At 39.7% G+C, this 120,636-nt stretch overlaps 1 protein-coding gene across 1 annotated transcript; it reads left to right on the top strand.

Annotated features, from left to right (window-relative positions):
* Positions 1 to 9,458: 9,458 nt before the first annotated feature.
* HRAS (HRas proto-oncogene, GTPase) lies at positions 9,459 to 72,831 on the top strand. The gene is made up of 6 exons (XM_015816483.1): positions 9,459 to 9,623; positions 49,996 to 50,157; positions 60,699 to 60,877; positions 66,825 to 66,984; positions 68,064 to 68,188; positions 72,813 to 72,831. The coding sequence occupies exons 2-5, from the start codon at positions 50,047 to 50,049 to the stop codon at positions 68,181 to 68,183; spliced, it is 570 nt and encodes a 189-aa protein (XP_015671969.1). The 5' UTR covers positions 9,459 to 9,623; positions 49,996 to 50,046; the 3' UTR covers positions 68,184 to 68,188; positions 72,813 to 72,831.
* The last annotated feature ends 47,805 nt before the right edge of the window (positions 72,832 to 120,636 follow it).

Below are 120,636 nucleotides of genomic sequence, written 5' to 3' on the forward strand. Positions count from 1 at the left end.
TAATTCTATCTCTTCCTATGCCTGTTAAGTTATACATTCAAATTTTTCTTTTCCACTTCATGAAATATTGGAAGAGAAAGCATCTGAGGGAGATTTTAAGAGAAATACTGGAGGCGAAGATCATTTTGAGCTTTGATCACAATTTTCTGAAATTTAATTTTTTTAAAGGAATTGAGAGAAAATTACATGAATGTGTAGATCTTAGATAGGTCTACACCTATACTTTCTTACATCTATCTATCTATCTATCTATCTATCTATCTATCTATCTATCTATCTATCTATCTATCTATCTATCTAATTCGTCAGAATTGTTTCCACTATAGTGGATTCCTCTGGGATGTATGTTGTATAACTCTTTTCAGAATGTTTATAAACAACGTTGAATTTTTCTTTCTTCTCTTACTCATACTCTTTCTTGCAGCTATCAAAGACACAGCTGTAACTTGGCGCAGTTTCCCAAAGGAGTCATTTATGCTCAGAATTATTGTCATTGGGTAGTACAAAAGGGAGATGCCAAAGCTTGTAGATCTGCAGGCGGTGCAGTTGTATGATGAGGAACATATTCCCTTCTGAAATATAACAAAGGACACAAAAAAATTATGCTCAGCAGCTGGAGTGCTAGATCAGTTTTGCAAGATATTAAATACCTACTTGATTAGTTGAAAATAGTAAGATAATGAGATAGCCTCCCACTTTCAATGCTTCATGTTCTGTAGCTATTGAGTTTTTGGATTTATTTTCACTTTTTGCCAAACCTGGGTTGGTCATAGCAAAATCTGTTGTTGTTACCTTTTTGTGTACATGCTGCTGTTTTGGCTACCTAAGTATCTATTCATAGAATTAGCTTGCTCCTAGTATATGTAGGACATCCATTTAAACTTCAAAGATTGATGGTGGAGTCTGATTCCTTGCAGCATAAAGAAAATCAGAAACATCACATTTAGAAACACTCCCAAATCTTGATCAGGATTCTTGAGATCTAGCAGTATTTAAATAGCATTTTAAAATTTATGATAATTTACCAATCAGTACTTCCTATACCCTTTTTAGATGTCTACTAAACTATTATGTAAACAACAATAATTCAGTATTTTTCAGAGATTTTTCAGAGATTTTATCAGAAAGCAAAATGAGAACACTGCCATTTGCAAGTTTTGTCCATCTTTAGGAAGGAAAGAAACAGAATTGACAAACAGAGCATCCTGATGGAAAAGGCTTCCAGCATCATCTTTATGGAAAGGAGTAGGAACGTTTCTATACTTGGCATAAGTTCATTTGCCACCCTCTTTTAAAAATGCAATTTCATTATTTACCTTAGGTTTTACAGAAAAATACAAAATGCAAAAAAGGAAAATACATGAAAACTACAAAAAATATAACTACTAAATATAACAAGAATAAAACAAATGAAACAAATATGGGGGGAAACTACGGTAAATACGGTATGTTATATAGATTTCTAAATGTACCATAGGGGGAAATGTTTAAAGGATTTTCTAACATTACAAAATATAAAGTCAATGATATAGAAAAATATATTGAGCCATTTCTGATTAGCAGATAAAATTGTTTTTTTCAAAAACAAGTAAGTTTCTTGAATCTAAGAATAGCACTATTTTTCCAAACTAAAAATAATTATTTTAGCAATGCCCCAGGAAAATGCCAAATTGGGAAGGCTGCAGTAGATTGTGCCCCCTATCAGTACAGGCAAATAAGTTTCTGTCATTTGAATTTTCTACCAAAATGTCTTTGGTGCCTTCCAATAAATGCTGTAAATAAATATACACCCTAAACACACTTCTTTGGATAAAACTAATGTACTGTTATGTTCAGACCTTATTTAATTCTAGACTGAGGATTGATCCTTTGATAGATGTTGACTTAATGTGATCAATGTAACAAAATATTTATGTCCAAAAGCAATTTTTCTATTATGTTAAGGTAAAATTATAGTATATGTGATGTATCAGTTCAAGAAAAATAAATGCTAAAATTATTATACTTTTGTGGCTGTCTACTTACTTATGCCTATACCTTTAATTACTATGATCCATGTGAGTGTGTGTGCCTCTGTGTTGTATATCTCTCTGTGTATAATCAAGGATGCAGTATTTCATGGCATGTTTTAATTAAAGCAACAAAAAAAATTAATCACAGAACTCATAATGTTAATGTTAGTGTTAATTTCTTATGTCTCGGTAGAACTTGCAGTAGAGGAGTACATGAGCAATGGTTTCAATCTCCAAATCATAAGGGCAAATTTGTTTCAGATAAGGGAACTTTGAAATGTCCATCTAGTAGGACCACTGTAATAATACATTCTGCTATGCCTGAAAGAAAATCCTTCAGACTGGGAAAGATGAGAGATGGTAAATATCTGACCAGCACCTAAGGTTCCTTTCAAACCTACATTATGGCACCCTGTTAATTTCTTTTTAATAGTAATTTTATTAAAATTAGAATTAAAAAGATAAAAATTAATACAAACTAAAAAAGAAAGGAATAAAAAGAAAAAATAGAAAATGCAGAAAATAGAAAAAGAAAAACACACACACATACAGAAATTACTTCCCCCTTCATCACAACAAATATAATTAATGTTGTAATTTCTTCCCATATCTCATCTCTTATCTATAAAAAAATTCTTAAACCACATTCAGTCCTGAACAGGAAAAATCCATTAAAGGTTACCAGAGATAATAGCAGATCTATTTTAGCCTTGATCAAATAAACCAACTTTATATTTTTCCTTTTATATCTAACAATCTTAATCTTTAGTTCAAATAATATCAAAAAATATTTTGCTACATTCTGTATTAGAAAGTCAAGTTTAAGTGTTCTTAATTGCAATCTTTAGTTCCTTCTGGTTCCTTGTAATATTGAATCTTTGAAGTCTTCCCCCCTCTAATATCCAACCTTAAAAGTCCCATCCTATTTAAAGAGAATTCAAAACAAAAGCATGTACTCACAGGAAGTATTATTATAATTAATTTTAAAACCTTATTTCAAATCCATCTGGACCCTTAGTCTGTTTGTAAATTTCCAAAATCAAGTTCTAGTCACCCTTTTGCTGTTTATTCCAAAATAAATGTTTTAAGTCCTTAAATGTGTAATATTTTTCTAAAAAAAATTACCCCATCTTTATTATTTTTATATATAACTCAATGCAGAAAGCGTATCTAATATTCTTTCCTCCTATTTTTCCCACAGCAATAAATCTATGAGGTAAGTTAGGCTGAGAGAGGGGAACTGGGTCAAGGCCACACAACTGGCTTTTATGCCTAAGGCAGGGGTAGAACTTAATTCATCTGGTGCTGTAAAACCTATTGATGCAAAGATTCCTAATAGCTGAAAACAAATTAGCAAGCAATATCCAGAAGTGACTAGAAAAGCAAGTATGCAAACCCAGTGTCTTTTCTGAAGCTGCCAACTGCAGTTTCAGCAAAAGGTTTATTCCCTTGTCTCCCAGAACTCTTAAGCCCACAGGTCTTGTGGCCTCCTCACATGGAGCAATTGTCTGGAGCACTTTTTAGAGATCTCAAGTTCTTTCCTTGTCTAGAGAGGAATTATGAAGAGCTGGTCTACTTGCAAGCTCTCCCTCCACTTTCTTCAGTTTGCCATTTCTTTCCTGGAAATCTCTGCATTTTGTTAATTTCCATATTCCATCAACTATCCTTTGATTATCTGAACTTTTCAGACATGGTAGGCCAGACAGGAAACATGATCAGATGAGCTAATTCCACTTGTAAAAAGCTACATTAACATAATCTAAAGATACAATCCCCCCCCAATATCCTTATAAGCTAATAAACAGGCTAGAACTCTTCTGAGACTCTTCCCCTGCCCACTATTCAGCAATGGATTTTGCTATCTCTTAAGTGACTGTTTCCTTGGCAGCATCCCAGTCTCCCAAGGTCTTTCCCACATATCATCACAGGAACAGGTACAATATTTATTTCATGTACTATGTGAAACTCATAATTCCATTCCAGTACACACATATACCAAGTCAGAAACTTACATTTGAATCAAACAGTCCTTGTTTCTTTATACAGTAGTGGGATAATTCAGTTAATTCTCCTTGCAATGCTATAAGCTGCCCCACAATCCTCTCTGCCAGTAGGATGATTCAACAATTTATTGCTGGAAACTATACAATGCTTCGTTTTCTTTAAAAAGATACTAAGAATTGCTGGTAAATCACAGCATCATCATCAGATGAGTATCTTAACACATGTTTTATTAAAGACAGTGATCTGATCATCAGCTAAATTGAAAAAGTCATTTTCATGTACAAGAACTTGGATAATCAAAATCTGAAAATATGGTTCAGATTTTTCACAGCAAATATGTAATATCAAATGCTTAATTCTTTGCAAATGGTTACATGCAAAACCTGTTCTAGATATTAAGGCTTTAAGTCATGTGAGCATTTTACAGCAGGATAAATTAGGCAACAAAAAGCTTCAAAAGAAGCTAAACCTAAATATCAGAAATGGTACATACAGAACCAAATGCATCCCAGCAGATATACAATGTGATTCCTCTTTCTTTCTTGGTCACTAAAAGACAAAATAGATTTATCAAACCTAATGCATATTTTGTAGGTGCAATGTTTTATCAGTTAAGGGAAGAATATATAATTCCCAGTTCAGTTTCAGTTCTTTATAGGAGACAGATTATGAATCACTTGTCTGTATCTGATCACTTTTGTATAATAAATAACTTTATGTATTTTATTTTTATTAGTTGTTGGACTTTTAGTTGACTCTTATCTCAGGTATATCCTAGTAAAGGCTCTTATTGACAAGAACCTGTTTTCTAAATGATGCAAAGCCACCAATCTCAGCTTTACTCACCATAGCAACCAGTATCTTATGATCAACATTATTCTATTTCATGGGCAGGGTTGCTATAGCAAAGTGCTTGTGTCATATTCTTAGGTGATAAAAGGAAGCACTTTACTTTTCACTAAAACACACATCCCAAAATGATCAAGTTTGATCCCAGAAATAGCTCATTATTAAACTACTTAAAACAACTTGTAAAGTATTACCAGAAAAGTTTTACTGACGAACCATCTCCAAGAAGAGCTAGAGCAGTGGTTCTCAACCTTTTTAATGCCGCGACCCCAACCGGTCGTAAGTCGAGAACTAAACCGGTCATAAGTCGAGGACTAAACCGGTCGTAAGTCGAGGACTAAACCGGTCGTAAGTCGAGGACTACCCAACCGGTCGTAAGTCGAGGACTTTCCCTGCCCGGGAGCGCCGCGCATGCGTGGTTCCGCCCCCTGCGCCGGCCGAGGCATAGCTGGCAAGAGGCAGAGACGGAGCAGGCCGACCACCAGCTGGCCCAGCCCAAGGGAGGTAAGGCACCCGCCGGAAAAGGGGAAAAAATGGCAGACAAAAAAAATGGCGGACAGCCTTGTTTGGCGACCCCCGTGAAATGGTTGATCGACCCCAAATGGGGTCCCGACCCACAGGTTGAGAACCACTGAGCTAGAGGGAAGTATGGATTTTCCTCCAAATCTTTGTTCCTCGTTAATACCACATATTCAGGCCAATTAATAGGGAGGATGGTGAAATCATTCTCAGTGTTGCAGATTTGACCACAGAAGAGACTGCAGAAATTTATTAAAGAAGCAGAATTGGCGGCTGAAGGAGCACTTGATTATAGGCTAACAGCAAAGATCTTCGCATGACGAAATAGAGGAGCAGATCCTCCAATATGTGATAGCAAGCTCCTTCGGCTACTAGCTTGCTATCATATACATTGGATTGGAGGTATCATATACATTGATTGGAGGATCTGCTCCTTCTCAATTTCTTCATGCGAAGATCTTTGCTGTTAGCCTATAACCAAGTGCTCCTTCAACTACAAATTCCTTTAATGGGTCCTATGGTCCAAACATAGTATTAATTCATCATGATTTGTTTGCTCGTGGTTTGGCATGTTAGAGAAATACATACACTGACTTAGCAGGCATGGTTTACAGCAGGATGATAAAAGCAGTAGCTATTGTTCTACAGATCTGACTTTTTAAAGAAAAAAAAACTGAACTAGATTTCTACATGTGCACTTATGGCCCATTAAGAGTGATTGGCCTGAGATTGCTGCTCTGAAATATGCATGCTGCTTAGGCCCTAGCAATATGAGATCAGCTGGAACATTTTCTTTAATCTATTCCTCCTTCTCAGAGCTGCTGTAATGCCTGCAAATCAGGCCAAAGGCCAGCTTTGGGGCAGCTTGTATTTTGTTTCTGTCCTGATCATTTTCCTTTCTATAACTAGCTCAGTTAATACAATGCTATAGCTGTTAGAATGTGCTTACTTCATTCTCAGGCTGCACTGGAGAGTTCCCATATGACAGTCTGATTGCTCAACAAATGCAGTTAGGACACGGTTAGATTAGAGAGCAACAGGATGGTGTACGTGAAAGAACATCCTCTGAATGTTGCTCACCAAATATAATGTAGCATCTCTTGCCACTGAACTCCGAATGGCTTTGCTTACATGCTATTTTAAACCATAACTTATTGAGTAAGCTGTAAATGGCTAGGTGTGCAGAACAGACTAAGCTGTAGTGCCCAAATCAAACAAACTATATTATGGTTTAAGACCCCACCCAGTAAACTTTTGGTTGAAATTTGGCCTTGGTTCCTAAGGATTGGGAGTCAGGGCACTGTTTGCAGTGGTTTTGCTTCTTCCTGAATGGGCGGATTCAGTCCCTAAGTATGGAGGAGGAGAGATTAACTCATTGATTGCTTCAAAGTGGGATGACACAAGGTTCGTCTCTGTTGCTTAATGAATACTGATGGGAGAAGTCATCTATTAGTGATGGTATAATCAGAACCCCAGAGCTGCATCTCCATCCCAGTCCAGACCTGCACTGAAAATTCTAACCCAGTGCCTGGAGACTGTAAATATCTTTATGGAGAGAAAGAAACTAAGATTGAATCTCAGCAAGACTGAGCTGTTGTTCATTCACTATTCCTAGCCAATTGGGCCTGAGTTTACTCGTACGGTGACTTTGGATGGAGTAGCACTCTCCACAAAGGAGCCAGTCTGTGACTTGGGGGTCCTTCTAGACTCATGGCTAGATAAGTCAGTTGGAGCTGTTGTTAGGGGAGCCTGGCCCAGAATTGCTTGGTGTGGACTTTCCAGGAGTCCTGGAAATCTTGACTGAGATTTGTCATCTCCCAATTAGATTACTTCAATACACTCTACATCAGGGGTGTCAAACTGCTCATCAGGAAACCGCGCCCACCCCATTGCCGGCAATGGGGAAAAAGCTCCGATACGTGACATCACGAATTTGACATGTCTGCTCTACATTAACTGCTTTTGAAGGGTACTCAAAAGATGCATTGGCTCCAGATGCAGCAGCTTGCTTGTAGATGGAATGCCATTACTTAAACATGAATTACTTTATACATGGTATCAATCTTGGGAGTTCCGCATTGCAAACCAATGGGATCCCAGATACCGTTCAAAGTGGTGGTTTTGACCTAAAGCTATATATTGCTTGGCTCCTAAGAATCCACAGGATCATCTGCTTCCAATGGATCCTACCCACCCACTTTGGACAAGGGTTCCTTCCACGAGACATTTAGGCAAGAGCAAGTAATATAGGGTTTTCTATAATAGTTATCTTTCTTATGGAATAGGCTCCTACCAGAAAACTGGATGGCAACATTGCTTCTGAATTGCAGGAAAGCCATCAAAATAAAGCTGTTCAGAGTGGTTAAGATCAATAATTGGGATCCCTGCTACATCACATAACAATGCTGAAGGAATTAATGGTGTTAATGTATTGCTATATTTGCTTTAATTTTGATATTTTTATGACTACTTTTTTGTACACAAGTCTATGTAGAGTACAGTGATATAAAATATAGTAAATGTACATTTATTTGCAGAACTTTGGGCATATCACAATGCTAAGCACTATTTTATATGAATAAAAAACTAAAGAGAAAAATGTTCAATTTAAAGGAGCATTTTTAAAGCTATTTTATTTTGATCTTGTTTTATTCTTTGCAATGTTTGTACAGTATTTGGTTTCACAGCAGGGAGTTTGTGTTTCATCACTTATTCTGTACAGTCTGGATAAAGTCTGCAAAAAAGATAATTTACATTTTTTTCAGGATATGCACAGTACTGTTTTTAAATAATAGCTTAAATCAGAATAACAAAAAAAAAAATCTTCCAAAACATTTTTTACACTAATAATCCGAATTCTACAGGTATATATTTGACCACACACTGGCCACTCAATTCCAAGTCAATCTTCAAAGCCAAAATCTTATAAACGTCCCTCACTTTGGAGAACGTTTAACTTTTAAGACCCATTGTTTGCAATGTTTCCTTACTAGTCTAATTAGCAGACCCGTGAGTAAGAAGGATGCAAATTTACAATCTTCTACCCTGGCTACCGGAACTCTAGTGCCTGCCCAGGATAATGCGGCTCACACAACCGTTGGGGGGGGGGGGGATAATGGGATTTGTACTTCAGTTCTGGAGAGCGCCAGGTTGGGGAAAGCTGCCATTCCTTTGTGCGCTTTCCTATTCTTCCGCCCTTCTGCCTTTTCCAAACAGGCGAGCGCGGATTCCCACATCCTACTGACTTCACAGCCAGCAATTCTCTGCGCAGGCAGGGAAAGAATAACAGAGAAGAGGCCCCAACGGTAGGAGCAGCAGCAGCAGCAGAAGAGCGGACACAGCGGCACAGCCGAGCTACGCACAAAAAGGGGTCCTAAAAAAAGAGGAAGGAAATGGGGGGAGTGCTGCCGAGTGAGGCCTCGCTCAGAAGAGAACTAAACCTGGATGGAATATTTACCTCGGAAGGAAGGGAGGGCGCGCATCTCCTCATCCCGGCAGAGGAGGAGGAGGAGGACGCTTTATTTGCCTGGAGGAAGCAGCAGACTCTAAAAATAAGCCTCGCGAGGGGCGATTCCCTTCTTCCAGCTCGCTACACCCATTTCCTCCCTCCCTCCTCCTCCTCCTCCAGCCCCTCGCCGCCCTCCGAAAGCCCAGGCCGGAGCAGCAGCAGCAGCAACAACACAGCAGCGGGCGGGGCCGAGGGAGAAGGTTGCTCTGGGAGTGATTGACGTGTCTCGCAGCCGACCACGAGGTCGGAGGAGTGGGGGAGCCGCAGCCCGGCGCCCGAAGGTTAAGCAGGAGCGCCTATCAGCTGCTCCGGGAGGTTGAGAGTGACGAGTGGGCGGCGAGCGGCGTTTGGGCGTGTGCCGCCCGCTGCCTGGGGCTGGCTTTGCGCGCACACATTGTCCAAGCCGCCGTCACGGCAGCACCCGGGCGGAGCGGGTGCCTCAATGCTGGGTGCCAATGCGGGGAGGGCGCTGCAAACACGGGGCTCCTCCGCCGGCTAGGTGGAAAGTTCGCCGCTGCATCGGACCAACGGAGCATTGACTAAGAGCAAGCAGCCAGTCTTCGGTGGAGGGGGGACGCGGAGTCTCTTCTCTTTTCCAGTGACCGCGCAAACTTTGCATTTCCTCGCACGCTTCCTTCTCTTTTTTAAAAAAAAAAATAATAATAAAAATCTCTAGGAAAAGGCGGCTTTGCTTTTCTGGTTTGCAAAGAAAACCTCGCAGGCTATAACTAGTAAGTAGAGCTTCCTCCTCCAATTCTTAATGCTGGTTTTGGGCTAGAAGCACGTTCTCTGAAGCTTGATTCGGCTCACCTGTGTAAGTAATTCCTTAGCAGCGCTCGGAAAGGCGGCAACGAAGCGCCTGCGGATCTGTGGGCGTTCTCCGGTTCAGCTGGTAGCCGTTGGGGAATATTCAAGGTGCGGGCTGTAATAGCCAGAGGTCCTGCAGTGGTTCACACGGCGCGCCCCAGGGTAGCCGTGTACGGAGCTGCTAGTTGCATTTGGGCTTTTATGAGTCAAAATGGGGGAGGGAAGGCGGGTTGTAGAACGTCTCTTTCCCTGGATCTTGGCTGAAGCCGCAGCAGTTGTAGCCCGAATCTCTGAAGTGGGGTGTAAAGGCCAGCCTCACCCTCCGTAGGTTATCGGCATCATCCCCACCACCCTCGTTGCTACCCGTAAGTAGGAGAGAATCGGAAGGGGTATCAGTTTTGGGAGGTGGCGCTTCCCTCGGCCAAAAGCAACGTGGGAGGCGGTCGTCGGCGTTACAAGAAGGGAAGACACCGTGATTGCGTCTGTCAGGGGGAACAGTCTCGTGTGCGAGAAGGCGGCTGTTACGGGGTGTGTCCGATTGTCAAGTCGAGGGACGTTAGAAGAGATCGCAAGGAGGTTGAAGGGTGACTCGGATTCTGCCAGGCGTGTGGGTTTCATTCTGGAGGTTTGGGCTCCTCCTTGCTAATCGTCCACTTGTGAAATCCAAATGCCAAAGTGCAATTCTACGCAGGGATGGCTCTACGGCAGGGGTAGTCAACCTTGGCTCTTTTATGACTCGTGGACTTCAACTCCCAGAATTCCTGAGCCAGCACAGCTGGCTCAGGAATTCTGGGAGTTGAAGTCCACGAGTCATAAAAGAGCCAAGGTTGACTACCCCTGCTCTACGGCTTAAGAAAGCCCTGCGTGGAACGCTGTGCAAAGGGGCGAGGCGTGTCCAAGGATGGTGTGTGACAACAAGCTCTCCGATTCCCCCCTCCCCGCGCTTTCCCGGTCTAGCAGCCGCCGCCGCCGCCGCCGCCTCACAGGCGCTAATATTAGGCTGTGGACCGGCACATCTTGGCGGGAGGAAGTTCAGCGGCTCAGCGTTTTTCTAGAGCGGGGAATTTTTGCTGCCCTGGAGAATCGGATGGGTTTTGGGGCTCGGGAATGGGAGGGTTGACTACCACCTGCTTGCCTGTCTCTGTTCCCAGCTATATTGTGACTGTGCTTTCTGTAAACACTTCCTGTCGGCGCCAGGGATGGGGGGGTGGGGGGGGGGTGACGCCTGAATAATAGGAGTGCCAGGGGTTGCATCTTCTAGAAGCAACCAATATTAATTGTGATACTTTCTTTATCCCACCGGTTTTCCTCTTCCAGTGGTAGTATTCTCTTTGAGCCTTTTGCCAAAACTGTAGGTAGTTGTGGGTTTTGATTGCACTTTTCTTTTTCCTGTCATGCAGTTTAGGGAGTGGTCTGAGAGAATAGTGAAGTAAGTTTTGTTCACAGCTGCTGATGCAGCGGGCAGATTAAGATCCTTGTTTGGACATGTACACACACTAATAATCTGCATTATATAGTTTTGGAAGACTTTGAAAGGAAAAGGCCATGAGCTGCAGTGTTTGGTCCTTTCTGCCCCTTTGGGATTCTTAATCCTTTCCTCTGATCTTCTGTTACTTCCCAGCCTTATAGTAGCCTTTTGTTATGATTGGGTACTGATTGAGGAGGGGTTAACATGGCTTCCTTCCTTGCTAGTTGATGCCACTCCCAGGTTTTCAAACTGTCACTTGAAAATAGGTCCTGGGAATGCTTCCTCTTGGTAAATGGGAGAGAAATCTCCAGCTGCTTAATTTGCCAGGGGCTTCAATAATTTTGTGCTTCATGGCTGTGAATGTTGTCTTCCTTCTATCGTGTAAGCTGGCTTGTTGTATGGGTGTGTGTGTTTGCTGTATTTTAAAACAGGTTGGTAATACTTGAGTGTTTTAAGCATGTTTTCATCTTTCCTTGAGCTAAACTGGAGGGGAATGTGTTCATTTCCTTGGGAAGCAGGTGGGAGAGGCTCACATGCTGTTGCTTAAAGACAAGTCATTCTAGGCAGCAGGATCAATCCTCTGACCAAGGCATGCACTGGCTCTTATTGGCTCTGTCTCCTAAATCAGAGTCTACCTGTGAGCCCCACCCCTGGAAACAGGTTTCAGCTCCACTTATGTCATGATGTTCACCCTGCACACTTAGCTGTGTAGTAGACCATCAGTCACATGAAATTCTGGGAAGGGCTTCCCTCTGCGAATGTTAAATGAGCCATCCTTTAGCAGCAGTATTGGATAAAGGCTCAGGAAAAATGAAGCTACATCCCAAGTATGCATTTTTTTTTCTTCCTAGTTCCCCCCCCCCCACAAATGCAGAGTCCCCTTTTTTCAGATCAACCTACTATTGATTCCTTGGTTGCTACAGGGATTGAATGATCGGTTTATCATCTGCATCTGACATCATGGGCTAAGAGAGAGTGACTGGTCCAGAGTCACCCAGGCAGATTTCATGCCTAAAGTGGGACTAGAACTCAGTCTCTTGGGTTTTAGCTTAGTGCCTTAACCACTAGACCAGACTGGGTCTCATATCCCTAAATGTGCACATGTATGTTAATATTCCCACAGTTCTCCTACATTGAGTCCCTATGTGCAGTGGCGTAGCGTGGGTTGTCAGCACCCGGGGCAAGTAATTTGCGCCCCCCTCCACAGTGGGCGGCGGCGGCGACCCGGCGGCTCGGATCGGATTCGCACAGCCAGCACTGCAGAGAGAGTGAGTGAGCCAGGCAGGGGCAGAGAGCTGCGAGTGCGAGCGTGCCCCCCCAGATGTTGCGCCCGGTGCGGCCGGCCCCCCCTGCACCCCCCACGCTACGCCTCTGCCTATGTGCATCCATTAAGTGCAAGAAATGAGTTTGTGAATGGCAAATCCACTTAACTAATTTGTGAACACCATCTTTCTGTTGATATCACTTAGAAATAATTATCAGAGAATGAAAAAAACATGTTGAAAACCAGTTGAAAATAAGGTGTTCTTTGATAATTGAGTAGCATTGGTCATTATTTTGCTAAATTTCATGTGGTCAAACTCCTTGGCATCATGATGTAGGAACTTGGTTGGAAGAGTCTTGCTTCTGTATAAAAAGCACAGCTTTACACTTTTAAATCCTATCCTTTATCCCCAATTGGTAATTGAAATTTCTTGATGATGAAAGAAGGTATATCCATGACTGTAGTTGAACTGAATCCTGACTTGACTTTCCTCAATAGTGAACATTTTTCTTTACTGTAGTAAAATATAGGTAAGGCTATTGTTACTAATTTTATTTTTGTGCTGCTCTTCCTCCTCCGAATATATTAATATTCGAACTTAAGATAGAAAGCCTGTTCATTTTAACAGAAAAGCTATGAAAGGATTTTTTTAAAAAAAGTGAGGTGGTGTTAACATTTACTTTTCATAACTTTATATGATGGACATTATAGGGCAGTGGTGGCGAACCTATGGCACAGGTGCCAGAGGCAGCACTCGGAGCCCTCTCTGTGGGCACACATGCCGTTGCCCCAGCCTTGCCTCCTCCCGTGACCCTCTCCTTACCAGTAGCCCTCCTGGAGAAGAGTCGCCCCTGAGTGTGGCCCACGTGGAGCAGCGCAGCCAAGGACATGGAAGCCAGGCAGCGTAGACGAGACTCTGCCCTTATGCCCCATCGCGCACAGTTGATGCTGTGGGGTGCGGGCAGAGGGCGTGGCTGCCATGGCGCTGCTGGGCGATCTGCGGCGGGTCCTGGAGGTGATGAGTGGCCCTGTGGGCAGGCGGGGTGGGGTGGGGGCAGGGCCAGTTTTTGGGCACTCGGTCTCTAAAAGGTTCACCATCACTGCCCTATGTTATCCATGGAATGATCTCTCTGATGTCCATGCGCTTTCCTTTTCCTTTCATGGTTTCTCACTTCCATAAAAGCTCCAGCTAATTAAGAACATTTGTCTGGTATGGTTAAAAGATTGGATAACTTTAAAAAATTCAAGGCTATTAGACCTCGAAGGTTTTGATTTGAGATTTGATTGGCATGCCTATCTGCGGTACGACAAAGTAAAAGTTAACCCTGGTTTTAAGATTCATCCTCCTAGGCCAGTGATGGCGAACATTTTAGAGACTGAGTCCCAAACTGCAACCCAAACCCCACTTATTTATTGCAAAGTGCCAGGGCTGCATCAGCATTGTGGTGCGCTTGGGGGGGCAGGGAGGCGCCTCTGAGTGCTGCCTCTGGCATGCAAAAACTGGGGGTGCAAAAATGGACCACCAAGCTACAAGGTGCAAAAACGGCCGCGGCGGCACTGCAGGGTACAGATACAAGCCGCTGCACCACGCAAGAACGGGGCAGGGCTAGTGAGTAGGCACTAGCCCCACCCCATTTGTAGTGCGTGCATGCTCGTGGCCCCATGTGTGCATGCATGCATGTAAAATGCTTCCCCCTCTCTTTTCTTCCAGTCCACCAATCGACAATGGTTGGTGACCTCTGCTTTACCACCTCTACTCGAGCTTGCTAGTCGGCTGCTTCGCCCCCTTTGTGCTGGGTGGAGCTCCTGCTCCGGGCAGCAGTGGCGGCCTGATGGACCTGCTGGTGGTGGCGGTGGCATGCGTGCCAACAGAGAGGGCTCTGAGTGCCACTTCTGGCAGGTGTGCCATAGGTTCGCCACCACTGACATAAGGGATGAAAAATCATGTAGAACTTTTCAATCAACTTTTCTTTGGTATAATTGGTTAAAATATTGATGACAATATTTTACACACAATTATTACTCTGCAGAAAAAAATTAAATTAAGCTATCATGGATCAGATGAAAGGTTTACCTAGTTTAGTGTTCTATTCCTACAGTTGCCAGATAATTTTTTATGAAGAGTTCTAGAGCAGGCATGGTTGTAAGAGGACCTGTGTGGCCAGTGGTGGGATTAAATATGTGAACAACCGGTTCTCTGTGTGGATGCCGCTTCCGGAAGTCCATTCTGGATCTGGGCCACAGAAAATTAGCTACCGGTTCTACCGAAGTGGTGTGAACCAGCTGAATCACACCATAGATGGGCTGAATCTCCTATCATAGGTATGGAAGCCATGCAGTTTCCAATATTGGTGGTACTATACAGTTTGGAAGGAATTTCAAAATTGTTCTTCTGTCTATTGTGAATTTCTCGCCTTTCAGCTTCACTGGAAAAGATGAAGTGAAGTGTATTTTTATTCTGAGTGGAGAAAAGAAGCATGACATCAAACTTCCTTGCCATGTTCTTTTATTTGTCTTTATTTAGGCTTTTGCTTTAATCTGTTGATTTTGGTTGCCATTTTCTAGCACCCATATACTTTAAAAAGTGCATTGATCAGACCTCTCTGTAGTATTCATTGCACAGTTGTGCTATATATATCACAAAAAGACATCATTATATTGCTTTCCTAGTTATCAAAATGTAATACAGTCCTCGACTTACAGCCGTTCATTAAGTGACCATTCGAAGTTACAACGGCACTGAAAAAAGTGACTTATAACCATTTTTTATTGTTACGACCATTGCAGCATCCCCATATGCTTGGCAACTCTTATTTATGATGGTTGCAGAGTCCTGGGGTCATATGATCACCTTCTGACAAGGAGTCAATGGGGAAGACAGATTCACTTAAAAACAGTGGCAAGAAAGGTTGTAAAACGGGGCAAAACTCACAAATGTCTTACTTAGCAACAGAAATTTTGGCTCAATTCTGGTCATAAGTTGAGGACTACATGTATGCCATTTTCAGAATAGCGGCACATGGATTTGATGGTTTCATCAGTTTCATCCACAATTATCCTCGGAACCTGATCAATCAGCAATCAAACTCATAAATAAATTTTATTTTTGTACCACATTGGGCAAGCTTATTAGTACTGAATTGGTTGTGCCATTTTAAGACAATTGCAAGTAGTCGTCGACTTACTTAGTGGCCACTCAAAGTTATGACTGTGCTGAAAAAAGTGACAACCAATCCTCACACTTGTGACCGTTGTAGTGTCCCTGTGGTCACCTGATTCAAAATTCAGGTACTTGGCATCCAGCCAAGTATTTACAATGATTGCAGGGTCCTAGGATCCTATGGTTGCCATTTGCGATCTCCCTAGTGGACTTCCAAGAATCAAAATCAATAGGGAAAGCTGGATTTGTTTAATGATCGTGTGATTCACGACCATAGCCAAAAAAAACCTGGGTGTGACTCACTGATCACCTTGCATAGCAATTGAGGTTCTGGTCCCAATGTGGTTGTAAGTTGAGAACTAACTGATCAAAGAGAGAAGCAACCTGGAATTAAGGAGAAATTTCCTAACAGTGAGGACAATGAACCAGAAATCATGGGCACTCCATCACTGGATATTTTTAAGAAGAGGCTAGACAGTCACTTGTCTGAGATGGTATAGGTTCTCCTACTAGAGCAGGGGGCTGGACTAGAAGACCTCCAAGGTCCCTTCCAGTTTCTCTTCTCTTCTCTTCTATTCTCTTCTCTTCTCTTCTATTCTATTCTATTCTAGAAATATAAAGCTCTTTCGGTTACTTTTGCTTTTTTCTCTCACAATTTAGCATCAGCAAACATATCCATTTCCTTACTCAACCTTTAATTCCAGATTATTTAAGAATAACAGTAGATGTGTGCTATTTACAGCCCCTCTTATGAATTATTTGTTTATTTTTTCTCCTCACTTGTTCTTTAACTGGTTGGGCCTATAATAGACATGAACAATGATACTGTCAACATTGTATCTGCTTATAAGCCTTGGGTAACTAGACTTTATCAAGAACCTTGTAATAATCAAATAGTTTTTTATAATTATGTTTACATTCTTGTCCACATCCTTAAAGAGCTGTATCAAAATTGTGATGGTCTGCTTGTCAGGAATTGCAAAATGAAACGTACGCTGCCTCATGTTGATTATTCATTATCAGAACTTGCTTTTCTGTATATTTCAGTTGGAAAAAACTTTTAGATTATGTTATATTAAACATTGTACATCCTTGCAGCATAAAGGCAAATCTTAAGCATATATCACATTTTTTGTTAGATGACCAATTTCATTTCATGGGTATATTCTCTACTTAGCAATTTGTTTTCTGTAAGAGCTAGAATTTTATCACTTGATATTACTAACATATTACTAACTCAGACTCCCTCAAAATATCTATTCAAGCATAGATGACTCTACAGTCACAAAAACGTTATCCAGCTTCTCTGTAACATCCAGCATCTCTGTAGCTGGTTTCCTATTTTTGATATATTGAAATATGGCTCTTAGCATTATTTCAGATTTTGTTCTCAAAATTTATTTATCTTGTTAATTTTTGGATTTTCCTTGTATAACTTTGTTTTTTTCTTTAAACAAAAGGACAAAGAAAATGATAATTTAGATAATTTTCTTCATTTTCTAAAAGAACATATTCTTTTCTCTAATAAATCTCTCCACACTGTTTCTTAGCCGGAGTTTTTGTGTTTTTGTAATACTTTTATGATCTGTAATTCAAATTCTACCTGAGTTTTTGTCATTGTAATTTTGAGTATTCTCGAGATACTTGGTTCTGCAATAGTGACGAATATCTGTAGCTCGAATGTAGGATGAGGGTTCGTTCTCCGAGCTTGTGGGTTGGTTTCCGAACGTTTCATTACCAGGCTAGGTAACATCTTTATCACCGTTCAGAAACCAACCCGCAAGCTCGGAGAACAAACCTTCACCTCATACTTGGTTCTTTTGATTTTTCCTTTCCATTTCCTTTTTTTCTAGCAGACTCCTTATTTTATAGTAACATCCTCTTTTGAAGCCAGATATGACTGCTACATAACATGTAATATTAAATTTAATAGCATTGTGGCTACAGTTTCTCATAGGTTCAATAACTCCTGGATTGTACATGTCAGTGTATTATTCTAGTATAATATAATGTTGATAATGGGTCAAATATTAATCCAATGAATACATGGCATAAGTCACTAGTGTGGAACTCTTCTGCAGTCAAGATAAAAATACAAAATTATCAAATCAAGTTCAATTGTTGATGACTTTGTAAACATATCCAACTATTTTTTTTGGAGGGGGCAGAATGCAGAGGTGGTTCAGGGCCTTCTCCTTGGATATCTTTTGACTTTACAATCTGCTTAAATAAACTTGTATAACAAGTTAAGCTAAAAGTACATCTATTATGTCTTATATGTAAATCAGCCCAGTAACTGAATCTCACACCCTAACTAAGTGTCCAGAAAAAAGATCATTACTAGAGGCTGGATAACACAATTTGTATGAACAGTTCTGAAGCAGAGTGAGCTCTAGTTTTTAGTTCTATAAAAAAAAAATTAAAAGTCTATCAGTAACTGACATGTACAGTTTTATGGGAATGTTGGAGCCCACCTCTCTCACCTGCCAGCAGGACTATGCAAAAAAATTGTGCTTGGGTCAGTCCTTTATCCTTCAGCTGCCCTTATCTTCACACTGACTGTTTTGTAAATGAATGATAAAGGAACAACTGAGGAGGGAAATTCCCCAAAGACAGGAGGGGAATCATAGGAGGTAGAGTAAGGAAAAAGTTGGAGCTGGTAGGAAATTACCCATTCCGCACTATTTGAATAAAGCATCCAAGCTGTACTCTATAGGAAATACAGAAACCCAATAGCATCATGAAGACAATGTAGTGCTGATTGCAGCCTAGCACTTCTCTTGTGCAAGTGGTAGGAGCTACTTGAAATTGCAGTGGTTCTTGGCATAGTTCTGGAGTGATTTGGGCAGTGGATTTTTTCATTTCTTTTACTGCAACTTGGAATCACGCATGCTAGAACCAATAATCTCTAATCAAAATTATCCTCACTGAAATGTTTTTCCAGTCTTAAAAATAAAGCAGAATCAAATAAAGCAAAACCAAATATTGGAGATTGAAAAAACACATGGCAAAAGTAAAGATCCCAGCAGGCTGTATGCAGCTGTCTTGTTTACAAAAAGGATGGGGCAGGATGTAGTATTTATACAAACCCAGCTCTCCATTTGCTTGATAATACTTAAGTTATGCAAAGTCTAGGGGTTAGACTTTAGTCAAACCTCTTCTGTTGAAGACCAATAAACAAAGACAAAAAAAAGAGAGAGAAGAGCTTAAAACTTACGCATAAAACTTATTGTCTGAGCAATATTTATAACCAATAATACATAGCAACCTTCCACAATCCTACTCCTTCTAGTTAGGTTTGACTACAACTTCCACCTTACTAACGGGGGGGGGGGGTTTATGGGAGTTATAATATCAACAGATCTGAAAGAAAACGGTTTGGGAGCAGATATTTTGATATTCATATTAAAAAAGACAACAGGCAAGGAATTCTCTATAGGGTAGTCTTACATAAACCTTCATTTTGAAAGGATTAAGTATCTCCCAATATATTAAATCTTTGCCGAGGAATATAGGATTTTTATAATGATACTGCAAAACACTGAGAATCATATGCAAATATTTACAAGCAAATATAATACATAGGAAATGGGTGACTACTCAAGAAAATCAATAATCCACATTAACTGAAGGTATAATTCCAGAAAAAGGTTTTTTTTTTTAAAAAAACAACAACAACACCCCTAAATATTCAGTAATCTGAACAGAATAATAAGAACTGGGCAATACAGAAGCTTATAGAATTGTTTTCATAAATGCTAGAATGGACATTTCATTTGCTTTCTCAGCATGAACAGATATTACACACAATAGAAACAAAACATGCTAAAATATGATTTTTAGAATATTTGAGAACAGTGTTTTAGACATGTTCGGGAATTCAGGATACCTGCACATGAAATTTTTCCAACAGTTCAGGAATATCCCAGGCCTTTGTGTCCCCGTAACACTGACTCTGAATGAGAATTGAGTTATTTCTGTATTTCTGGTTCTGCAGCGGGACTGGATCAAAGAAGCTAATATTCTTTATTGCAGTTTTGCAGAGCTTGTGTTATTCCACTTATGTCAATTCTCTCACGTGCCTTCTGATCCACAACTTCAACTTCACAGTTTTTAAAAGAGGAAAGGTGACTTGGTGACTTTGTAGTGTGGTTCTCATGGGAATTGCTCAGATTTTTTTTTCTTTTTTTATGCATATGATCAGAGAAATTCCAGCCAGGCAGTAAACTAACAAAGTGAGTGATGGAGTCTTAGCCATTTATTTTGTTCCCTCTTAGTGGACTGGATGAAGTGTATCATTCATTTCAAGGCCAGCAACATTTAACGCAGGACCATGACTGACTGACTTTTTCTTTTTGCACTCTGCTTCAGTTATTTGAAGTTAACAGGACTGAAGATAACCACAGGTATGCTTCAAAGAGCTTTTAGGGTTAGGGAATAAAAATGCTGGAGGTGCAGGTACATCTTCAGATATAAACTACTGAATAGCTACTAAACTATATCCAGTTCAAAATGTAGCACAAGATTTTTATAATGTGTTTTTTAATGTTCTTCATAAGTTGAAGGAAAATTTTAAGAACTGTAAACCTAATTCATCTCAAAGGATTTGTGAGTCCCGAATTTCTGGAGAATACCAGTTTGCCACTCTTGTGTTAGAGTTACAGAGCAATATCTTCATAATATAGTATCATGCTAACTGAGCACATACGATAAACTATTCGTATTGATATCAAGAATTTCCCAGTAGAATCTGCCAGTTTGTGTATGTTGAGGCTAAATACAGAATTCCTCACCATTAGCCATACTGAGTAGAAGGGCTGTTATACTCCCAAATCATCAGGGAACAGCATGATGGCCAAGACTAATGTATTTTGCAGCTGGGAGGCAGAATGGAAACGATGACTTTGCATCTTTGATAGTGAAGTAGCAATGCTGAACAATATCCTTGTATTCTGTGCCACATCTGTAATGTAACCATAAAATAAGCAATATTTATAACTAAATGGAATCAAGAAATATTGTGTACAAGTAGTCCTCAACTTACAATTAGTTGTGTAGCGACCATATGAAGTTATAGTGGACCCTTCTCCAGCACAGGAGATGGAGAATCCACCAATGGGTTTTCTCTGTCTTCCTGCCCAATCAGATCAAGTCAGCCAACGTTGTCACGCCCGTCCTGGACTAGGACCTCCCAGTCTCAACTTGATCTTCACCCAGGACAGACATGTAAGTTTGGCTCATAGGCAGGTAGATCAGAGTTCCATTGGTGGATTTTCCATACTCCCACAGTCTCCTGAGCAGCGCTGGGATGAGCACTGCTTCAGCTTGACTGCTAGACACCTTTACTCCCCTCTACATATTCAGGCAGAACGGAGGCTTCCATTCTCCCTTCCATCCCACAGACAGCGCTGTAGCGGGTCCCTCCCTCCTCTCCCTATCAGGCCTCCCTTTCGTCGGAGCTTGCAGCCACGGCTTCGGTGGCCGTGCGACGGCTGGATCGGGCGTTTCCCCCTCACATGCGGCTCCGATTCTTCTCTCCCTCGGATCAGACCTTGAGGGGCCTCTTTTTGCTTTTTGGGCTTTGCGGCTGCCATTTTGGTGGCCGCTTGCTTGCTTATTTACTTCGCCGGACGGCTCTTTAGCTAGGCGTGCGGGCCAGATTCACGCCTCTTCTCTGCCAGTTGCTTGGGGGAATCGGCCTGATTGACACTATTTTGTGGACCGCGTGGCCGCCGCCGTTTCTTCAACAAGGGATATGACGGGGGGGGTTTCTCTTCTCTGCTGCTCCTCAGCCGCTCAGTCTCCCCCGGGGGCTTTGCACAGTGGCATGGGCCGGCTTCGTTCTCCCCCGCATTCTGCTTAATAGGGCTTTGCTTAATTTGGCACAGGGGAGCTAGACCAGACCGCAGCCGCCATTTTGAACGGCCTTCTTGATCGTATCACTGGCCTGTAGGCCCGTATAGTCTGTAGCTCTTTGGGGATCGCAAAAGGGTTCCCTCTGAAAGCGCTTAGGGTTCCCCTGACGGAGAAGTGCCACTTCAGACCATACACATTTTTTTCTGGAGCGCAAAAACCATTGGGCCCAAATTTAGACCCCAATCTGGTGTCTCCCTGGCCACCATTTGGCCTGCTGTGCATCGGACTGTGGTCATCACACGAGTGATTTTGCCGCCTCCACAGATCCACCCACCGCGCAAACCGTGTTGCCACTTATCATCTTGCTGGGCCTGGTGACTTTACCGCAGCCGTAGATGCGACCGGACCCCAGGATTATTACCGGTCTGGTGGCCAGGGGGGCAGGGCAATCATTAACATCCCCTGCCCTTAATTCTTACCTGCCAATCGATCCACTGCCAGGGTTACCTCTGAGCACTCCTGAGATAACTCTCACCAGAATGGAGGACAGCACGGCCTCCCAGCCCAAGGACGCCTCACCTCCATCCTCTAGCTGGAAACGGCTCAGGTCCTCCAACCAGGAGGCGACAGGTAGAATCAAGGCCAAGGCCATTTCCGGGAGGAAGCCCTCCAAATTGGCGGAGAAATAGGCCAGCAGGAGACACCAGGCTTTGGAGAAGGAGTTCTCCAAAGCACAGAAGCAGGCCAGGACAGAGGCAGAACAGGCTGAGGCCTCGTTCTTTGATTTACCACTGGGGACCTCAACCTCTGCCCAGGGAGTCTAGTCACCTTACTGAATTCCCGCTCCCCCTACTTCTCCTGGACCAGATCAGGGCTCCACCATCCTCCAACCGCTATCGGTACCACGGGTCCCACATTTGGCTTCTGAGGTCACCTTCACCCCCACGGCTGTGGGACTCAAGGTAGCCGAGTCCGACACCTTCCCCTCTGAGGATCGCCTTCAAGCTCTAATTGCTCAGGCAGTGGACTGGGCACTCGCGGCCAGGTCATCATACTTACCCAGGGCAGAATCAGTGATATCCCTTCCGCCATCCCACCCTCCCCAGTCGGCACCAGGGTACCACGGGCCTCCCTCCCCATCCCAATCCTCATTCAGCAGGGCCTCATCTCCTCCAGATTATGACCAACCGTTCGACACCCCATGGTCGGAGAAGGAGGATCCCCCCCAAACCCTCTGCCATTTGGTGGGCTTTTCAACCCATCTCTCTTTTTGCCCTTACTTCGTAAGGCCAGTACTATGGCCCACATTGGCTCTGATCGGGTTACTCCATCAGAACCTGCACCCGACTCAGACGTGGACCCAGTGTTCTCAGAGCTGGTAGTAACCCAACACCATGTCCCTTGTCCCCCTCTATTCCTCAATGCGGTCCGGAAACAGTGGGACTCCCCTGGCACCTTCCCCCTCCCGAGTGGGACCGACAAAAAATTATTCAGTGTTGCTTCAGACTTGGCTGACACACTGGAGATGCCTACAGTGGACGAGCCCTTGGCCCCTCTCTTGTCCTCATCCACGATCTCAAGAGATATGTCAGAGGCGCTGAAGGCTGAGGACAGGAGATGGGAACTGGCGTTCCGCAGGACTCACCAGGTGGCGGTGTGGGCTATCAGGGCAGCTAGTTCTGCATCATTTTTCACCAGGTCCTCTCTCCTTTGGCTCCGTCAGCTTCAAGCCAGGCTCCCCCGGAGGATGTTCGTACTCATCAGGACCCGAGCAAGCTAGTGGCAGCATCGGAATATGTTTCCAATGCAACACTACACGTGGCCAGGTTCTCCTCCAGGGCCATGGCATCCAACGTCACAGCACGTCGTATGCTCTGGTTAAAACACTGGCACGCTGACGCCAAATCCTAGTGGCGCCTGGCAGTGGCCCCTTATCAGGGTGGCCAGCTATTTGGGGAGGCCTTGACACCGTACCTGACCGAGAACAAAGATAAGCGGAAGGTACTGACGCACCTCACCAAGTGGGATGACAGACGGGCCAACCCTTACGCCCACAGGCAGTCCTTTTGGTCAGGAGCAAGCCCTAACAATACACAACCCCCCTGTCCCTTCACGGCCAGGCAGGATCGCCCGGCTGATAGGTCTGATTCCAGGCCCAGACAACAATACCAGGGCAAGCGGCCCTTTTGGGGGGGGGAATGCCCTTTCAGATGATCAAAATGACTCTCGGGCGGTCCCTCCCATAGGGGGCAGGTTGTCCCTCTTTGCTCAACAGTGGGAGGTCACCACCATGGACGCCTGGGTCTTACACACCATTCACCACGGCCTGTTCCTAGAGTTCATGTCCAGTCCACCGGGGCGTTTCATTTCTTGCCCTCAATCAAAAAATCCCGCAAGGGGGCCTCATGCAAGAGGCCATTCGTCATCTTCTGGACATAAGAGCCGTAGAACCGGTGCCGGTAGATCAAAGAGGTGAGGGATTCTACTCCATCCTCTTCGTGGTTCCCCAGACCTCGGAAGGATGGAGGGCGATTCTAGACCTCAAGGGTCTGAATTCCCATATTGCATACCGAAAATTCAAGATGCAAACGCTCCAGTCTTGGGAAGCGTAAGAAGGGGAGACTTCCTAACATCCATAGACCTCACGGAAGCATATCTCCACATTCCCATCCTTCCCGACCACCGACGGTTCCTAAGGCTCAATTATATGGGCCATCATTACCAATACAGGGCACTCCCGTTCGGACTGTCTTCGGCTCCGAGGGTGTTTACCAAGATCCTGGCGGTGCTCGCCGCACACCTGAGACTGGTGCCGGTACGCGTCCAATGCTACCTGGACAACATTCTAATCCAGTCGTCGTCTCTCCTGGCCGCCCAGTCAGACCTCAGGTTGGTGATCAGGGTCCTTCAGGACCACGGGTTCTCGGTAAACTTTCAGAAGAGCCAGACAGCTCCCTTGACCAGGCTCTTACACCTAGGGGCCATCATAGACACGGTTGAATGCCGGGTCTACCTGTCCCAGGAACGTCGGGACAGTATCCAGGACTTGGTCCTCAAAATATGCAGGGAACGGGTAGTGATGTTGGCCGTTCTTTCCCAGTTACTGGGAAAGATGATATCATGCATAGCCAGATTACATTCCAGGAACCTCCAGTGGTTTCTGCTCCCCTTCCAAAGGTTGGGCATCAACTCCTCCAACCGAAGGGTAAGGGTCCCTCCCCAGACTTTGCGATCTCTCAAGTGGTGGCTCTCTTCAGCGGTAGCCAGAGGGTCCTCATTCAAGGAGCCCGCTCGGCTCACGCTCATGACAGATGCCAGTCTGTTTGGTTGGGGAGCACACCTTCAGTCACAGTTGGCTCAAGGGCAGTGGTCCCGGTCAGACCTGAGGCACAACATCAACTGGTTGGAGCTCAGAGCCATACATTTGGCTCTCCGTCACTTCCGCAACAGAGTTGCGAGGCAATACGTGCTGGTCCTTACGGACAACGTGGCGGCAAAGGCCCATGTGAACCGCCAAGGGGGTACCCGATCCCGGACCCTCATGACCGAGGCCCAATTGTTGGGCTCCTGGGCAGAGACCAACCTTGCCTCCATCAGAGCTGACCACATCTCGGGGGAGGCGAACCGACAGGCGGACTTCCTGAGCAGGTCGACAGTGGACCATTCAGAATGGCGTCTGCACCCGGATCTCTTCAGAGAGATCTCTGACAGGTTCGGTCTACAGATCGTAGACCTGTTCGCCTCCCCAGCGAACACCCAACTGCTGAGGTTCTTCTCCCGTTTTCCGTCCCTAGGGGTGGAGAGAGCGGATGCTCTTCGGGGTCCGTGGCCAGAGGGACTGCTTTACGCATTTCCCCCTCTCCCTCTTATTCCGGCGGTCATCCGCAAGCTTCTACAAGGAAGGGCGGAGGTTCTTCTCATGGCCCCGTACTGGCCACGGAGGCTGTGGTTCGCCGACCTCGTGAGCCTCTCCAGGTCTCACCCATGGAGGATCCCTCCAAGTCACGTCTCGCTCAGCCAGGGGGTCCTACATCCGGAGCCCCAATGGCTTCAGTTAGCTGCCTGGCACTTGAGCGCCGAATCCTAGCCCAGGAGTCCTCACCAGGCGTCATTTCCATGATCCAGGCCTCCTGTCGGCCTGCGACCAACTGCATTTACGATGCCACATGGAAGAATTTCTGTCAGTGGTGCGCTAGACACCATCTGACTATATTGGATTTGACAATTCCAAGGATCTAGGACTACCTATTAGAGGATCTAGATAGGGGCTTAGCACCTAATATGATACGCAGGCAGGTTGCAGCTCTCTCTACCGTGCTTACCTGTGACACCTCAGTAACTCTAGGTCAACACCCATTGATACGTTCATTCATCAATGGTGCCACAAATACTAAGCCCCCTGTGGTGCATAGGTATCCCTCTTGGGAACTGCCGCGGGTCCTTCAGGCCCTTACCAGATCACCATTTGAACCCCTCAGGACGTGTGATCTGCGGTTCTTGTCTGTCAAGGTCGCCTTTCTGGTGGCAATTACATCTGCCAGGCGGATATCTGCATTGGCGGCTCTTTCCATCAGGGATGACTTATGCATCTTTCACCGGGACCGGGTAGTCCTTCGTTTAGACCCTACCTTTATCCCTAAAGTTAACACTCTATTCCACAGGGCTCAGGAAATCATTCTTCCAGATTTCTGCCCTGACCCGTCTCATGACCTGGAATGGCAATGGCATTCTCTGGACATCTGCAGGGCGCTCCGTTGCTATATCAAACGAACGGCTGCTTTCCGCAAGTCTTTTCTTTCCACCTATCTTCCAGGGGTCGGAAGGTGTCTGCCTCTACGATTGGCAGATGGATCGGGGCTTGCATTGCGGGGGCGTACCAGTCTGATTCCTTGCTGGTTCCATGTTGTGTCACGGCCCATTCAACGTGCAGTGCGGCTACCTCTGCGGCATGGGCCACTCAGGCATCCATCAAGGATGTTTGCAAGGCAGCTACATGGTCTTCACCTTCGCCATTCATACGGCATTACAAATTGGACAGGTTTGCCTCTCCTGAGGCCTCCTTCGGTAGGATGGTCCTCCAGCAGGTGGTATCTGGGAACATGACACTGGACCTGACTGCTTCCCTCCCACAGGGACAGTGAGGCTTTGGTATGTCCCATTGGTGGATTCTCCATCTCCTGTGCTGGAGAAGGGGCGTTGTCTTACCTGAACGCCTTTTCTCAGCACGGAGATGGAGAATCCACTCCCACCCCCTAAGGTCATTTAGGCCTAGGGTTAGGTTCTGGGAGCCAACACGTCAAACTGCCAAACAGTCAGTGGCTTCACCCTCGTTGAGACTGGGAGGTCCTAGTCCAGGATGGGCGTGGCAACTTTGGCTGACTTGATCTGATTGGGCAGGAAGACAGAGAAAACCCATTGGTGGATTCTCCATCTCTGTGCTGAGAAAAGGCGTTCAGGTAAGACAACCCCCCTTCTAGCTACTTTCAACCCAGTTCCAGATCCCAACGGCTGCCCACTTCACACGGTCACATGACTGCATTTTGAGTGCTTGGAAGCCTGCTCATCTTTGTGGCCAGTCTTGGCATTTTATGGTAAAGTGACCATAATTTACAATGTGCTTTTGTGGTTTTCTGGCCTTTTCAGTTGGTTTCCGGCAAAAAAAATGCTCATACTGTAGGAATAAATTGATTTGCTTAATGACTGTGGCATTTGCTTAATGACTGCCACAAAAAAAGTAATAAAATCAGGTCTGGTCATGTCAGTATTTTGTGTTATGACCACCATGATTTACAATGAAAATTCCAGGCTCTGTTATGGACTACCTATAATTTTCTGTTTTTAAAAAGCAGAAAAAATGATGAGATTTTAAAAGATAATTTCATGAAACACTAGGAAAGAAAGAACTTTGCGGAAATAGATTTAATGTGGGATATGATATAAATGAGTAAATGATATAATTGAATGATGGTTGTAACAAATAAGTAAATGGCTAAAACATACAGTGGTTATTTGACAAAATTTTAATGTTTGCACTGAAAATAATGGAAATTATTCATTGTGATTTACCGTTTAGAAGCAAAGCAAAAGAATATTATATATGTGTTTTTGCATCAATACTGACTACTAGCAACTGCCTGGACTAATCCCTGTAGTTTTCATGGCAAGATTTCAGAAATGGTTTGTTATTTATTGCCTGTTTTCCTAGGACTTAGAATGATTGGCCTAAAGTCATGGGCAGCTTTCATACCTAAGGTGGGACTAGAATTCAGTCTCCTATTTTATAGCCTTAACCACTACACCATTCTGGTTCCGTATAAAATAGATGCAGTGAAATAAAATATGTTTCTGACATTTTAATCATCTCTAGTTTATCATAATGCCATACTACATGAATCACTATACTAAGTTAATGTTTCCTGTTTCCATTCTGTCATATAACCATAGTTTGAAAGGTTGTTGTTTTTAGAATTGTAACAGAGATTTTTATTTCACACTATGATTGCAGTGCTGTGTAAAATTACCTGAAAATAAGCACATTCAAACATAGTAGTGTGCCATACATATGGGTAGCCACACATAAGTTTTGTTCTGTGACTATTCATATTTTCAAGAAGCTCAGTTTGGTGGTAGCATCTTCTCAACCTTGGTTGATCTGAAAAAACTAAACAGTGGTGAACCTGGTTAGTGCTCAAGTAGGATACTATTCAGAAAGTCCGGGCTAGACTAAAAAGGGAAAGGAAAAAATTCTGACCTTTTTGAAAAAAAAATTAGCATCAAGTGCTTATTATAATCAAATAAGCTACATAAAAGTGTCTATGACTTCACCAAGAGCCGAGCTAACTTGGAGAGATCATCTAGGCTTGCAAGAAAGCAGTGTTTGTTCACTCAAATCAGTCATGAAAATTGTAAGGAAGGAAAAAAGGGAATGGAATAATTGATTGTGACAGGAAAGAGACATTATGGATACAGAAAAGTTCCATCTTGCTTTAGATTCCTGGGTATCAAATTCTCTTCTGTGTGAACGTGTCTATGATATCATTCGTCTGTGTACTCTGGGAGGAGAGATTCCAAAGATAGCTTTTTCTGGCAGCATCAGGTTACATCTGAAAGCAGTAGCTTTTCTCCAGGAAAGAAGAATGTTTCTAAAAACTGCTAAATGCAATAACAGCTAGAAATAAATGGCCAGGATTTCTGAGAATTAATGTTTATCCAGCCAGCCATTTCCATCTGACTGTCTTGTCTTATCCCTAAAAACATGACTTACCAAGGTAGCTTTTTCAGCTAAGACATCTTGTCATCCAGTCACACATGCCAAATCACATTTCCTAGTGCAGGACAATCTGCACACAACCATCCTTCTGTTTGTTCCCAGGATTATCTGTGTCCCACTTCTTTTCTGCCTAAGTTCATGGTGGCTTCTGATAATCATCCAACTACCAGATCCAGAACTTTATGGCCATCGTAGGTTTTTCTGCAGCTTCTTGGAGTCTAGTATTAAATTGAGAAGGGGAAAACTCAAAGGCAACATAGCTAACCATGCAAGAAAATTATGGAAGCAAGAATATCTAATGTAGAAATAACTTCAAGAGTGAGGCAATATTTATATATATTGGCTAGCAGAAAAGCAGAGCTTTGCATTTACTTTTAATGTATCTCTGGTAAAATATGGAACCAAGGATTAAGAAGATTAGAGACAGATGGGGCACAGGTACTATATAAATCTATATGTAAAGGTTGAGACAGGAGAAATCCCAAGCAGTCATAAATAAAAAAGTAAAATGGTGACCTCAGTCCATGTAGTTTTCTTGAAATAATTACATATTTTGTCCTTTGCCTTCCTCAGATGTTTGTTGACTTCTTACTCTAGCTATAAGAGTGCTTCTAATAACAATAAGAGCAGTTGTCCAAATGTCTGTGGAAAAGCATTTTTAACTTGTTGGCTCTCTTAGAATATACTAAATCATGAGAATAAGCAGTTAGTATTGTCTCTGCAGTAAATTTGTTATGTGGCAGTGACTACATATGTTATACAGAAAGCCCTGGTGTTGCCTTTGTACTAGAGAAAGCTTTCAAACTATGCAGAAGGAAAGTCCCTCTTCTTCATGTTTGCTCAGTAGGCTTAATTAAGTTGAGGGATTTGCATGCCATGCAACCCTTAAATCAATCATTGTTGGTGTTAGAGTGGGGTAATTTCAGTCAAAATAGCTCCAAGATTTTCTTATCTCCCCCATGTTATCCAAATGAACACAGAGTAAGTTTAGGTACTGGTTCTCTCTTTTTTACTTATTATCTTTTTTTTTTTACTTTTCATACATACATTCAGCTATGGTCGGAGGTTGCAATATCTGTCTTGAATTATAGTTGTATCTAATGAATTAAATTCTACTCAAATGAATAAATGAGACAATTGTGTTCCACGCACTAGGGCTGTTGAGCACTTCAGAAATCATTTGGAAAAGAAGCTTCTGAGTTCAAATGTTACACCTCTCCATAACTCTTTAAAGCAGCTACATCTTTTCCCATGGTTGAATGGCTGTCCTCCATAACTGATATATAAATCATGGCAGAGCCTTCAAAACATCATCTCAACCCTCAAACAAGCTGATGACATGAGATTGGGTGAGTCTGGAGTCAATCTCATACTAGTGCAAAGTCTTCTTGTGATGGTAACCAAAATGATGGGGTCCATATTGTAAGCTTAGCATTATTGGTTCTTATTGGTTCTTCGAAGGTTCCTGAAACTATTTCTAACAGCTGTCTGTTCTGTAGAGATTGGCAAGTGATAACAGTTTATTTTCATTCTGTAAAAAGCTTGTGCTGCTGCTTTTTGCACATCTGGTTGCTGTTATTTAAAGCTAGAAAGACTAAAGAAACTAGGCAGGATTGAAACAGGATCCCTTCAGAGCAATATAGTGCAGCATCTGGAAAAAGGCTTTAATATTTAGTATTTTAAAAATTCATATGAGTCTTTTCCTTATTTTAATTATAGAGTTGAAGATGGAAAGAAGTGATAGGGTACTGAAATAACAACAAGCTACAATTGTATTCTAATTTAGAAATAGATTAGTTTCTTGATTGATTGATTGATTGATTGATTGATAAATCTGAATAATATAAGTTAAAACAGATCTGAGTTTACTATTTACTCAACTATTCTTAACTTTCATGTTTTTTTTCTGCACGCAATATATTTGAATCAATATTGTTTGTTTTAACACACATAGGCATTAGAATAACCACAATGCAAAATACAAGGAATCAAAAACCTTTCAGTTAAATTTGTTTTCCTCCTCTTGGTTCCCCAAAATAACTTTTAAATAAGCAGATTTTTTTCTGACTGGTTCAAAATTTCTAAAAATGTTACATCTCTACCTTAGATTACCTTTCAGTTTTTTAAGGATGGTTTTCATTATGTGTCAAACTATTTTTTTTAGTTCTCTTCTTGATTGTAAGTCTGCAATCATAGAAGTCCACTTATTGCCTAGAATATAGAAGCTGACAATTAACATCTCTTATCTGCATACTGTACTTCTACATACGTTTGCCTCTGTAGTGTTTCAATTCTTTTCAGATGTTTGAAAACTTCTTAAGAAAATCTTGCTGTTTAAGATAGTGGGTCATGGAATGGGGAAAAAGCTCTTATGAGTTTGCTAACCATGTGCAAAAAAGCAACTTTTCAACCATATTTTTGCTCAATCCTGCTTAAAAATTACAAAATATGAGTGCACTGATAAACTGGATTCACATACTGTGCTTAGCAATAATATTTTTGTTTGTTATTGTTTGCGTTCATTGTTCCAACCTGACTACTGTGGTTTATCCATTTTTGCAAACCATGAGTTATAGTTTATTGTGTTGATACCTAATAAATTAGTACAGTTTGATAGTCATTAGCAGTTTCATTCAGTGTTTCATTATTACTATATTCCCTTCTCCCTTAGTAAAAGTTCATTCTGTTCTTCCCTCACTTTTCTTGACCATAATACAGGCTAATTTATTTTTACTTTTTCACTCTATAACAGTGGTGGCGAACCTATGACACGCGTGCTAGAGGCGTCACGTGGAGCCCTCTCTGTGGGCACACGCCATCGCCCCAGCACACGTGGTCTCTAAAAGTTTGCCATCACTGGCCTAAGGCCAGCCAGCCTGGAGCCGCCATTGGGGAACCCACCATCCCACCCGCCAGAGACCCCCTGGATCTCCCCCAACCCTGCCCGGATCCCACAGGTGTCCCCATAAGCAACATCAAGGTGGCCACGCCCACTCCGGCCATGCCCACCCAATCTGCCATGACTACTGCAGCTACACCCATCCAGTGGCCATACCCACCCAGTCTGCCAAGCCCACTGTAGCTGCACCCGCCAAGTGGGCCACACCCACCCGGCACCCTGCGATACATAAGTGGGTTTTGGGTTACAGTTTGGGCACTCGGTCTCTTAAAGGTTTGCCATCACTGCTCTATAAAATGGTATAAAATACATAGAGATAAGATAGGTTAGCTTGATTGCAGCTCTGCCCATACTTCTGTTATATTGACCACTAAGGGGAACATTGGTTTCATCATATTTGGGATTCATCAAACCTGGGTGATTATGTGCCATTAAGTTGGTGTTGACTTTTAGTCACTAAAAGTCAACACCAATTTCATACTGGAGGCAGATATCCCACCCTAGCAGTGGCTTGGTCAGGTTAAATCTGGTTCCAATTAGGATCAAGTTACATATTTTATGGAGCAAAGAGACTGCCTTGTGAAGGAGAACCATTTTCCCCAGCGTGACATATTGCCTTAGCAGTAACTATCTCTCTTTGTGTGAAAGCAATAACAGACACGGTAAACATGATGTAAGAAAATCCTTCCCTGCCCTGATCCAAATATATAGTATCATAATCCCTGAATATTCTTAATATTGTAACTAGAATTTGGGTAGGGTACGCTATGTGACTTCCTAATACTAGCTGAAATACATCTGAAATACAAAAATTAATATGTTTTTTTAATTTTATGGGCCATATGGAAAAATAATACAAACATATTCTCATGTTGTTAAAGAGGGCTTAGGACTTGAGCAGGAAATGATTAATTGGAGACAAGAAAATCAGTATAGCAATTGGCATAGATTAGGTTGTTCTGTTGTTTCATTTTTCAGATAATGATCTCCCATGAAATGTTATACACTAGATGACTATTAATTCCCTAAATGCTGGAGTAAGTTTTACTAGAAATGCCTATTGCAACTTATTTAGAAACCTGCCCTTTAAATTGGCATAATATTACTGTTTTCTGCCAAGCACACCACAATCTAGTCTGTTCTCATCTTAAGTGAGTTTTAATTGAAACAGTGTGGTTTCATAAAGGGATGAACTTCCATAATACAGAATATTGTTTTCTGTGTTGCATTTACCAGAGCAGCACAATACAGTACTGTAATAGCATTAGCATAACACAGTTACAGCTTCCTTCTAGGTTTTCCCTGTCAGTATGAGGAGGTGGTGGTGAGAGGGCATTCTGATGAATATGTGGTCAGTCAGCAAGTTGGATTCCGACTGCAGAGTTTCTGTGACAAAGGAAAGTTCTAGGTTGGTTTGATTGAAAACATTTTTAGTTCAGAAGCATGCAAGGTTGAAATGGGAAAATTCCAGGAGTACAATTATGGAGGAATACATTCCATCGGTGTGACCTTTAGTTTAGCATTAGCCTGTGTGAATGAAAGAAGGAAAGCAGTTCCCTGGACTTATTCAAAACCCTACTTTTTTCTTCCAAAGCCATTGGAGAGAAATTACATGAAGGGGCTCAGGACTGTGTCAGCAGGATAGCTCCAATTCCAGAACAGAATGGACCCATTGTGATGTGAGGACAGAGATGGTCAGAAGAAAAAGGAAGTTCCAAAATGGACCAAATCCAGCAAAGGGGTGTGTGTGGAGAACACCCCCCCCAAATTCAATCGTACCCAAAATGCTGTTGCTGCCAAATGCTGCTTCTTTAGTCTCTCTTCTCTCCTGGTTAGATGGCCCAGGTGGAGCTGCTATTAAGAGAGTGGAAAACATTCTAGGAACTTCGCTCTGTGCGCTTTCATTACCTTGTTTATTTGCTCAAAATATGGTTTTACAATATTAAAAAAAAATTTTTACAAGTTTAAAAATTTTGGGGGGAGACATTGGATTTTGTTTGTCAATATAAATGTAAGTCATTACTTAGATTGTAAGCAGTTGTGTTAAGCGAAATTTTAAGTATTAAGAGTTCCCAATGTGTATAAATTATGCTTTATATTATTAGAAGGGTACCATGTTGTAGTTAAGAATTTTTGCATCTTAGACTGAACATTTATTTTTGGTATTGAATGGCTTAGAACGGGGGTAGGCAACCTAGGCTCTTTTATGACTCGTGGACTTCAACCCCCAGAATTCCTGAGCCCGCATGGCTCAGCTTGAAAACCTTTCCCTTTCCCTTCAGCATGGCTGGCTCAGGAATTCTGGGAGTTGAAGTCCATGAGTCATAAAAGAGCCAAGGTTGCCTGCCTACCCCGGCTTAGAACATTCATCACTATTGATTCATACCGAACACTTGGAATTGATGCCTAGTTTATTCAGGTTGCTTGTTTGGTTATAGAATTTGTATATTGATACTTCATTAAATATTTTTTTAAACAGTAAATGTCCAGTCAGCAATGCCTACTTAAAAAAAATAAAATATTAGCTAGTACAGATGACAACCTTTACATCATTTGTAATTTTTTTTACAGTAAATATGCAAAATGTTAGTCTCAGGGATTTTTCTTTTCTGATTAAAGCTAGATTGTATTTATTATTTAAATATTCATTTATATAGAACCAAATGGTGAATAGAAATAAAAATAACATAAACCAAATCTTTCTGGCCAGAGTTTATACAAAATAGAAAGTATATTCAGATCTTACATCAAAGTGCTAATATATATCCTTTCCCCAATAAAATCTTGTGGCTGGATTCATGCTACATGTTACATTTATTTGCTTAAAATTTGTTTCATGAATAACTATATAATTTTTACAACTTGCTAAGCATATTTTATAAAGTATTATGGCTGAATTCACTCAATATGCTGAGCCAAATTTCACTGAATCCTATTCTCGCTTTAGTTTCTATAAGCAGAATTAAAGCATGCTATATTTAAATCCTAAATCTTTGTTGCCAAATATCTTTGAAATCAAAGTGGGCACTTAAAATCCTGACATTTTAGTGATTTCTCCTACAATTTCTAAAAATAAGAAATCTGATAGAGGAAAATATTTAAATACATGAGGCATGTGCAAACTATGGAATAGCTGGGGTGGGTGATAAACTCAGGAAGTATCTGTGATTGTTATATCAAAAATAGCAAAGCATTGCAAGGAAGGAGAAATTTGACAAAAATGTGGGGATTGGTAACTTAAAATAATTTTTCTAAACATTGTTAAAGGCTGGCTTCACACCTACTTGGCTGTAATTTGTTTTTTGTTTTAGCTGTTACTGTGGTTTACTATGGCGTCATATTTACGCCATTAAATATTATCTAATTATCAATTTATCTACTGCCTATGTGTACGTGCTTAATCCAGTGCAAATATAATTTTCTCAATCTTTTTACTTCAATTGCCTCTGTTATATCTGCTTTAGGACATATAGATGAAATTCCAACAATCCAGAGCTTTTCTGAAATCTGTTTTTCTAAACCAGAATGCCAAATTGGTAAAAAAAATTAATATTATCAAGTTTATAAGCTTCAAGATTTCTAATCTTGACATAGGGCAGCTCAACAAATACGCAGCTGGAATGAGTGAAAAGTTAAACATTGGCTTTTAGTCCATGAATAAATGCTCTATCCTATTCCAAATCTTGTAGTGACAATATAGTAAGCAGAGAGTATAATGATATAAGTTTCAGTTCTGTTATTTTTGAGTGGTGAAGAAGTAAGCAAACAAGGAAACTCCTATTTCTCAGTATAGTATGCATATAATCTTGCCTGGAGGCTCTCTTTGTCCTCTTCCCTGCTTGGAATGCAGGTATAGGTGAGTGCATGCCACACATGGATCCTTTCATCTAAGGTAGAGTGTAATCTTAAACTTCTTTGTGGAATGTGGGCAGCATCGGCTTTAATTTGTTCTTTAGGTAATCATGTAACCAAGGCGGGTTTTAAGGATTGTCTGAGCTCATTTTAAAGTCTACCTCCCTTAAGGTTAACAATTCCTGTAGGCGCAGATCTGCAATGCTTTCAAACCATTGCAGTGCAGTGTTGCAATATTTAAATTCCTAGTTCAGAATTAACTCATGGATCTATGTATTTCTCATGGATTAGCCAAGATTGAACAGAGGGGAGCAGTCAGCACAACTTTGAATTTTCTGTGATAGTGGACTTTCTTGTTGAATTGTGGATTCCAGCAAAAGGATGTAGTCTAATGATTTTTGGAGTCTGCTTCAGCAAATTGCTTTTGTATATGTTTATAAATAAATAATTAAACTATTAAAACTATTTGCCAACCCAATTACTTTGGGAAGGCTTCTTGCTGCTTATCTGCATGAAATATTACTGGAGGAGGCCTGCCAACCCCACATTTTGGCACTGAATATGGTTGAATTACTCATTATTCTCCACGTGAGATAGTTGTTTTGGAATTATTCTCCAAAGTCCATTATTTTTAGTTGTTGAGTCATAAATTGCCAGGAAACATTATCAAATGCCTTTTGAGCATCTAGAGATACTAATGCCAATTGTTTCCCTGAATGCATTTCATAATATTCCAATATGTCCATTATAACTCTTGAATTATTTTTTATTTGTCTTTTTGGTAGAAATCCATTTTGATCTGGATGTATACATTCAGTTAGAAATCTTTTCAGTCTCTCCGCTATTATTGAAGTAAAGATTTTATAGTCCACATTTAGTAATGATATTGGTCTGTAATTTTTTATCTGTGTTAGGTCTGAGTCCTCTTTTGGTATCAAAGTAATATTTGCTTCTGTCCATGTGTTTGGGATTTTAGCCTCCAATAAAAGTTCATTACACACATCTTTCAACGGTACACTTAATGTATCTTATAGACATTTGTACAACTCTGCCGGGAGCCCATCTGATCCCGTGTTGTTGTTTTTTTGTCTTATAGCCTCTATCAGTTCCATCATTGTTATTTTCTCATTTAATATAGTTTTAAAGTTTTCTGAAATTTTTGGTAAATTATTTTTTTCCATATATTGAATTGTTTTCTCCAAGAAATTTCTTCTATATCATACAGTTTCTCATAATATTCTTTGATTATCTTTTTTATTACTTAATTTTTAAATTGTAAACAGCCTTTTTCATCTAACAAGTTATTTGTCAAAATTTTCTCCTTCTGTTTTTTAAGTTTGTAAGCTAGCCATCTTCCTGGTTTATTTGCATTTTCAAAAAAGTTTTGTTTTCTCTTTTAATTTGCTGGGCCAGTTTTTCTGATTCTGTTAAATTTAATTTATGTTTTACTATTTCCATTTGTCTTTTCAGTATTTTCTTTTGTGGATTTATTTATAATTCTAATTCTAGTTTTTTTAAATTCTTCCCTTAACGTATATATTGTTGTCTTTTTTCTTTGTTTGTTTTCGCCATGTATGTTATAGCTATATCTTTGACCAAGTGACAAAATTAGTGGACCAGAGGAATGCTGTGGATATAATTTACTTGGACTTCAGTAAGGCATTTGACAAAGTAGATCACAACCTACTACTTGATAAGATAGAAAAATGCGGGTTAGACAGCATCACCACCAGATGGATCCGTAGCTGGCTGACCGGCCATACTCAGCGTGTGGTCCTCAATGGAACCACATCTACATGGATAGAAGTGTGTAGTGAGTTGCCCCAGGGCTCTGTTCTGGGCAAAGTGCTCTTCAACATCTTCATCAACGATTTGGACGAGGAGATAGATGAGGAACTCATCAAATTTGCAGACAACACCAAGCTGGCAGGAATAGCCGACACTCTAGAAGACAGGCTTAGGATACAGGAGGATCTGGACAGACTTGAACACTGGGCGTTATCTAACAAAATGAAATTCAATGGTGAAAAAAGTAAGGTTCTACATTTAGGCAAGAAAAACCAAATGTACAGGTATAGTATAGGAGGTACCTTGCTAAATAGTAGTAACTGTGAGAGGGATCTCGGAGTCCTAGTGGACAATCATTTAAATATGAGCCAACAGTGTGCTGCAACTGCCAAAAAAGCCAAAACAGTGCTGGGCTGCATTAACAGAGGGATAGAGTCAAGATCACGCGAAGTATTAATACCCCTCTACAATGCCTTGGTAAGGCCACACTTGGAATACTGCATCCAGTTTTGGTCACCACGATGTAAAAAAGATGTTGAGACTCTAGAAAGAGTACAGAGAAGAGCAACAAAGATGATTAGGGGACTGGAGGCTAAAACATATAAGGAATGGTTGCTGGAATTGGGTATGTCTAGTTTAATGAAGAGAAGGACGAGGGGGGACATGATAGCAGTGTTCTACTATCTCAGGGGCTGCCACAAAGAAGAGGGAGTCAAGCTATTTTCCAAAGCGCTTGAAGGCAGGACAAGAAGCAACGGATGGAAACTAATCAAGGAGAGAAGCAACCTAGAACTAAGGAGAAACTTCCTGACAGTTAGAACAATTAACCAGTGGAACAACCTGCCTCCAGAAGCGGTGAATGCTCCAACACTGAAAGTTTTTAAGAAGAAACTGGACAGCCATTTGTCCGAAATGGTATAGGGTTACCTGCCTGAGCAGGGGATTGGATTTGATGACCTCCAAGGTCCCTTCCAACTTTATTATTATTATTATTATTATTATTATTATTATTATTATTATTATTATTATTATTATTATTATTATTATTATCATCATCATCATCATCATCATCATCATCATCATCATCATCATCATCATCATCATCATTATCCCACAGGTGTCAAACTCTCCATGTCACGTGATGTGTCGCAACGTATCATGACTTTTTTTGCATTGCTGGAGCTGGGATGGGCGCGGCCTCCGTATGATGCAACCGTCCCTTAGTCCCTTAGGAATCTGCTTCAACCACAATTTCTTTGTTTTTATATTGTAATGGGTCATCCCTAACTCTTCTCAGTATCTCATCTCTTATTGTTTTCTTTAGAAATCTTACATGAACTTCTCTAGGCAATTTGTTTCCTTGCATAGCTTGAATTCATTTGAAACATTTCATCCATTTCCATCTGTATCTCTACTCTATCTGTATTTAGAGCCTCCGCCAGTAGATTGATGATCACTTCTGCTATATCTTCCTCTTTATCTTCAGGTATATTTTCTCCATTTCCAAGGCTGCAACTGTTTTAGAATTATTCTTCAGACTCCAAAGTAGTGACTCAGATGTGGGGGCTGAACTTCTTTGTAGGGGTGCCTTTTATTTTATTTTATTTTATTATTTTATATTTTATTTATTATTTTTTAGTATTCTGCTTTTGGATGTGTGAGGAATGCCATGTGTATTTAGTTTTAATTCAGAAATCAGAGTTAGTGGGCATACACTTTTTCTGAGGTTTTTATTGTTTGGAAGTTATAAAACCATTCTTTTGTGTGTTCACCATTTGACCCATAAAGTTGGAAAGAAGAGTGAAAGATATTGCAAGTAGAATCACTATACATTAAGTGGGAGTAAATTATATCAAAGGTGTAATGGATTTTTGTATGTTAAAGTTTTATTGAAATGGTTTTACTGTGCCTTAGGTTTTAAAGTGTTTATTTTGAACAAAATTTGGGATGGAGGTGGTGTTCATTTTAATAAGTGTGCTGTCTCTCTTCCTTTTCTCTCTATATCGTTTTCCATTATGACTCAAGAGCTACAATTAATTCTGAGTTATTTTATTCCATTTAAAACCTGCTTATTATGCATGTTCCTACAAGTTATATGCACCCACATTGTATTTAAAGATAGTCATTGTAAAACTATAAGCTTGATTTCAGACCTACACAAAAACTTGATTGTGAATACAAGTGATTTGGGTATAGTAGTGTTTCACCCTGCAAGAATTGCTGATTTCTCTCTGGCATTGTATTCTTATTCCATCCCATCTCCATCACTTCCATGGTATTGTTCTCGAGATTTTCAAAGGCATAGGAATAATAGAAGTTAAAGTTGTCTTTTACCCACAGGCATGTTATGTAGCAGAGTTTAATGCTACAAAACACTAGACCAACCCATAATATATAAAACGAATATTCATGCAGCATCACTCTTAATGTCTCAATAACCAATTATGTATTTGCATAGATTAAATGCAGTCTTGCACTAGACATACAAAATCTATTTGTGCCTATTGTGGGAACACATTTCATTTAGCCATTCCTTTTTATCTATTTAATAACATTTAATGGAGAATCTCTTGCTTCATTTATAAAACCACAGTGGTAAAATAGATACATCAATTCAATAAAGTTTATGTCCTGGTTGTTAAAAAAAAAATCTTCAAAACGTTATATAGTTAGTGTAAACTTATAATTACAGTAATTTTTAAATTATCCAAGCACCTTTGATGATGCTTTCCTGTAGCTATCCCATGTTACTTGAAAATGTAGGTGTATCTTTTTTGGTGGGGAGAGTTGTTGCTTATAGAAAATTCTCAAAACCACCCCCTTAATCTCCTTTTGGAATATTTAAAACTGATCTACAGTCAGTCTGGTCTTTGGGCTGTCTAGTTTCATATTACTTACTTGCCTCTGCAGAATTTCTTGATGTTCCTAAATAGGGATATTCGTAAAATGGTAAATATATATTGTTTCAATCCTACAATGAACGATCATGCTCCTGAAGTTCTACAAAACCATTTTGGATTGACTGCAGTTCAACAAAAGGCCAACTTTGAACATTTTGGTTGTTGTTCAAATCTGAAGAGCTCCCACAGTGATATATAATGATGGGTAAAGTAAGACTGGTATATATCACCCCATCACTTACCTTTATTCCCACCTCTTCTGGATCTCAACACTTTCTGTTCCATCTGCCTCCTCCTCCTCCTCCTCCTCCTTCCACTGCTGACATCCCATTGTAACATTGCCAACTCTTTAGTCTTCCCAGAATTTCTCATTCCCCTAATTCAGGGGTAGGCAACCTCGGCTCTTTTATGACTCATGGACTTCAACTCCCAGAATTCCTGAGTCAGCTATGCTGACTCAGGAATTCTGGGAGTTGAAGTCCATGAGTCATAAAAGAGCCGAGGTTGCCTACCCCTGCCCTAATTCTATTCACCATCATTATACATATTGCCCTGGCCCTCTGTTTCTTACTCCAGTGATCTCAGGAAACTCGGCCTCAGTTTCTGTGATCCAGTGATCTCAGTCCTCTGACTCCCCTTCTTGCCAGCAACTTCCATTCCCTTAGCAACCATCACTAAGAAAACTTGATTTCCCCCCCCCACACACACACTTTTGTGGTCCCTCTCCCTGGATCATTTCTGCCCAATGTAATTATCTTTTGGTATGTATCCTGAATACAAGTGCCCTGTTTCATTCTGTTTACCAAGAAAAATATCTGAAATACTCATGTTTAAATTTGAGCATGGACCTCTGAAACTCCTATATACTGCATAGACCGTGTATGGAACATTGTGCACATTACTGTTTCTAGGTGAGGTTTCATCATTTGATCACCCTGCCTGGTAGACTGAATTTTAGAATCCAGGTAGGCAATTCCCCAATCCTTTTCATATTACTTCATCCCTCACTTTTTAGAGAAAATGTGTTGGGAGGAAAGGTTTTTGGGTAAAATGCAGTTGGATTAATAAATTCTAGGAACTCTGTCTCTTCAGAAATCTTTTGCCATGCTTTGCTTCCTAGCAGTTGGAGATGCCTAGGGGTGAACCTGAGACGCTTTTCATGGCAGAATATCTACTTTATTGCTGAGGGAATGGACCAAGTTTTCTATGAAAGCAGATTTACAAAATCTATCAAAATAGATCCCAGCCATGCCACAGACAATAACAGTAAGGAGTTGCATCCATCCAGTACACCCAAATCTGCTTCTGAAGATTCTGTACAAAAAGGGAATGACCAGAAAGAAACAGAGGCCATTGGGGAATGTGGAAAATAGTAAGACCTTTCCTAAATGGTCTCTTTTTTCTGGATCCTATGTTTACTCCTATTAATGTAATTTCCTTTGTTTCTTTATTCCCCTGTGATTATTTTTCATTCAAGTTCTTTCTCCCTTTGCTCAGGGCTCACACCCAGGGCCTCTTCACCCTCAACATGCTTTCTTAGTTCTGTTCTTTCAAAAGTTCTGGATGTTGGAATTGAACACAAAAATGAATGTGGACTAAAAAAAGTTAAAGGCATCTTTGTTCTTGGTTACCAAACAGAAGTGGCTTGCCATTGTCTTTTTCCAATACATTCTTTTGATTTCCTTAGATAACGCATAGCACTGGAGTTCTGTTGTGTTAATTGGGCCCAATGTAGTCCAGTGGGTACCCCAGTGCTTCACCTGCTGAGTTTTTTTAAAAAAACACACACATGCATGTTTTCTAAGAAAAAAATGCCAACAAAGTAATTGACGAAATGGAAGACTATTAACATTTGTTTGTAAAATTTATTGGATGCCCATCTTACCATGAGGTAACGCTAGGAGGCAACATGGAAATTTATGATCTGTTGTTGAATTAGGCCTCTCTTCCAAATTCTGGTTTAGCAGCATATATTTGGGTGATATCTCTCTTCTGAGTGATGTCATAATCTTGTGCATTATGAAAATAGCATACAGGCAGAAAGGGATTACAACAGTCTGAGTAACAAATGAATTTGTGTACAAGTGCATCTTTCAAGGTTAAAATATGTATATAGTAGACAATATCTTATTAGCCAATGATGATAGAGGACAATGAGTTAAAGAGGCTGATTATAAATCCATTCTAGCAGTTCAGTGCTAGTTGAAAGCACCTCAACCAAAGATGGTTGTGGAGTGTCTGCTTAGGACTCAAATAAGACCTATTTTACTTTTGGGGTTAATATTTTTAAGTTGTTCATAGTTAGCATTCCATTCTACTTATTTGGGAAGATAGTCCCAGTCACTTACAAAGTAGATTTTAAAACTGCAACAAGCAGATAAGTGGAAAAGCAAAAGGAATAATACAAAGGGAGCAGAACATGTTCAGCCTTAAATTTTAAATTAAAATATAATAGAGTAGAACATCTAAATTTCTGGGCATACTTGTGTCTTCACCCGATAAGGGAAATGACTTGATATAAAGTTATTCTACTTTACACGAATGTTCTAGAATCTGGGACTCTAAATTAAAAAAAATAATCCTGTCTCTTAGCAAGCTCTGCTGGAGATGAAGAACAGAATATGACTAATGTTGGTCTTTCAAGAAAGAACGTAGTATTTGAGCAGAGTCACGTGGGAAGTTCATATCTGCATTCAAGATGTATAATAGCTAATGCACATGTCTCGTTTGAACACTTTCCTTACATATTGTTTGATACAGCGTTTAATCTGAGGTATACAGATATATATATAGTATGTGTAATTTCCACATAGTAGGAATATCTCTCCTGCTTGCTTAACTTGGACGCCTGAATCCTGAACAGAACTGCAATAGAACATAATTTAAATTGCCTCTTTGAATGCTTTGCTGCTTAATGTTTCTATGTTCCATAATTATTTACTTTGTTTTTTCAATAAAAGTAGTATAGCCGTATAAATACATTGCAGCAGAACCAACAAAGGATTTCATGGCATCTTAAAATTGTAACATATTTAATATTGCATAAAACTTCATGAATTTTATTCCATTGTAGCCCACAATAGCCATAGTATAATGAATTATTTCTTTTCAAGGGTAATTGAACTAAAATTACACTATGTCTTCCTGGAGCATTTGGAAATAGACAGGAATTATTTTTCTGACTCCAGTTAGAGTGTGCGTGTACGTGTGTGTGTGTATGTGTATGGTGCTGAGTCACAGAATTGAGCGGAGTGAAGTCCCCTGATTGATTTCCATTCTGAGTGTGCTGGCTGGCTTTATACAGAAGTCTTTCTGGAGCCAAATTGAGGTACAGATGTTCTGCTGGCTATGAGAAGAATGGATCCGCATGTAAACAAATATAGTCCAGGAGCTGGGAGGCTGAATAATTGTGCCTGTCTATTTATGGAATGTGAAAATCTAAGTTCACCCTCTAAGTCCAACATATCAGATTCTGCTTAATGGATTGCCTGGTTAATTAACCTGAGTCTTTGTCAATATACCGCAAGAAGGAGAGGTAGCATCTTTGAAGGGGAGTATTCTTGTTGTTTATAGACTTTTTACTCCATTGTATTTAATTCTAGAGTTTTTAGCCAAGCCAGGGGGAAGAAAAGAGTAATTGTGGCTAAGGGACATCCCAAAGTTTATGAGACTTTGGCTTTTTAAAAATCTTCCTGCCAAGACAAAGATGAACTTTTTCAACCTGGTTTCTTTCAAATGTTTTAGATTATAAATCTCAGAAGGCACGGATATTAGTCATTCTTGCTAGGGATTGTAATCCAAATGTATTTGAAAGACATTAGGTTAGGAAAATTGATTTAAACAACTCCCTTTTATAGGAAATTAGCCTTTTTTATTTATTTATTTATATGCTGCCGTTAGCATTTTTATAAATAAGGCGACAAACATATCCAACACACCTTCCTCCTCCTATTTTCCCCATGACAACAGCCCTCTGAAGTAGGTGGTGCTGAGAGAGAGTGACTGGCCCAAAGTGATCTTTCATGGCTTGGACTCAGTGTCTCCTGTTTTCTATCCTGATGCCTTAACCATTATACCAAAATGAATTAATTCCTTATGGGCTCCTTTTCCTGCACCCTAATTAAGGATTTAATTAATTGCAACATATTTTCTATTTTCAGAAAACATGTTTCTTATAATTGATAGTTATACTTCAAAATGGAATGAGAATAGATATTATTGGAATTATTCACTTAATGTGTGTTACCAAGCAGTTTATACCAATTGTTGTTTGAAAAGGAAATGTTAACAGGTTAACAGCCAACTGTTTAACCTAGCAGTGGCGTTTTCAGGAGATGGGTGATGTGGTGGTCACACTTGCTGTTAGGAGCATTGTGATGGAAGTCCATTTCTACACCAGGCTTAATATTACATGTGTCCCCTAAAGAGGAGGGCTTGTGGCATGATGTACCAATGCCACTTTTGTCATTCTGATGCTGCTGAGCCCAGCTATAGAAATTAAAGTGTGACAGTCTGTGGAGTGATAATGTCTCCTTTTTAACTGTCTTGGTCACATGCTTCCTGGGCTGCTTCTTAGAAATGCAGCTGACCTGCTGCTGTTATGCTAGCCCCCCCTTCTCCTAATGTTTGTGTTGTATCTTCAGGATAATTGGTAGGAGAGGTTGAACTGTTTGGGAGGTTATTTAGCCACTCTGGCGTGGTGACAAGCTGCCACTCTCCTTGGGAGGCCCTGCTATGAAGTGGTTGACCAACTGCTGAGAGGTCGGAGTCAAGCAGTGGCCATGCTCAAGTGATACCAATGGCTTTCATGTTGAACAAAGCCAATGGTTCCCTTTCTCTGTTGTTATTATCTCATTTTAGGGGATTAAGTTATTGTGAGTGAAATCAGATTAGCTCCAGGAATTGAATCTATCTCGGGAGGCACAGCAACACAAAGAGAATTTTCAGGGCATATGAATTCTTCTCCATTCTTGTGAATTAAATCCATCTGAAGGCTCTTCGGCCTTCTTTTCTTGCAGTCTCTTTTGAAGCTATTTGCTTTCACAAGGAAACAAATGCCACTTCATTGCCTTTTTTTAAAAATTAAAAAATTGTGTCTAATTGTGTGACCAAAACTTGATTTCCACTTAATTCTCAGATCCAGAGAAACTCTTATTTGCATTAAGATGCCTTTGGAACTGTCTCAAAACTGCTGAAATAATGCAATTATTCTATTGCTGAGTTCTCTCTGTTTGTAGTGGGCAAGTTAGCATTGCTTGATGCTCAGTGTCTAATGGTTTCATTCAGTCCTTTGTATGAGTGGAAATGTAGGACATGGTGCCTGAAAGTAAGACAGGATGAAGAAGGGCCGACACACATTTTTTACCCGATGGTCAGTTTTCAGGTACCATGCACCTGGGAGGACTCTTTTTGGAAGAGTACAGACACTCCTACCCACCAGTTCGTTTTCAAGCACCTCACACTCAGGAAGGACTCTCTAAACATAGTATGGGCACTCCCTTTTCTATTTTGACTTGGCAGGGGACTAGGCCAGCAATTGCCCAGACAGAAGCCCACTCACTCAGTCTTTTACAGCCTGTCAATTTACCTTGTTTTCCAAGGTCTCCCGACCATGGTTGAGGTGTGGCTGAGGATGATATGGGATGTAGATGCTGGGCAGCAACACACACTCACTCACTGGGCATACAAACACGAATTTGCGAGGTAGTCACCCACTGGGTCATCCAGTTCAAGCTGCTTGGCCCCAAATCAAAAACTCCCTTTACTATGTGCCATGACAGGCATTGCTCAGGGCAGCACCCGCCAGACAAATTGTCTGGTGCCAGCTGGATGAAGTTTCACATTGGCCAAGTTAGTCTCTGAGTCCCTTAGTGGTTGCCAATTGTTAGAAGAAAAGGTTCTGGGTTAGAATTCAAGCTGGGTCACTAATAAACATGCTAGGCAACTGCTTGAAAAGGAAGATTTATTCACTGGCTTAACATAGAGAATAGCAATTGAAGGTAGGCTACCAAATTAATAGATGAGAGTGGTAATACTTACAGCAACAATGGACTTTAAACGTGAAGTTATAGACTTGGATGTGAAGCATGTTAGATGCGTAAATAAAGGTATTCCTGCCTGGAGGTATGTGAAAACCGGGGAGAAAAATCTTTTCTTGCCCTGTGGGGTGTGTTGATCTTATGCAGATGTTTGCCTGGATTTTTGGATTTTTGTGAGGGGTCTACAATTAGGGTGCAGATATTTCCCTTATCTTAGAGGCATTCTGTTTTATGTTTGCTGGTACTGAAGAAGCGCATTTAATCAATTGCAGCCCTGGTGTCAATGTCGACAGAGAAAATTTAATTGGCTTGTTTGTATCTTTATTTTGAGGCTTGCCTGCAGATCAGAGGTGGCCGGGGCCGCTGTGGACCTGGCCAAAGGGGGAGGGGGCTCTACAGAGATTTTTATCTTTCAGCACTACTAAAAGCTGTTTTGGCTGTATTATGACATAAGTGTGTATCCAAGATTGCATGCTGGTATTTATAAGACCCAAAGCAAAAGGTTGTGTCATTTGACAGTCTTAATTTGCTCCATAATAAAGTACTTTTTGTTTCTCATTTGCAGTAGTCTGTCTTCTTTCGTGGATCACCTTGTGTTCCAAAGGGACCTCACTGTGGCCCACGTGGGTGGAAAATACTTTGTACATGAATAAAATTCTAATTGTACCATGGAATCTAGTTAATCTGTGATCCAAAGAACCGGTTTGTTGATATGTGTGTGAAACATGCCTAATGATAGGAAAATAGCTCTTTCTGTTTACCTCTTTAAGAGTTCACTTTACTTTGTTGACGTAAACTGCTAAGAGCCAGCTGCAATGAGGATTGCCTTAGTTACAGGAAATCTAACATCTCTTCTTCTCCCCCAACCATTAATTGTTTGGTTACCAACTCATCCGCAACGCTATCCATCTTTCTGGGATTCTTCTCTCTTCAGTCTTTTCCAGGTAGTGAAAGACAGATTTAGTTCCTCCAAGAAGAAAATCACAGGAGAAAATTATAGAATCCCACTTGGTAGCAAGGGTTTGGGGATCTCGGATCAGAGCAAATCTTTTTCATATTTCTGGTTCCAGAAAGTGGTGAAAAGCTAACTTCCCACCTGCTCATCATTCTTTCTGTATGCAAGAACATTTAGATAGGAATATAACATTTGTTGCAAGCATAAATATTTAGTAGATCTTTAGGGAATAAATAAAGACCTGTAGTGGATCTGTCATAGAAAAACAACTTTTCAGAGTAGCATATTTAAGAAATTAAATTGGTTAAAATGATTGCTCAGGTGCCTCTGCCACGTTTGGAATGTTAATTCATAATTTGGAAGAACAGATAAGAACAGATACATGACTGGTTTGGATTGGTCCTTTCCAAATTCATTTTGAGCATTGTAAATTGATTATAGGATTGAATTGTAAGAGATGTATTACTTGCTTCTCAATCTGGTCATTCTTATTCATTTCTGTTCCTTTTGTAATAAGCTATGGATGTAATGGGAGTAATTGGGAAACAGTAGTCCTCTTTTCAGAATGAACTATGTCCCCCTCCTTAATGTATTTCCTTTGTTATCTAAGAGAATCTTGGTCTTATAGAAAAGCAGACTAGTTTCCTCTAAAAGAGGTAACTATGGTGGTGTAGAAGAATGAGTCCTATATAAATAAAATACTGTGCTAGTTGTTTCTGACGTTGACCTGTACTTACTCAAAATGGAAGAGTATTGCTAAGTATTAATAAATTAAAAAGCTAATAAATAAAATACATTTATTAAACAAAAAGCAAAGTATTGATTAATAATTGAGTGTTATCAAGTATTATTATCATTAAGTTGTCTCACTTAGCCATGTCATGCGGAGGAATTATATTTGGAAGAGTTAGCAGTAAAGGAAACCAGGCCATCAAAGAACATGGTGGCTAGACACTGTCAAAGCCAGGGATCTTCAATCTCAGCCCTTTTATGACTCATGGACTTCAACTCCCAGAATTCCTCAGCCAGGCACACTGTTTGAAGACCCATGATCAAAGCTGACACCAGCCAGAGCATAGAAAAACTCAAAGATGTAGTGCAGATCAGAAGATAGAATCACCAAGAGTTGGACATGACTGAATGGATATCATCATCATCGTCGTCGTCGTCGTCGTTAATTCATAGCAGATTTTCTTCCTTACATTCATTTATGTCATCTAAAACACTTTGTATATTCACTTTTGAGGAAAATGTATTGGTGGTGTCGTTATGACTATTATTATTAAAATTTCAATTGCTAATCCTCCCAATTCAAAGACTTCTCTGGGCAGATTACATTAACTTGTTCTGGCATGATTTCTTCAATCATGAAAAACGCCAGTTGGGAAATGTAAGATTCCCATTCTAACTATGATTTGGAAACTGAGGATTATGCCAAGAAAGAAAGGTGAAGGGAACAGATAAACAGAACAATAAATATACATTATTTTTAAATAAAGCCTTACACATTATGATTTATACCCAGGCCTTTTTTAGAGTCAGTCTTCTTGAAGAAAGATCTTCAATTCTCAGAGCCAGTATTGAGGAGGACAGGTTGAAGCATAAATGGATAGCCCACCTTTACACCTGGACCTGCAATTTAGGTGAAAAATATGGCTGTGTGGGAGCAAGACTATTTTAAGAAGCACGCATACTGGTTCTGCAACTCTTTGGATCTGTAATTTGAGCAAGTTGTAAGCTCTCCATTGACGTATGCAACAGTTCTTAAATGCTTATGGTATTCTGAGATCCTACTGGGTGTAGTGTATATCAAGAAAATAAAAAGGGAAACAGAAAACACCTGGCTGATGATATTTTCAGGCTTTCCTCAGAATGTTTGACATTAGTAGCCCCGGATGTAGTTTCTGTAGCTACTCTTTATTATGCTTTAAATTGCAAACTACTATTCTCTTCTAGCTCTACCTTTATGCCAGGTTCCTTCCTATAGCATATAGCACAAAATAAATATATGTCTGGTGGGGGGGAGGAGACGGAGAGGACAATTTTGGTGGCATCAGGATGCATCACAGAATTTCTGTAATTATAGCAATGCTTTTGCAGTTCCTCTGATTGTGGAAATTGCTGCAAGCTGTATCTATGATTGCTTCTCATGTTATCCACATATATGAAAGGAGAAGAAACAGCATTTGGAGCAATTTGTTAATAGTCTACAAATTTGTTACCCTTTAAAAGCCTTTTTTTTTTTTTTTTACATTTAGAATGTCTAGGAAATTTATCCAATAGTTTGTTTCCAGATTTGGAAAATATTCTTTATGAGGAGAGAGAAATGGGAGATAAATTCCAGCATGAAAATAGGAGCAGGCATTTTATTTCACTTGCAGCAGCTTCATATTTCCAAGTATCCTTTATCTTAGTTGCATCAGCCAGGTACGTTTAAGTAAGGCATAGGTGCAGGAGGAGAACTTCATAGCTCAGCCTGGCACTGTGTTCACTGCACCAGGCCAGCAATAGATTTTAAGTACTGATTAACTGGTCCTGAATAATGAATAGCTCCTTTCCCCAGATCGTGCGCATTTTGCCTGCCTTGTATTATTTTACACAACGCTTTACAGAGGGCTCTGTTCCCCTTTACAGCTTCTGGATATTGTGGTTACCCTGTCTATATAATGAAAAGAATCTAAGGATGTACTTATCTGCAGCTACAGCTCTGACTTTGATTTCTTTGCTGTATTCCTGGTTGTTGCTGCTGTTTTTTTGCAAGGTAGCATGAATGACAATCCTTTGGGATATGGGGAGAAACACTGTGCCTGATCGTTATGATATTCATATGCTTTTTTTTAATATAGTTTCCAGGCACCTGTGTCGTGAGCAGACCCTGAGCTGGGGTAGCCCAGAAGATGACAGAGTACAAACTGGTGGTGGTTGGAGCAGGAGGCGTTGGGAAAAGTGCATTGACTATTCAGCTGATTCAGAATCATTTTGTTGATGAATATGATCCTACCATAGAGGTGAGGAACCTGCTTTTTTCTCCACAAAGTTGTCTCCTTCTCTCTTAGCCTTAATGTTTGTATGTATTCAATCCATCTTTATAATCTGAATTTAATCATTCTTTCCACCAGAAATGTAAGTGAAGAATGAGAAACAGGCTGATATTCTCTTTCCTAACATGATAATAGGTGATCCAAAGAAAAATAAAACCTAATAGACACATTAAACTAGACAACTTTCTACAACCTGATCCTCTCCGCATGCTTTGGATTACAGTTGCCATTTCAGGGTCATGCTGGTTGTGGGTAATGGGAAATTGCAGTCCAGTTCATCTGAAAGGCACTAGCTTTGGCATTCTATCATTTTGCTGTGAGCATCATTTATTATCCTTGAGATCTTTTGTTAATGGTTAAGATGGTCCTATGGACTTTGGAAATCCAAGCCAGCTTTGTTATATACTGTAATTTATGTCTTACGTTGTATTAATCTACATGGTCTGTTGAGTATGAATTGGATTATCTTGAAATTCCATTACATGACTTTGCAGAGGAATGTTCTCCTGTTGAGGAAATGTTTAAATTCCCCCACCATATGCACTCTCTCCCTCTCTTCTCCCTCTCCCTCCCTCTCTCTCTCTCTGTCTCTCTCTCTCTCACACACACACACACACAAAGTTTATAAATTAGGGATCATGTGCTATACCTGTATCATAGGACTGATCTGTGATAGATCAGGAAAGCTGAGCAGCCTAGCAATATGTAATAATGCATGCATCTAGCTTCTCTTTTGGAAATGTAAATATTTTAAAAATAGAACTATAGTTTTCCAATCAGCCACATTTATGCTCACCAAGAAGAGTGCATCTTCTGGATGATTTTTACTAGGGTCCAAACACAAAAAAGGAACTTGTTGCCAGCTAGCTTGATATTTTCAGTCTGATAGAGGCAAATCATAATGCTTTATATGGGTTTTCTAACTGCAGCCTATTTAATGGGTCTTAATTGAGAAAACAAGCTATACAATGTACCCCCCTTTCCTTGAATGAAATCCATGTATGCAGTTGGTAAATACTTAAGGAAAACTGTGGAGTTGCATGCTCACCGACAGTTTTAGTGACTTAAGCCTTTCTTGATCAGCTCTTTTATCCATCAGAATGAATAATGGGGCTGCTTTGCAAAACAGTAACATATAATTTTACCCTCCTTTTGCAGTGACAGCAGTGGTGTGCCATCAGCATGAGAGAACTTGCAGTATTCTAGAAGAAAATGGGTTGGCATAGTAATCTATTGTGTGGATATTCTGGCACAGCTATATGATTGCTTTTTCTTAAGGTGAAAGTAGGAGAAAGATACTGAAAGGGAATAAGTACATTATCTAAGACAGTGTTTCTCAACCTTGACAATTTTAAGGCATGTGGACTTCAACTCCCAGAATTCCACAGCCAGCAATGCTGGCTGTGGAATTCTGGGAGTTGAAGTCCACATGCCTTAAAATTGTCAAGGTTGAGAAACACTGTAAGAACTCCAGGATCTGGATGTTTCAAACTTCTCACTGTGCCCATGCCATCAACAAATGCTGGGGTTTCCATGCTAACTTCCCTTCTCACTTTGTGATTCTTTTAGTAAATGTTGGAATAAGACAGTACTAAAATGTTATATAATCCCCCACCCCCACCCCAAATTGGGCAAGACCAAGGAAATGGCAAGTATGAGATTTCAGTAAGGTATGGGATAAATAGAAAGTCTTGGAAACTATCACAGGAATTTCCAAGCCTTATTTATAGTGAGTTAATTAAGATGGAGTATGTTCAGTACTTTGAAATGTTTCTTCCTGAACATCTTTCCACATTGACTAAGTTTATGAGATAACCTGTCTACTGACTCCTGTGCTATTTGGTGTTTGTATATGTGGAGGAGCAAGGAGGGGTTGCAGCCAGCTATAGAAATCGTATAGATTTGTCTCACCAGGCATCCTACCCTACAAAATAGAATAGGGGCCTTGTTGGTAGACTAGGTTGGTGGACTAGAAATATATTCTGTTCTCTATTCTTAGAGAATCTCAGAACAATTATACTGGCATCTATGCTAATTTTGTCTGGTTCAGGATTCCAGGGTTACCATGGTAACCCTGGGGTTTTCTCAGAACATCATCGGTCCCAGACTCTTTGCAGGGCATAGTTTAGGCCTTTAAAAATATTGTCACAAACCAAACATAGAAGTTAAAACAGAACAACACATGCCCATCCAATAAAAACCTATTCGTGCCTGACGTAGGTATACCCAAGGAAGCAAACAGATTCAAAAGCTTCTATTTTCTATAGTACTAAATTTGGCTACATTTCTAGAGATTTCTTAATCCTTGTCATTTAATAAGTAGCGCGTAACTACCATATGAGAGTTGTCTGAACAGTTTGTAAACAGAGGAGAGATTAGCATTGTCCTCCTAAATTGATATAGGGCATTCCAAAAGTCTGTAAGCTACCATGTCAGTTTTAAAGTCTGAGCAGATATGCAAATGTTCTTGGTAAGGAATGTCATTGTATTTGCCCAACAATCCCATTCAAATGAGCTAATATCAAGGCCCTTCTGTGAGATAAATGATAAAGATATTGGGGAATTTAAAAAGAAGGGTGTGTGAGCTTAGTGTAACAGTGATGGCAAGTGTTGATTCTCTCTTGGTAAATCAAAATCTAAATTTCCATGGTTGAGCTCTTTCTGGGCTTCATTGAAGCTTAGCATGGATGCAGACTGGAATCATCTATTATTTCCTTATTTCAAGAAGATTGATACCTGTCTTTCAAAACTAATTGTGCTAAAGATTTGCATGCCCCTTGCCTTCATTTGTTTAAGCCAGTACTTCAATCAGCAAAGTCATAATTGAGTCTTGACTGAAATATAGCCAGGTTCTAGCGGAAGAAGCATGTTAGTGACAGAGTGGGGAACTCAAGGTGAGGGCAGCCGAAATTTAGATTGTACAGCTTTTAACGCAGAGGTGTCTTTGTAAGTGCAACCTGTCTCACAATAGAACTGCACTTTGCAGGTATACTTCTTGATCTGATTTGGGGTAGAGTGGAGTGGCAGGGAACCAGTGGTTCATGCATGTCACCTCTTGTCATGAATGGCTCACTTCCTGATAAGATGTGAGCTGGCTATGGCTGACCTCTGATGTAAGCTAGAAGTCCAAAGTCTTGTAGCTTCTCTTGAGCTCGTCAGGTGCCATGTGAGCAGAGTTTATAGGTTCATTGTCAATTGCTGTGATCCAAGAAAGCAGAAAAATGGGAGGGGAAGTCACTTGTGCTTTGGATTGTTTTTCCCAGTGGAGATTTTAGGGTCTAATGCAGATCTGGGCATCTGATGGCCCCCAGGCCATACCTGGCCTTTTACCTGTCCCTGTCTGGCTTGCGTGAGGTCAGCCAGAAATTAGAAGTCAAATAGATATAAGTGTGTTCCATGCACACAATACAACTGCCTTGCTGTTATTTTGAAGTGACTGTTATTCTTTTTTTCAGTTTACATGTGTGTGTGCATGCCTATGCACCATCGTGACCCTCTTCTTTCAGGCTTCCACAACAGTCCCACGTGGCCCTTGGGAAAATTAATTGCCCACCCCTGGTCTAGTGAGACAATGACAAACAAAGTGCAAAGGAGACAATCACCTTGGGGCAGGCAGAAAGTGGAGCTCCGCCTTGTCAGTACTTCACCACATGCCTCCATTCTCTTCTTTGCATTAAAAGTATGGTGTAGAGAAGCAGAGAATGACTGAGGGCACAAGAGACAAAAGAAGGGTTATTGGCCAGGTCCTCCTCTGCTGCCTTTGTTGAATCAGCTCTGGGGCTGCTGAGTTTCTCTCTTTCGTCTTCTCAGTTGCAATGTTTGAAGAGGTAGTGGTGGGGAGACCTTTGTGGGTTCAAGTCAACTGCCGAAGTGGGGAAGATACTGCATGTAAGTCTTCCCCGCTCTTGCACCAGCCCACCCTCGGTTGCTGCAGCCTGGGAGACAGCCTTGGTGCCTCAGGTCTCCCACAGTTTGGGGTCTCGTCTGAGAGGTTTGTCTCCAGGCCCCAGAGCTCTGTGGACATTATTGGTGAGGGTTGCCTCAGATGTTTTCTTGTCTTTTTAATCCACTGAATTCTTCAAGAGATAGTCAGACCCCCTTTTATAGACTGGGATGGTATGGCCCAGGCATCCAGATCTGCAGCAGAGCCTGTCTGTGTGTGAGGCAGGGTTGTGATGGTGGTAGCTTTTCAAAATGCAGCTGCATGTGACAAATAATTCTGCGCAAGATCTGCTATATTTAGAATGTGAACAAGAGGTGGATAATATGTAACTGCAGCAGGAAAAGTAATACTAGAACGATTATTCCTTTTTTTTTTTGGCAACCTTTAGCATTGTAGTTAGTCTTTATTTGAGGCACAACTGAGACTTTTGAGGGAGCTTTTCAACCAATTTTCTGTCAACAGCACAGGTTAAAACCATCATTCCTTTATCCCTGTGCACTTAATTGGAATTCTATTTTTATTTTTTGCATCTATTTCTACCCACTAATTCCTTGGGTAAGAGTATACAAAGTGTTTCTTACCCCCCTTCCAGCTTCTCTAAGGAAGCCTGACAATTTCACAACTCCCTCTTTATCGGAGGGAGAATCCTTCTTATTCTCTTGTAGTTAGTTTTACATGCTTACAGACAAACCCCCAACATGATTCTTCTGGTTTATAAAAGCAGCTCACTCTTTCACCTCAAAACGTGCCCCGAGGAAAACCAATTGTATTGTGCCCTTGTAATACTTTTTGATTGCTAAACCAGATCTATTATAGAAATACGGAAAAGGGAGATTTTTGAGGGGAAATAGCACACATACTGTGTTGGAACCTGCATCCTGACGGGATGATGTCAGGCTGTGTGAATTCATCCCAAGAGAGCATGATCATCTCATCCTTATGAACTGGCCCTTATTGTTGTGAAACCCTCTGATTAGGTTTATAAAGGACAAGACAACTGTTTTGTTATTTATGGAAGCCTTCAACTTTTCGATATCTCGATATCACTTTAAAAATAGGTGTTTAGAAGAAAACGTCATTGTGCTTGGGTATGGCTCTTACCAGTAGTTGCAAGGTTGTGTTTCATGCCTGCTTTTTTTTTTTACTTTAGAGTATCTTTCAACAGTCTCTGGTGTCTCTTTCAAATTTGCCTACAAAGAAAGAGGTAGAAAGGTTACATTTGCAACATCCCACTGCTGCATTTTTCTGTCCTTGGTGGAGGCAGATAAGCTGGTGAAAGGGATAATCTCTCTCTCTCTCTCTCTCTCTCTCTCTCTCTCTCTCTCTCTCTCTCTCTCTCTCTCTCTCTCTCTCTCTTTCTCTCTCTCCCTCCCTCCCTCCCTCCCTTTCTCCCCCTCTCTTTCCCTCCCCTCTCCTTCTCCTCACACACTTGCACATCCTGCAGCCTCTGTGGCTTAAGTCTCTGGTTTTGTCATTTTAAAGTGCAAAACAGTAGCCTGTATTGTTCTCAGGAAGGTCAGTTGGGAGTAGTGTAATAAAATCTGATCAGTAAAATTAAATGAGAAAATTGGGGAGGGGGCCTGAATGGCTTTTGTTGGGTGCTTGGCTCAGCTGAATCTGGCTCTCTTCCCCTCTTCACAATTGCCAAGCTGAAGCCACCGTTAGTAACACAGTTGGTAAGTGAATCTGGCTTCCCCATTGACTTTGCTTGTCAGAAAGTCACAAAAGGTGCTCACGTGATCCCAGGACACTGAAACTATCATAAATATGAGTCAGTTGCCAAGCATTTGAATTTTGTTTACATGACCCTGGGGATGCTGCAACAGTCGTAAGTGTGAAAAACGGTCATAAGTCACTTTTTTCAGTGCCGTTGTAACTTGGAATGGTCACTAAAAGGACTGTTGTAAGTTGAGAGGATTACCTGGATATAACTGAGAAATGAGGCTGTCTCCTATAAATTGATGATCTGCTAATGAGGCATATCTGGAAATTATTGTACTGTATCTTGCATTGAATAAGTCAGTGTTTCAGATGCATGGACAGAGACCCAAGATTTTATTCCATAAGAAAAGAAAAATAAGTGGACTGTTTTCTAATGATCTATTTTTTAATCCCTTTGTATCTTATGAAAACTTGGAAAATATCCATTTGAGTCTTTTAAAGGCTAATAGCTGCCCCTGCTAAATGATTGAAAACTACGTGCTGTATAGATGCTGCTTTAATTGAAAAATCCTGTGTGACATCTGTATTTGATCTATTGTTAAAATGTTCACAATACTATCATTAACTAACAATGAACCAACTGTGAGTATATCTGTAGAAGCTGTAAAGCGGCTTCACAGATGCATTCAGTTGTTAATGGAAATTCTTACCTTGACTTAATATATTTTGATTGAAAAATTCAGGGGACTCATCTCCCACTCCATTCCTATATAGGAGATATACTTATCCTCTTTTTGTCAGGATGGGAATGTTTCCAGGTATCAAATTCCAACTTTCCTTTCCCCCCCTCTTGTTTTTTATTGTTCTTATTTGATGTAAGCCACTCAGAGTCACTTTGGAGCCTCTAAATCTCATACATAAATAAATACTAGTTCTAATGCAACTGCTCTTTCCACCAGATTGCTTCGCAGAGTTCCCCTTGGATAAAATTTGTTCTTTTTCTCCAATATTCAATATTTCCTCTGTCTAGATTCATCTTAGAAAAAGTTTTTGGCCCTCTTACATCATTGTTCATCATGCTTATCTAACTTCTTTGATATACTTGCATAAATAATATCACTTTTTTGGATCTACTTTTGCGATACAATTTTTAATGCTTTTGTAAATATATGAGACTGAGAATTTGCTATTTAGTTTTTGGGGAAAATGGAATCAAATTTGCTTGGCCATTTCATATTCCTTCTACAGCAAACCACAGAAAAGTAAATGTAAATGAAGATGGATACAAAGCAATCATTTTTATCATTCCTCTGTCAAGCCAATCATCCTAATACATGATTGATGGAGACATAAAATGCCTTTTCCCCATAAAAGAGTCAGGTGGTAGCCATCTTGAAATCAGTATCCAACCAAGCAGCAGGTCAGTTGTTTTGTGTCCCGGATTGTCCTTTGGAATTTGTTTACCAAGCGGTACTACAAATCCCAGAACTCCATGGGAACTATGGTTATTGTAGTTCCTGTGTGCGTAGAAGATCCCAGTTTTGAATAGGCTAAGAAAAGTATATTTGGAATCTAAAGTATTTTTAGCCATTGGATTTAAGCCATATGGATTACAAAAGTTTCCTGCTTTCTTTTTCTAAAAGGAACCTGGACATCAGGTCTTAAAGTTTTCTTAGAAGTCATTTATTGTCCCTGGCCCTTGGTCTGTTTGTTTCTTAACATAAGAGCAGCAGCAACTTTTTATAATACGATGTACGATAACTCAGTTTGACAAGATCAAGACAGAGTGATTCTCGGGATTGCCTACATTGTGTTCCTCATCAAATTCCAAGAGTTTTGAAAATTTTCCTTCTGTTTTACATTAACCTTCATTTGACATGTCATCTGAAGTAAGATTAATTGCTCTTCATCAATAATATTAGGTTGTGGTTAAGTTACAGTGAGAATCCTCCTTGGGATGACTTTGAAGAGGAGCATGCAAAGAGGTCACTAGGGTTTAATTTTGTTCTTTTAAACAATTATTTGGGATAGCATCTGAACACTTCATTCAGATGGCTCTGATTTACTTGTCTTTTTATGGGAGGTCAAGATGGTCGAATGGGGCTCCCCTTTTATTTTATCCCTGCCGCCGCAGCCACTCATTTGGTTGTGTGCTTGTCCTACATAGTTGCCAGATCAGAAAGACTAAGGCAATCTACATTGAAAATACAGTGCAGTCAAAATGCAAAAAGTATGGCAATGATATACATTTGGGGAGCACGTGAAGCCCAGTTTCAGCCATCCCTCATCAGTTATCACTCCAGTTCACAAAATACCTCAGCCAAGGGCTCCTTGGAAAAACAGGTTTTCAATGCATGTCTAAAGCAGGCCAGGGGTGTATTCTTTACTAAACTACTAAAGTTACTAGTTTAAGCTGTATTAAACTATTAAGATACTTAAGATCCACTTTTCAAACAAGTAAGTAGCAAATCCCGCAGGATAGCATTGTTGCAGGTGAAACCCAATGAAAATTCACACAAAGAAACAAAATAGAAAGTTGGATTACACATTGCATCATTCCCAAGGGGGGGTGTTCAAGGTTAGGGAAGGCTGAGCTACAAATTGGCAATGGGCATGAAGTAGAACATGGTAGCAGTTAACGAGAGTGTCATTATGACATTGTCTTCATCTTATAAACAAGATAGGCTTAAGTTTTCCTTCACTGCGCCAGTCTTCAAGAGTATTTTTTCCTTTATTCCAGCACAATCTAAAGCAGGGGTCTTCAAACTTGGCCCTTTTATGACTTGTGGACTTCAACTCCCAGAGTTCCTCAGCCAGGCATGCTGGCTGAAGAATTCTGGGAGTTGAAGTCCACAAGTCATAAAAGGGCCAAGTTTGAAGACCTCTGATCTAAAGGATTCCTCAAGGTGGGCAAAATCTATCACACATTCATTACATTGGAGGGAAAGTAAGCTTGGAGATAGAAAGCAGCAGCAGTGGGGATGTTTCATATCGATAGTTTTCTGTTGATTCAAAGTAGGTGAAGAGCAACATAATAAAAAAGGCCCAGAGGAAAAAGCATATGCCAGAGAGAGGGACACTATGATTACATGTTTTGCTTGCTTGCTAGAAAATACATAGTAAAAAAATAAAACAAGGGATGGAGGGAATCCCCCTATTGAGAAATGTAATAATTATTTTTAATTTTTAAACAAGTGAGATGTCGTGTAGTTAAAATTTTTTTAACATTTTTACAGTAGCAGGTAACATTTTCTCTCTCATAATTCTGGACTTCCAGTACTTAGCCTTTTACTTACAACTTCTTTTTCAGAAAGTGAATGTCGTAACTTTATTTTCTAAGAGCATTTGAAAAAAACTATAGTTTATTTTTAAATAAATTATTAGAAAAGAAAAAGACGAACATTATTAAATATTAAAGATACTTTTAAAAGTCTTAAATGGTAGGTAAAGCAAGTGACATGGATATATGGTTTATTTAGGAATGGAGAAAAGCCTTTTGAATTAGAATACTTCTAGCCCAGAAAAATTGAATATGAGAACAGGTCTATGCTGATTCCCCCCCCCCCAATAGTTATCATTTTATCTTGATGGACAATATTATGGCTGGGTGGGGAAGACATGGTTATATTGCTCGTGAACTCCACCCAGTGCTTTTGCCCACGTTCATGTTTACTCTCCAGCTTATATGTCCATCGGTCAAAGGAGATGACTGTGATCCTCCTTTGGCACAGCTACTTTTAAAAGAATAAGTACATACTAAATAAAGTAAAGAAAATAAGTTTGCAAAGTCTAAACAGCATGGTGTCAAAGAAATACCTTGTCTGTCAGGGGAGAACATTGGTGCTTCTAAAATGTGAGCTGCTGCTTTGACGCTAGAGGTATGAATACTTATCCTTTCTCTGAAGAGCACCTTGAAAAATGTATGCGTAGAATGCAACCTTCTCCGTTTTCCTCAAAACAGGAAAGAAACAGTTAAAAAATGTTGCTGCCCTCAAGCAATTATAACTGGAAGGGGGCAGAATAAAAGTGGTTCCTTGGCCACCAAAAATTTGTGCACCCTTGCCTATGGTCCTCAGTCTGGTTCAGATTGCTGACTCTGGCCAACCCAGAGTAATGCGTCCCAGGGTATGAACTATGGCAGTGATGGTGAACCTTTTAGAAACCGAGTGCCCAAACTGCAACCCAAAACCCACTTATTTATCGCAAAGTGCCAGGGCTGCATCAGCATTGTGGTGCCCTTGGGGGCTGCAGTGGTCATGGCAGACTGGGTGAGTGTGGCCAGGGCCAGTCCCTCGCCATCTCTGGGGCATCCCCGGGGGACCAACACTGCTTGCTCACTCACTTCCTGCCCTGTCGCTTCCAAACGCCACGTGCTCTCTACTCTGGCGAACTCTGCTGGGGCAACGGCGCGTGTGGCCACAGAGAGGGCTCCGAGTGCCGCCTCTGGCACGCGTGCCATAGGTTCGCCACCACTGAACTATGGATTCTAAGCAACCAGTTTGTTTTGATACTGCCCTCCCAAAGGGCTGGGCCAAGCCAGAATTATTCTCCAGAGGAGCATTTAAGAGCAGATAGCTGCTATATACAAAGCAGGCGCAGATTGGGAGACACGGGAAAGGCCGATGGGATGAAAACGAAAGGGGGAGTGGTCTGGGGAGAAGGTAGTTGAGACTTGGTCAAGAAACAGAGCGTGTGAAAGAAAAGAGGAGAGGCTTGCAGATACAGAGAGCAGCAACCTCGGAGCCGCGAAGATGGCAATGGTGCAAAAACTTGCCAAAAGGAAATGAAGGGTGAATAGCTAAGTTTGTGAGAAGCAAAAAGAGGAGCAGCCAGGGATAACAACCATAAACAAATAATATGCTGACCCCGCTCCTAATCAATCCTACTTCTCTCTTGACTGCAGGATTCGTACAGAAAGCAAGTAGTCATCGATGGGGAGACCTGCTTACTGGACATCTTGGACACAGCTGGCCAAGAGGAATACAGTGCCATGCGAGACCAGTACATGCGGACAGGAGAAGGCTTCCTATGTGTCTTCGCTATTAACAACACCAAGTCCTTTGAAGACATTCATCAGTATAGGTGAGTAGAACAATCTTCACTTGTACCGTGAAGGACAGTGTGCATCCTGTTTTAGAACCAGAGATCTGGAATAAGGGGACATGTGGCTAACACTTTTTTTCAGCCCATCCTAAAAAAAAAAAAAAAAAAGCCTCTCCCCTTGGTCCGATCAAAGCAGAAAGTTTCCAGCAACATTTCTACTGAAATGTCATCCAAGCAAATTGCTGGTCAGTCAGGAAAAATCCCAGGGAGGAGGGAGCACTCAAATGTTTGCCGTGACTACGGTAGCAGGAGACATTCTCTCTTGTTTGTTCCCTTTGTCCTTAATTAAGGGTGCTGTGCGGTACGTGTTAAGGGAAGGAAACTTGTATCGATCGCATGCGAAGGGCAGAGAGAGAGAGAGAGAGAGAGAGAGAGAGAGAGAGAGATGAATAGGTTGATTGAGGCTTTGCTAATATTTTTCCTAGGGAAGCTCTAGCAATGTGTGCGCCTGCTCGTGCTGTTTTTAGAAGCCATCAATTGAGTATCTGAGTGCCAGGGGCACTGACATCCTTTGGCCCCACCCATCTTCACTGTCAATAGAGATGACCCCTCCCCCCTTCTCTCCTTTGCCTGGTTTTTCCTATAGATTGTGTTTTAGGACTGGCTAAACCAGAACATCCACAAGCTTCCTTCCCTGTATGTAATGCAGCAGATGCAAAAAGCCTGCATCCAGTGCACGCTGTTTTAGTTAAGAGTCCTACTTCTTTCTTGATTCCTCCTAGGGTTCTTAAAGATCTTGTACTGAATCATCTGAGTTATCTGAAGGCTATTCCATTCGTGGGTATGAAAAAAGAATGCCATTCTTTGGAGACATCATTAAAACGCAGAGGGAACTCTGCAATTTATCAAAGAGTTATGGACCTAAAAAAAAAAAAAAGGCTTGGTAAGATGTAGGCAGAATTTAAGTTCTGCTGTTAGTCACTGTGTTTCTAAAATAATGTAAAAGAATAAATAGTTGTTCCACTATTCCAGGCCTCCAGAGGGACTCTGGTTTTCGTTTTCCTGCATCTGTTTTCCTGTACAGGTCTCTAGTGAATTCTTGCCCCATCATACTTAGTCAGAATGGCCATTCTGGATGTTACAGTTCACTGAATCTGGAATCAAGATTTACATTAAAAGTTTGAAAGAAGGAAGAGTCTCTTACATCTCTCTTTTCCAACACATAAAAGCTGTTTTCACTTTTTAATGTTTAAACCAGGGCACGCTATACAAGAAAAACTACATGTTTTAATTTATTCATTGATAGGTAGATTTGCTTAACTAGATTAGTCAATTTTCACCTATGAGCAATTAGCGTGCAATTGGGATAAGTGTCCTACACAATTCTGCGTACAAAATACACTTCTTCAAGTAAGACAGGGAATGAATGGCTAAAAATGAATGCACATTTTACTTTACCCTGATAATAGGATTTTAGTAGTCTTAAATAAAACAAATGGTATATGTTTTTCTGTGGCTCACTGCTAAAAGGAGAAAAGAAAAATCCACACACCTGAGGGAGAAGCATGTTACAAGGGTTCCTCAAATGACGATGGTAATTGGGTAGAATTTCTGTCACTAAGTGATGAGGTTGTAAAGCATGATATCATGTGATTGCATCGCTCAGTGATGGCAATCCTGGCACTCCCCATTGCTATTGATAGCTGAATCCCACAGGTTGTTAAGGGAGATCCTGATCCCACTCCCAGCTTATTCCTCCTACCCCACTCCCAGCCTTGGTAATGTAAGGGACCGGTTCCTCTTTAACTCCCTCTCCCATCTATTTCTCCCCTCCCATCTCTGCTCTTTTGACTGCCCTCTTCTCCACCACCTCTGCTGACCTTCCCACCCTGCACTCTGCTGGCCCCAGCTGACTTTTGCTGCCATCCTTCTGCTGCTGTTGAAATGCACCTGACCTGGACTTACATGACGTACGGTACGGGGCTGTGCCAGACCTCCTTCCTGAGGCTCCTTGTGCCATTATCCAAATTGTGCAGTCCGTTTTCGTGAGTGTAGGGCCAGTGAGTGCATGGCGGCAGGGCCAGTGGAGCACAGGCTGGTGGGGGTGGCTGGGGCTTGGTGCTGTGACAGCACCGGGGCTGAAGTAGCGCCCTTGGGGTGGCGGCAACTGGCTGAGACGGCTGAAGGCCTGGAGCCTCTACTTCGGCCCCAGTGCTGCTGCCTGCGCCGAGGATGGCTGCTCTGCAGGGCAGCCGAAAGAGGAAGAGATGGGGAGGAAACTGGCAGATGGGGGAGTTGAAGCGCCCCTATGGTAGGCCGGCTGCCAAGTGCCCAAATTTTGATCATGTGACCAGGGGGCCACTACAGCACTCATAACTTCAGAGACTGGGCCTAAGTACCCTTTGTTCAGAGTCACCATAACTTGATTCAATCACTGAATCAATGTGGGTAACTGGAGAATTACCTGTAGTTGTAGCTTTCCTTGAAAAACTGCTTAAATCGCCTAGAACAGTGGTGGCGAACCTATGGCATGCGTGCCAGAGGCGGTACTCGGAGCCCTCTCTGTGGGCACGCGCCCCATGCCCCGGAGATGGCAACCATCCTCTTCAACCAGCCGCCCGCTAACTTGCCGAGGTCCCACGTGGCCGGATGCATCCCAGCACCCATGCGCTTGCTGGCCTTTGTGTGCGGGGGCCGATGGTGTCAGGCAGCGGCCGCCCCGGCCCCTGCCTCGCCTTGCCCTGCAACATGGCACCCCCACCCTGCCTCGCCTCACCCCACAGAACCAGCCTCCTGTCCATCGCCCCACCCGCCAGAGACCCCTGGATCTCCCCCAATCCTGCCCGGCCTCCACAGGCGTCCCTCCCCAGGAGCAACATCAAGCTGGCCATGCCCACCCAGGCCACGCTCACCCAGGCCACGCCCACCCATCTGCCATGACCACTGTAGCCACACCAACCTGGTGGGCCACACCACCCGGCACCCGGCAATACATAAGTGGGTTTTGGGTTGAAGTTGGGGCACTCGGTCTCTAAAAGGTTCGCCATCATTGGCCTAGAAAATCAACAAGCTTAATGGAAATTAATTGGCTCTGATAAACCTGAGTGCATCTCCTGGGTCAGTGTTCTCAGTGTCGACAACTTATTGTGAAGCAAGGAGCCCAGTGGTGGCCTGTTTGAGTAAAAGAGGCCGGGCTGGTTCCTTGGGAAACAAGGAAACCCCCCCCCCCCCCTGCACCTGTAGGGCAGCCAGGTTGCTTTGTGATCTGGATTCCAGACTGGCTGAAGCTGTAATTGAGTGCTGACAAAGGATTTGTGCTCTATTCCTTGCTCAGGGAGGCCTGCTCACTGCTTTATTCAAATGTTGTTGTAAGAAGGGGATATCTATAAAGAAGGTATGATTGGGAGTACGATGAGAGAGAAGAGACAAGAAAGTAAAAAACGGATAGCAATAGAGATACACGGAGTATCTGTCCAGATTATAGTGCAGGAGGAAAAGGGCCATGACTAAAAATGAATGCACATTACTGTGCTTCTTCTGTGCCATGAGGGTAGACAGCTGGACACCCTCTCCCCCCAAATAAAAGCAGCCTGGGAGCAATATATGTAGAATTGAAAAAAAGATGACTAAAGATAACATGATTCAGGGGAGAAAGAATGGAGGGTCTCCCTCCTATGATGCAAAATGACCAAAAGTGGCCAATTAGGAATGGTTAATAATCATAGTAAGAGAAGAGGAATAGAAAGGAAGGACAGAAGAGTGGGAAACTGAATGTAAAAACTGCTGGAGGGAGACTGAAAACAGAAGAAGTGTCAGGATACGTCTTAAGAATACTTTTGAATTATGTGAAAGCAGAGGGAAAAAAATCTTCCACACTTAGAGCTTCCGGACCAGCAAATTCTGCTAGAACTGTCAAGGTTGAATTATGATAACTGCAGCTCTTGACTGTCATTGTCAGAAGTTGGAATTGCTGAACTTCCTGTGTCAGGGAAATCACAGTGTTAAAAATATATCAATTTTCACAAAGAGATTAGCTACTACTAGGAAATTATCAGTAACCACTAGCTGATTACATCAACTCAGTTTCAGCTATTTTGTTATCTGCACTGCTGCTTGTGATGGATAGAGTTTGGTCATTATCAGTTGTTGTGGGAGATGTTAATTATGAGTAAAAATTGGAGCACTTCAAATGCACATGAACAATGAGAAGGGGCATTTTATCATACTTAGTGGATGTGGTGTAAAGCCAGAAAATTTTGGATTCAAATACATAGACTGATTCAGGGGATTTTGAAGTTTAATATACAATTAAGACCAGAGGTCGGTCTTTTGGGACTGAGGGACAGTTGGAAAAAAAGTCATGGAATTTTGTTTTTGTATATGATTCCTGCAGCAAGATTGTTATATGCACAAAGAAGCAAAGATTCAGTATTACCCACAATAGAGGAATGGGTGGTGAAAGTGATGGAACTTGCTAAGATGGCCAAATTGATTTCTTTATTAAAGAAATGACAATAACTGTTTATTGCTGACTGGAAATCCCTGGTGCGCGTTTTGTGGAAAACATTAAAAAATGACCTTATGATTTATGGGTTTGATGATTAGACAGAAAAGAGACATGTAACTTTAGAGAAAGTTATAATAAAATAATAAATAATAAAATATAAATTTATAATTGTGCTTAACTCCAGTAAAGATCAGAAACCACTTTGTATCTTTTTTCTTTCTTTTCACTTTTTTCTTTCTTTTTCTTGCTTTAAGTTAGTTTGTATTAGTTTTTCTTTCTTTTTAAAACCTTTGACAACATTATTAAAATAAAGAGTAGGAAACCAGAGAACCTATTTGCCCCACATGGTTGTTCCTTTCTGAGGTTAGTGATAGTTTAGGACTTTTTGCTAGATTGTCAAGCAGGTGCCTTTGTTCTGCCCTCTCTGCCACATGTATGCACATATACATGATTCTTCATACAGTGTGATGGCAAGTCTATTTATTAGTATGAGGGCTTCCATATAAGGCTTTGTGGCTTTCAGTGTTTCATAGAAAATAGATTTTTGTAGGGTAACAACTACATCAGGGTATATGATTTCATAGATTTAATCTGTTCATGAATTTGCATACTCTGAAATATATTGTTCCTTGTGTAATTGTGAAATGTAACAGTGCTTAAGATACCATAGGAATCTGTGCTATTATTTTTCTGCAGCAAATTAACAAAATTACATCCCTGAGATGTTTTAATTTGCAAAAAAAATTTAAAGTCCCCTGCAAATTTAAAATAAAAATCCTGGGGATGCAAATGAGAACTTTAGGATACTCTCTCCCGTTTTTATTTGTCCTGAAAGTTTATTTCTCTCTTCCATTTTTGTGTCATCTCAATGATCTGCTTTGGGCTTATGCTCATGATGTGCATGAGCTGGGAAGAGGATGCTAGTGGCCTTGATGCCTTCAAGGTCTCACTTTCCATTTATCTTCCTATCACAGGATTTGCCCCAACACCACCATATCTGCATAAATGAATACTTTGCTTGATTAAATTGTATCAGCTGTGTTTTCTTTAGGTTGCCAGCTTCTTCCAGGACAAAGAAAATCAGTCTTTTAATAGTGAACTAATCTTAAATGTGAATACTCTGACCTCAGTAATTCCCTATCTGGTTTGCTTGAATTGGAGAATTTAGCTTTACTGGAGGAACGAAGCAGGGATTGAGACTAATCCCATATACTTAAGTTCTGAGGCAAACAATGTCCAGAGGAGGAATGTGGGGTATTTTGCCCTAAAAGCGGTATTGACAAACGCATCACTGGTTGCACACCGGGCAATGAAAGGATGATAATGCTAGTTTAAGAGGACTTTGGTGAGAGGGAAAGCCTCAACTCAAACTCTGAGGTTTATCATATTCTTAGGTCATTAAGCTCTTAAAAATCATGGCCCTTGTATAGAAATGTTGGCTTTCGTTAATTTGTCCCATTTTTGTTTTCTGTGTTTCAGAGAGCAGATCAAGAGAGTGAAGGACTCCGATGATGTGCCCATGGTGTTGGTGGGGAATAAATGTGACCTTCCTGCCCGGACTGTGGAAACGCGGCAAGCCCAGGAACTGGCTCGGAGCTATGGGATTCCATACATAGAGACGTCAGCCAAAACTAGACAGGTATACTGAGGTGGGGGGAGGAAAGTGCAAACAATTCAGACTCACTTTTTTTTCACTTTCACTCTTGAGGAAAGAATCCACTCCATACTCGCAAGATGTAATCTTCAGGGTTTCTGTGGTGAAAAAACCAAGCTATCTTCTGGAGAGTCTGTTGAACTTTTCATTTTTGCCCTTGTTAGTCAGAGGGAGATTTTTGGCTCCTTTGCGTCGCATCTGCAATCAGCTGAAGATCTGGTGTGTTGAATCGTTGGCCCTGGATTTGAATTGTATATCAAAGAAACTTAGTTTAAATTACACTCTTCTCTTCTGATAGAAAAATGTCCAACTCATGCCCCTCCAAGGAAATTATATACTTTTCAGAATTGTGTAAACAGATGGCTGTTCAGCTTACTTTCTTTGTTTGTATAATCCTGTCGTGGTTATCTGACTTAGCTGGGCTGGAGCTGTCCCTTAGCGCCATTGAGCCAATAATAGGCATTTACTGTTGGGTTACTAGGGTTCCAGCTAGTAATTATTGAGCAGGTTGTGTAGTTTCTGCTAATGGCTCCTAGGCAGTGGGGAACAGAAGTGAAAATTACAGCAAGTTTGGATTAAGAGTGGCTTTGTTCCATTAAGATGATGCTGGGACATGACTGGCAGTTAGCCTGGTTTAGCAGTTGTCACTAGCAGTAACAAAGGCAAATGTTCAGCCAACAGTGGTGGGGGAATTCCATACTTTGCCGTTTGTCCAAACTGTACACATATTTGCTGCCAATTTAGGCAGTCAGCTCTCTGGGTCTGTGGCTTGGATTCAAAATAGGGGCACTTGGTAAACAGTCACACCATTGTCATGTCTACCAATTCTGCCAGTTATTTCTACAATGTCTACCAGCTCACCATTACATGGTTTCGTGTTTGTAGTTTGGGGAGAAGGAGAGCAGCTTTTATCTCTTTGAATCAAACCCTAGGTTAGCTAGTAATGCATTCAGAACTGAACCAGCAGTGGAAAACACATGCTTAACTACTCTTGGAAATGTCCTTTCTCTTTGCTTACACACGCAAATACATGATGTTCAAAACACTTCATTAACTTGTTGCAGGGAGTTGAAGATGCCTTCTATACTTTAGTGCGAGAGATCCGGCAGCACAAACTACGTAAATTGAATCCTCCAGATGAAAGTGGTCCAGGCTGCATGAACTGCAAATGTGTAATATCATGACCAAGGTAAGTCACTGGGAGAAAAAGAGCAGTTTTGTTAGCGAAAAAGGCCACTCAGATTGTGCACTGAAAAACTGTTTCCTTTGAACCCATGCATGGGCCCCATCCCTGCCTTCCTCAGTGTTATGAGTCCGATCCCCTTCAAGAAGACAGAATGTGTCTTGTCATATACTGGCTGCAAAACTGCCACTTCCTCAAAAGGAAGTCTATTTTTACTACAGTTCTTGAAGGAAAATGCTTTGAATTAGAACGCTATCAAGAATGAGGAGACATTGACCATTTGTTTCTTCATCCACGAGACTGATTTGAATCAAAGCGCCTGCATCTGTATTTGCTTCCCTTCTAACTTGGATACCCCGTTTTATATGACTCTTTTTTTCTTGTTTTCTCTCCTCCTGCTTTACAAGTTTCTGACTGATATCTGTTGCTTTTCTCAGGGGAGGTTTGCACTGCTGTCTTCCCATGCCTTAGTCCTGTCTTCCTCTGTGGACAGGTGTCATATATATATATATATACCTTCTATAGCTAGGTCTCAGGCTACAGTTCCCATCATTCTATCTATCATTGATGATTCTGAAAGGGAATGATGGTTGTTGTAGTTCCAAGTTTGGAATGGCGACCTTAGATAATACAATGTGTTTGTTTCTGTTTGGATGCTGCATGAAAGACATCTACCCCTTTGAAGAGCCAAAGTTTGTCCTGGATTTAATAATAATAATATGTTGGTGGTCAGCATCTATTTTGAGAGATTTTATAGGGAGGAATTAATGCCTGACAGCATTTATAATTCAGATATTTAAAATTCATGCTCTGAGACCTGTACTGTACTGAATCCTGTGGTAGAAATACAAATAGAAAACATATTGGAATGATTCCCCCCCCCCAGTGTATTTGGTATTTAGTAGAACACTAAGAGAAGAAAATGCATTTGGAAATACATTGTACATAGTTTATAAAATTAGAGTTTTAAGAAAAGCTCTTCATTGCCATTATTCAGGAGTCAGGTGTCAATACACACACAACGCACACACACACACATAAATATTTAATTGTGATGGCTCAGCAGTTAAAGACTGTCATCTGGCAGTCCAGGTTCAAGACTCAAGCGCCATTCAACGGGGTGAGCTCCTGTTACTTGCCCCAGCTCCTGCCCACCTAGCTGTTCGAAAACATGCAACAATAAGTAGATTAATAGGTACCACTTTGAAGGCAAGGTAGCAGCATTCCGTATGACTTTGGCGTATAACCATGCTGGCCACATGACCAGGGAAATGTCTTCGGACAACACTGGCATATATAGAGCCATAGATACACTCTCCTAAATTTCTAGACATGACTGTTAAGACTCATAGTTTTTAAAGGAGTTTGTAAATGCAGATTATTCTGTGTAGCCTAGAACCTCAATGGAGAGAGGATAGCAGATGAGCAGGAATCAGAGCAGTTTCCTCCTTCTATGGTTACACCATTTTATGTATTATTAAAAAGAACACTTCCTTCCAAAAAAATTACATTTGAGAAGTGAAGGGATGTAAAGTTTCATCAGTTGGGATCTCCCAGCGGGTCTAGTTTTTAACTGTTACCTAGCACAGCTGCTATTGTTAACGTGTGTGTGTGTGTCAGTGTGTCCAGATGTGCAAATAATCCAGATGTCTCAGAGTATTTCCTGTAGCCTGAGATGTGAGATGGGGTGGGTGGGAGTAACTTCCTGTGCTGTCACTGCTGAAACTGCAGATTAATCCCAAATGCTTTTTAAAATGCTTGGCTTAAGAGAGAGGCTACTGCCAAAGGCTGAGAGGAGAAAAGTGTTGGCCAAGTGTGTCTTCATTCCTACATCCTTTGCACTACCCACACTGTGTCCTTAAGGCAGAGGCCTGGCCTGCCTGAAATCTTTTCTTTTCACCGAAGAGAACATAACTTGGCAATATTTATCTAGGTGTGGTTTGGCACATAATAAACATGAAGGAGGTTTTGGACTTTTTCATTTTCCTCTCTGTTCGCACCGCCTTTATATCTGCTCTTATTTTCTCATTGTTCTATATTTGTATGTGTATTTTATTTTATTTATATAACACACTTACAAACTCGCCTATATTATTTTTATAAATGACTCAAGGAGGCTAATGCCCTTTTCTCCTTCTATTTTTTCCCCCACTACATCCCTGTGAGGCGAGTTGGGATGAGAGACAGTGTCTGGCCCAAAGTCACCCAACTGGCTTTTTATGTCTAAGGTGGGACTAGAATTCACAGTCTCTTGGTGCCTCTATACCTCTATACCAGGGGTGTCAAAACTCACAACATCATGTGACGTGTCGTGACGTATCGCGACTTTTTCCCCATTGCTGGAGCTGGGGTGGGCACGGTTTCGGCATGACGCATCCAGCTCGTGGAACGGCAGTTTGACACCCCTGCTCTATACCAAACCGGCTGTCATGTTCTTCATGGTGAAACCACTTGAAGGAGACATTATCATTGCAATGGTCTTTGCATTAGTGTTTGAGCCATTTCTGTTCACATCAGCTTCTGAAGAGTTGGGCACAGGGCACGTTTGAGTGCCCTGTGCCCACATGTGGTTTGAGAAGAGTATGCTTTGAGCTTAGCCCAGCAGCACATGTAGCTCAGGCCTAGGGGGACTGCCTTATTATGTTATGAGGAAGTACTCAGCTATAGGTATGCATATTTTACATTTCTTTCGGACTGACTCAACTGTATGCTGTGCTTGAGCTCTTCTCCCATTTCATAGCTCCCCAAAGTATGCCATTGCAACAATATAAAGGGTTATATTGTGTTTACTTCAGTCACGGGAATCTGATCTTACACAAAATAATAATAATTAATATAAAAGATAAGCTAGGCTTGTACATACTAGTCTCTGCACTACTGAGCCCAAATCAGAATTCAATTATATTTATTTTATTTATATCCTGCCTTTGTTATTTTTATAAACAACTCAAAGTGGCATATGCAATGCTCCTTCTTCCTGCTTTCCCCACAACAACAACCCTGTGAGGTAGATTGGGCTGAGATGGGTGAGTGACTCAAAGACACCCAGCCAGCTTTCCTGCCTAGGATAGGGCCTAGAACTCAGGGTTTCCTGGTTTCTAGCCTGGTGTCTTAACCACTGAACCAATTTGGTGGATGATCCTCTTCTGTCTTATTGTATCAAATCACCAGCCATTCTTACTTTCAAATTTATGGTGGACGAAAGTAAATGTGTATCTATGACATTTCACAGAGCAGGGCTAGCATGTAAATAGAAGTTTGAGGGCCTTGTGCTCTGCATTATAAATAAACAGTGATACCAGGAGGTTTGCCCACCTGAAAGGGTTCTTATATCTCAGTGTTTCTCAACCTTGACAATTTTAAGGCATGTGGACTTCAACTCCCAGAATTCCACAGCCAGCATTGCTGGCTGTGGAATTCTGGGAGTTGAAGTCCACATGCCTTAAAATTATCAAGGTTGAGAAACACTGTTATATCTAAAACAGACGAAGATAATATAGATTTACTATATTGTGTACTATAAGCAAATGAGCACATCCTACAAATCCAATGAACTCATTTCCTGGCGAGCTCAAGAATATGAAGGATTATAATTCTCACGCTGTCTGTGATCAGCATGTTTTGTAAATCAAAACACTGATGTAATCACAGCATCATCTTGAGGTTAGTAAATAGTACTACAGTCACTTTGTACAATGAACTACATCGGTAAGTAAATTTCAATTTTTGTGGCTCAGCAGTGATCAAGGAAGTAGTATCTTAATGAGGTCCATTGTTTGCGTATGGCTAAGCGATCACAATGACTTAATTGGTGTAACAGTTTGGAACCCTCAGAGGCAGTGGTAGTCCTCCCCCCACTCACATTGGAGACAGTTCACCCATTCACCAGTATGTGAGTGGAGAGGTAGACTGAGGGCCTGAAGAAAGCTTGAACGAAGTCTAAATTTGGTTTATGTAGAAAACCAAATGTAGGATTTTCAGTAGTTACTATGTAAGTTCAGCAGATGCAAAATATACTTGGCACTGTAAGTTGCCACTGGCCCTTTTACAACACCATAAATGTATTGCTCTGTGAAATGCTACTCTAGGAGAGCAAAATGCTTCTATTCTAAGCATTAACCACTTGCTGCTGAGCTACTGTTTCTGCATACCATGTTAAGTGCAAAAATGCCTGGGGGGGTCTATTATTCACAATCAAACTATTGAGGTCAGTTCTTGAACAAGAGCAGCAAGCAGTCGGATTCAGAACTGCTATCCTGTGAAGCAAACACACACTGGTGTATAGATTTATCCCCCACTCATGGTTAACAAAATTCTGACATCAATATAACCAGTATACATGCACGCATACATGCATACATACATGGCATGATTTCCCCCTTCAGGAATGTGTGACTGGGATTAATCTTGAAATAATTTCAGCACACCAACACACACTATATGTGTGGCATTTTAAATTGATCCCTCCGGTTACTTTTTTCTGTACTATCTAATAGTTTTATTATTTCATGTACTATATTGATCTGTTGTAATTTTTGTACTCTTGATTTTGTTGTTGAATTGCATAAATAAGCAACTTTTTGTAAAAGGCTTTTCAGTTTGTTTTACTCTTCGCCTTTTCTGTTTGCAGCGGACCAGACTGTGACTTGGAAGGCTTTCTACTGTGTGTAGCATGGAGATGGAGGTGATGTGAAAATAGAATCAAATGGATTCGGGGAAAGGAGAGATGGGGTGATGTCTGCAGCCCCCCCCCCAAGGGCTCCACATGGACAGTTTTAAAAATTCACCAAGGCCTGCAAGGAACTGTTTTATTGTTTAAATCTCCCCCTTTTTTGCCTTTTCCCCCCTTCCTGGCAGTGTGTACAAAGCCACATAAGGAATTGCAGTAAGTTATTATTTGGTGGTCTTGACACTGGTTTTGCCATCTCTATCATTGTTCCAAGGGATTGAGTGTCTGAAAGGAGGCTCATGCAGGGAAAGACCCATCTTTTGTTTCTTCAATCAGCTTGAATTCAGCTCACCAAGAGCAAAGCCTGGGCGCATCTGCAGGCAGACTGGTTTCCCACTTTGGTGCTACAAGGCATGTAAGACAGGGAGCAAACTCTGTAATTCCCAGCTTGGAGGGCTCCATCTGAAAGAAGGCTAGCTGTTGTCGGCAGAAGACCCAAGTCTCTTTGGAAGGCACAGCCAAGAAAATTCACTTGTCTGTCATTCCATTGGAGGGGGAGAGAGAAAATGCTCTGAGTTTTAGGAAGTGGGTAGGAAAAGGCATAAAAAAAATTATACCTGTAGCTGTTTGTGGAACATAGTTCCACGTGTCTCCACCCATTGATTTATCTCTGTGTAAACGGGGAAGGTAATTACGTCTCTTACTTTTGGCTAATAATTGTCTCCCCTGTGCTAGAACAACCCAGTCGTTGTTCCCTTGCAGAGAGATGATGTTCAGTCTGGTGGACATTCTCTTCGGGCCCGGACATTATCTTCAAGAGTCCTTGAGAAGGGATGGAGGGAAAGAGGGGTGCCAGTTTTTAGATTTGCCTTTTTTTCTCCTTCCTTTTTATGGTGCTGGGAGAATGTGTAAACATATAAATTGTCTTTACCTGAACCTGTTGATGGAGATTGAAGGATCTTGGATTTTCCAACTCTGAATTGAGCCCAACCTTTGCTCATTCCGTGCTGCATCAAAGGGAAACAGTCCCTCCTCCATATATCTTTAGGGGGCACGGGAAGCTTTTTGTATTTTATTTTCCACAACCTTTGTGTCTTACAGGCTGACTGGAAGGAATTATCCAGTGGGCAAGAAAGGGTGACTTGTATGTAGGCTTTCCTGTTTGTTGTTGGCATGGTCTTCCCCCTCCCTCCCCCCCACAGCCTCCCCAAGATTTCTATGCTTGTTGCCTGTGTCAAGGCTGTCTTCCCTAGTGTGCTTCTTGCAACATTTGTGTACTAACCTGGAGGTGGAGCTGGTCTTTGGAGACATGGGAGCCTGTTTCCGTGTTCCTGCTCCATTCTCCGTTCTCCCTCGTAGCCGCTGTGCCTACGTAATTGCATGCACAGCTCCAAATCCTGCTGTCAGGGAACAGTTCCTCTGTATTTCTGTGACTACTTGCTGTAATTCAAAGCTCTTCTGGTAAAATACCACAACCAGATCCTCACCACTGGCTGAATTAAAGAAAACCAGCCTAATAATTAGATAACAAGCATGATTTTTTTAAAAAAACTGTTGGGAGTATTAAAGAGAACCCAAACCTAGCCTTAAATGTCATTAAAAGCGATTTTGTTCTCAAAAGCGTTGGTGTGCATACTGTACCTTTTTGGGTTTATGTTCCTTTTATTCAAAATCCCTGTACTATTTGTCATCCCTGCATTATATCTCAGGATGAAAATAGTTATCGATATTTAAACCCCAAGAAACAGCTTCATTGTCCACACATTTTTGCCACTGAAATATGTATCTTAAAAAGTAAACATTGGTTCATTTTTGTTAATTGTTTAAAATACCCATTTCATTTCTGGATGAATTTACTATTTGATCAGGTTTTTCTCAACACCCTGGATCCAGGCCTTCTTAATAGCAGGATGGCTTATTGTCATTGTTGACCAGATATTGGGAGAGGCCTCTGTGTTTATTATAATGGTGCTATCAAGATGAAACACTGAAAATGGTACCATAGTATCAGCGTCAGCTCTATAGGCAGCTTATTCAAAAAACTTATCTCAAGAGGTTTTTTTTTTCCACTGCTCCAAAAACTAAGTTCCCACAAAGGGTTTGCAAGTTGAGATCGGAGCTTGATCCATTGATTTCTACCCATATAGTTCAAAGTACAATTTAACTAAGCGTAGATCTGAGATGCTTTCTCATTTGTTATAGAACCTTAGCAGGGCAAGGTGAATTTAAACAAATGGATGATAACTGCACTTCTATCCTAAGGTAGATGCCCAGGAATGTCCTAAGGAGAAACTATAAAGCAGCAGGATTTTTTCCTTTGCTGTTCCCCTCTTGTTAAAATAGCCCATCTTTTCATGGGTTATGAGCTAGCCAGAGAATTTGGCCAAAGCAGAAAGGCAGCCACTTCACAAATTCTACTCTTGGCTTGGGTTCCATCGTTGCTTGTAATGGCTAACAAACTTTAAGCATCTGTTTACATGAAAAAATGAATGTGCCCAAATTAAGGCATTGAAATCTAATTAATAAACCAGATTATTAGGTTTATTAAGTCCAGTATGTTGTGGCTGTTAAATAATTGCCTGTTAACAATGCCTAATTATCTGCTACAATGCAACCTCAAAAGGGATTTTTCAGCACATCTCTTTTCTCAGAACTATCATTATTGGTGCCTCCACTATTGCTCATTCCTGGTTTATTGACTGTACATTTGGGCAGATAGTAAGTAACATGAAAAAACAAGCTTAGTTCAAAACTAAAGTAGGCTTTGGAGCTTCCCCTGTGTATTTTAAGACCACAGTATTTTTTAATGTTTAATTAAGGCATAGTAATTTAGCATAGATTTAACAGCCTCAAAGGTCTATGCTATTAAATTTCAGCAGGCAGGGAAATTCTGTCTTGAGATATTGGAATGCTGTTAGTTCATTTATTTCTGCCACTGCTATGCCCATGTAATTGAAGAACTTTGGTTATTTTTTAATACTATCAAATATTTTTTTAAATGGTACAAAGGGCAAAGCAGTTAAAACCATTACTGAGTTCTCATTAACTAATATAGCCGATTTTACACTGCAGCACCTGGAGGGCCTGGGTATCTATTCCTTGGGACACAAGATAGTTCTAATAGGCTACTATGGTATGAATGTTTTATACTACAATTCTTTGTGTCTAGGATAACCAAACTTCAGATTTTATGTCCTTTTTTTAATGTTTTAGAAAATCCAATGCTTTCTCACCAGAATGTCCATTAAATCTGTCCACCACTTTTCCACTGCATAAAAGGATACATCAGGCTTCCCTCCTCCCTCTCTGTTTTTCCAAGCAATCTGCCCCTCCTACCTCTGGCCGCTCACCTGGCAATCTGCACCAACACTACCCACCTCATTTTTCAATCTCTAGTTAGTTTATGAAAACACTGGAGCTGGACATTTAAAAAAACAACCTCACAATGATAGCTTTTGTAAACAAATTGCATTGTTACATAACAACCGTCCAAATTTGGGAATCTCTGTTTCCCTATGTTTCTGTAAAGGTAAATCAATTGTATTGTACATAGGATTGCAGTCTCTAAAACCTAAGTCTATCACCAGCATAGAACATTTGCACACAAACCAAAAAAACATTTTTGAGGGGAAAAGCACATGTGGGTATTGTAAAAGCACACCTGGAGTTAAAAACATTTACCTGTATTATACACTATCCAGGCTTATTTGCAATATTTTAACTTACAAAAACTGAAGGAGAGGATTGATGTTAAAAAATAGGGATGCCACATTTTGGCTACCAAAGTTTGGCAAATAAATGCAGAAAATATATAAAATGACTCAAAAGAAAAAAATCATGAATCTATCTTTCAAAAGTATATGAAATTTGAAATTATATTTACAGGTGAGTGAAGCAGCAAATACTTAACTGGGAATTGGCTTTATCAAGGTTTTTCTCCCCTACGTAGGCTCACAGTACTTTCCTATTTACACATTTTAACTTCTGTTCTCTGTAGTTTCAGGAACCGGTAGCTTGTTCTTTTTAAATATGTTTTGCTAAACGTGCCCTTATTTTTTATCTTCTGTAAATTAATTGTACCAATATAGCTGTGATTTTACACAGCAAATCACAGTAGATTTGCATAATATAGTGGATATAGTCTACACTTATTAAAATGCCATGTTTTGAGATATAAAAATAAAAATCAGACCAAGATAAATCACTCCAGATTCCCCCCCTCTTTTAATATAACATAATGTACAATTCAATTGAAAAAATTGAAATTTTAAAGGGAAAAATAATTTAAAAAAATAATTTGGTTGCATAAGGATGCACAGCCTTAAACTAATAACTTCGTTGAAGCACCTTTCGATCTTATTAACAGCATTCAGAAGTCTTTTGGTGTAAGAGCCTATCAGCCTGGCACATCTTGCCTTGGGAATCTTTGCCCATTCTTCCTTGCAAAAGCGCTCCAAATCTATCAGATTCAGGTCCAGGCTTTGACTGAGCAATTCTGGTGAAGCCATGCTTTTGATTTGGAGGCATACTTTGGGTCATTTGTTGTTTTGAAGGGTGAAATTCATCTTTAGCATTTCGGCAGAGGCCTGAAGGTTTTGGCCCCAAATTGACTGATATTTGGAACTGTTTGCAATTCCCTCTTCCTTGACTAAAGCCCCATTTCCAACTGAAGAAAAGCAGCCTCAAGGCACAATACTGCCACCACTATGCTTCACTGTGGGGATGGTATAATTTTGGTGATGTGCTGTGTTTTTGTACCAAGCATACTTTTTTGGAATGATGGCCAGAAAGTTCAACCTTGCTGTCATGAGACTATAGAATACATTTTCTCACACATGCTTTTGTCATATTTGATGTAGCTATTTTTTTTCTTTGTAACCAACTTTTCCATCTTGCAACCAGGGCTTTTTTTGTCCTAGAACGCCCAGAACGGAGTTCCGGCACCTTTTTTGGATGGAACCTTGTAGGGTAGGCAAGGCGGGTTGTATGACATGTGTGAGTTCCGGCACTTTTTTTTTTTTTTTTTTACAAAAAAAGCACTGCTTGCAACCATACCCCGCAGCCGACATATGAAGAATACAGAGATTGTTGTCACATGTAGTATATAACCAGTACTTTACAGAAACTTCCGCAGCTCTTTTAATGTTGCTATAGGCCTCTTGGAAGCTTCAAGGATCAGTTTTCTTGGTTTTTTAATCAATTTTGGAGACATCCAGTTCTTGGTAATATTAGTCACAGTTGTGCCATAGTCTCTTGACTTGTTGATAACTGTCTTCACTGTGTTCTGTGGTACATTCAATGCCTTGGAGAAGTTTTTTGGACTCTTTTCCTAACATATCTTCCAACAATGAGCTCCCTTTGATGGATTTGATCAGAGTCATTTTAATTGATGGTAGGTGTGTACTGAGTACTATTTAATTTCAGTGTGAATGTGATTGGTTAATTCTGAACACATCCCTACTTATAAGGAGGTGCATCGCTACTTATAAGGAGGTGCACACACTTATGCAACCACATTTTTGTTTTTTTTAATTTTTCCTTCTAAAAGATTTCAGTTTCAATTGAATTATACAGCTTAGATGTTATATTAAAGGTGGAAAAACCTCTGAAGTAATTTATCTTGGTCTTATATTTTTACATTCCAAAAACCTGGCATTTTAGCAGGAGTGTGTAGACCAGGGGTCTTCAAACTTGGCCTTTTTATGACTTGTGGACTTCAACTCCCAGAATTCCTCACACTGGCTGAGGAATTCTGGGAGTTGAAGTCCACAAGTCATAAAAGGGCCAAGTTTGAAGACCCCTGGTGTAGACTTTATAGCCACTCTAGGTACCCGTCTACAGACCATACTCTGCCATTGTTGGTGCCCATAAAAAGTTGCTGACAAGAACAGAAACGGCATTAAGCCAAACTATATGTGTTGAGTATGCAGTTGTATGCAAAAGCTGAAAAGAAGCCAAGTGTTCCCACAAACAATAGTTTGAAACACACAGCTCCAGCAGACCATAAAATACTGGCAGGAAAGAGAGGAAAAATATTACAATGGCTTTCACAGCCCCCCAGACTTGAATTTTATTGAAAACCTATGGGCAGATTTCAAGCATGCAGTCACTGGAGGGAAACCTAAACATATTCCTGAGTTAGAAGTGTGGAGAAAAAAATTAGAAGAGAAGGGCTTTTAGCTGTCTACAGGAAATGCTGGGAAACTCTTATTTCTGGCAAAGGAGTTGAAGGGTGATCAAACTTTTGCACCTGCCAGACCCACTGGTGCCTTGATCTTGAATCTTCAGCTAATAGACCGTCAAGTTGGCAGAAAGGTAGGTTTACCATTGCAACATTTAGAGATTGGATTCGCTTTTGTACACTTAAGAGATTTGTTGAAAAAAAATTGATCCCAGATACCTAAACCTTTGCACACAATTGTAAAACGTATTGCATGGAAGGGATTTCAGATTAACTTTTACATGGCAGATGTATTGTTACGGGGGTCTCAGACATTTTCAAGCTGGGGAACTTGTCTATGGAAATGAACAATCATTATTGTCCACCAACAATTATCTAAAAAAAAATTCCATGAAGTATCCTGATCAAGTTTCAATTCTTTCTCACAGAGCTGTGAATTTAACGGTGGAATTCTTCATTTATGTCATATATCTGTAAGGTGGCTTTCCTGCTGCTGTGGCCAACTGAGCTTAGGCTAAACTCAGTAGTGAAACCCGAGTTTCCAGTTGGAAATCAACATGTTATCATTCACGGAAATCAACATTATCATTCACAGTTCCCCATCTGGTGAGGGAGACAGCAAAGACCTTGCTGCAATTAAATGAGAAGACTAGGAATTTTGCTGTTGTCACATGAATGATACAACTCTGGCCTTTGCAGAAAGTGTCACAAGCTATTATCTTCCTACAGAATAAGCCTGAAAACATGAACATTGTGCTGACAAGCGTGTTTCATTTTATGATTTCCAAGAAAATGTTTGAATACAACTATAGCTGCAAGCAATGATCCAACAATTTCCATTGCAATCTTTCCTTGCAGCGTCAGCTTGTCTACAGTGCAGTTCAGCGGATTGTCACATGGCTAAATATTGTCACAACCCAAACTCTTATTAAACTAAACCCACAAGATGAGCAGGAATGGATCACACTTGGACCGCCATCCCTCCAGTGATGGCATTTGACTGAGTAGTTTAGCTCACCTTTGCCCAAAAACTGAGCATACCAGAGGACAGACTGGCAGTTTGTCAAAAATTCCCAGAGAGCAAGTAAAGAATCCACATGCAGCAATTTGTTCTAAAGTCTGACATATTATAACCGTGTAAAACGCAGCTTTTCAACATCCTGTACAATCCTTTTGGACCTGTTTTTTAAAAAATGAATTCTTCTGCTTTACCTTCTCCCAAGCAGACACAAAAGAAAATGACGGCAAGACTACATCACACAGAATTACCAAGGGAACTCTCTCTGGTGTCAAGAGTAGTTGTTAACATGGGACATTTTAGGGTGACAGTGGCAGCAGAGCTATCAAAGTGCACAAATGGGGCTATCTACTGAACTGCAGGGCATTCCAAGCTTCAGTAGTGGGAAAGTGTCCAGAATCCAGAGCTGAATCCCTGCCTCGTGCTTGCACTATTCTGGTCCAAGAATTGGAGCTGGTCCGCCGAGATAACATTAGACTTTAAAATGAAATACATATTAAATCACACACTCTGCTTAGGGAATCAGGGACGGAAGTTGTTTTCCTGAGTTTCTGAAGGAATACTGTTTCTCCTACTGAGGAACATTTAGACACGCTTGGTTCAAGGGCTGATCAAATGTTTGCTTCCATGCAGGGGCTCAGCTGCTTTTGCACTAACAGCTTGCTACACCTCCTCAAAGTGGAGATGATGCCTCTAATGCTGCCAGAATACCTGTTCTATCCCCAACTAGCCTCTAGTAATGAATTCTCCCAAAATAGGGCTTGTATGATTAAACCTCATGATCTCACTGGAATGCATGGATTGGTTCTTCTTAACATCCTAATCACAGTATATTTAATCATTCTTAGGCACTCCAGCTGAATTCCTTAGCACAAGAGCACACTTGAGAATTACTGAACATTTCCCTGGGATATTTGACTGTGTTGTGGTGAAACTATTTCAAGATTTGCTTTATCCTGTAACCCACAAGTTAAAAGATGGTTGGACAACTGCGAAGTTTGACTGCTCCCTTCATATCACTTGCAAACTGGAACATCACCCCAGCTTTGGATACAGTTCCAATATTGTTCTCGTAGGACATGCTTGTTGGTTTAGAGTGGCATGGAAATGGCATTAGGTCCATTTAATGCTTCTTTCCTTTTGCAAAGGCTGCTTTCACATTATCTTTGGAACAAATGGAGAAAAGAGGAGGAAGAGAAGAAGGAGGTGAAAGAGGAATAGATGGATTGGGCATTGAGAGGATTAAGAGAATAACTAGACATTACTCTTGATTTCCAAAATACCTTAGATTTTCATTTCACGAAGTTAAACTGGGAAGCCTTAAACACTAGCTTCCAATTTTACTTTGGTGGCTGCACTACTAGAAAATGCTACATCTTAAAGCACATCTAAAACTATAGTTTATTCAGGTTTTAAACATCTGCTCAACTGTAATCATATGAATATCTTTTCATAATACAGTATGCAGTGTGATACATGCCTACATGTAAAGCTATATTTGAATTGCTAACATAAATAAGATGGGTACAATTTTAAATAATATGCACATGGATGAGTAACCTGTCTCATCTTTTAGGCAGTAACTACTTTCATTTAGGAAACAAATTTTCTTCTGTAACTTTACGCAAGTTTAATACCATTAATAAGATTAACCTTTGCATGGCCAAATAGGTTTGTGTGTATGTGTGTTGTTCTCTGGATTCAAAGTATTGTCTTCCCCAATATTAAAGAGAATACATTATGCCTTGAGAATGTTTCTTTCTTGGACTCCACCTAAAAGGCATGCTGATAAAATTAAATTTTGTGGGTAAATTGTTTTGGCATCTGGATTTGCTTCAAAGATAGACTACTCAATCAAAAAATGCTATATCTTTTCAAGGTACGTAAGCAAATTATTTGTCTTCCTGTCATAGTCCATTCTTTCAAAGAATAGAAGCTTCTGGATCTCTTTCAGCTACAGTTCAACATTTTAGTAGGGTGCTTTGTTCTAGAGTTTCAAGTCTTTGGTCCCTTTTGCAAAAAAAAAACAAAAACATCCAGACAGCAATATGGGGTAGCTTTTGTTTTTGTGTTCTGAAGGATATCAATATTTTCCTATGAAGTAGCATTTGGAGAAGAGCTTATTTTTCTGACCATTAACTACTCCTTTCTGTAATTGGGAAAAATATGGTTCTAATTAGCCAATGAGTCAGCACTAAGGCAATTTTGCAGAATGGGGAGTGTGTTAACATTGCAACTATATGTTGAATAAGGCCTGTGATATCAATGGTGATGGGCAGTTTTGTTTTTTTAAACACTATTTCCTGCCAGGTGCCTCCCTACTGAAAACTCAAGCTCTGCACCTGGCCTCACAATTCAGCAAGTCTTGCTCACATACAGTGGGGAATGGCACCAACGTCCTTCTCCTATGTCTCTGGAAGAAAATTAGAAGACCACAGCAACTGAAGGACCATAAGAAAGCCGTTAAAAGTGAGTCTCCAGCAGTCTGGGGCTGAAAAACGTAATCAAGTTCCATTTGGGAGCAAGTGAAAAAGATCCAAAATGCTTCGCTGGTATAAAATTTGCTTACGGACAAGAGTGAGAGATCACAAGGTAGCTGGCAAGCAAAGGCTGAAGGAGTGAGTTTCGATTACCAGTTATGCTCTCCTTCTGCAACACACACACACACACACACAAAACAACAACAGAAGGGAAAACGCCCAAATAGGCTTTGCTGCCTCAAAAGAAAAAAACCTGCACGTCTTTGACATAGAGGAATACCACTTGCCCTTTCAACAATTCTAAACCCCATCTTGTTCCAGAAATTTGTTACAAGTTGAACATTTGAACACATTGGGAAATCTAAACCAACGTTTCTTTAACTTGGACATCAGCTAAACTTAAAAAAAAAAAAAAAGCAACAACCAAAAAGCCAAAAAGAAAAAAAAAAAAACATTTTCTAGAACACAAGATAAAATATAGGCATAAATTAAAAATATTCAACTGTCCAAGCTTAGATGGAGCAATGTCTGTTCCTTCCCCTTTCCAACTACAAGTTCACAATAATAGATAACATTGAACTCTTCACATCAAGGACCTTCAAACTTGGTCCTTTTATGACTTGTGGACTTCAACTCCTGGCATGCTGCCTGGCACGCTGGCTGAGGAATTCTGGGAGTTGAAGTCCACAAGTCATAAAAGGACCAAGTTTGAAGACCGCTGCTTTACATGTTGTTGAAGTACATTTCCCATCGTCTTCAACCTAAGGACATGCAAATTGGAGCCCAGAATCTGGATGGGCACGGAATTGCCACCCCACTTTACAATATGCATCTTAAAGTAACACTACACCTTGCCTGATACAATTCCTTGACTTGTCCATTAGTTATTCTTGCAGTGGGAAATGTGTGTCACAGGCTTAAGGCATGGAGGTATTTAATGTGCATCTGATGCTGCAAAATGTAATTGATGTAAAAAAAAAAGCATGCACTGCAGAATTACAATAGTCTGCATGTGTCATCACACCTTATTAAAAACAATAGGAATCATAATTGCAGAAAAACTGAAAACCCAGACTACAAAATATTTCTCATCAACCAAAGAGGATCCCATCTTCTGCTTCTGTTAAATTTAACTGCTACTAATGCAGCCATGAGTTTTGCATGCTCTGAGGAAAATCTCAGCTGGATTATAAATCAAATAAAAGCTCTGAATCTTTACCCTTGGGAACTGCATCCTGGAGAAACCGAGATGGATTATTTTTACAATTGTGTAGCAGCTAGGGAAGGTATAAACTTGATCAAAGACTCTACTTTGAGGAATTGTCTTAGCTACCAATATGTTCTCTATTTTTCTCCTTCTAAAATCAGTGCAAGAATCAACACAATACTTGTCTAAGGGTAAAAGAGTATTTCCAATGGCATGAGGGCAAGTAAGATGTCACAACTTTCTTAGGATGTGAAAGTTGCATTGTAGTGCAATTAGAACACTCCTTGCATTCCAAACTAATACTTCCTGTTATAGATCCTTAGAAGATCCATGCTCATAAACAAGTTGAGGATTGAGCAAAAGTTGAGAAACATCTGATAGCATATTGCAAACTATCTTCCTCACTATCTTGATTTCTCTCTGAAGCTATCCATGGGTCTGTAACATACTGAAGAGTTCAACTGAAGAAAGTACTGCTGAGATCTCCTTTCTCTAATAAATCTCATCGTTGTAAACAAGGAGGTACGGTGGGATGAGAGGAACCAAAATTTTAAAAAGGCATGTCAAATTGTCTGGATTTCAGTGAAAGGACACACATATGATGTGTGCTTGATATGCATAGATGCTATGAAAATTAACTTCTCTGGCATATAGTATGCACAGCCTTATATATAATTGTATATTAGCTACAGTGCTAAATTGAAACAAAAACATTACTATTGCTACTGGAAAAAAAAGGTATTACTGGCCCAAATTTGGAACTGACTGGTTTCCTCTTTCTAAAGTCCAATTCCTTTTGGACTCACTGTTTTTCTGAATTATGTTTTTCATTTCTCAGCCATAAGGGTTTGGAAACACTGATGTTTTTAGAAAGTTACGAGTTGTTAAAACATTTACCTAGTGAGGAAGAAGATGAGACATACAATTCAAATACTTTGGAGAACAACCCAAATCTTGCAAGAGGCTCTCTGCAGCCTTTAGCTGCCAGCCTGGCTTGGCCTGTGAACGTCATTCTGAATTCCTGCATACATTTTGATGAACGAAGTGATCACCTTCCTAATTTTGCTTTAGGCTCTGCCTTCCTTTCCAAACTCTTATGGAAAACATGTGACCCAAATTTCCTCTTTCTCAGTAATTCTAGAATGTGACCGATTTAGACATTTGCCCCATGGGGGAACAGTTTGAAGAGAACTTGTTCTCTGAATGTGCTTTGAAAAGCTTGGGCGGTACTTTTGGTTTTTGAAATGCAGGTGAACCACCCGGAACATTTATCAACTTCCGAACACTGTCACCGGCTACCTCAGCTTCCCCAGTGACAAGATTGTATTCTTCACCATCCGCTGTATGACAGTGGCTGGTCTCTGGCAAAGGGAGAGCCACTTGCTTTCTGCTCAAGCAGTCTTGCTCTGTGGTGTAAGCCAAATGAAGAGGGGTGGTAGTTTTTATAATTCTGAAGGGGCTGTGCTGATCCTGCAACACAGGAGACGAAATAGGCCGGGCTTGGAGGCCTCCAGGCAGCAAGAAGGCATCACAGTCAGGCTCCGAAAGGACTGGCACGCTGCGGCCCCCAGACAATCGCTTGGAATGTGGCAGCGTGGGGAATGAGGTGAGCTGGCCATCATTTTTTGGCAGGTCTACCAAATCTGTCGCTTCTTGGCTTTGCCTTTGGAGACTGTCTATCTCCCCAAGTGAGGCAGACTTGGGTCTAGAAGACTGTAATACTGGTGTGCAGAGTTCAGCCTGCGGTATTGAATCTGCCAATTTCTTAGAAGCAGGAGCCTGTTTTTCTTCCTCATCTTCATTTTCAGACAGGTTATCGTACTGAGATACATTAGAAGGCCGACGCTGGCCATCTTGGAAAGGAGGAGAGAGAGCAGCAAATGTTCTAACGCCACATGGCACTACGAGATTTTCTGGCAAGTCGTGTGGTATAAAGGGGCCGTCTTCTGCTGTAGAAGATGCCTCTGTACGTGGGGGATGCTGTAAATCATCTCTAAGCAAGGCAGCATCTTCAGACACTAAATCCTCAGAGGAGCAAGTTGTGCTCTCATGCTCAAGAGCGCCTGAATTTTGCACAGAGGGTGCTGAGTCTAAGTGATGCAGTGACTCCGATCTCGTTAATGAAGTTGTACTATCGGGGCTGACAGAAAGGTCTGCTTCCAAGGGTTGACCCTGCAAGTGGGACTCGCAGGCAGAATTGTTTGTTGTCTGAGCTCGTAGCACAGGGGGAATAATATGGTCCCTATCAGATAAAGGAATTTGTTTGTTTTCCTGTAAGCTGCACTTCTCAGTGTTACTGCTTTTTAATGAATTATCCTTCCCATTGTCTGAAGCCACGTGTTGATCTTCCCCCACTGTCTGAATGTTATCTAGCATTATAGGATTCTCCACGGAAGATATTTTATCAGCACTTTCTTCTGTCTGGTACTCCTCAGTTTCAAAACTTTCATCTGGTGGAAGTTTTTGGAAAGGATTGTTATGCCTATCAGCCATTTTGTTCTGCAAGGCTGTTCCATTGTGCTCTGGAGAAGCTCTTTCATGTATTGCCACATTGGAATTATCAATTCCTTCATTTAGGCAATGAGGATTTTTATCTGGAGACGATTGTATTATGACATCTTTATCATTGTTGAAGTCACTGACGGCCGTTTTCTGATCATTGTTGGCAATGCTGGATTTCACTGAGAGTAGATTTAGAGAAAGTTCCATCCCCAGAGGTGTTTTGGGGAATTCTTCAGATTTTGCTACAACAAAAAGGTACAAAGGTACAGACATGCATTAGGCTATTAGTATAAATCCAAGGACAATCATGAAAGGTAGTTACATGGATTGTATTTTGTTTAAGTAATGAAAAGCAAATTAGGCATTGACAGCAACTCTCTAGGGACAACAACCACTGGGATGAGGAAGAGGAATATGAGAATTGTCTCACATTTTGTTGGAACACTTAAAAAGATATCATATATAGGACTCCTGGAGAAGAAATGGCAGAGCTGATGACTGTGACTAAGAACAAGAAGCAGACAAGTAGGTTGGCTCCTTCAACCCTCTTTGGAGAGAATACAAGACGTTTAGATTTTTTTTTAATCTCATTTTTATTATTTTTTTAAATAAATAATTCAAGGCGGCAAACATACTCATTACTCCTTTCTCCTCCTTTCTCCCCCCCCCCCAACAATAATAAAGGTAGGTTGGGCTGAGAAGGGGTAACTGGTCCAAAGTTACCCAGATGGCTTTCATGCCTAAGGTGGGACTAGATTGCCCATGTCCTCCCTACAGTTGCTCTTCACAAGCAGTTTGCAAGATGGGAGACAACAGAATTTACCATTCTTGCTCCAGCCACAGTGGAGCCTTCAAAGGACTCTAAATTTGCACTTTTTTTTGCTAACCAACTTTAGAAATTGCATATTAAGTCCTAGAAGGCAGGAGTCCCCAACCCCCAGTCCGTGGCACCGGTCTGTAGCATCCCAGAAACCGGTCCGTGCAAACAAGAGAACCCCAACTTTATTATTATGATTATTATGATTATGATTATTATGGATCATCGCACAGTCAGCCAGAGGTTCAGACTGGATTTGGCATTTTGCCTACTTATCGAGTCCTTACCAAGGACCTGGGATAGGCAGATGTGGATGTTTGATGTTATTACAGATATCGTCGCAGGGTGGAAGCAGTTCCTAGTAAGGCGCAATGGACTATTATTGTTGTTGTTGTTGTTGTTGTTATTATTATTAATATTATTATTATTATATGCAGGGAGCACATAAAATCATGACCCCTCCAGTCCGTGCCCAAAAGGTCGGGGGCCACTGCTTTAAAGAAGTTAGACATCTTCAAAATGATAACGCTGGAAACACTGGGTGAATACTTAATTCTTAATATAAAAGAATGAAATCATATTTTTATAAGCTTTAAGAATTCAAAATAAACAGCAAAATACATAACAAGGTTTTGCTGTAGAAAACTTTAAATGAATTAAGGGCTCAGAAAAAGTTGGAATAGTTGTTTTTGAATATTAAGACTCTGAAATTAATTTTAAAAAATAAATGCATTTTTGTGGGAAACACAAAATAACAAAATAACAATGTAAGCAACTTATAATGTCATTCAGAGATATTGTTTTGGACTGACAATAAGACTTTGAATTAATACTGTCAGCTATGTTTTTTATGAATACCCTGTTCCCAGAAGAAAGAAGAAGATGCTATTACAGAAAAATTTATCTGACATGATTATGGAGAACCATATGAACAAGTATTTATCACTGGATATAAAAAAATTGAACAAGGGTATGAAAATTAAGAAGGAAATAAAAATGTCAATTCAAGAGAGGAATTGGAATAATTTTTTCTTGCACATAGACTAACTGCAGCTGCATATATAAATCACAAGACAGTGTGTGATGGTCAGTCAATCAATTGGTCATTTCAACAAGGAAACGTCTCCATGAAAACATATGTGCTCATGTCCCTTCAGTGTTCCACACTCCTTTCCATTTCTGATTGGTAGACTTCAGCACTTTTAATCTTCTCTTTATTGATTACTGCTGTTTTATGGTGTTAGGCCTGGACAGTTTTAATTGTAATGGAAAAGAAACCACTCATTGTTACGGCCACATAGCTTAGTATAATCTACATCCTAGCTGGCAGAAGAAGCACAAGAATTTAGACTAAAGTCTTCATCTACTCTGATCCTGGGATCTTCAAAACGAAACACAGATTTTTTTACTCTTGAGTATGATCCCACCTGTAAGAAATTCAGCTCTCCTTTTTTCCTCCAACAGGTAATTGTGAAAATGTAGCTTTTGAAAAGATGCTGTATTTAGCAAAGACTTTTTGATTGAAAATTCATACAATGATGCAAAAGATATTGTGGATTAATATTATGATGAAACTAGAATTATTTTCATTGGGTTTTATGGACAAAGAACTAGAAAAGAAATATGGGAAACATATTGTATATGTGACAAGATTATTGTAGATACAAAGATGGAAAAATAATGGAATATCTGCAAATTGGATTGTGAAAATTGATGGAGTTTGTGGAAATGACAAAGCTGACCAGTTTAGTCAAGGAAAAAACAATACAGATATTTCAGAAACACTGGAAGCCTTAACTGGACTTTTTGTTGAAAGAAGAAAAGACTGAATTGATGATTTATGGATTTAGGAATTAAAAACAGTGAAAGAAGAAGGGAAAAGAATAAGATGACAATGCCTCAATAGAAAGAAGGGTAAAAGTTATAATTCTGGGGGGGGGGGGGTGTTCCATTTTTTCTTTTTCTTTTCTATATACTTATTTTTCCTTACTTTTTTAAATTTTGTTCCCTTTTATTGTACTGAAAAATTCTAATTAAAAAAGTAGGAAAGAATGCTGTACTTGTGATCATAGTTCTTCACTCAGCTAAATTAATTTTGTGAAAACTGCTCTGTTAGACATGGCATTCAAGCAGATTCAGCTGCTCTCTATTTATCTTAACAGGAATTAAACTTTCTACTCATAACAATCCTTTTTTAAAAAAAATATTGCATAATTGTTTAACTTTGATTTACCTGGAGGTGGAAGATCAAATTTCATTTTGCGCAGTTCTGCCATGGATGCTTGTAAATGCTCAATTACAGTATCATCTTCAAACTGCAGAGAAGCAGCAATTTTTTCTTGCAGAAATTCCCGCAGATCTTCAAGGGTCATTTTCAACAAGCGTTCTAAGCAGGAAACAGAAACATCAGCTGAATAAAGATGCTGCCATTATCCTGACACAATTTCTACTGAATGACATATTCAGTGCAGCGGATGAAAGATGTTATTTAAAATAAAGCACGGTAAATTTATGTTTATCTGTTTATACACTCATTTTCTGCCTTTGCGATCAAACTGATGTCTTCACATCCATCCTAGCAAGAATTTACAGATGTGTAACTTCAAGACTGTGAAGTTTATATCAATTAAATCCTTTTACCTGAATAAAGCCATCCCCAGCATTTGCAGTTATATACAGGATGATTCTGCTGTTCTACCACTAGGAGGAGTAAAGCTACATTCTGCAACTTGATGCAATCTGCAGCTGAAGTTCAACTACTGTACTTGCAAAGCAATTTGGCCAAGCATGTTTTCATGATTTAAAGAACACTATTTTGCATTTAAAAATGTGAGTTAAACTTATCTTGATTTAGATTTCATCTCTCAGGAATATTCTATATGGAGTGATCTGTTATGTTTTACAAAATAGAATGGGATTATACTTTTGTTATACGGTCATATAAGGCTACATATAAACCATGATTATATTATATTTCACAAGTTCCAAGTATCCTTGGGCTAATGGCCTATTCTCACTTCTGGAATTTTCTAATCTATCTTTACAAGACCATAGGCTGGATTCTGGTCTGTTATATGCAACTTTCTAGGGGCAGGAATCACACATTTGTTTTTTTAAAAAAAGGAAAAAAACGGTAGCTGAGGCTATAGTGAATAGGTGGGTTGCACAAGTAGACAGGATTTTTATTTCTGGTTTGGGAGTTCTATGTTTTCTTGAGAGGGTATGACCACACTTATGTCATTTTCTCATTTTGCGAAATACCAGCATAAATTATGTCTGTCTCAAGAAGTTTTCGAGCTGCAATAAAAGATATTGAGAGGGAGACGGTGATCATACTTGCAATACCAACAGAGGTTTTGCCTGTCCCTTAAATACAGAATGCTGCCATTCTAAACTACAAATGTTTAAGATGCCATGAGACTCATTGTTTGTGTTTTGTAATATCAGATTAAGATGGCTTCTTCCTCTGGAATTTGTCAGAAAGGCCTATCTATCATACTTGTCCCTTTTCTAGCCTCTCCGACCCCCAAATGCCCACCTGATAAACCAAAAAGAGACCACCTTAAGCTGAACCTCTCTTTTATAACTCCTTTCAGGAAGATTTGGTTTTCCATACAAACTTGCCACTGACCTATGGGAATAATAAGAGCATGAATCTTAAGGCAGAGTCTTTTTTTTTTGAGGTTTATGTTTTGTGTACTGTACTCGTTTGTGGAGACCATCTGGTAACCTTTATTGATTGTCTAGACCAGTGTTCCTCAACTGTGGCTACTTGAAGATGTGTGGACTTCAACTCCCAGAATTCCCCAGCCAGCATAGCATAGCTGGCTGAGGAATTCCAGGAGTCAAAGTCCCCACATCTTCAAATAGCCACGGTTGAGGAACACTGGTCTAGATCAGGGGTAGGCAACCTTGGCTCTTTTATGACTCGTGGACTTCAACTCCCAGAATTCCTGAGCCAGCATGGCTCAGCTTGGAAACCTCTCCCTTTCCCCTCAGCATGGCTGGCTCAGGAATTCTGGGAGTTGAAGTCCACGAGTCATAAAAGAGCCATGGTTGCCTACCCCTAGTCTAGACTAAACTGGATTCCAAATTTCAGTATGGAAATTCAGAGACTTCCAATATGGAAGTAGACGCATGGCAGCTTCTGCCACTGTACAACAGATGAATTTGCAGGGACATTCATAGGCACTGCTCATAGGAACAGCAGCACAATCATTTCTTACAGGTAAAGCCACAATATTCAATACAATTCAAAAGTTATCTTTTTAAAAAAACTTAAGTTAAGAATTCCTGAGAGAAGCAGAAATACACTATCTCCAGAATAATTCTAGTTTTGCTGAAATTTTATTGTAATAGCAAGGACCCACATGAGTAGATGAATTGTTGTCATCTCGGTAAACAAAATAAAGTCCGAAAACTGTCATCCTGTATTTGGAACAATGAAAGCACAACTTTCTGAGCACTTCTGCAAAGCCTTCTCTTTAAAAAACGCTTCTCCTTCTATAAATGTTGTATCAAGTTTAAAAAAAAAACAAAAAACCATTGAATAATCAAACCAATTTCTTACTTTTATGCAATTTGAGAATGGTGTATGCCATAGCTGTTAGAACCCTCTCTCCTTCCAGGATGTAAATATCCCACAGCCTCAGGGTTAGTGTAAACGGAGTCTGTGTATAATGTTAAAAAAGAAAAGATGTGACATATTGGCAATATACAAACCACAATGTAGAGCAGCAGGTCTCATCAAAATGTTTTCAAGCTAAACTCAAGACTAAGACTCAAGTTCCTTTTGTGACATATTTTTATAACAATTCAACAAGGGAAGGTGAATATAAATAGTTTCCATCTGGAAGTTATAATCTTAAAAATCAAATTAGACCAATCAGAAATCCCATATAACATGGAACTGTTTATCAGTCAGAAATTAGACTAGATTTAATAATAAATTAACAGATTGAATTAATTTTTACATTAAGGTTATATGGATTTTCCCCCTTAGTTTCCCCCCCTTAATTTTAATCTCTGTAATGCATATAGTTCATTCTTAACTGTTTCTTATATCTCACTAATAGCATTTAGAACATGAGATTATAATTCTACATCAAATGAAAAAAATTACAAGCAGAAAGAAACAATATAAATGACATTGGAGGAAGCATCTGAAATGCTTGCTCCTCCAATCCCGTACCCGGTCAATGAAGCACTGTAAGAACCACTTAGTTGTATAAATTCCTGTCAACATCTGCTCCTTATCCTAACGAAGGAAGGAGGGAGGAAGAGACAGAGAGAGACCAAATTAAAAAGAAAATCTCATAAGACAAGCAAATTAGAGATCTGTGGATTGTAATTCACATGCTTTCAGGCTCTCAAGATCATGTCCTCATAGATACTTGTGGTTTTCTTTCCTAAATTAAACTAACTATCATGCAAGTTACTGGTTACTCATTCTAATTCTCTTCCATATCTATTTTCTCAGTTGATAGCTAATATAGTCCCCTTTCCCTCTTTTCTTCAATACTATTGTTGTGAGCGTATTATCATTCATTCTTTTATTACTTTAAGGAGGTTCCTTCAAGATGTCTTTGTAACTGTAGCAGAGTGTATATTTTATCCTTTGTCATTGAGTGTTTTGCATGTATTACCTAAAGTACATTGATTTTTTAAATTATTAAAAAAAACAACACCCGACCTCACCTTGGTCTACCTTCTCAAAGAGATTGGGGGAGGGGGGGAAGAGAGAGAGTACTATCCCTAGAGATACAACTCAGGTACAAGGACCAGGAGGTGGTGCCACAGAATGTATTTTCCCTATGTTTCTTCATACTACAGGTAATCCTTGAGTTACGAGTGTTCCTTTAGCGAACGTTCGAAGTTACACAATAACCGCCCCCTACTGCTTACGAGCAAGTCCCGAAATTACGAATGTTGCCGCACTACGGCAGTCGTTCACCCTTATGAGCGACCGCAGTGGCATTGCAACATTCACCCTGGTTATTCCCTCCCTCCCCACCCCCGCCCGGGTCTCCCTAGGCACTACGCCTTCAATATTCACCCTGCGAAAATCGAGATCCTTTGCTTTCTTGGTTGCTCCAGGCCTTCGGTATATTCGCAGAGAAGGGAGGCCTAAAGTAATGCAAGATCATGCGAGATCGGTGGGGTGAGATCTCACGCTACTGATCTCGCATGATCTCATGGTACTTTAGGCCTCTGTTCTCTGCAACAGAGAATGAAACTGAAGCCGGGGGATGCTTCCGCGTGCTTCCAGAGGCTGGATCTGAGTGCCCGAGGCTTTTTCCAGGCTGCTGCCGCCCGGATCTGAGGCCAGGGGATGCTTCTGCATGCCTCCAGAGGCCAGATCCAGGCAGCAGCGGCCTGAAAAAGGCCTCCGACACCTGAATCGGGGCTGTGGAGGGCCATGGAAGCGTCCCCTGGCCTCAGATCTGGGCAGCAGCGGCCTGGAAAAGGTCTCCAGCCTCTGGAGGCACGTGGAAGTGTCCCTCAGCCTCAGATCCAGGTGGCAGTAACAACCACGGCAGAGAGCAGGCAGATGTTTTCAAGGTGAGTCTGGTGCGGCAGGAAGGGAGGGTGAAGCATGAGGTATCTTAGTGGATCGGGGAGGCCTTGGCGGCCTGTTCCATCAGTAGGCCCCTCATGGCCTTCCTCACCCTGAGATACCTCATGTGCACTTAACGAACTGCATGCATCCTAATGAGCAGGGAGTGATCTCGGTCGATGTACGAGATTCACTCCCACGAGTTTTCGAGTTACGAATGGAATGGGCAGGCTCCATTCCACTTGTAACTTGAGGACTACCTGTATTTGCCACAAGGCAAAGGGGCTAGGAGATCCTTGTCTGTCTCATGCACAGGATTAATGGGAGGGCCCCTGAGCACACAGTTGATGGCAAGTGTAACTATCGAGTAGCATACCAAGATAGGAAAGTGAGCAAGAGGCTCCTGGGAGAAGTGGTATGATTTTCATGCTACAGATTTATTCCTGCTGCTACAGATATATTTTCTAATAATATATTTAGAGATGACACCTTTTCTGGCATTTGGTGCAATGAACACTTTAAAAAAGAAGTAATAGATGGCAAACAAACAAAAAACATTTCAAAAATGTCTTGAGCAGAAACCAACACATCCTGACATTGCTGCTGTTCCCTTGACAAAAGAAAATCATTACCAAGTGTTTCTTCAACTTTGGGAAAAGCTTGTTTAGGATTGCTTCGTGGTGAGCTTGGAATCTTTGCAACTTTGGAAATCCAGGAATGAAAAAGCCTTTGGCAAAAGAGAAACAAAAGTACTAACAATGAATTAAAGGAATACAGCAGAGCATCTTATGTCATTGCATAATAAGAACTTGAATATCCTAAGACTTCCAAGGAGCTCTAATGTGTTTGTGAAAATGCATTTTTATATTTCCTACCTATTCATTTCAGAGTTTTGCATTTGGACAAGATCAGGAATTTATGTGTACACAGATCTGTGTATATAGATGTCCTCTGTATATAAACAGTCAAAGCAACCTTACCTATCTTGATTGTATGGAAACCTGTAAGGATCTTACCTAATGCAAAATAAATAACTTTTCACTCCATGGGGCAAACTTAGGAACCACTCTCAAAGTTTGCCGGATGTGTAGAGAAAAAAGCGTTTTGTGTGGATCAGAATCCCTATCCCCATTCTGGTGGTTCATATTTTAAATACAGCCTCCAACTAGAACTACAACATTATGAAGTTGCAAAACAGCATAAAAGTTCAAAGGTTAATTGACTCCAAGAAGAACTTACTTGTACATCATGTTTACATTCAGCAGTAATAAATGCAGACATGAAGAATAAGAAGACTACGAGAGGCACATAAAAAGGAAGAATCTAGACTTTCAGCCAGACTGAACCCAAATACAGAATCATCATACAATAAAGAAACAAGTGAATAAATGAAGGTGTTTGCCACTAAAACCTTACCATGCATTGCATGCCGCTGGTTGGTAAGCAGTTGTGCCAAGGCCCAAAAGGCATCCTCTTCATTCAAATACATCAGCAAGATAGCTGCAATCTGACTCATGCCCTGGCAGTAACTCACTTCCTGGATGATTTCACAAAATGAGCAATTTACAGGGTAGAGGGTATTGCACATACAAGCATAAAATGAAACTTTTCCCTAAATTCACAACATAACCCTAGCATTTTACCTCATTTTTTTTTTCAGATAAAAGCATGATTTGTTGACTCAACAGAAAATTTCATTTTGATGGCAAAGTTCACTAATAGACAATGGGCGTTGCCTGGAAGAGGATACAGGAAAAAGGGCTTTACGAAATAGGGCTGGGTGACTTCTCTGCGATCTTGGTTCATCTCCATCAATGGTGTGATGACGCACTTACACATTCTTGTAAACTGTGTGTGCATCAGTACCAAAGTTGCTAGGAAGATTCCATTTCAACCATTCAGTGCAATGGGTAACGCAGAAATGTCTCCACTTCCACTTTTGAGTTAGAGCTCTTCAACCGAGAATTATTTCCTGCCTCACCTTCTGCCCAGCAGCTTGTCAATGTTCAAGCAGCTCCTCTTTGCCTTTCTCTTTAATAACAATTAGTGCTACTTTAAGAGGTCCCTCAAATTCTCTGGGAGGCTCAAAAGAATACCGAATAATATTATCACATTATTTTCAATCCAAAGCACTTTTTAAAAGTGTAGTTAGAACCAAATATATACAGTAAAAGAGTGGCCAAAGGAAACACTGTTCCTCCAGTCTCATGGGGGGGGGGGGACTGCATAGTGTCAGAAGGAAGAGGCCAGATGTTGTCTTTCCTAAAATCTGAATCTACTGATGTTATATGGGAAGAACCATTTCAGCCTTTGCTTAGAAGGGTTAAAGAGTAGCTGGCTCGTGTCTTCCCTCACCTCCACTGGCAAGATAACAAACCGGTGAATCCTTGGAGGCCCTGCTTTAAAACACTCCTTTTGGGAAGACAAACATGTTCAAAGGCCTGGAGAGTTTTTGTAACCCTTGGAAGTAGGCGCCTTCTCCCTTTTTCATTGGATGAAAAGTAGGAAAACTTTGGGGAGAGACTTCTTCAAAATGTTGGGAAAAGGTTGCAGGAAAGCATCTGGATGTATTCAGTTTTCAGCAAGGGAGTAGAGCCAGTTGGGATTCAGGGGATCTGGGAGGCTAAGTGTGAAAGTATTCATTCTTGATGTAGAAATTCAATTTGAAATATTTTGTAAACATTTCGACAGCTACGTGAGGAAAACAATGCTATATTTAGATCCTAGGGGAGTCTGTGATACAAAATTAGCCCTAAGACATAAAAAGAACTGTTGTCACTTCTCACATTTTCATGAACTGAAATTATGTAACATGACATTGCACTGCAACATAAAATAAGGAAAAAGCTCAAAAAAAAAAACCCACTTTAAATTCTTCTAAAGGAAGAAACACCATCTAGGTAAAAACATAAAAAAATGTGTTTCCTGATTCTTGGCTCACCTGAATTAATAGAATTAATTAATTCTATTAATTAAATTAAATTAATTCCTGAATGTAATTTAAGGACAATGTAATTGCTGTGCCCTTTGACTGGAAATAAGTCAAGGGACTATAACAAATTGGTGTCCTGCGCCATGAGGTTATCACTGAACGAAGTTAAGAAAGATCACTTAAGGAATTTAACTAACATCCTCATCTGACTAAAGTCACAACTCTTTGAATAAATAAATAAATAAATAAATAAATAGAGGTTGTGCAAATGATTGCATTTTGTAGAGATCTTTTCTTCAGGAAGGACCCTGAACTGAAAGTGATTCCTTTTCTTATTTTTTTAGCCCAAGCACCATGGATTATATCTACACAGCCACTGGAACAAGGATGGGAATATAACATTTAAAAAAAAAAATCCTTCACTGGTTTTAGATAGATTCTTTTTTATATATATTTAATGTGCTTAATGCCATTCTGAAAGTCTGCTTTGCCTTCTTAATCTAATCAATATTGTCAAAATCTGTATTGTCAAATTAAAAAATATGTCAGATTCTTTTAATATTCAATTTCTTACCGTGTTGTAAACAGAGTAGGCTGACAGGACATGGAACAAAGCTTGTTGTCTATATTAAAAACAAACAAAGAATAATAAGATGGTGTCTCAACATTAGCTTTTCGGTATCTTTATAAACCAGCCAAGATGTTCTCTACTAAAAGTGTTTCAGAAATATCTTGTGATTATAGCGCAAATAAGTAAAATCAGGAGCAATGTTTCCTGCTCAACTAATAGTTACATTCATCAGTCATAGCTCCGGTGCTCTTAAGAGTCTGTCAACAAAGAGAAGGACTTCTGCGTTATTGTAAGTTAACTCCAAACACCATAAAGAGGATGATGTGATCTGCCAGTTTCTGCCTTCCATCGTCTGATGAAATTAGGAAATTAATATGCCAAACTGACCGAGACAATTCTCTATTCCATAGATAGAAGTTTCACCAGCCACAAAAGGTTAAATGAGCTAAACCAACATTTTATTTTCTACATTTGTTTTCTTAAGCTCTTTTCCTAAACTTGTAATCTTGCACGTAAATTTTTTCATTACCACTACTATACAATAACACTATCAACTCTGTTGCAATCTGGTCATTATATTTTAATTCAGCCTTTCCTTATATAGTTTACTTCCAGTGTAATGAACTAAAAAAAACCAGCCCCACTGGCTGGGGATGAAAGGAGCTGTAGTCGTACACAACTGATGGAATCTAACTGGGAAATTCTGCTTCGTATTCTTCCCTCATATAATTCAACAAGTATTCGTAGCTGATAGGAAAAGCAAACAGAAACAATCAAAGGTAAAATAATTATTAAATGAGAGATAAACAAATGAGATCCACATATAAGGTACTTACTTTACACCATAACGGTCCCGAAACATGATGTGGTTTCTAAAAGTGCGATTGACATCCAGATCTATTTGTTTGATTTCTGATGAGAAGCTTCTGGCTTGTTCTTTCATTTTCTGGGCAAATCAGGATGAATTATAGTATTAGAACTTTAAAATCAAAAGTGGGAAAACATTTCTGGTCCTTGGGCTAGATTGCTTCTGGACCAACTTTCCAAAACCTATGTATTTGCCTGCATGGGAGATCTTCATTCTCCAAAACCACAGCAATCTGAAGCTACAAGACTCAGACGCCCATGGACAGATTGTGTGGTCACAAAAAGATCTCTCTCTTTTTTTTTGGTAATTAGAGAGACAGAGAGAGACCTGACCTTGCAGAAAGACGTCTGTCTGTAGAGCTCTGAATTAGAGGGAAAGAGGTCAGGAATTGGTCCTTAAACCCAGCACTTCATGTCTTCATGTGGTTTTCGACATTATTATTATTAGTCATTGGGTTATTTTTCCAATGATTGTTAATGGTTATGTATGTCGCACTATATGCCAAGTGTGTGGCTATATAAAAGGAAGGAAGGAAGGAAGGAAGGAAGGAAGGAAGGAAGGAAGGAAGGAAGGAAGGAAGGAAGGAAGTTTTTTACTGTTCAGTTGTCAAAAGCTATAGATAAAATTAGTTTTAGATGCAATCAAGTCAATTTTACAATCCAGCAAAAAAAATTGCCAGCATGACCTTTTTTTGTTTGTAAGTTGGTTAACCAAATTCTGATTTATAGATAGATAATTGGATCGAGAGTTCTTTTAACCTAGATGGCAGGCATGATTTAAATACATTTATACACATGCAAAACACACAGATGATTAATATATACATATACAAAGTAATATGCACATAAGGCTAGAGATCTGTGGCCTTACGAAAATACTTCTGTACTCAAAAGTAAATGGAAATGTTTTCAGCATATGCTACTAATTAACTAACTAATTGAAGTAAATTGGTTGAGAAAGTCTCATCTCAAAAAAGCAATTTAAGTAGAGATGGTAGATTTCTGGGCATAAAGCGACTTTAAACCAGTAGTGCATAACAAGCAACAAAGAAAGGAAAAGATAATCATCCCCCCCCCCCACTACAAGTTACCTTTCCTTTTAATACTTCAGGTCACAAGAATACCAAACATTTTGTACCACTGAACAACCAAAAAGTGTGTTGCATTACAATAACAGTATTTGAATGGCTGATTAATTCCTGATTATCTACGCTCAAGAGAAAGGTAAGTTATATAGAAGCAAATATTGTTGGAGATCAGACATGATCCTGATCCCCAACATATCTGCTTTCCCCCCCCCCCTCAGCTGACCACAGATTTAAAAAAAGAGATGTCACTGCTGGAAATACCAAGCAGATACTCTGGTTGGAAAAACTGTACAGGCAGTCCTTGGCTTACAACCATTCATTTAGTGACCTTTTGAAGTTACAACAGCACCGAAAAAATATGATTTATGACCAGTTTTCATACATATGACCATTACAGCAACCCATGGTCACATGATCAAAATTTGGGCACTTGGCAACTGGGTATTTATGACAGCTGCACTGCCCCTAGGCCAGGGGTAGGCAACCTTGGCTCTTTTATGACTCGTGGACTTCAACTCCCAGCTGGCTCAGGAATTCTGGGAGTTGAAGTCCACGAGTCATAAAAGAGCCAAGGTTGCCTACCCCTGCCCTAGGCTCGTGGGATCACCATTTGTAACCTCCCCAGCCAGCTTCTGTCAAGCAAAGTCCATTGGGGAAACCAGATATGCTTAACAACTGTACAATTCACTTAACAGCTGCAATGATTCACTTAACAACTGTGGCAAGGGTGGCAAAATGGAATGCAACTCACTTAACAACTGCCTCACTTAGCAATGGGAAATTTTGGCCTTGACTGTGGTTGTTAAGTCGAGGACCACCTGTAATGAAGGAAATACTTGAGTACTGCCTTCCTTACAGGTAGGGTTGCCAAGAGAAAAGAAATAGGTAATAAAATGCAGAAAGGCTCACTGATTTCAAAGAACGTCTACGCTCCCATAAACAGATTTCTCTAACTCCAACTTGATTCTGTATAAATATCAAGTGGCAAAAAGGATAGGAAGGATTATGAATAGCCGATTCTCGAGATTTATGCTCATCTACAGTCTATTATATTCAAAGTCCTTTAGTTATTGCAGATTCCTCTGGAGCTTAGTTCAACGGCTTGTAACTTCTATTTATTCTGATCACTTGCTATGAGACATGGCCAAATAGTAACATCCTGTAAGGAGGTTGCAATAGCCAAGATAAATAGAGAGAAACATGTTCTTAATCTATGTCACTATTTGGTTTTATCTGTCCCACTTCCTTTAACTTGTCACACCATGCTGAATAGGTTTTACAATGAATCAAGTCACTTATTTAATTTTAAAATGTTGGTGTGTCATCCTTCAAAACCTGGTTAGCATGAATATTAAGGGCATGAGAATTACCTTTGTTTTTAATAGCAAAATAAATATTAAAAATAATATACGGTTGCATAATATGATGAAATTGCCACTCCATTGAAGGATCGCGTCTTTTTACCACTTCAATTGGCATAGAAGCTCTGACCCAATCCAGGGAAATGTGTCCAAGCTGGACTAATATAATGACACTTATAGGAGGCTGTCTTTGATTAAGAATCTTCAGCACCTAGTTTTTTAGCCAGGCAAATCCTATTACATCACTTGTGTTAAAAATGCATCAATTGTGTTTCTGAATCCAATTCAAATAACTGTTTTTGACCTTTTAAAGTTAAATCTTAAAGACTTTTAAAGGTGTAAATGTTTAATCCTTAAACTCTAGACCAGGGGTGTCAAACTGCCAGCCCGCAGGCTGGACGCGTCATCTGGAAGCCGTGTCCACCCCATTGCCGGCAATGGCAAAACCGTCCAGATACGTTGTGCGACGTCACGTGACGTTGCGAGTTTGACATGTCTGCTCTAGACCATGCCAAAATTACTGAGATTTTTTAAATGGACTAATTTATTTGGCTTTTAGCCGAAAACATTTATTATATATACTGCCTTTGCTGATATTCCATTCCTTTGTTGTTTAAAGTTAACTGTTTATATTGAGGTGGACCTGTATGCTTTATAATTGAAAGGCATTTTGGAAAGATGGCAACCTTGAACACTGGTCATGTATATTTATTAAAGACACCAATCAATAAATAATGCAATCTCATTAAGCATAACTTTTAAAGTCAATTCCACTGTGAATCCTGTTATCTGTGCTGGTGTATCTACTCAAGCAGATTTGTAAGTGGCTCCTGAAGGCTTGTGATAAACACAAGGTTTTAAAACTTTAGATTCTATTCCAGATTACCATAGACATGTTTAAGTCAATATTGATGACAGGTCTATTATAATTTATTTTTTTAGTTGAGTTGACTTTTCCTGAAGAAATGCTTTACTTTTTTCAAGTACAGACCTGCAAATGGTGACTTTACTTTTGAAGGAAGGGCTCTTGTTACTTTTAATTAACAAAGAAAGCAGCCATGCTCAAATATATTCCAACAGACGGGAAAGCTGAACAATTCTCTTGCAACCTTGATCTGCCTGCTTTCATAACAAAACCTTTTGGTGGTGTTGTGGGTATTTCTACCATGGCTGGGCTTTAACAGTTCCACAGGATTTGCAAAAGGACTGCTCATCAAAGTATTTGATATTCCAAGCAGAAACCTAGAGTAGCAATACTAACTGATTAGGAAGTGGAGCAAAGCTTCTTTGGGGAGACAGGTGTTCAGTGATAGGTGATGGGCAATCAAAGTTCTCTGCAGAGAAATCCTGAAAGGGCAGATATTGATCTAATGCTTCTAAAAGCTACAGGTAGCAAAAATGTTACTATTGTCTGACATGTGAAATTGAAATGGACAGGGTTTTTCCCCCTCAACGTAGATGCTTATAAACACTGACAAGCAGAGTTAAGAGGAATATGTCTCTAGGCTTCCAGACAAAGGAGGATTTTTTTTAATGGTGAGGTTATCTACTGGTCATCAAAAGTTCACCACTGTAGCAAATAGTTCATTGAGTTCATCCTTAGACAGCACTTGACTTTCTCATTAGATTGTGTCATGAGGGCTCATGCAGTCAGCTGACCAAGACTATTTGTAAAGCACTAAGTATCAAATTGTAAGTCTACACCCCATTTCAACCAGAGAATTACATTTGTGAAGAGTGGCAGAACAGAAATATTAACATGCAGTTAGTCAACTGCATGTTAATATTTCTGTTCTGCCACTCTTCACAAATGTAATTCTCTGGCTGAAAAGAAGTGTAGACTTACAATTTGATACCTAGTGCTTTGCAAATAGTCTTGGTTACTGCTGTCAATTACCTTTAATGGCCAAAGGTTTTCCCACATGCTTTAATGGGAATCAGAACCATTCCTAGCAGGAAGCATGGCTTCTGTCCCTTTGAAATTGTGTTAAGCTGGTCAATGTAGGACGCAAATCGCCTAGTCAACTCAATGTAAAGGGAGACCTCACTAATCTAAGTACTCATTAAGTGACTTCAATCTATTTCAACAGAAGTGAAATTGACATTTCAGCCTTCTAATTCATCTCTGAAGCCTACTAAGTCATCATCTGTGAATACCAGAGAAAGGATTACCTGACACCTCAATGAATGGGAATCTACCAAGTATTGCTGACAACCAACAACACTGTGAAGCACAGGCATCAGACTGCCTGGACACACTTATCACACTGCTGGAGAATTTCTCTCCCAGAGGATTTGCTGCCTGGCCCCACTTGACCCAGCAAGAACCTGATTGATTTGTCCTTGGACTATCTGAACTATGGCTGTGGCACTCTGTTCCAGCATGATATTGTTCTGCATTGCAAAACTTTTCAACATGTTAAATTACTTACTCAAACTTATCTGTATGTGGGGGATGGGAAGGTACTTGGGTTAAGAGCTTAATAGAAGAACTCATTTATCAACTAGAATGTAGCTGCAACATTTCCCTTTCCTCCCCAACCTTTGATCTAAAATCCTCTTGGATTGCAGTAGTTTTCAGAGATATAATCTCCAGCATCAGCAGCATATGGATTACTGAAATGAATGCATAAAAGTCCCTGGCTGCTTCTTTCTTTGTAGAAGTAAAACATGCTATATCTTACTTCTGAGGTGGAAGGTGACTTGTAGGTTTGGATGGTTATAGTCCAGGGTCATCCTAGCCCAGGAATTCATCTCTGAGTAGTTCTTGGATAATTTTGCCTATTGGGTACAGAGAGCCACTTCCGTTCTTTATAACATTTCCATACTAGAAACTCGAAATTCTGGATTCCGCAAATTCAAATGCCCCAGGTCGGGCATTTGGGAAATCTAACAGCCTTTTCATAATTTCATTTTTTGCTAATTGTGAACTCACTTCTAAGATCACCATTGATTCCACAGAAAGCCTTTGGGGTAAAGTCTCTTCTTTATCTAGTTTTAGAAAGCCCTGGATTTGTTCATGGCTGCCCAGAGAGGTGACTGAGCTCCTCTTCAAGAAACATGCTGTTTTTATGTGAACAGGAATCCCCGTCCCATTCACGTCAGAGGCACCGTTTCTTTAAGGCGCTTCCAGGTTGAAAGGATTAGCTGGTGACATCACTGTTGCCCGGGAGACACCCGGCAGGGCTCCTTTTATGTCCCTGTGAGGAGCTGGAGCAAATAATAGGAGTTCACCTGCCACACAGCAGCACTCGCATTCAGGTCGTGAACATGGGCTTGCTAACCTCCAACCCAGTGTCCTAACCACATGAGCCACTGCATTGCACTGTGAACAGGACTGGGAATGTAGAACACAACGCTCAAAAGTTAAAGGGCATTAATAAGTTTTTCCACGAGGCAGCAACATAATCACAAAAACTTTGGGGGGACATTTATGGCTAAAAACATTTTTTTTCTAATCTTGGGGTGCAGGGAAAAATAATGCTGGGTTAGAGACTTGTGTTTATATTCATATTTATCATATGTGCAGGTAACCATGAGGCTGGTTATTTATTTGGTGTACTTTATACTGCTATCATGGATTATAAGATACTTTACCTCATACTTCCCTTCATTCTCCATCTTAATCTTTTCAATATCCAATAAGAGTGACCAGACTTGACCTCGTACTTGGAGGGGGATCCCTTTATAAACTCTGCGGAACATCTATAAATAAATAAAAAAAGTGTGACCATGGTCCAATTATCAAAAGCTAACCAAAAACCATTTTCTTCTGAATTTCCTTTGGCAGATGCAACCCAGCACGATTAACATATTATGCATAGAAAAGAAAAAACTGTGTCTTAACATTTAAATCACAGATTAATAGACATTTTCACTTCAAATATTCTGAGTAGTTTATCAGATGACTCAAAGTTTGGGTAGAAATCCTGTCCAAAAGATGGGCGTTTCAGGCAATATGTATGCTTATTTACATTTAATTAATGTAATTTGTGTATAGTTTGTCACAAAATTACATCTTGATGAGTCATTGGCAACACTACTTGGTGTTGATACAATATGAAAGCACCTGCTGATGCATCACTGACTCCCCCAATCCCAAGACTGAACATAAATATTTATTTCATTCACTTTCAAAGAGAAATTTGTCATTTAAACCAATGGCTAAGATCCTAACTTCACTTCTTAGAATTAGCGTATAGAATTCAAGATTGTTTCATCATTCATCGGTCCTAGGCAGCCATTTATACTTGGGATAATTAAAGAATTTTCTCTTTATGAACTGAAATATAAACCAACCTGATCCACATCTCCTCCCTATTTGCAGATTAACCTGCATCCTAAAAATAAGCTTTTAAATCTGATAATTTTTAAAATTTATTTTGTGAGGGAGCAAATGCAAACACGCATAGCCTGGAAATGGACTGATTCATCTGTGCACAGTTATAGGAAAAGGACACTTTGCTTATAGGTTGCCATGCATTAACTATTGAACAGGTGGATGCATGTTTTCTATGGCCAAGGTTCAATTGTTGTTTTAAATACTGAGTCATTAATAAAATGTTTTTGTTGTTTTCTTACATTTAAAGTAAGATAACCTTATTGTCACTTTTTTCTGTGAACACACTGGCACATATTAAAAAATGAAATTCTGATGCTCGTTCTCAAAAATGTATGCGTGTGTGTGTGTGTGTGTACACACATACACACACACACATCACATTATATATTACCACTGTGTTTGTTTTCATTGCTCTATTTTTTTCTTTTTCAAAATATATTGGTCAGTATTTTATATTTTTCTTGTTTTATAGTCTACAGTAATACAATTTTAAAGATCATTTTATTTTCTGATTCAGGCATTAAAATGTCTAAAGCTCATCTGCAGACTTTGTCTGCACCTTGTCTGCAACTTCTCTGGCACTTGAAGAAAATGCTGTAAAACAGAGGGGAGTCCAATTCCCATTAGCAAAATTACAAAATAATATATAAAATGTTATTCTAAATTGGAAATGCTGGATTAGCTTTTGAGTTATTCACTAACATTTCAGTGCTACGGGGGTAGGGATAATGAAAATAATGTAGAATTGAAAGCTAAAATTCCTTATCTTGTTTGTCCATCTAGAAACAATGAAGAATCAAATTTTCTACAGATGTGGTTATCTGACTTTGATATATTGAATGCTGAATGTAGAAGAATGAAGTTGGCCTGAGCAAGGAACAGGCAAAATATAGCCAAAGAGCAGTGAATAAGCTCATAAACTCATTGATCAAATTGTCAACTTTCCAAGGAGTTTAATAAACTGGAACAAGTTCAGAAAAAAATTAACTCAATCACTTCTTTCTGCACACTAGGATGTTTTCTTGGATGGACATTTACAACAAATATTTTAAATTTAATTACAGCATAAAATTAATTGAAGTGGTAGAATACACACACACACACAGAGAGAGAGAGAGAGAGAGAGAGAGAGAGAGAGAGAGAGAGAGAGAGAGAGAGAGTCAGTACTTATACAATGCATACATCTCTCTTTTTATGTGGGCTCTCTTAATTAGATCTTCACTACATGCTTGGGAAGGTCAGATGGGAGACCAAGCATACTGTACGCGCACACACACACACGCATACACACAGTACTATACTGCTACTCAAATACAGTAAGTGAAGTATAATGAACTTTTCCTAATGTTCCCTCTAGCCAAAAAAAGCTGGCACTTCTCTGATTATAGAGAAAGTAATCCCTCTGATATTTACTTTCATTCAATAGTAGAACAATTGCTTCTCTTGCAATGATTGTCTTTCCCACCTATCCACCTGTACCATCACATTTGAATGTTCAGATGATTCAGGCAAAACAGAACAAAATATCTTCAACTTGGAGATAATTCTCAATGTATAATAGGTTAAATTGCATATATTCCTTCCCCATCATTACAATAAGGTTGGCTTATTCTTATTTTAATCTAATTCATTTCAGTGTCCTAAATTTCTTGAAAGAAACGTCTTAAATACAGTTCAAATTTTAACTAAAACCTCCTGTTCTGATCCTTCAATTTCTTTTAGCTGAGATTTATGTTGTGCACCTGCTTATTTCACTCATAAGATTTTGCTATGAGTAAGTCTAGTTTTAATTTTGTTTTCCCATGTATTTCTTCAAGATCTGTTCACAGAGAGTAAATGAAAGTGCTGCACCACCCTTTTCATTAGTAGTGCTAGAAGTTGTTCAACAAGAACTCTCAATATTCCTTGAAATAAAGGGACAAGCAAAAAAAATGTAATATTATTAAATTGTGTCACTGTTTTACCTTTTCACTGTTTCTGTATTTTCCCCACTTTCTTAACATCTTCAGCCATTTGTCCACTCTTTCTATCTCCTGAACTTTTTGCTATAAAAGAGTTTTAAAAATGAAGGAGAATTTAGGTAGAAAGGAAAGCTGGAAATATAATATCCAGGTCAATAGACTATGGAGTGATATGGTTTTTACAAGATAAATAAACAGTAGTTTTATACTGGACATCTAAGGAATTATTCCGTTTCATTTATTCTCTGCTCTAAAAAAAGTAGCAATTTACTTTATATTCTTCATTGATTCATTATCTTGAGCCTTGTCCTAAATGAAAGCTGTGCACTGTTGATCAACTAGAGAGCGCCATATTATTGGGCTCTAAAACCATAGCTCTGAAGAGCAAAAATGTTACCTTAACAGCTAAATGAGAGATGACAGTAATGCATGAGACATATAGACATTCACTTCTATAGACAATTATTAGAACTAGTGGTATTAAATATCCAACAGTGAATGCTAAGATGAGTCTCCTTCAGTCAATCAGATTTTAAGTTTAGCAGTAATTCATGTTTCTGTAACTATATATTTCAGTTTTACTCATTAATGCTTAAATATTCTTCTAAAAACAGCTAGTTACATTTGCAAGCGTTCCCAGCTGAACCAACTAATTCCATAGATTTACAATGTTCATTTTTTGAATGCATTTAGAACAAACTTTATTTCTTTATAAAAATATATATATGCCTTTTCATTTTGTCCAAATCTTAGATTTCCAAGAATTCCAATATTCTGTTTGCTGGGAAAGATGAAAAACTTCACATTACTGAAAACAATTTTGTTGGATATCTGCTTAAGAATATTAATGATTCAACAAAGTAACTCTTTTTCACCTCTACGCAATAGAGCACAACCATATATTATAGCTCGTATTTGATTAACATGATAAATTCTACATAAATTCTACTCTGTTTCATTAGATGTCATTAATCATCTCAATGAAGTCTTGTTCTATCATTTTTTACAGATTCTGCAAACAACACTGTAGTACTCAAGAATATCTCACTGTCATTCTCCACAAATGGACCATTTTAACAATGTTTTGCCCATGGACAGGGGGGAATAGAGCTGATTTCATTAAAGCCAAGATCACCAACAAATACGTTAAAGACCAACAAAGTATGCTGCTCCTTCATACTAGTAAATCACACAGGGGAAAAAAATTAAGAGTATAATCTGCACATGATTTCGGCCAGGTATGCACTGAGACAGCCCCACAGTTATCATGAAAGCCATGAAACCTCAACACAATCTATTTAAGATATTTCAATATTCTCCTGGGGTCTAAGTTCCCAGGTAGGCTAAACTACATTCAATCTACACTGCATAATCTATCTATTTATGTCCCAGTCATGAGTTAGTTCTGTTCACTCATCCCAAATCTAATCAGAGTTATGTTGGATAAAATTTTATTTTTATGACAATGCTTCATCTTAAGATCAAAGCATCATCATTTAGTTATACCTTCCTAAATCCTGTATTTATGATACAGATAAATGATATATTTTTTCAATTTATATAAGAATCTTTAATCAGATTATTTCATTAATAATTACACTCTTTCAATATTCTTATTAAAAACTGAGCAATCATTTCCATCAATTATTTTACAGAATATAAAGCTTGCAGAACTTACCTTTTCCTCCAGAGCACTATGAATTGGTAGCTCATGCTCACTGAAATAGTAAAAGAAAAAGTCAACTTGAACTAATGTGTGATATAAGAATGCTTAAGGAAATGCAAGGAAGAGATCTGAAGTTATGCCCAAAAAAAGATGGTCAAAGATTTGCTGATATATTAGCTGATATTTTTGTTAACTTGGGTCTTTAATTAAAATTCAGAACAAACACCTAAATCAGTAACACATGAAAGAAGCATTATATAACATATAATAATAATATAAAACATTAGAGAGCTAGTCTGATGTAGTGGTTAAGGTGGCAGCCTAGAAAACTAGGAGTCTCTGAGTTCTAGTCCCACCTTAGACATGAAAGCCACCTGAGTGACTTTGAGCCAATCACTCTTTCTCTCAGCCCAACCCAACCCAGAGGGTTGCTGTTGGGGGGGGAGGAGGAATATTAGATACAAAAAAGAGGGTTAAAACAACCCTTTTATGAACTGCTGTTTTCAATGGATAAAAATACTGCGGTCTGTTCAGGCAGCAAATATTTACTTCCTCTCTAAAGTCCTCAAAATATGTGCTCTAGTGACTCAATCAGGGGATACATGAGGTTTGTGGAACAAGGGGAAAGAGATAAATATGCATGCTGTTTTGCTGAGAGAAGCAGTTCTGCCAGCAAGAGACTTAACTGGATTATACTCTATACCAGTATAATTTTTACAACAGGGATCACCCAATGAAAAGATTGGGATATTTCCAAATGCAAAAATCCACATCTCTTCAAAAGGAATGTCAGAGAAATCTGGAACATTTCTAAATGCCCTTAAAGAGTTTTCATGGTTTCAGAAATTCTGATTATGCCAGCAGTGTTTAATATGTCTGCATGCTTAATTCTGAAAGATCTAGCTTTGTCAGAACTTTTTTAGAATATGATGGCTGAAACTCTTATATACTGTACAACATTACAGTTGACTTGCTCAGGTAGTAGTAAGTACATTCATGGCAATGATAAGTGTAGAATGATCTAAGGCATGGAATAACCACAACACAACACAACCATGTCAATGAACAGCAAAGTTCAAAGTTTGTTTCAGCAAAGTATTAAGGAATACACAAAAAAGAAAAAACTTACTGCAAAAATCCAAATCTGTCTGTAACTTTGTAAAGAGCAAAGTCAGCATCTTCCCATGGATCAATCTGAGTTCCATCTTGTCTTCCCTGTAAAAAAAGGAAGGTGGCACAATGAAGTTCCCACTAAAAGAGCCTAACAATATAAAGTTTTGTCATACTGGTATTATTTTAAAAAGCAATATACGGTAATAAATTAGGAATATGAATATGAACGTGTGTGTGTGTGTGTATGCACGTATGTATATTCAGATAGTCCTCAGCTTACAACTACAATTGAGCCCAAAATTTCTGCTGCTAAGTGAAATATGTGTTAAGTGAGTTTTCCCCATTTTACAACCTTTCTTGCCACAGCTGTTAAGTGAATCACTACAGTTATTAAGATAGTGACATGCTTATTAAATGAATATGGCTTCCCCATTGACTTTGCTTGTCAGAAGTGATCATATGACCCCAGGATACTGCAACCATCATAAATATGATTCAGTTGCCAAGCATCTGAATTTTGATCATATGACCTTGGGGATTCTGCAATAGTTGTAAGTGTTAAAAAATGTTCCTAAGTCATTTTTTTCAGTGCTATTGTAACTTTGAATGGACACTAAGTGAACTGTTATAGGGAAAGGACTACCTATATATATATATATAAATAATACCAGTTATGATGGATTTTAACTCATGTAAAATCCTACAGACAGACAGTCTTGTACATAATCAGATGATATATGGTATCACTTATTTTTGAAAAGTGGCATTACTGTATCATGGGCAAGTACATTACATAAAATGCTTTCTAATCACATGCCTGCAGATTTGCTCATGCCATCCTTCACCAGTAACTTTCACTATAAAGCTGGGAGTGATCTTTTAAATTTAAATCTTTTAAAGTTACACTTTCATGCTTCCATATACAGACAGCCCCCAAACAAGTCATTTTTGCAAACTGGCTTTTTCAACAGACTTCCACTATTAAAACATTGCATTCCTCAATGAACAGAAATGGCTGTCATAAAAGCAGTTTCAAGGAATGATCCATATTGTCATTGCATTGTGAATTACATTCTTATGAATAGCTGGATGGGCAGCTAAATACAGAAGATCTGCTTGGGGCATGTGGTCAAGCTCACCGAAATTCTTTGTTAGAATTAGCAAATTAATGGACAAAATGAATCCTGTACCTTCTCATACTTAGCAATGATTTCTGCCCTTTCTTCTGCTATTAAAGCATCTATATCTTTCTTCATGTCAAAAGCTGCAAGAAAAACAAATATTGAGCAAAATGTAGACAATATATATAGCAAATGATTGCGTTTCTTTGGGAGGTGGTTTTTTTTTGGTAAAAATAATAAAAAGCACTTACAACTTAAACCTGGGCTAATAAAATAAGACAAACATTTTATTCTTTATAATCATATAAAAACCATAGTATAAATCAGTGTTTATGAATGTTCATCTGTAGAAATGTACAATTAACATCAGACATAAATACCAGTTCAATTGAAGCCATTTTTATCTTATTTTAAATATTAAAAACTATAGGAATATGCTAATTCTGCTACACAGTGTATTGTTCCAGATTGGTTCTGGGGCACAATTCTCATTGGATGTTAGAATTTTGTTAACCTAAGCCTCTGCCTATGCTCAGTGGGACTTGCTTTCAAGTAAGAAGTGTAGCAGAAAGTTAAAAGTAGCCTTAATACAAAATACCTAACAGGTATCCGTTTCAAGGTTTTTCAGAAAAGCCTGGAGCAAATCCGTCCTGTGGAGATCTAGGCTTAAAAAAGCTCTTCTAAGTGCTAGCTTTCTTAGATTTGGTAGGCTTCTAGCAAATTATTCCTATTTCCACTTTTATACTGCATGTTACTGATGCATTTTTAAATGGATATTTTATACTGAATTTAATTGTTTCTAAACTGTTTCAAGAACCTCAAAAGGTCATGAGAATACAAGCCATCTTGACTTTATGTGCAAATAATCATAGAGGAAGGGGGTTTCCACAGAAAATAGAAAATTTCCCACAATTTTGCTCTTTGTTGGACTCTGAAGATAAGCAGAATATCCTTCATCAGTATCTGAATAGGAGACCTCCAGGGAATACCAAGGCAATAATCTAAACTGGAGAACTGAAAAATCATTCTGCAAGAAAGTAATAGCAAACAATTTCCATATTGCTGTCAAAAAAACCTAAGTGGACATAGTTATTCAAATTCGGTTTGAAAGCTTAACCTTACCACAGGCCAGGAGGAACACAGTCTAGCTTGATAATTATCCCCTACTTGTCAGTCACATTTATTTTGTCCTATCCAAACATACTTTTGCATCAAAATCCTACAGAAAGTAAAATAAATGAACTTTGCACACCAAAGGATGATGGCTCTTACCTAAGACGGCTGGTATGTCTTACACTGCACCTGTTGAGGCTATGGATGGCCTCTCCCTCTTGATGCTACCCAACAGGAAACATTCCAAATGCACAACATGTGCCTTCAAAACTGCTCTTCCGTTTGCCGATGATGGTTCCAAGCAGTCTTTAGTTTGGTCATTCCCACTCTTTATCATGCATTCCACAGTCTTGAAATCTTATCTTCATTTGATTTCTCTACAATAGGGTAAGACATTGGTCAGTTGAAAGAAATACTTCCTCCAAAAATAATATGCTGAGCAGCAAGGCATTGTTTTTCTCCTGCCAACAAACAGCTGATTTTGCTGCCAAAGCCAGCTCTTTGGTGGAGGGCTCCCCAGATTCAAACAGGAGCAATTAAGAATGACCCAAGATGACTCTCGGATGATTGTGGACCTGTATGGGAAGAGGACCTTGATGGATGCAATTCCTGGTAGGAGTGGCTGGAGAAGTGGGTCTCCATCTTTTTCCCCCATACATTTTTATTGTGGGAAACACTATCTTAACATTTAAAAGTAAAAAATTCCTAGTAGCTCCTGTTTGAGTTTGGGGAGCATGCTGCCAAAGAGCCAGCTTTGGTGGCAATGTCAGCTATTTGTCGGCAGAGGAGAAAGAATGTGGCAGCAAATAAGTTCAATGCTGTTGCTGAGAAAACTACATGGTCACACCTGTGAAGTTACCAGGACTCAAAGACAACACAAAGGAGCTTTTATGGGTACACACACTGGCTAGATTAAGTTTTAATAAATCACAATATTCTGATTACAATTTATATAATCTCTTTCCAACTTAGCACCTTCTATGTGTACTAGACTAGATGTTCCATCAGATCTATGTAGCCTAACTGGGAATGATAGAAGCATTTAGAGGACAACTGACTGGACAAATCTGATTTACATTATAGGTCTATAAAAAAAGTTTTGCTCCCTTATAGATTTTCTGAAAGTTTGCCTATCTGAATCTTATCAGAGTTGCACAGAGATCCTACTTTAGTGTTATTTGTTTGCTACTAATATCAGTAGGATATATTCAGAAAATCCAAATGGGGGGAGGGGAAGCAATTCTTTTCTCCAGCTGCTGGAGATTGCTCAGAGCAATTTTATAATCATGAGCCTGGCATCAAAAGAAAGCCAATATTCAACTCTTAAAATGGAAAGTTCGGGTGAAAAGCTATTAACTATTTACCTTAACATACTGTGAATAGTATATTCCCCATCTGTACCAAACTGTTCCTCCCAAGCATTTATTAGGCTTGAAAATCCTGAAACAGCATCCCCTCAGGTACTGCTTGTAAAAGAATAAAACTACTCTATAGCTTAAAGAAAGAAGCAATTGCACTTTATTGTTGGAATGATGAAATGCCTACAGTATTCTCTTGTCAAATAATAAAGTGGCATCTAAATTTAACAATAACAAAATTGGAAGGGACTTTGAAGGTGTTCTAGTCCAGAGGTCCCCAAACTTTTGGGCACCAGGGACCGGTTCTGTGGAGAGAGGTTTTTCCACAGACTGGAGGGTGCATGGTTTTGTGTGCTGCCTGCATCTCATGGATGGGGCTTTGCTTGTTTGTGCAGACCGGTTGCTGACATGCCACAGACCGGTACTGGTCCACGGACCGGGGGTTGGGGACCCCTGTTCTAGTCCAGCCCACGGCTCAGGCAGGAAACCCAATAGCATTTCAGACAAATGGCTGTCTGATGTCTTCTTAAAAATCTCCACAACTTCTGTTAATGCTATTAACAAATAGCATTAACAGCTGCAACAGCTTAAACTACTATCATCAGCCCACACTGCACTGAAGACAGATAGCTCTCCTCTAGACATTCTTACAATCTGAGTTGGAGACCTTAGGATCAATAGAATATTTAGCCTAAGCTTTAACATACACACATAAACACACACCCTGCCCCCAGAAGCTATGAGAGCACTCATCTTTTTTTTTTTTTGCAGTTTTACCATTAGCATTAATTAGCACTGCATATGAGACCTACAGTACATAAGAAAATAATCTCAAGATATTTTGAATTTAAAGGACTTTGGAAGGGTTAGGTGGGGATTTAGTTCAATCCTAAAACAGGCAGCAGGGATGAGCTCTTTGGAATTGCTACCACAAGGAGAACACCAAGGAGTTTATTCTTTCAGTTGTTTGTTTAGGGAGCAACAACGGCAAGGATGCTCTTTCTTTTTCCAGGCTATTGTGATAGAGAAGAGATTCGAGCTGCTTTGAATTTATTAAATTATTAAATTAAATTGATTAGGTTATGCATTGGACCATTTAGTAATATTCATATGAGTCAATTCTGAGATATATCTTCTGAGAACATATTCCTATATCTGTTTGTTCCATTACTTATAAGGTGAACCCGTCAGAGGCTTTTTTTATACTATCATTGGATCTGGCTGATTTTAACAACTACTGGACAGTGTTGACGTGCTTGAGGGAGCTACGTTGACAGCTCTGCTCCTACATCCTGGGTGCTACCAGAAGGTGCTACTGTACTTGAAAGACTTCTATTTGATTGTTAGGAATTATATTGTGGGGTCCTGCAAGGTTCTAAAACATCTATTATATTATTGAAGTCAGGGGAAATTATCATTTGCCTATTTAAACCTATAGTAGTTGCTATGAATATGCTGATGATATTCAGGTACACTTCTCTTTCAGAGGAATTCAAGATTGGATATCTCTACAACTTCTACATGACTGGGCTCTAAGAAACGGTTTGTCAGAGAACAAAATGAAACTTAACATGGATAAGATGGAAAATGATTTACTTGAGGAACTATGTTGGTTCAAAAAAACATAGTCTCTTATTGGTGACTACCTCTTCCATGAGTAAAAGGTTCCAAAATACTTTTGGAAATGCTGTTATCAGCCAAATAAGTTGACAGATAAACTGGAGGACATTTTAGTAATGAGCTGTCCAAGGATATGAAGAGTGCACACAGTATTCCCTTTGCTACTTGTTGAGTAGCTTCATAAAAAATGTATGCAGTTTAAAATAGAGATATGAGAAGTTGAAAAGCTACTAGAGAGATAAGCTACCTTAAAAAACCGCTACACTTCTCAGTGTTGACTTAATTTTCCAAAACTTCTACAACAGTACTGCAACATCTGCTATTTTTAGATTTTACAGGGCATAATTAAGATAAACAACATTTGTTTTGTTTTAACTTGGAATTCATCTGCCAGATAATGGAAGCAGCAAGTCATTTTTTTCTTTCCTTGACTTAGATAAAAACAACTCAAAATTTGTACTAATCTACACAAACCACACTGCAAAAAGTAGAAAATTAAAGAAATTTTTGAAACCCACAATTAATGTTTAAACTTCTCTCTTAAAATTTTAAGTCAATTAAATATAAAGCCAGTTTGAGATTTCCCCAATTAATATTAATACATTTTGATTACCCTTTGCTAATGTGCAGTAATACAATTTATTGTTGATTTTATTTGGTTCTACTTAAATGGCCTGAATGCCCTAAGCGTAAGATATTTTGTTCCTTACTTAACATTGTGTCATTTCTAAAGTGCTGTTATATATATTAATTGATTTTTTTCTTCCATTCAATCATGTCCAATTTTCAGGGGCTGCCTGGACAAGTCCTGCAGCTTTCTTGGCAAGCTTTTTCATTGGTAGTTTACCATTGCTTCCTACAATATGTAGTAGCACGTTATGACTACAAGGAGAAAATTCCTCCTCAGTTGGACTAAGCATATATTTGCCTAAACCAAAATACAACCCTCTTTTCAACAAGCCCAATCATGTATATAATATAAAAGCATAACTGATTTGGCTTCCAAGATTAAATAAAAAACATAGCCAGCTTCAATTCAAACACTGAGACAAATGCATCTGAAATCCCTGCAGATGCTATCCGATGTACTAGAGCGGGATTAAGGTGTTTGATTTGGACCAAGGAAACCAAGAGTCAAGTCCCTGAGATACTTCACAGGTTTCAACATTTTCACTTCATTTGATAAGGAAAAATGCCTTAGATAAAATATTTATTGTCACTTTCTCCTGTGAACACACTGGCACACATTAAAAATGAAATGCTGATGCCCACTCTCAAAATTTATATACATATACATATACATATACATATACAGACAGACAGACAGACAGACAGATAGATAGAGATAGATATAGATATAGATATATAATTAATCACAAACCATTTTAAATGCATAGCAGAAAAAAGATTCTTGAGAGTTAACAAGGTTGATCCTATTCAAGGATCACAGGAAAAGTCGCTAACAGAGTAAGATGCTGTTTTATTCAGCTCATGCCTAATTGGCCAGGGACAAAGGTAAGCTGAATAAGTAAACTGTTATTTTAAAGTAGTTCTTCTGTTTTGAAACAGTGGATTACTACCTCTCTTTCTCTTCATATTATTATCAGAATACAAACTAGGTTTTATTAATGTCTTCAACTCATTTTGAAAGAAACACTGATTAGGGCAGAGTGCAGTATGGAAGAATAGAACACACTAGATACAATATACCACTCTGACAGGCAACCGATCCGGGTCACACATAGCCAGCAGATGAGACAGATCAATCAAAATAGAGACAGCACCATTCACAATGATCAATTAATTGATACTTTCCAGGAAGCATCTGTATATAAATTAAATTAAATAAATAAATAAATAAATAAATAAATAAATGTATTCCTCCATTCGCCAATCAATACTCTTGAATTCAAATTTTATACAGACTACAAATACTTGCAAGGCAATTTCTAAACCAATGCAATCCGGAACTGAGTTGCAGAATAAAACATCTGTAAAAAACCTGAATACCTAGAGGATAAGTAAAGTAAGACTGTATAACCAACTTGGGCTATTTCACATTATTCCAAGAAATCCATAGTGCTTACTTTTTTCACTCATCTTAAACAATCTTACCAGAAATATGGATGGAAAGCATTATATTGAGATATGCAATGTCAAAGCTGATGCAGTAAGGTTATAAATCAAGTAAAACTTATTGTTTTACAGTATGCTTATGAACATTTTATGGCATATTCAATTTTCTCAGGGAGTCAATGTAGTACATACTTGGAGAAAACTGCTCAGATTAAAAGGGTCAGAAGGATCCTAGCTTCTTGACCGTTGTTATTATATAAAGCAGGGGGAATAATAGCTTGGCCAAAATATTGGGACTGGAAGTTGGATTTAATCAATCATCCTCCCACCTTTTCCTTTACAATTAAGCACACAGAAAAATACAATCTTCATAAAAAGGAATTCCAATTATGAAACATGGGGAAAATATGCATCTTACAGTCTGGAAACTAAGCAACATTCTTCCTTGATCACAGTTTAAGCTAGATGTCACTCCCACCCTGCTCTGTTTTACTAATCAAATAAAATTAGCCCCTTTCAAACTAGAAGGCAATTGTTTGTAATGTACTAGAACTATCTGAATGCCCATCCCAGCTGCACCCAAGATGTTACTCTTAAATTAATCATCAAGATACATTTTTCAGTTGAAGAGAGCTAACTACAAGTGCTCTCTACTTGCAAGGACTAGGGAAAGTAAAGTAAATTGCTTTTCTCTTTGCTTTTCTCCTGAACTACTTTAGAATGATTATTTATTGAAATATTTCCAGAACAATCACCTAGCTTATATCTGTAACTCAATGACATTAATTAGTATTTCTAACTGCTACCAACTTTAAAGAACTTCTGTTTCTAAATTAATAACAGTGATAAGGCTTACTGACTTTGCCAACTGCTATGTACCTCAAGACAGATCTTCCTCCACTCTGGGAGCCAGCCTAACTTACTGTGTCCACAGACAAATATCCTGTAGGCCTTGTTTAGGGTGACATGATCCTCCTGGGAAAGGAGGACTTGAAGGTTTACTTTCAAGACCATAGAGAAGAATTTGCAGAACATCTGATGGACAAAACTGCTCAGATTCATTCCAAGCTGGTCTCTAGCTTTAATACAAATCCTGTAGAATTTGCCTTATTATTTGGGAAAGGTTTGATCCTGTTGGATCTGAGGAAGTGGACAGGGTCTTAGGGTCTGTGATTTCAGTTTCCCTGAAGTTTTTGAGAAAACCTTTTTTGTTTTTTGTTTTGCATTTCTTCTTAAGGAGAAACTGCCCAAACGGTTCATCAGCTTAGATTTCCAACTCCCAATGCAAGATCCACAATATGGCTTAGATACTCCTACAGGGGAGAATCATTAATTCATTTCCATAAATGCGTTTTTAAAGTCAATGTAGCAGCAGTTAAATCTAAGAGAGGTTTCAATACACTACAAAAGCTTCTCCAACACAATTGTTTTTATCTTAATAACTTCTGTAGACATTAAGACGCTAAGAACATTCAACAAACACCATCAGCCAATCAGTGCAACCGAACATACAAGGAACATTATCAGCTAGTCAGTGTAACCATTTTTTAACAAAAGTGTTTTTGTACTGTTGGCCAGTCGGTGTAACCACTGACTGGCCAACAGTGCAAAAACACTAATCTAATCAGGATCATCTTGAGTACCAGAACAACAAAATCCACTCAACCTCACTTTTACCAAAGTAAAATAAAGTGAACTATGTAGTTTCCCCCTTTTTACTCATACTGTTTTGTTAAAAAAGCATAACAAAAAAAGATAACAATAACAAAATGTGAACCATTACTATGAAAAAAGCCATTCCAGCTGCAGAGCTTCTTTGAAGACCCCATAGCCAGATGAAGTGAAGCAAGACTTCTCCCCAATGGAAAAATAACACACACATCCGCAAGAAAACTACAGAGTTATAGGGTTGCAAAAGAAAAAAACTGTGAAGGAAAAAAGAAAGATGAGTCTGAAACATTGATGATTTGATGAAAACACTGAAATTTGGAGCTTGTTTTGAAAAGGTACAAAAAGCCTCTGTGAAAGTACTATCAGAATATGATTATTTTTTTAAAAAAATAATCTTTACATCTGTAGCATAAAAGTGAAATCAGTACTATACTCTGGTACAGTTGCTGCCCCAGCTGTTCTATTTGGCTATTCTGTTTCTGTCTATTGGGACTAAATGAGGAGCCTGTAATTGCAGGGTGTTTTCCTTTTCTTAGCAGATGGTAGTTGATGCTACAGGAATCCACAAAACTGCCTTCACTCCTTCTCTTCTTCTCTTTCTCTGTTTGTTCCATCTGCAGCTTCAATTTTGTAGTCACATGGAGCCATAAGGAATTTTAATTCTTAACACCAGGAAGAAACAGAGCAGTGTGACAGCACCTTAGCAGACAATTGCTCTATTGCTATTTACCATCAATTAATTCAATTTCCGCATCAATCCTGTGCAAGTACGTTAAGCTGCAAATAGTGTCTGGCCCAAGGTCACCCAATGAAGCTCAAAGGGCTCTGAAACCAGGTTTCATCATCTGACCTTCTTACCACTATCAATCTTAGATTCTCTCATTCACTACCTTCTGAACCTCTTTTCCATCTAATTTTGGTGGTCACAATCTGTATATTTGCAGACCTTTATAGTCCTCCAAGCATCTGATGTAGTGGGACTCTTCTCCAAAAACATTTATGCATGTTTCTTTTAAGATAAATATTTGCTAATTTGAGATATTTATCTGTTGTAAGATGTTCCTCTCATGAAAAATAAAAAGTTAAGAACTTTGTTAATTCAGAACTGAAAACAGGTTTTTAAAAATTAAGCCTCCATGCATGTACTGTAGTTCAAATATATGAACCACAAGTGCAGAATGCATGATAATCAAAACGCTATTTGTGAACCCATCTCTAAATTTCCTACCACTACAGAGATTTGGGCTGCTGTAGCTTCTCCTCACTTGTCCTATGTCCTATCAACTATCAATCGACTCCCACCCTTTAACTGCCATGTTGTACGTCACAGTATACTTTTCCCATTTCACATACAATTATTTCCTCTGAACTACAAATATAAGAACAGGACTCACTTATTAGAAACAAAGTATTATTAGAAATGTCTGAGTTAAAAATACACACTGTAAAGTTCATATTAAACTCTAAAAATTATTTGGGCTCATGGAAAAGGCTTGATCGTGCAAACAAAGTTTGCAACTTTTCTTTCCCACTGAATGGCAAAATTGTAAGTTGCCAACTTTCAAACTCCTCCATTTCAAAAACCATTTGACCCTGCAGAGTCCAAAAGCAGCAATACTTCTTCAAGCTATTTTCAGTCACAATATTGCAAACCCCAGGAGACTGACCTGCTGTTTTTTTCTGCCATAGGTTGCACAGTGGTGCAGGCTGTAAGATGCTTAAGGTGCAAAGGTCTTTAGTACAAGCAGTGCAGTACGTTTTAAAGGCTCCATGTGCTTGCAAAATTAAATAGTTCTTGGAATCCTAATTATTGACTGAATGCTTGTAACACAAAAATAAGCCACCTCTGAAGCAAACCATATCCAAACAGCATTCCAAAGCCTCAAAATAGGTTGCCAATTTAGCAGCAATGATTTTTTTCCCAAGTCACTCAGCTAAGCAATGGCTTGACCATCTTTATTTATTTTTATTTATTTATTATTCCAATTTGTATCCCGCCCTTCTCCCGAAGGACTCAGGGCGGCTCACAACATTATTAAAACAAAGAGAGACCCACACACCCCACCGAATAAAACCAAATTAAAACCAAAATTTTAGTGTTGTGTGATTAAAATTTCTAAAAAACCCAATTTAAAAATCCTCCCTAGGCCAGGCCCGCTTGTTG

This window comes from Protobothrops mucrosquamatus, unplaced genomic scaffold, assembly GCF_001527695.2.
Source record: "Protobothrops mucrosquamatus isolate PMUCROS unplaced genomic scaffold, P.Mucros_1.0 scaffold457, whole genome shotgun sequence".
Lineage (NCBI taxonomy): Eukaryota > Metazoa > Chordata > Lepidosauria > Squamata > Viperidae > Protobothrops > Protobothrops mucrosquamatus.

Bases quoted from the DNA above. Each gene is read 5' to 3' on its own strand.
- HRAS (XM_015816483.1), top strand. From the start codon at position 50,047: ATGACAGAGTACAAACTGGTGGTGGTTGGAGCAGGAGGCGTTGGGAAA. The intron at 60,878-66,824 runs GTGAGTAGAACA...TCTGTGTTTCAG, and splicing joins GAAGACATTCATCAGTATAG to AGAGCAGATCAAGAGAGTGA. The intron at 66,985-68,063 runs GTATACTGAGGT...AACTTGTTGCAG, and splicing joins CGTCAGCCAAAACTAGACAG to GGAGTTGAAGATGCCTTCTA.